Genomic DNA, 120,180 nt, shown 5'->3' on the forward strand with positions numbered 1-120,180 from the left:
CACAGCCCAGGAGGCGCAGACAGCTGTGGGGGGGGGTATACTGGTCCGGGGCAGCTGTGTCTGCTGTTGCTAAGGCTCAGAGGCAGTTTTTCAGAAGCTGTTTTATGTCACTGTTTCAAGCTCAGGCTCCTAAATATCCTTTAAAATTCCCCCTTTGGTGTGTTTGCTATATATTTAGAAAATATCCTCCTGTTTGCCTCAGGGGGACATTTCCAAATTTTAAAACAAAGCATGCAGGGGTTAAGACTGCGGGGCCACCACTCCTTCCAGCTGCATGTGGCCACTTGAGGTTTGGAAACAGCTCTGTTTATTTGCTACTTAATGAAAATAAATGAAAATCAGAGGATCCTCAAGTGTAAAACTGAACACTTGAGGGCTGTTCCGGCTTGCCTGGAGAAGAGCCAGCCACCTGTCAACTGGATTACCCTTGGTGCTACCGTTGAGTCCTGAGCACAGCCAGACTTACTGATTTCAGCCAGGTGTTGGGGTCACCCTGCTTGCAGCTTTGCGGAGAGGCAGACAGCTAATTGGGAAGTCCAGGCAGATGCTCCTGCTCTTCTGGCTGAGGAGACCTGGTGATGGGTATTTGCTTGTGCCTAGGTGCGCTGGCTCTACAACAGCTAATCAGAGGCTCATTTTCACAGCTTTCTCACAAGAAGATGTGACCTTGGCAGTAGGTTTGTCCTACATTACAATCTCTGTGTCGTAAAGTGAGGAGCTGCCATGCTGCAGCACAGCTATAAGTAATGGTACCCGGTCCTACTCTGCCCTGTTCAGCTTGGTCTGCTCGAGCCCCTGCAATGGCCGCACTTCCACCGATGCTTTCGTGTTTCCCACTCCTCCCTCCCTGATGCCCTTCTGCCTCTAATTCCTTCCCACCGCCCTGCCCCAGTAGCCCGCTAGCCCACGTTTCCCGGATTTTTTCATGAAAAGTTCCCCTCGCACCAACCACCGAGCACTGCACAAAGCGGTACCCGTGCGCACGTAGCAATAACGCGCTCAGGAATTAGGGCCGCTTCCCTGCCAAGGCAGAGCAGACCTCACACGCACAAGGGCAGAACAGCCACTGTCTGTGTAGTGCGCGCTCTGCGGGAGAGGGAACTGCCTTCCCGTGTTACACACAAGCCCGTGCTCTTGTAAACCAGGATCGTGTGACAGGAGGAACCAAAGTAATGTGCTCTTCATCTTCTCCTTAATGCCATAACACCGCCCACAAAGCTTGCTACCATCTGGAAGAGTTATTATTTTCACATTACCTGATCACACCTGTTGTTTCACATTGATGTTCAGGCCAGTCTTAACCTAAAATTCTGCTGGTGAAGCATGAGAAGCTCTGATATGTGATGATCAAGGGAATGCATCTACATAGCATATGGTGTCTATTCAAAACTATCTCCTGTGGTAGATGGCAGGCTTAAAGTCATTTGAAAATGAAATATTCTGCTATTTAACTTCTGTCCTGTACTGTCCTTCAAAAGGATGAGGATGAAAGGCTAATAAGAAAAGGTCGTTAATCCTTGAACATTACCTACTCCCACGGCTGTCCTACGGTACATGCCAGTATCACCAAGCTTGACCTCAGCTGATGCAGTAATTAAGATGGATGTAGTGAAAGGATCATTAACGTAACAAAACTGACCAAATGTTGTGTTGCAAATGGAACCGGAGATGAGAGAAGTCTGTAAGATTTCTACGGCTAAAAGCTTGTAGAAAAAGTAGCCTCAACACTGAGAAAAACTAACCTATTTCCCTCCAAAACTGCACAATAAGAAAACACAGGCAGAACACAATGCAAACACTTATTACTCTATGTATGCATCTCTCTTGTATTAGCTAAAGGAAAGAACAATTTGACCTTGGATCCCCTGTGAAGTCTGTACGTGTATTTCAACCAGCACACGTCCCAAAATCCACACTGCCCAGGGATGCACACCCTTGGCATTTTGGAATGAGAGGGAGAGGAGGAGGAGGGAAAGCCAGCATTGCGTATAGCCTCAAAGCAATGATAGCCTGTGCACATGCAGCGCACTGGAAAGGCCGGGGAAAGGCAAAGCTGCACACTGCAGAACTCACAGGGGCTCTTAAACCCAAACAGGATCTGCAATTAGGACCCCCCTCAGCCCCGCTTCCAAACACAGCAGCCTGGCAAACATCCACCTGGGAGTGCTACCACAGCCTCAACGGCAGGGACAGAAGGTGATCTGGAGGAGTTATTCTCCCCTTGTGCTTCAGTACTATTCTCTACGTGTGTTTGCTCGAATACAGCTGCACGTACCATGCTGTCATGCACCGAGGCAGGGCCACAGCTCAGTCCTCTTGGATTCAGCCTAAAAGCCTGGCTGCTGAAGACCGATGGATACCTGGGCATGCCGGCTTTAGTTTAGATTTTAAAATCAAACTTTTACCCTTGCTGTTTGCGACGGCTGTTAGCACGACCTCAGCATAACCACTGCCAAAACACCATTTGTCTGAGGCTGCAGAGAGCCTCTAATGATAGCTCAGCCATATGAAGGATTTTATTAATCTTTACAGCATTTTTAATTCCGAGACACTACTTGAGCAGCACTCTTCATCAAAGAATGAGATGTGGCAGAAGAGCACAGGGCTGTTCACTCAGCTTTACTCACTTCGCAAAAGTAAATAATCCAAAGTGTATTACTGTGCCACCACATCTTGGGACAATTTGGTGGCCACTGCTGTTGTCCTCATAAAGAGATGGAAGAGCCCCATCTCACTCTCTGAGGAAATCCCTCTTTCCTTGTCAGCCTGAGCTGAAAAATTGTACAGGAAAAGTAATCGCTGCCAGGGTGCAGGACACTTGGTGATTTTTGCAGGTTTGTAGCTTGAGATGTGCATCCTATGGGGGTGCACAGGCTGTCACTGGTGTGACCTCTCTGCAGCTCTGCCACAGCTTATGCTAGGCAAGGTCACCTAACTGTACATGCCTCAGTTTACTTGTGAAGTGAGCTTAAACATTAAAAAGCAATAGACAAGAGTATTTCTTAAGATTTTATAAATATCTAAAACCTGAAACTTTCAAAGGTATAAATTACTCAACTGATATATCAAGAAACACTGATGAGGGAATGAAAAGTCAACGGTAACAAACCACTTTTAACACAGTGTCTCCGCACTCTGCGCAGAGAGATGCTTCACCGAACGAGGTGCAGTCTCTTCAAGTGCCTGGTGTACCCAGCAACGCTCGGCAAAACATCAGCAAACAGAGATACTCTTTAGAAATCTTCATCATCGAAGGTCTCAGTGCACCTCAGCATCACAGTCTCATAATCGAACGCAAGATCTTCTTCCTGAAAGCCCCCACCCCAAAGTCAAGCAGGATTAAAAATCACAGGAGTTGATTGTGTTTCATATATGCAGTGGGTTGGTCGAGTCCTGGCCTGTATCAGCAAATGCACCATGAGCCCCCCCTTCCTCTCTGCATCAGCAACCAGCACTTGTCAAGTGCCTGAAGTGCCTGATGAAGAACGGCTCAAACTTTCAACCTTTCTAAAATCACAGGGCTCCACCCCGTATCGATTTACATCATTTAGACAGCTGTTACTGACGGTGGTAGCAAGCGGGTCACATAACAGGCTTTGAAGTTATGAGAGCTTCCTTGAACCCTAAACTTCTGCCGACTTCAGGCTTTGCTGCTCTTCTAGCAACAGAAGGAAATGGTCTTCTCTTTCGCCAACTTACAGAGAATAAGTGGCTCTTGAGAAATGAAAGTCTAGGAGATGAAAGTGTTCATGCCTGCGGTCCATCTAGTCCACCTTCTGCATTGACGCAAGACTCTTTAGGGCGAGACTGCTTTTAAAAATAAGTGCTGTTTTAAAAATGTATAGCTTAAGGAGTATTAAATCCCACTTGCTTGTCAAGTGACTCATCTAAAATCCATATTTTGAAAGAAAGTGTGCTTTTGAAGATGTAAAGGTGCTCAGTGCTATTTAGAAAAAAACCCCACTGACTTTCACTTAGACATTGTAAAACCTTTGGACCTCAATCTAAATTAATTCTTTACTGCTTTTGCTGCTAAGCATCTCTTATGATGTGACCTTAAGACAACAGCTCTTGAAAAACGACAAGATTCCTTAACTAATCTCATGCTCAGAAATATTTCTCTCTATTCCAGGAGCTTCCATGCTCCTGTTCTCATTTTTGGGTCACTGTCCTTTTAAGAGCCCTCCTTTTCCTTGTCCAAATTATTTCCTCCCTCCTTTTGTGTGAGACTTTCTCAAGCCTTTTATACCAGTGGGGTGCATGCCCTTGGCAGCCTTCGAGAGCCAGGGCAGCGCCTCAAGAGGAGCTGCACTCGATGGATGTGTGACTACGAAATGGTGAACATACACAATCCGATGATAGTACTTTGTACCTGGACACTTAACCAGAAATGGCGTAACATAGCACTGGCACGTAATGACCAGCAATAAAACCCGTCACCTCATCAGCTCTGCAGATGAAAGGAAAGGAGACTATAGGCTGCCTCTTGTATTTCAGTCAGGTGCACATCAGGTGCCTCGCCTGGGTACTGTACCTGCTACCCACCTCTGTATCTTCTACGAGGTGTGTGCACAGTGCTCCAGGACATCACTTCATCCTCGGGATAATTTATCCCAGCACTGCCCAAACTCCTGGGCTAGTGTAGCACTGGCACAGGTACTACATCAAGGCAAGGGGAAGGGTCTGCAGGGGTTAGGTCACACCTATAAGGTAAGGAGGAAGGGCTCCTTTCCCTGTCAAGTCCAGGAGCCTCCGATGCTCCCAGTAGCCCAATTTCTGGGGTAAGGTGTGTTGCCTACACTGAGCGCTCTGCTGCTGCCTGAGTTGGTGTGTTTCAAGCTAGCTGGAACATCTCCTAGCGCTGCTCTGCAACCACTTCCATAACTGCCTCAATCTGTTTGCTTTTAGATGGAGATGAATTTCTGCTCTCAAAACAAAAATATCTTGTCAGCTGTATTTTTTGGGTTTTTTTTTGCCTCTTGGCAGGACTCTCTAGATGTGCTGTACTGTAGTTATCTAAACCAAAACAGACTGTGACCTTCGCATTATCAGTACTCTCTAGCTTGGGTGATTTCTGCTCAAACTCCCTTTTTATTGTCTTATCACAGACAACTCAAAGTTCCTGCATAAAAAAAGTGCATGCAGCCTTTTATTTCCTTTTGGCTCCACAGAGCTCAGTCAATTGCCAATTTGCAGTACTTCAGCTTCTTCTGCTGTCTTCCCATCAGTCCCATTCTCCTAGTCTTGTTTCAAATGTCCCTCTTTAAAGCTTGAAAGAGACACTGCCTCTTCTCATACCACCTCATCTGGGAGCTGTGGGATGGACTTGGGCTCACATATAACTATGCAGCACCAAGCAGAAGGACAAAATGGGACCATCTAATGCTACCAGGCATGATGTTCATAAAAGAAATTTAAAACTAGAAAATACTGTATCTTGCCTAAAGCTTTTCTTTCTAGGTGTCTTGAGTTCATGGTCATTTACATAAACATAGGAAGAGCTCTGCTCTTATGAAGAACAACATTATTCACAGACCAAAGGGCTGTGTAGATCAGTACCTGGTCTCTGACAACAGCCAGGCGATAATGTTTAGACCAAAAGTGCAAGAATTGTGCACGCAGAGTGCTCTGTTCCACAATATATGCTCCCACATTATGGCAAACTGTGCTGTGAGGACCTCCTGAGCTGGAAATTGTATCTGGACCTTCAAATTTGGTAATTGTCAACGGACTGATGTCCCAGCAGTTAAATCTGGTAATTTGCACGGTCAAGTATTTTTTAATACGTTGTTTGTTCATTTCATTAAGTGCTTTCTAGTTCTTTTGGTGTTAGACACAATGAATAATCATTCTGTGTACCAAGTCCACACCATTTAGCATGAAAATTCTCTCACAGTACTCCTCAGTCTTTTTTGCAGAAGAGTCCCTACTTTAGTAGCTCTTGTTTAATGGCTTTTGCTGTGCCTGCTGCCATTCTCTGCACTTCTTCTAGTGCCCCTGAGATGGGGGTAACCAAATGGCATGCACCAGTCACTATGTGATAGATTCAGACAGTGGTGCAACACTAGTTTCTGCTTGGTTTTCTGTCTCAATTACCCTTCATCACAAACACTCTATTTCCTTCAAAGGAGCATCTGCTCAAGTAACAGAGACTGGGTAGAAGCTAGGCGATAGAAAACAGCAAAACAGGGGCTACTGTGGAGGTACAACTGATTCTGAGCCCAAACAAGCACGCTCTGGCTGAAGGACATCTTCCTCTTGTTCCTCCACCCAGGCACAAGCCCTGAGCCACCTTCTTGGCAGGAGGGCAAGAAGGGGAGGAAGAACACGGCAAACACAACAACTTCTGGCTCAGCGAATCTGCAAGAGTAGGCTGAGGTTAAGAGGCAGCTCAGCAGTTCTCTATCATCTCTTTCAAGAACGTGAACACCCTTCTCCTAAGGCTTGCCAGCAGAGGGCTCAGGGTAGGGAACCGGGCACCCAGAGAAGCATGCGGTGGCCCTGCTGAGCTCAGAATGAAGTGGCTGGGGGTTAATGGAGAACTGCGAAGTCAGCTTTGCCTGCTCAGATGAGATCACTCAAGTTTTTCCACAAGGAACTTTCATGGACACAATAATAAAAAAAATAATAATTCCTCATGTCATTTGCCATTTTGAATAACACTAAGCAAATAACCCTTCACACTTTGCCTCTTACAAAGGCAATCCTACTGACTTTTTGGAATGACACATCTGAAGTGATGAGCCCCAAGTTCTTACTTGTAATGATTCTGGACAATATGATCAGATGCACAGAAAACAGAAATCCCTTTCTGACAATGACAGAAATACGTTGTTCAATCTATAAGGAATCTTTTGGCAAAGCTTACCTGGCAAAACTGTGTATTAGCAAAGAAGAGGCTTTTTAGGAAATCAGTGATCTGCAGATAGAGTCTGTGGTGATCCTCTGGATTTTCAGAAGTGCAGCTTGTAAATGCTGAACTGAAAATGGAACAATATACTGTATTTAATTTCCTGTTCCTCCATTTCTCCTCCTACTTACTTTCTCTCCTCCACATTTTACTTATAAATTAAAGAAGTCTCCAATTGTTTTCAAGACGATTTTGATATTAAAGACAATAGCCAAGCAAGACAGGGAGGAGCGGAGGTGGACGCATTGACGAGATATTGTCTAACAAATGCAAGGAAGATATGTAAGAACAGAGAACAGCAATACAAGAAACTAGTATCATAACAAAGAGATCTACTGATACATGACAGCTGTAGTAACACTGTTTTGGGGAAAAGTATATATCCATTATAACAGAGAGCAACAATGGTAATTTGGTAGTGTATTTTGTAGGACTGTCCAGAGGAACAGCTTTGACTTCTTTTGTAAAGTTTTTGAGAATGCAGTAACACGTGGTCATGAAATGACTGACGTATGAGGTATTGCTGGTAGGTTTGTACTCAGGTAACAGGTAACTTTGGCAAAAAGCCAAGATATTCTCTCTGGACCTCACCTCTATATTCTCCCAGGGATTTTACAAAGTTCTGCCATCGTGACTCTGTCCGGAATTACAAGGCATAGAATGATAGGGAAGGAAGGGAACAGAATAAATGTTGACTACTGAAATAGTAATCTAATTTGGGACTTAAAACAGATTGCAAAGATGATGGCAATACACTGCAGTATTAAGGAATAATTAATCTTATTTTAAAAGCAAACAGCAATTGTGACCTAATAAATGTTACTTAATGGATACATATTTATTAAGCTTTATTATGTATTCAAGTATATTCTGATCAACAGCCAAAACAGCCTTATTTCACAAAATCACAGAATTTTCAGAGTTGGAAGGGACCTCTAGAGATCATCTAGTCCAACTCCCCTGCTAAAGCAGGATTGCCTAGAGCACATTACTCAGGTCTGCATCCATTCATTCTGTTCTGGAAGTGCAAGGTGGAATGGTGGTGAAAGACAGAAAGACCCACACTAAATATGGAAAAATAAGTAGAAAACAGGATTTAAAAAAACAGATTAAAACACTATTTGCAAAGAGAAACAATCCTAACGAAGACTAAGTAGCAAGAATTCAAAAAGGATGAGTCATAATGTGATTTTCCTCTTGAGGAAAGCAAGCCTTTTCTTTCTTTGGTCTACTGGGAAAAATCAAAGGCAGTGCCAGCTTTGTATCTGACATGTTCTCTTTTAGGTAACTCATCTGACCTGCAGAGAAAAGAGATGTTATTATTTAATAGGTCTTGTGTTTCTTTGATGTTACTGTTCAGGTCAACCACACTTTAGTTTGATCACCTCCTTGTGACTGAATTAGGGTACTTGAAAAAGGTAAGGGAGACAATGTTAAAAAATTATAATTTTTGTGTCATTAAATCAGAGTACAGTTTATGATTAGCTGACTTATCCAGGGAATTCCTTATGATCCTCATAGACCTGGTAAGTGAGAGAGAGAAGAGGAAAACATTAAAAATATTGTAATTTGAAAAGATGGAAACCTATGCAGAGTGGTGAAGACAATCAGAAGGACCCCAGTTATCCTGAAGTGATGGGGTGCTCTTAATAAGCGATTCTTACTAATCCTGCCATAAATGCCTATTATTCATTTCACTTTCACACCTTAAGAGACAGTATTATTGTGAGCACAATTGCTAAAGGCTGCTACTCTGACCATTTACTAAAAATTAGGCACAAAAAAGGAAGTTAGGCTATTGCCTTACTCCAGAGCAAACTTGCCGTGGAGTATTGACAGTGGGCTATTAACTTATTCTGTCCAACAAAAGGGGTGAGTTTGTAATTTACCTCTGGCTAGACATTCCCTGAGTCTCACTTCTGTCAAGGAAACCAGCAGCAACATCAAATGCATCTTCAAACATTACCTATCAGAGAAAACACTTCAGATGTCAACATATGCACCCATCTAAAAGTTTACCTAGGGCATCATTTTTAATAATGAAGTCTTTAAAAGCATGATATTCTTTCTCTTCATTTAACAGGTACATTTATGGCTAGAGTAAACCAAGAGGCTTTTGTGGAGACAAGAATAATAAGGAATTTCATAACTAGGAACACAAGGTTGGTCCATTCCCTTAGGACTGCGCTTCAACCTCTAGGAATTAGACTTGACATTACATCTCCCCAAAAAATCAGCAAAACCCATTAATTGTATCAGTGCTTTAGAGACTTGCCCGTGGGCTGCTGCTTATGGCTAAAGATCTCAGCTGTACCAGCCAGTCTCCCCAAATCTGATTCCAGTGTGTGACCTGGCTTACAAAGGAATTTGGATGCTCCCTGTGACAGACCGACAAGCTCATTAGTTCACTCTGCCATAATGCAGTTCACACATTTTTCCGTGCCAGAAAGTACTGTACGTGCAACATCCCCATGACATTTCCTAAGGAGGTCAGCAATGAGTTGTGTCCTGAGGCTCAAAAAGAACTTGTCAACACAATTACTTGTACACTAAAGGTGGACACCTGTCCCTCCCTTGCAGCTAATAAAATTATGCATGTCTTTGAGCAGCTACTTGCTTAAGTAATCAGTGCTCTAGGAACAGCTTACAAAGAGCTGGCTGTTATTTAATCTCTTTTTAACATATGCCCTGGTCTCAGTCACTGACTTCTTGGCTCTGCAGAGGTGCATGGCACAGGCAGTGATTAGCCCTGTACGACTGGAACTGCTCTACGTATACTTTCTCTTTGCTACCAAGTGCTTTGATGAAAAAAAACCCCATCCAACCCAAAACACAGTAGGCTTCGGCAAACTGGGTAGTTCTTCTGGATTTAGCTCATCTGTGCTCCGTGGAGAGTCTGCAGAGCACAGTAACTGTATAATTCTTGGTCTTGCTCCCTCCCTCTGCAGCAAGTTAGAGCAAATTTAACTATTACTTAGCACAGAAACTCTACAGGTCAGTGGAGACTAGCGGGATTGCTACCACTGCGCTCCTATAGCTTGCTGTGTATCTTACCAAGTGAGAATTTGGTGCAGACTCAAAGACTTACTCAAAGACTGCTTATTGTCTTCCCTTATGCATTCAAGCGGTCTTGGGAAAGCTTAATTACAACTACCGTGTGTTTTCCAATTAAAAGCTGCAGAGTCAGTTAGCAACTGAAGGCTTGGAGTTTCAGAGGCAGATGAGGTATGTTACTAAGCACTTACTTCCTCTGGTGTGGAGACTGAGGAACCACTGGCTTTCTCACTGTTACCTCGGCTGTCCCTCACACTACCTTCAGTGCACGCAGGCTCTTGGCAAGCAGCCTTAGGATCCATGAGGAAGTCTTTCTGGCTACAGTACTGCAAGATGCTGTCTCTCCTTTCTTCAGAAAGCTCTTGCCAGAGGTGGGAAACAGCTGTGGAGACCTCAGGAAGAGGCACTTCCTCAGTACAAACAATTTCATGCTCTATCAGCAGGTCCACTGTGTGCTTATAAAAACACAGGTATCTGTAATGAAAGGAGAAGGAGCTGGCTATGAGGCAGCCAGCTACTGTAAATCAGCAGGAGACTGGGGAGTAGCTCCTACTCATAACTACTTCACTGACCCTCCCCCTAAGACTTCATACAATTACTGAAGGTTGCCCAACGCTGTTTGAAGATTTTAGCAACTCTGCTCTGCCAAGACTTCATCTGCGAAAGGCAGGCTCCAGCCACCGCCTCAGCAGGACTGCCTCACAACAGAAGCTCCGGGCGCTGCAGGCTCTACTTGTTGCACAGGCAAACCTCATTTTCTGGCATTTAATAAATTTTGAGTTACTTGCCTTTGTATCCTGAGGCTTTTACACCGTAAGTCACTTTTTATACTTTTACTGGCATTGTACTACACTTAAAAGCCTTGGCTGAGGTCATGTCTTGACATATTAGGTACTATACATACAGACAGAAAGAGACTACCCCAGGCCTGGATGCTCTGACTTAAATAAGCATGAGAGCTCAATTTCCTCCATTTTACATCTGAGGGAACGCATCCCTAAGACTGACTTCTATGTAGTTTGTAGTGAAACTGGTAATGGAACACAAGTGTTGTAATTTCAACCCAGTGCCTAAATTTCAGAACGAGCCCACTTCTCCTGTTAGCACTGTGTGGCAGAGTGAACCAGGGATAATAACGTCTACTTCGGAAAGCAGCACTGAAGGTTATTTTATGTTAATTAAATGCTTAAAGGTTCTCAGATTAAAATAACAAGATCAAAGGACTACAAACCAAGAGTTCTATGAACAGCAGTCATTGTTAGTAAGTTTGGGCTCAAAATGATTCCTTGGAAGGTGTCCCAAATGAGCAGGTTTCCTGATTAACTGAACAGTATTGCATAAGAAAGTAACGCAGAAGAGTTTAGTCTTGTTTTTTTTTTTTTTTTTTTTAATATTTGTTCCGGCAAACCAATATTGAAAATCTTAAGATAATTCCAAACATGTTTAAACTCCAGTTTCCATACTCTGGAGTATTTTTCACCATTTCTGGAGACAATATATTGGAAGGGGAATAAGTGTTCTCCTGTAAGGTGTGCTCACCAAGGATTCTGGATGTCCAGCTCCAAACAAAGGATCTGGAGTTTCTCAAACAGAATAATATGAACCACCATTAGACCGCTTTGCTAAGGAAATTAAACTTGAACCATGACTCAATTATTTCCTTCCTATCTGGAAAGAGACAACCACATTTTCCACTGGATGGAGTACTGCGTAGTACCCAACTGCGGGTACTACGTTGGAGTACCCAGCTGCGGGTTGGGGTTTTTTTTCATGTCCAGCAGCAGAAGTTACAACCTGTTGAAGCTCAAAGCGTTTCTGATGCTGCCCAAATAACACGATTAGACAATCACCAAAAGGCTGTTATTTTCTTTGCTGAAGAGTCCCCATTTTTTTATGCTTGTTATAAAAGATCATTTTTTGCAAAGAAATAGCTATGAACCAACTGCAGTCTGCCATAAGACTGTAGCATAAGTGCCAGAGTCCAGACAGCACAGGCCCTGGTCTACTTTGTCAGTGAAGAAGGGGAAAGTCAGATGTTTACGGCTCTGCCTTTGATGAAGTAGAGCTTACTTCCCCCAGAAAATCTTGATTCGGCACATTTCAAGGTCTTGTAAATGATACCTTACTACAGCCACCTCCGAGTCTCCCAGGAGCAAAAGCAGGAACAGCAAAAGGAGGCTGCTGCCATCTGCTGGCACAGCTGCAGTCTCATTTTGATGAAAAACTCAATAGTCCAAGGGAATTTTATAAACCAGTACCAGTCCAAAGCAAAAGAGAAGAAGGAACTGTGGAACTTTTTGTTTATACCAGTGACGCTGTGGAAGAGGATGCCAGCTGCAGCTGTGGATTCCCCTGCGCCGCATCTTCTTAACTCTGAATGGTTAGGGTAAAATGGACTCTGCTGGATGGTACAGGATAGATTAGACATCCATCTGTTTCTCAAATCTTTACAATGAAATGATCATTTATCCTTTTGGAAAAGCATCCATGACCCCTAAGTACCTCCTAGTGCTGTTTGACAGCAAGGGGAAGAATGTGATGAAAAATGTACTCACTCTTAAGATAACAAAAACTTTGAAAAAAACCCCGGTAATTTTACCATTACAATCCCAGGTTAAAATACACAGACCACTGACGTAAGAACAGTGGGTTTTGATTTTCAGACCTTGCACCAGGCACTTAGGAGCTGATCCTAAAGGCCGTTACAGACTTGTACCAACTAGCTATAAGTGTAACACTCATAGAAGCGTTTAGGTTCTCCTCCTCCCCCGCCATGTTGCAGACATTTTGAGGAGTGTTTTCTGGTATCTTCCAGACCACCGCTATTCTACAGCACGCAGACTGAGGACTCCATGATCTCCCCTGGTCGCATCCAGCCTTACCCTGCTCTGATCCCACAAAATAAAAGTACTCCAAGCTGCCAGGAGCTAAGGGTCTATTTCTGGAAGGGGCAACAGTGCTCAAGCTCCTCATAACAATGCCATTAGAGGCAGGATGAACATCACTGGGGGGAAAGTATCTGCCTACCTCTGGTTCCTACACCTCCCCAGAACACATACAGCCAGACTCTTGAGAATTTCATCTGGTGCAGCAAATCCTACATTCCTAAAATCTAACCCCATTGCAGGGATACAACTTGATAGTGGTACTGATACAACACACACATGGGGACATGCACCTGCGTAAATCATTCTGGATGAAAAACCTCCTATTCCATCTGAGCTTGCCTGGTAAACCACCACGGTAAGCAGGTATGTTGCATCTTACTCCGCATGTCGTCTGGGCAGCAGTAAAGCATGGCCACGCAGGGACTGACACACTCAAAAGAAATTTTTTTCTCTTTCTTGAGGATGGGTGGAAAATCCTCAGGGATTTTCCAAGGCCTGCAGAGACGAGGGCTGCTACGATGCTGGGAGTCCACTCACAGGCAAGTCACAGGTAAGGGACTTGGGAGGTGCTCAGCTTCATCACCAGCAGGGCCAAAGTTGCCGTTACAAGGCTTCTGCAAGGCTCCAGCAGGGCTGCGCAAACGGCAGCAACTGGAGGCACAGTGTTAATGCAAACAAACTAAAAAACTGAAGGCAACATGGGGTGCACCTACCGTTCAAATTCCACCAGATCTGGAGATGAAGTGTCTGGAGACTGGATAAATTCTGGCTTCCCATCCTCTTGCATTGTTTGTTTTTCACATTGAATCAAATACCAGACAGTAGAGTCACTCTCACTCACAGCTTCAGAGGCTGATGCAGTGCTGGAAAGAACACACAGGAAAAAAAGCCACATGAACAACTTCTTAACTGGATTAATAAGGCCCTTGTCATGGTCACGCCAGAATCCAGGGCCATTCTTCCCAAGTCGCCTTTCTCCTCCTCTTTTTGCTTTGCAGGTGAATGAGAAGTCCTTGGTGGAGATGAGCTACATAGAAGGGCAAGAAAATGCAAGCACTGACTGGACATGATGCCAACAACATGCTTAGAGACTTCATGCACTGTGCGGAATTACAGGGGTCCAGGTGAAATCTCTTCACCTTTTCCTAACGATGAAAGGCCTCTGCCTGGAAATTCAGTAACAATGGCAAAGAGGTTCAGAGATGCTGGAACAGAAGCAAGTGCAAACTATTATCATCTTTCCTTGATTGGTATAAGCCCTTACTTGTGATTGCTGAAGTGTCTCTTGACATATTCCTCCTTGGCTTCCTCCAAGCCAGACGGGTTCCCATCCTCCAGACTGAAGGACTCTGTTGTCAGCAGAAAGGTTACTGTTGCATCAGTGGCACTTTTGGCTTCCCTCTCACCCTCAGCCCCGATCAAACAGAGTAATTTCAACAACCGGTTCCTCACGAGCCACAGCTTTTCATTAGACAAAAGTGAAAGGATAAACTTCTGCCTCTCCTACAATGTAACTAGCACCATTGGGAGTTTATGACCATTGATGAACTCAGAATCAATGCCTTCTTCCTAACATTGATCTGACAGAATTGATGGTGAAAACAACCAACAACCAAAGCCCAGGCAAGCACTAGTCAGTACAGTTTTTTTGTGGTTGCCATATAATCAGCAAATTGCACGTAAATATCCCTGACAACCAACCCGTGTTCCACAGCCATTGTGAATTCTACATATATGCAACTCAATAAAAGGGGAAATTTACCACCAAACTGTCATCAACCAGCCTCACTGCTTGTCATCCCTTCAATTTTGCTCTGTCAAACTATTCCTTCTACCTATGACTGACTTTTACAGGTTATCCAAGGATGTGGGTTCAGAGGAGACTGCTCATTTTAAGCACTGGGATTTTTAATTGATGCAAATTATTGGAGGTGCAAGTTGCATGAACAGCAATGTGTTTTTCTAGCTGACGGCAATTTGGACACTTGAAGGGACATAAAAATATGTCCAAAGTCTGTACCCCATCAGCCCCTCGTCCTACGTGCTGCCACTGGAGGCAGTGGTCAGCACTGGTGAACAGAAGGCTCGTTGGCGAGGGCGTGAAGCCCCGCAGCAGGGGCTGCCTCAACTCCTGACAGCACGTACTGGACCAGCGTGACGCATAGTGTCACACGGGCAGTACCGGAGGCGAGCACGCAGACAACCCGCCAAGCTGAAAGAAAACAAAACCACAGCATCTCTCGTACTCATTTCTATCAGAGCGAATTCTTAACTAGAGGTTTCCATTTCCTATACCAGGAAATCCTCAACAGCTTCTCCATCCTTCTCCTTCACCTCACACCAGAACCCGCTGCTCTGAAGTTTACGCTCTGGCTGTGCTTGACTCTCAACACTGACTGCTCGTGACGGCTGTGACTCGCACTGGCCACGTCGTGGTGGCCGGGAGGAGCAGTGGGAGCCCAAGCACGCAGCCTGGGGACTCATGACAGCCCCACACCTGCTGGGGGTGAATCGGCAGCAGAGTGATAAAGGCACTCTGCCTGAACTGCCTGCTGCCATGGGATAGCGGGAATTACTTGTTCCCTTCCTTCACCAAGCTGGGCAGGGAGCAGGAACGATTGAGTACCAGAGGGGGATTTCTGAGGTGCAGCGCTTAGTGGGTTGATAGATTTTTCTGCTATCCCTTGTTTATCGCTACAGCTAAAGCCACACTTGGCTCGAATGCTTTAATGGGCCCAACCGCGTAACTATCTGTGTCTATTTAACACATAAATAAAAAACAAGTCCAGGCACTTAGTCCAAGGCAAATGCTCACATACAGTACCTTTCATCTTCAGCAAAGAACCCAAGGTTTGCTCCAGCTTTGGGATAGATTTCTCAGCCTTATGCAAAACCTGATACTGAACATAAGAAAAAATCAGAACTGACTGCTCTCTGCTCTGACTAGATTAATCTTTTAACATGCCTTGGTTGTTTCCTTCTCTTTTCCTTTGTTTTGACCTTCCATTACCTTGATGTCTCTGTGAAAAGAACTTTTTTTTCACCAGCTACCCTTATCCATATGAAAAGGAGAAAGAACTAATACCAGAGCAAACTTAAATACAGAATATAAATATTTAGATATATATTATGCAATACATACACATAACATACAGTCACACAGACATTTGCTATTTAACTCTGATCTTCTTTCATCAGCAACTGGTCTTGTTTGGATGGTTCTCTTCCTGGAGCATGTCCAGAAATACTATGCTGTGAAGTCTTGTTGGATGCATACCAACTTTAGGCATAAGACTTTACTAATCATTTCCCATGAGAATTTTGCTAGGAGAAGCCTTTGCCATGTTTTACTCTCAGCTACACTGATGTGAACTGAAATAACTTCAGTGCTGCATATCAATCCTTCATAATTTATAGAAAGCATAACTGAGAACATATGGCAAGTGCATTTAAACATAGACATCTCAAAAATATTTCAAGATTTATGTCATCAGTGAGATCATCCATAGTCACCTTAGACAGCAGAGCTTTCACGCTGGATATTTTAGCCAGACACAAAGCACTAGGATTATGAGTGAACTTCTGTATTGAGGGTCTTGAAGATATTGAACTTCCCTGGCCCCCAAAAGTCACACAAGGGGCACATGATACTATGAAAAAGCAATTTTAAGAACTGGTATGTGAATAGTCCCCTTAGACTAGACAAAACAAGTGTTCGTTTAGTCTCGGCTTCTGAGATCCTGGTGACTTCAGCTTAACTTACATCTTGTTCAGAACATGGCAAACTAAACTCTTACCTCAAACTGCATAAGAGGTAATAGGCTCAGCAGGCACAAGCCCCACACAGCAGTATTTTGCATGTCTAGAGCCTCAAAGCCCTTAGGACAATTCCTTTCCTAAACTGTCATTACCTTCTCCATTTTACAAACTGGAAAACTAAAAGTAATCAATCTAACTAAATGAACCAGTGGCAAAGTTGAGGATAAAAGGACTCCTGATGATTATTCCTCTGCCTTGAGCATGGTAATATCCATCTTTTCAGTAGCATTTTGGGTCAATTTAATCTTTATAAACAATTTTGTTTTGCTTAAATAGTTTCTTAGTTTAGTAGAGACCAATGAACAGTACTGGTGGTTGTCTTTTCCTGACTTATTTTTCCAGAGTGTCTTGAAGATAGAGTTCACCTCATAAGGCTGAATTAATTACACCCTTCCCTATAACTTCTTCTGTCCATAAACCCACATTCTGATCTCATAGCAAAATGCTGTGAAACCAAGATAATTTAATCATGGGATCCCTTGGTTTGTTTCCAAAACACTATAAAGAAGCTGCAAAGCTATATAAAAGCTGCAAAAACTGCAGAAAAGGGCAGATAAGGCACATGATAAACCCATGACCCAGAGACTACAAAGGGAACAATTTGCTCACACTGAGCTGGCAGCTTTAAAGTAAAAGGGATCCAGGAAAACTGCACACAGTGAAATTACACACACACCAGCACCTGTAAAGATACAGCGGTCATCCTAATAAACCTGGTGAAATTTAAACATACCGGTGTATAATAGCAAAACATAGAGAAATACAGTCACCGCTCCGCACCTTTGAGGATGAGTTGTGTGATTGGGATAAAACAGCCTTCCGCAAGCCGCTGAAGAGTCTCGCCAGCGAAGCCCGCCGGCGCGCCCGTAACAAGCGCGGCTTTGCCACGCAGAGTTCTACCTCTCGCAGGTGTGTCAGGGGGTTGGGACTCACTCTGGTCCGTGGCTTGCTACAGTCTCCAGCTGTCTCCATCAAAAGCTGCAACGCAACATTTATTTACACTGAATAAATACGTAAGAGAAGAAAAAGAAATCTTACAGCCTGTGCAGTGGGCAGGCAAAAAAGGGAATGTTCAGGGTGACTGAAAAGAGCACTCCAGCTCATTTTTCCGAAGAAAAACATGGAGTTTGAAACCATCTCTTTGCCTGAGGGGTACCATCTGTAAGTACTGACTAAAAACTGATCTACCACGAACAATAAACTGCGCAGCATGAAACGCAGCCGAGACAAACCTCCCACCTCCTGCATCCTTCCCCGCAACGATTTGATGCTCCATATCCACCGGACATCCAGGGCTCGGCTTCACAAAGCGCCGAGGCTCCTCAGCTCCCCCCCCCCCCCCCCCCCGTTACTAAAAGACGGATTTCTTCACAACATCGCGATTTTCTTCCCCATCGACTGTGACATCAGAGCAGGTACCGATACCAGACATACACATGTGAGAAGGGCAGATCCGCGCCCGTCTGGGCCCGCTGCAGCCACCCCGCAGGCCTGACAGAGCCCAAGGCGACAGCCTGGGGAAGCCCTTCCCGGGCACCGGACCGATGCCCCCTATCCCGTTACCGACCGTAAGAACGGCCTACAGGTAAGGACTCTGCCCCTACTCTTTCTTCTGCCGCCGGGAGGGGGAAGGCCGGCCCGGCGAAGCCCGTGCGGGGGGTCCCACGCCGGACACCTCCAGGGATGGACCAATCGATCCCGCCCGGCCCCCTCCCATGGCCGCCGCCGCGCCTCTGTCCGCCCGCGCCCAGCAACATGAGCCGCACGTGGCGGAGGACCAATCGCGACGCAGCCGGCGCCAAGCGGCAGCCAATAATCAGGCGGGAAGAACGCAGGCCGTAGGCACCGGCGGGGAGGGGAGGGAGGGGGAGAAGAAGAGGCGGGAAAAGGCGGGAAAAGGCGAGCGGGCTGTGCGCATGTGCAACGGTGAGGACTACAAGTCCCGGCGTTCCTTGCGCTGGGCGGACGCGGCAAGGCATGCTAGGAGTTGTAGTCCTCCTGGTGTTGGGCCGGGCCATTTCGCTCGGGGCCGAGGGCCCCCCCCCCGCCTCCCCGCCCGTGGGCGGGCGGAGCCGGCGGTGCCGCGGGGCTCCCATGGCGGCGGCGGCGGAGCGGACGGACGAGCTGGTGCGGGAGTATCTGCTCTTCCGCGGCTTCACCGCCGCTCTCAAGCAGCTGGACGCGGAGATCAAGGCGGACCGGGAGAAGGGCTTCCGGGTGAGCGGCGGCGGCGGCCGCGTCCCCGTCCCCCTTCCCGGCGGTGCGCTGGGTGCGGGTGCGCCTTCCCTCCCCCCCGACTCAGGGAGGACGCGGTCTCCAGGCAGGCCGCGGGCACCCCTCCGCAGAGCCGCTCTTGGGGCTGGGCGCAGGGGAGCGGGCCGGGCGGCGGCGGGGCGGCTCTCGGACCCCCCGCGGAAGCAGTTCGCCTCAGGGGCGGCTGCCCCCGACCCGCCTGAGCGGGGTTGGGCGCCGGGGCCCGGCCCGCCGCGCAGGCGGGATCCCTCCCCCGCATCCCCGTTAATGTACGTGGGGGCGGGCGAAGGACGGGGGGTGTCTGTAGCCGGTGAAGGCTCTCCCGCTGCTTGGCTCCCAAGCGGCGTTTAACGCAGGGCAGCGGTGGGCGGGAGGCTCCATCCCCGCACCAGCCTTCCCGGCCCGGGGGCGGCCGTTCCCAGCTCGGCCCGTCCAAAGCCGCCGTTCCCGGACCCTGCGTCCGACCTGTTCCACCACCGGCGGGTTTCTCGGCTCCCTGCCGAGAGGGTGGGAGGAGACCCCCGTGGGAGAGGGCAGCGGCAGGAGGACGTCTCTTGGCCTGTCGTGATCTTTTTCCTCGGTCGTGAGGGTTTTATCCAGCGGCTTCACAGCTCCGCTCCGTAGTTCGGGTGTTTGAAGCACCGGCTTAGATGCGTGGAAACGGGCGCAGAATTTGCCAACCTCGAAGAGAGAGTTTCAGTCCTTCGTGTGAGCTTCGTGTTCCCGCGGCGGCACTTCTGGGCGCCGAATGTAGCGTTTTGATCGGTCAGGTTTTCCTTTAGCCAGCGGTACAACCTTCATCATTCATAAAACACATGGCTTTTATTTTTAAAACACCAGCACTTTGCTAATCTTTCGAGATGGGCAAACAGTTGATTTAATTGGGGTAATATTGTCCAAGACAAAACTAAGAAGGGGCTGCTGGAGCCACAGACTTATGTTTCCTCTGTCTGTAGGAAGCCACAGTGAGGCTGGATGATGTCCTAAGACGTTAACTGATAAGAGGGGAGCAAACCACATGTTAAGCAACTTTGGTAGTTGAATTTTGTATAGGGTGCAGATTTTTTCTTTTTCTGATGCTTGTCTTGGCTATCAGTAATCACTGAACTAAAAATCTATTCCCGTACCACCATTCTGCCTTACTCATATTGCAGAAATCATTTTCAAATAGACATAATGACAAAAAAATTGTTGCAAACTTTTATGTCTGCCTTGTTAGTAGATGATGTTATTAAAGATAAAGGTACTTCAAAGATTGTAGTAAACCAGATCTTTCTTCCTCTTTCTGTTGGCTAAATACAGGGTTTTTTTCCTTTTAGTCTAAAAATAATATTTTCCAGATGCTGCACTTGAGTTTTCAACGTTTAATCACATCATTACTGTTTGTTCATTATCAACTGGCTTTTAAAAGACATGGAAAGTTTTGATTACTTGCAAAAAATCTAATCAACTGTGTTTAACAAAATGTGATCTTTTTATCAAAGTCTGTTTGGCTGTGTTCTTCCATGTTTCTTTCTTTTTTTATTTGAAAGGTGCTGTGGAGTGGAAGAGTGCTAATACAAAATGCAGAGTGTTTCCCGGATTAAGAAAATAACTAATGCACAAGTGCTGGATTATAGTATTATTTGTGTAGTTAAAGCTTCTCAGCATTAAGTTACAGAAAGTTTCTTGCGCCGGAAAATCCTTCATGTGACTGTAGTCTTCCCTGTTTTGCCCTCTTTAGGTGGATAAGATAGTGGACCAGCTGCAGCAGTTTGTTCAGAGCTACGATCTGGCCGCCCTGCGGGATTACTGGAGTTATCTGGACCGACGCCTTTTCAGTCGTTTGGAAGACGTGTACCGGCCAACAGTGAACAAGCTGAAAACCAGCTTATTCCGATACTACCTCGTCCATACTGTTCAGGTAGTATTTGATTTTTAAGCTTGTTTTAAAAAGGATCCCGGTCTCTGAAACCAGAGCAATTAAATACCCTTGTGAGCCTCTTGATGGGCCTGGTGGTTAAGGGACAAGAAATGCATGTGTCACATATCAGGAGTGTAGTAAGGAGTTTGACGCAAACTCACATGACAAGCTTGTAAGCAGGATAGGGACGCTCAGGTAAGAGGGAAATATGGTCAGCTGCAAGCAAGATATTCACGCTCAGACATGAAGGCAGGCGTCCCTCAGACGGGATGGCTGTACGGCAGAGCAGGACGGAGCTAGCCTCTGTTAATTTGGGTACCGGGAGAGATCACGAGGTTCTTAAAACACCTCCTTATGTGGCATTGCCACGAGGACAGAGGAGTACAAGAACAGGGCTGAAAGCAATCTTCATAAGTTGAAGAAACAGGCAGAAAAAAGCTCCAGGCGCCTGCATGGAGGTAGGAGTAGTCAGCTGCTCCCATGCAGAATAAGGAACGATTGAGCAGGCAGCAGCAGTGCAGGGAAGGGCCTTACTGCAGCACTGGGGAGCAACAGGCAGGATTGTCTGTATTCTTTCCACTCTAACCTCCTGGCAGGATTCATCCAGACCTTCCAGGCACTGCAGTTCTTAAAGCGTCAAGGCAGTTGGAGGGTTCAGAAGAAAGAAAAGGTGACTTGAAGTTGGTGGAGTTAAGCTTTAGTTTATGAGAGAGGGGAGAAGTGGGCTTCAAGTCTGTACAAGGTAACATGGGAGAGAAAATGAGTGAATGTTTTTTGTTTGCTTTGAATAGAACAGAAAATAACAAGCCTAAAATGGAGCAGAAACCCTAGGAAAGTCAATGGCATATATTACACAGAGTGGGCTTTGGCAAACAGAGTAGACAAATACCTGTCAGGAATACGTTTCATTTCTTACTATTTAGAAGCAATGTTTCCTCCTTGATTCCCTGACTGAAAATCTTAAATGATGGGTGTTGGTGGGGGAGTCAAAAACCTAATGCACGTTTCTGGAACTACATTTTTTCATATTTCGTTTTGCCCTGTGTTTACCCTGAGTTGTGACTGTCCTGTCTAAATAATGTATCAGATGGAAACCTTTTCAGGCTACATCTGCTGCAGACTTGAGTAATTTGAAGTATACTTTGGTCCTGCATACAAATGCTCAGGTCTTACATCAGTGCACAAACTGCACTAGTTTAGCTGGAAATCAGTGGAAGTGATTAGTTCCATTTGGTTTGGCGTTTAAACAAGACTGTGGTGACTGGAAAGATGGTTGGATTAAGTGCATTTGTGAGCTTCTCCAAGTGCATTTGAGATTCTTTTGTTCCTAGATAAATCTGTTAACTCTAACCACTTGCTCTGTTGGGTGGTGAAAGTAGCTGTTAGTATGCTCATAATGCAGAGCAAATATTCCTAGAACCCATGTGGTGGCATGAATGGAAACATGAGCCCTGTTCTTCTTGCTGTGTTTCAGACTGGCCGCAATGACAAGGCACAGGAGTTTTTCCTCAAGCAGGCCTCCGAGCTCCAGAACCAGGCGGAGTGGAAGGATTGGTTTGTCCTGCCCTTCCTCCCTGCCCCAGACTCCAACCCCACCTTCGCCACCTATTTCTCGCGCCAGTGGGCAGATACGTTTATCGTGTCTCTGCACAACTTCCTGAGTGTCTTATTTCAGTGCATGCATATCCTTTTTGGCAACTAATAGTTAAATCTCCCTTGCCCTGGTGTTACGCTTACTGTTAGCAGTGGTGCCAAGAATATAGTATTACAGAACTTGCTGCTTTCAGGTGATTGTTTAGAGCCAAGACTTAATAGGAAGCTGGTGTTTACCAGAGGATGTTGGAATAGTAATTGTTCAATTATCTGATGATAGGCTATATTCCCTGGGCACAAACAATTGTGGGTTTTGCTAATGCTGAACTCATCCCCACGTTAGACTAGAAATCTCGTGCACATCTTGTTCTGAAACACTTCTCCTCTTGGCTTGGCATAGTACCAAACAGGCATGCAACCTTGGGTCATAGTCCATAACCGAACTAGCATCTCCTGTTAGACCCTTCTCTGGGTATATGTGTTTGCAACACTGTCTAGTGACAGCTCACTATAATCGGGCAGTTCAGCGTTGGCAGAAATAACAGCTTTTGTCCCACACTACTGAATGCTGACCTCGTTTGTTTGCTGATGGGCAGGTTTACACTGCTGCTGGAATACAGCTCATCTTGAACTGTTTTCTTCAGTGTACACTAATGCAGTGACATAACCTGTCTTGTCCTCCACTTCTGACATGTAAAAAGGAAGAATCTAAAAATCTTTGCAAAGCCTGTGTGAAATAGTTTGTGCAAAGGTAAAGTACAAAGTGGGCTTAGGTAACTAAGCTGTTACTAGTCTTCTGGCCTCGCACATACTTCTTCTATTAAGTCATGTGCACACAAGTGTTCTTGCCTTGGTTTTCTTTAACATTCCTCACCAGTTCCAGTCATTTTGAACTTTGAAGCTGAATGTCTCAGGAGCAGTCTCATACAAGAAGAAAATGAATCGTTGCGGCATAAGGTCAGAACACTCTTTAGTTGCAGACTGTCTGGGGCTGTGACACTTGTAAAATTAGTTCCATTCATTCAAGAAAGTTGTAACTGTTCAATTCAGTGCAGTTATTCCAGGGCAGATTCCTGTATAAGTCCTTTTTTATTTTGGTTTATCTGTCAGCTGTTTCCAGCAAACTTAGGGTTGTGATCATATTGTGAAATGTCTGTTTAGGGTATTATTGTCCCTCTGCTGGAGGTGGTTGTCCCTGTGCTATCTGACGGGTGGCTGGATATTGTGCAAACTTCAGACAAACTGAAACTAGTGGCGGGTTAAGGGCATACATGGCTGACTTTGCATGCAAATTTGTGAATAGTATTCTGTCTCTTCTGGATTTTAGCTGATGGAGCAATATAAACAGGCAATAACTTCTGGCAAAGAGGCAGAAACTGTTACTTCTAAAATAGCCACTTCACCATGGTTGAAGTGCACTTAAAGCAGTTTAGATCAGCTAATGGAGATGTGAATATCTGTTTCCCAACTCTAGACCTTACGGTAAACCATAAGAAGGGCTGAGCAGTTCAGACAAAATGTTGCCCAGCTCCATTTCTTGTTTTTGACAGTATCATCATCAGATGCTCAGAGAGAGGGCGTAAGAATATATAACATGGATTGGTCCTTTCCCATTATAATTGCCTATTAGAGAGATTCAGGAAATCTACAGTTTAAGAACTTTCCAAACCACAGATCACATGTGGATGATCATGTACAAGTGGGAAGCCTTATTCATTTAAGCAGGACTTTAGTTTCACTTCCTCAAAGATAGCAAGTAAAAGCGCTCTTTGTATAAGTACATCAGTAAAGTAAATCTTGTGCTTTACCTCTTGTGTTACAAAACATTATGTTGTATGTTGTGCTTCCTGTTTCAACTGTTCAACGCTGTTCATTTGTCCTAAAAATGTTGAAGTAAAATAGAATACTTGATTTCAAAAAGGGGGCTTTTTTGCGAAAGAGAAACGAGGTTTTTCACTGTGGACTGTATGGAGTCAGTGGATCAGGCAAACGTTGACAGGAGAGTTCTGCAAATATGATGACAGCAGGATAAGGTGTGTGTTTTGAAATAGAGCTCTTTTCTTTCCTCCAATTTTGTATTCTGTACTTTTAGTCAAGTTAAAGCTGTTTTTTGTTCTTGATATGTTGATTGATAGCACTTACAGACTGCATAAGCGTTCTGGCAAATAGGCAGAGGTAAAAACTAGACTTTCCTTTTTGGAGAACTGCTCAAGTCAGGAAAGGAAGCAGCTATCTATAGAATACAGGTTTAAATAAAAAATGGTATGAATAAATACTGAATTCAAAATAAAAAATGGTATGAATAAATACTGAATTCAAAATAAAAAATGGTATGAATAAATACTGAATTCAAAATAAAAAATGGTATGAATAAATACTGAATTCAAAATAAAAAATGGTATGAATAAATACTGAATTCAAAATAAAAAATGGTATGAATAAATACTGAATTCAAAATAAAAAATGGTATGAATAAATACTGAATTCAAAATAAAAAATGGTATGAATAAATACTGAATTCAAAATAAAAAATGGTATGAATAAATACTGAATTCAAAATAAAAAATGGTATGAATAAATACTGAATTCAATGCTAGTTGAAATTAAGTAGTGATTCTGATTTCACTCTTGAAACAATGCAAATACATGAATAGCAAGCTGAATTTCTAAAGCTCATTTTTTCTTGTAATTTCTTTCCTTACATACTATGATAAAATGAAAAAGAAGAATTATATCTGGAAAACAAATTATGGAAACAGAAAAGCCTGAGGAACTCTTCATGTGAAGAAGAGTCACAGGCATAAACCACATCCGTCACAGAAAGCAGCATCCTGAGGTTCCCCTCTGCTAAGAGCGAAAAAGAAAAATGTCTCTTTCTCCATAACGTGGAGATAAATCTCGCTGTCATGCTTGGGAGAGAGCTGGGCAGGGCGTGGGGCTGGATTTCAGGGTGACCTGATGACGTTGGCCTCAGTGCACCCTGCCAGCTCACCAAACCCCTTGGCTGTGGGAAGAAGATTACCTTCTAGGCTCAGTGCCCATACATCACTAATGTCAGTCACATGCATTGCCCTGGCCTTGAACTGCCTGCGTGGAGTGGCTGATCAGCTCTGCCCTGGCTGGCTCTCATTTCCCAGCACCATTAATGTTCCTACAGCAACAGCTCGAGGAGAGGAGTTAAAGGGTTTTAAGTAGGCTCCAGTTTCATGTGTGTAAAGTACTCATTGTTTTGACTACTTGGACTAATGTGGTGCTCAGCCAGTTAGAGTGGCTTTCTTCCCTCCCCACCCTTCTAGGGCTGTTGAAATAAAAGGAATAAACAACTTCAGCAAGTGGGAAGGAGGTGAATCTCAGTGACCCTCTGTTTACTTGGCTCTCTTCTCTCGTTGTAGCTGTTTGCTTTGCAGGCTGAATCCTCCCGCTTGAAGAAAGAGGAACTGGAGGTGGAACAAGCAGTTGTGCATCACAAGTTGCCTGCATATGTGGCCAACATGGATCGACTAGGGGACTCTGAGCTGTGAGTGCCTGCAGAGGAGGAGCTGGGGACTGGCTCTGCTGTTTTTATTGGGTCAGGGAGGCTCCTGCAGGGTCATTTGCTTGTTCCCTGCCCTGGGAATCAATGCAGAAAGACATGCGGGCAGAAATTCTGTTGACTTGAGTGGGTTTAATGGGGAAATTCATGACAGGCATCTTTCCCACCATTTGGGAGAAAGATTCTTGCCAATTAGTGAGGGCCCAAGCAGTCATGGAAGTGATTCTGCTGGGCTGTCATCATTGCACCAAGGTGTTCTGGGTGGCCAGGGTACTGGTAGCAGTGCAATACTCTGCAGTATTGCTCAAGTGAAGTGGATTTTCTCTTGACTCCTGTTTTCTTTAGTGCCTGCAGTGCAGTAGGTGAGTGCCCTGTGTTGTTTTGTAGGCACTGTATGACCCAAAGGGGTCATTGTTACGCAGAGACGCTTTCTTGCTTTTGTGAAGTCAAGGGAAAAGGAGTTTCTCTTCTGTGAGGCTCAGTTATGCACAGAATTCCCCATAAATTTGCTGCAGTTAGAATGTGTTTTATGGCTACATCTATTGTATTCCTATCTGCAGAAATTAGGCAACATACAGTGATATACCTTGTTTAATTCTTTCAACTTACTTTTCCCCCAGTACTCAGTCATGCAAAGCAAGTATGTGTGTTTGAATTCATTGTGTTTCTGAGATTCTCCACCCCCCCTCACCCCCCCCTTGCTATAAAAGGATCTGAAAGCAAATGTAGCTAAGCCACAAGGTATTAATAACACTGTTGGGGCTTTGACTTTCTCACGTGCTTCTTTCACTTCAGACAGGAGGGGGATTGAACAAATTATGCTGCTGACAGTGACAAATAGAAGTTGTAGCAGAGACTGCACACAAAGTCTTTGTTTTGGTCTAAATGTTGTCTGATTAAATAGACTTAAGCATCTGGTGAGCTATCTTGATGACTGCTCTGCACAGGACAGGCTATGGAGTTTAATTTGAATTTTTTTTTTTTTTTGTTTAACTACTCTGTGTGGAAAGTCCTGATGTCCATCTGTACACATGGGGAGAGGGACATGAGGGATGGGGTAATTTATTCCCCTATTCATTTTTGTCCATTTGTATTAGAACAACTTGCCTTAGAAGTGGCATTTCTTGTGTGTGCAACTTTTCTCTTAGCCTGGGAGCCAGTTCTGGTTGCTTTTTCCATGTCTCTGCTCAAACCAAAGCCCAAATTTGGTAGAACGATTCCTTCCTAGAAAAGAGGATAGACACAGTGAAGGTGGTTGTGTTCCCCTTCCACTGGGTGCTGCTCTGCTCTCAGAGGAAGCTGTAGCGGAGTGAGGTCAGACAGTTGTGTTTTGGGAAGCAGCTGCTGCTCTTGGTGGTGTGGGCTGAAAGGGAGTGTGTGTAGTCATAGAAATGGACCTAAACTTTCTTATTTTCTTTGGGTTAAGTTTTTGAGATACTGGGGGCCTGTGCTTTAAAATGGCTGAATATCTCAGGGTGTTCAGTGAAACACTGGATACTGAATGCCTCTTGAAGTAGGTATGTCTTATGCCTTGACTTGGGAATCCTGTCTAAATAGGTTCTTTGGAAATCTGGATTCCCCTACCACTCCCTTAGGGTCTTTCTAAACTAACCAGATGGAGTGGAAGGAGCTTGAGGTGGCCCTATAGGGGATTCAGCAACAGCTGGGCCCACTGCCTCAGTGGCATCTCTGAGAAGTGAGGTTTAGTTACAGTAATTATAATGATCTGCTCCAGGCACTAACAGAATGTTTTAGAACATTTTTTTAAATCCATAGCGGTCTGTTGGCTTGGAAAGGAACATCTGTCCTCCAGTGGTTTCAAACAGCTGGCACTTTGCTTGTTGGGTGATCTTTGATCAGGTTGTCAGGCTACACTTTCATATTCTGTTTGGTGTTTTTTGTTTGAGTGTTTTGTTTTGTGTTTTTTTGTTTGTTTGTTTGTTTCAATTAGTGATATGACCTGCAGCCAGAGGAATACTGCACATTCTCTTCAATCCCGGGGAGGCTTTCTGTCCTCTTTTCTCTCCCAAAGTAAAAAGGGCCCTTCCAGACCAGCCCATCCAAGTGGGGCTTCTCCAACGCAGACTGGCGGTATGCTGCTAGGGAAGAAAGAACCAACAAATCACCAGGTAATTCTCAAACGTGTTCGTCTGAAAAGTGGGCAATATCCAAGGAGTTAACTTGCAGTACAGCACTGCTCCGAGCTTTTGCTTCCACCTGAAAAAAAAAAGCGTTCTTTCCTTCCTGGCAAGTGTACGCTGGGCCTGAACAGCTGCTGTTGTATAGGGGCTTGTGGAGCCCTTGCAGGTGCTTGGTTTCTTTGCCACCTCTTTTGCTGTTCTGCAGCCTAGCACAGGTGTAACTCTGCCAAATCATTCCTCTGCCTTCCAGAGTGCCAAAGGAAAAGAAGGAACAGTGAGCTGTAAGGATGGGAAGAGCCACTTCAGTGGGTTAATAGCAGGAGAGTCAAGTTCCCTGCAGCAGCGGCAGAAGCGCTTACAAGAGCATGGAAAGGAAAGGAAGGAACTGCTGTCGAAAGGGACCTTCCAGGTACTGGGCAACACTGCAAGGCTGGGAAGCAGAGGGCTGGTATTTCTGTAGTTTGTTGTGCTAGGTGGTAAAACAAGTGCAACCGTTCTTGTAAGCTTCTGAGCTGCAACTCCGATCTAACTGTATCAAAGGTTAATCTCTGTAGTTAATCAACTCCTTCCACTCTCGATTTATTTCTGTGTCCCTGGGAGGGAATCGGTGTTGACATTTCAAATGGAAGATGAGTTGAATTTTGTCATGATCTCTTTAACAGCCTGGTCCCGGAGAGGGTACATTTCATCCACCTTAATGGTTATGTTAAAATACCTTGTTATAATCCCAATTCCTTAGTGGCAATGGGCTTGGCTCACCCATCCTGCCCAAGTGAGTTCTCTCCTGTGGGTTCTTATGCTGGTTTGTGCAGACTTGGAGTGGGACAGATGAAAAATTGCAGCAAGTTTTCCTGGATAGGAGTGGAAATACCCTTTGTAGCAACACTTGCTTTTTGGAGTTTTTTGCAGGGTATGTTGCATTTTTGCCTGGGGGTGTGCCTTGCTTTCTAATTAATAAAATAATAAAGCTATGTCCTGGATTGTAACTGCTGAAGGTCAGCAGACTGCTTCTATTCACCTGTGTATTGTCTGGCTTTCAGCAGCCATGTGGTCAAAGGATACAGGGCAGAAGAGGAATGATGGCAGCATCTCAGCCTTATTTATTTGGGCTGTATGTGACACTGCCTTGAGGGAGAGACAGTGCTGAGGGACTGTTGCCTATAGGCCCCTATGCGTGGCTGTTCTGTGTGTGGGAGCGCTGCTTTAGAGAGGAGATGTTACTCCACCACTTAACATTCAAGGCTATGAGAGAACGTTTTTCTTCATGGCTCATCTAAAAAAAATTTAATTAAATGTTGGTCAGAAAATTGCAAAGCCCAGACTCCCAATAAGTATCCTTTGACTTTCCTTTTTCTGTGATGTTCCAGGTTAAGGCAGTGTTTTCCTGGCTTTGTAAAAATTGCTTCTGGTGCTCTAGGGGAAGCTGATAATACTTAGCTTTCTGTTGTTCTCAGGATGTGAGCAAAAAGGAAACTGAAAGGCAGTACTGTTTATTTCACGAGTGTCATTCATGGGTTGTTATCTCCCCACATAAACTAACACAGAGAGAGGCATTCTTTGATTTATTTCTCAGTCTTTTCCAGCTTTGTGATTTGATATGATTTGATTATGCAGTGTTTGACCCTATTGCTCAAGATGTGAAAGCTACTATAAATAAGGGAAGGATGTGTTAGTTAACAGGGATTCAAAACCATCACTACCAATACCATTTTGGGGTATTTCATCTTCAGAAGATGGTTTAGCAAAGGAATGCTTACAGATGTTTTACTGGTTTATGTGCTATATCTGCTTCTTGTTCAGCTTCTGGTGGCAAGGGAAGACTACACTGCTTTCAAACACTTCTGTGTGCTGTAGTGCAGATCTTGTCTCATTCAGATAACTTCACCTCCTAAAATGCCACTTGTTCTGTCTGCCCTGTCAACTTGGATTTTAAGCTTTTGAACTCACGTGTCACCTTTACCGTTGTCATCCGTCAGTTGGCTGCAGTGGTTGATCCAGTGCGCACAGACTAAATCTCTGGCAGATGAGGATAATCCATGCACTGGGGTTTACCATCCAACAAGAGTTTTTGTGCAGGTTTACTGAACTGCATATTATACAGACTTAACTTGTATTCCTGAATGCAAGAATTCCTTAAAATATGTTGTTTTGCTTGTGAAATCTGTGCTCCAACAGCATCAAAATGCGCCTCTAATACCAGCTGAGATATGCCAAACAGAGATGATGTGGTTCCTTTAATTCTTATAGGAAAGTGTGTGGCTGATCATATGGAGTGGGATATAAGGGACTCTACAATCAAAAGACCATATTAAATCGTGCAATTGTGCAACTCACTGTCCTTGTGCTCAGAAAGGTCCCTGGAAGGAGTGTTGAGCTGACAATGCTGCTGTTTCAGTGCAGCATCTTGGGTTTTTTCTCCCAGCAGGCTGGAGTGGCTGAAGAACTTGACTTGAAATACAAGGAGCTGCTGCTTCCTTGTATTTCACTCAGGATTTCTTCCTCCAGGGTCAAAGTGCTGAGAAGAAAACAGATGTTAGCACAGCTGAGATGGAGCCATGCTCAGAGCTGCATGCTGAGCAAGTAGAGACTTCAACCAAAATTCCTACCAGCGGTGCAGAGGCTGTGGGTGTCCGGCAGGAGCAGCCTTTCATCGTCCTGAGCCAGGAGGAGTATGGGGAGCACCATTCATCCATCATGTACTGCAGGTAATGGACTGGCAGAAGAGGGCTTTCTCGTAGAAGCCTCTGTAGAGGACCAGCTGTGTCTGGCCTTTTTCTCCCGGCCTCTGTTCTCTCCAGCACATTGTGCATGTACTCTTGGCTGTAGGGCAGTCAAGTTGGTGTGACCGAAAATAGCCTGTAGCTTGTGCAGTGAGAACAGACAGAGATTTTTGTGATTGGGAGATGCCAGCCAGCAGGAAACTCCCTGGGAAAGCAGGATGGTATTGCTTAAGGGCATTATGCTTTGCATGTGGAGCTTGGTGTGCTTCATTGTGCCAGTTGCTGTGGTCTGAACAGGAAGCGGTGCAAGGAAGTTCTGCTTCCTGCGGAGGGAATTGGTGTGTGGCCAGGAGGGGAAGGATTACTGGGGTATCTCCTTGCATCTAAGAACTCCAGGGAGAAAAATATCCAATTGTTTTCATTCTGCACATAGGGTTGATTGTTCTGGACGGAGGGTGGCCAGCTTGGATGTGGATGGGGTCATCAAAGTCTGGTCTTTTAACCCCATAATGCAAACGAAAGCTTCATCCATTTCCAAATCTCCGTTGCTGTCTCTGGAATGGGCGACCAAGCGTGATCGACTGGTGAGTAGTCTGCGTGTGGAGGCTCAAGAGTCGCAGGAGATGATCTGGGGCTGTGTTGCACATTAACTTCTAGACAGCTGCATTGTGGATAAGATCAGAGCAACAGTTCATTTCCACTTTAGTGGGACATGGGGAACTGAAGCCTGTGGGGTCTAAAAAAAAAAAAGCTAGAGTGGGGAGTGTGCTCTGTGTACTGAGCAAGGAATTCACCACTGGTTGCCCAGAGACAGAAGTTCTCAAGCTGCAGTGTGGGTACAGCTGCAGGATAGAAGCAGCTGCTTTAAGAGAAGTACCTATCTTCAGGAAGATGCAGGCAGAGGCAAGCTGGTACAGCAGCCCATGGGAGCCCTGCAGCAGGGAGCTGTGGGGCTTTACTTGCACCCTGAGCCAGAAGCAGAGAAGGGAGAGCAGGGCTGAGGAGCAGGGGTGTGGTTGTGGTGGCATTCTGCTTGTGCAGATGTGAAGAGGGCTCCATAGCCAGTTTTATACTGGTGCCTTATGAGTTGGGGGTTGGTGTGTGCATAAGGAGCTTGAGGTTTGTTTCAGTATCACGACAGTTTAAATGTTTCCTGTAAGCACACTTTCTCTAGTCCTGTAACCAGAGAGGAACTTTAAATGATATGCATTCTTCTGAGCCCTAGAACTGTTGCTAGTGCTTCATGCCCTCCCTTGGCAAAGAGACAGGGCTGTGTGAGAAGGCAGGCCTGCAACTGAGGGAATACTGTTCACATTTTGGCACTGACAATGTGTTGCTGCTAACCTCAAAGTGCCACCTGTGAAGAGCTGGTGCTACAGCTTGTCTCTTTCTTTTCTTTTGCTCTTAAAAAGGAAGTTGTCCATGCAGTTGTTCTGATGTTTCTTCTGCTTTGTGGAATTTATTTCCTTCTTGCTGATAGAAAGATTCTTCTTTCTGAAATACATGGGGATTCAGCAGCAAATCAGGCTCTGAAGTGAGAAGAATCTGGCTTGCTTAATTTTCTTTGAAATGCATCCTTCTGTGGTTTTACTTTTGATTTAAATTGTAGCACCACTGATAAAGCATGAGTCCTTCGGAATTATTTCATTCTCCCCTGGATGAAAGGAGGTGGCTTCTACTTGGTTTTATCTTAACACAGAATTACCAATCTAAGTTTATTTTTTTCTTGCTCACCTTGCTACTGAGACTCAATGTATGTTTTGTATCCTATAATGTTGAGCCATACTCTTGAAAGTGGCTTTTACTCCACCTTGGTGCCTATCAGATCTTTTTCTCACTGGAATGCAGTGCTTTCACTCTGACTTCTGTGGCTCTGGGGTAGTCCTACTCACCGTGCTGTGCACAGAAAGACAAGATGTACCCTAATGGAGTGATGTTTAATCTGAATGCATAAGTAGAAAAATATTTACTCTGTGGTGTTGGTGGTTGTTGGACAGCATCATTGTACTCACACTCCTTCTATCTCTTCCTTGCTGATTTCAAGCTATTGCTTGGCAGTGGGGTTGGGACGGTTCGTCTTTATGACACAGAAGCGAAGAAGAATCTCTGTGAAATCAGCATTGATGAAGACATGCCCAGGTAACTCTGGAACACTGATTTTTTTTTTTTTTTTTTTTATATATAAATATAAATATTGTTGGGTTTGGCTGTGGAGATGTAGGTGAAGTCTCAATGTTCTTGCTGCTTTTCTGCAACTGCAGGACTATCTAGCTTTCGTGCAAAGGGCAGTCCTTGTCTGAGCAGCAGTAAATGTGAGACACTTAAAATCTGTCTAAACACGAGTCCTGTACTTCTTTACAGTGCACCCTGTCTTCAAGGGCCTTAATGGGAGAGCTTGTAGTCAAGTGTTGTGCTTGAGGCAGTTGCTGGAGAGAGGCAATACAGACTGTTTGTTGTGTTTCAGGATCCTCTCACTTGCCTGCAGCCCAAGCGGTGCCTCCTTTGTCTGTTCTGCAGCAGCCCAGAGCCCCATCTCCCACATGGACTTCTCAGCAGTCAGCTCTGGGGGCAAAAGCATGAACCAAGTTCCTGGGAAGCTGCTACTGTGGGACACTAAAACAATGAAGCAGCAGGTACTTGCTGGCTTTCTTTCCTTTCTCAGTCTGCTTGCTGAGAATGAGTGTCTTCTGTTTCTCTTTCTAAATTATGCTGGCTTTCTTTTCAATACCCTTCTTTTTCCTGCCCTTCCTCCTTTCTCCTCTATCCCATGCAGGATAAAAATGAATGGTGTAAGTAGCTGTGGGGTTTGGGTGGGGTTTTTTTGTTGTTGTTGTGTTGGGTTTTTTTGAGGGATTCTTCAAAATAGTCCATAGCCTTGTTTCTATCCTGCCTGCACAGTTTGTGACACAAAATGTGGACTGAATGATGCTTTGCTCAGGCTTTCTCCAGTTGCGCTACACTGAAGGGTTTTCTTTGCTGCTATTTCCCCTGCCCTACCTGTTTTTAAGTGAAGTGCTTCTTTCAGAGATTTCATCTTGTATCATCTCTTCCATTGCTTCAATTTAGATGCGTCAGATTTTGGCAGGGAATCCCATCCCTCACCTTTGCCCTTAAGAAATGCTGTCCCTGACATGTAGGAAAAAGCAACATACTCAAGCCAATGCCTGCCAGAAGCTGATTTTGCAGCCTTGAGGCCATGGCCAAAGAAGCTGTGGCTTGGCTGAGGTGAATTGTTGGTTTAGCGTCACAGTAAAATGCAGCTGCCAACCTTGAAGTCTGTAGTTATGAGAGGTGCAGGGCTCCAAACTGGAGGAGTTCTTGCTACTAGATACTGTCTTTCTTCCCTCCCCTGGAAATCAGCTCCTCAGCACCCTCAGCTCCATTTCTCGGTATTAATGCAGACTTTCTGTTCCAGCTGCAGTTCTCCCTGGAGCCTGAGCCCATTGCTATTAACTGCACAGCCTTCAACCACAATGGCAACCTGCTGGTCACTGGGGCTGCAGATGGGGTTGTTCGTCTCTTTGGTATGTTAATATTTGGGCAGTGAGGTGGTCTCTCAGCTGGCTGCCTCTAGCACTGCTCTTCTGACAGCAGGGAGGCAGCTGTGGGATGTGCCTGAAACAGCCAGGTGGAAGCTATTTTCTGTCCTCCATGACAGAATTGACATAAACTTCTGGCTTGGGTGCTGAGCTGGAGACTGCAGTCTCAGGTCTGTGGGAGGACAGAGCTGGCAGCAACTGTGAGGGTGGACAGCATAGCAAGGGGAGGAGAAGAAAGGTGGCAGTAGGGCTTGGATGCAGAATGCCTGCAGTTGACTGAGCATGTGAGCAGCCCTGTAAAGGTGGAGGAAAAGGTAACTAGTTACAGGCAATGATTTTTGTGGCCAGTGTAAAAGCCATATACTGGAGAATAAGCACAGGGTACTGGGATTGGATTGGGCTCCCCCATGCTGGTTTAGAGGGCTGGGACAGAGACGTTATGAACATAAAGGACCTCTCTCTCCTCACCTCAGCTCTGTGCAAGTACGAGTATTCAGTACTGATTCTCCCCTCAGATATGCAGCAGCATGAGTGCGCCATGAGCTGGAAGGCACACGACGGGGAAGTCTACTCCGTTGAGTTCAGCTATGATGAGAACACAGTCTACAGCATAGGCGAGGATGGCAAGGTAGGCTCTGGGTGACCTTCTCCTAGTCAGCTGACAGCGAAATCCCTTCCGGAGTCCTCCCCATACAGCGGGGATAGCAGTAAAAATACCCTCAGAATCTGGGAAGATCTGTGGGCTGCTAATTGTAATCTTAGGTGTGCAGCACCACCCTGCTGCATGCAGTCCCTGCAGAGAGTGACTGGATTAACAGCTGGAGCTCTCGGACCTTGTCTGCAAATCCTGCTGTTGGTGACATCCCCTTCCTAGGGAATCCATGCGAAGATGACCTTTCTGTGCCCCTGAGATCATCACCACATTTGAAATCTGGAATTCACCAGGGAGCAGATCCTTGAACGTTTTGCGTAAATTCCCGCGTAAATTTCCTTGTCAGCCTCTCCCTGTTGCTTATAATGAAGACTTCAATTTCTGCAGTTCCACAATCTTCAGCAGTAGAGGTGTGGCTCAGGGAGGGAGACTTCCTGAAGGTGTGGGTCCTTGGCTGGTGAGAGTTAGGTGAATTCCCACCAGGATCCTACATGCAATGTGGAGGGACACATAGGCAGCAGTGTTTGTGGAAGGTAGGGCATATGTTTGCCTGAATAGTAGGTGCTCTTACAGCCTTTGCAGCCTGTGTTTTATAAATATAGCTGCTTAGATATAGATGTCAAAATGCCATCTTCTGTTTGTGAGGAATAGCCAGTTCACTTAAAAACTATGATGGCCCCTCCACTTTAATCCCAGTCAATTTCACTATGGGCTTTTGTCATCTCTTTTTGTCATTCTAGTTTATTCAGTGGAATATTCACAAAAGTGGCTTGAAGGTGTCTGAATATGATCTTCCCAGTGAAGCTACAGGACCTTTTGTTCTGTCTGGGTACAGTGGCTACAAGCAAGTCCAATTCCCACGAGGAAGGCTTTTTGCTTTTGACTCTGAGGGCAACTATATGTTGACATGTTCTTCTACTGGGGGAGTAATTTTTAAGGTAAGTCTGAGAAGTGATGGGGAGTACTCTTATGCATCTGTATAAGCTCTTCTTCTTACAAGGCTGCAACAGCAGCCACTGGAAGTTCTCAAGCAGCACTTACCCATCCCTGCTCTGTGAAAGTTGCTGCTCAGTTTCATACAGTGTGCATTTTAGCAGTGTGTGGTGTTTAGCAAGTGTTTGAACCCTCTGTAAGCATTTGGCCCTCTGTATGTAGCTAGAGTATACATGCTCCTTGTTCTTAAAACTTAGCTGCAGCAGTTTTCCTTAGTGCCCAAGTGCCAAGGACAAAGTTGGTTTTTGTTTGGGTTTTTTTTTTAAATATATTGGTGCCTGCCAGTTCAATGCAAAATGTGTGACTGTTGACTGATGGTCGTCTTTAATCTGCCTTATGTACTTGGTGATGTTAGTCCCAGCCTGATCCTCTCCTCTCACTGTGTACTAAAATGAAATGAAGGGTAAGGCTGAAGGGTTCCACGTACACAAATTTCTGTGCTGCAGTAACAAGCGATTACTGATCCTGCCTCCTCTTGAGTCGATACTCATCAGTATAAGCCATTTTAAGGCAGATTAGGTGGAATTTCTACTTTGCATCTGGGGCGTTCAGAGCACCTGCACTAACATGAGCTGTAGCTTAGGCTTATGTGCTTCTCGTCAGTGTGTGCTCTTAGCTTGCTGTGTTCCATTGCTGCAGCTCAGCTGATGTCAGAATCTGAGCTGCTTGAGAACACATGCTTCTATTGTGAGACTGGAATTTTTTTGCCTCGTGTGTGCTACACACATCTCAACATCTCTGATTTTTCTGCTTAATTATGTATGCCGATAAGGATATGGAGTCTGTAGCAGGCTTTGGCTTCTTCTGTGGGTGTATTGCCCTCACTGCAGAAACTTTCCTCCTTAAAATCTTATTATTTCCTTCTCTTAGTTAAATGGTGAGGAAAAGGTTCTGGAGAGCTGCCTTTCGCTGGGAGGACACCGAGCTCCTGTTGTCACAGTGGATTGGAGCACAGCCATGGACTGTGGGACCTGCCTTACTGCCTCTATGGATGGGAAGATTAAATTAACAACCTTACTGGCTCAAAAGTCTTAACCTGGACAGTGGTGAAGGAAAAGAGCAACAGACTTGACAAAACCAGTGTTAACTCCACAGGAACAAACTGCATGGGAGAGAAGGCAAGCCACAGTCCCTCTTCTCATTGTAGCTTTTGCCTCTTGACAAACGTTAAGTACATTTGCCAAACCACTGTGCAATAGAATGCCGGTATGGGACCGGATCTGTGGCAGCACTGAAGAGTAAGTCTCCACTAACCCATTGTGGCAGCTGGACTCCCTCCGTTAGGGAGTCTTGAGTAGCACGTGGCTAGAAGGCTGCTGGGATCACGTCAGGGGTTCTGCAGAAGAAGCTGAGGCTGGAGGAGGCATGCATGAAGCAGCACAGTGCATGGTGATAAGATGGCTCAAACTGGGAAGGCCTGCGTGAAACCAGAGTATTCTTTCAGTATGGCATTTGTTGTATGCTTGTTTTGTTTTTCCGTAAAAAGAAAATATTCCCTTGCACTCGATTCCTGTGCTCTTTTCAGTTGTTGCTGCAAAATGTGGAGGGGGGCTGGGGCAATGATGTGCCAAGAAACTCTCCTGCATGGAGAAAAGACCCTTGAGCTTTCACCACATGCTTCTGGCGCTGACACCTGCACACTGGGGGGAACCAGCGCAAGACATCTAGGAGCAAAACCAGTTGCGTTTTGTTTGGATGTATTGTGTTCTCTTGCGATATCTGCTACCAGCAAGAAGAGAGATCCTGAGCATTTGCTGAGAAATACTTGTGTTGGAGTTCAGAAGCTACATAATGCCTAGCAGCTACCTGATGGCGGATAGGAGGAAGGAGGGAGGGCCAGAACCAGTCTGGTCCTGTGTTGTGCTCTTTGTCACTGAAGCTGCCTCCCCCCTGCGCCTCCCCAACATCAGAGCAGCTGCTCTGCTCAGGTATTGCGTAGTCTCTGAATGGACGGCTAAGCAGCCACATTTCATCTGCTTAGACATCGCCATGGAGCTTACTGCTGCTCATGTCCTTGGCCATTATTGGGAGTTTACAGAACTGTTTCTTGGCAGAGCTCTTATCTCAATTATGTGAAGAACGGGTCAAATTTACTCTTTGAAGCTACCTTTGGTATCCTCTAAAGGCTATTTTGGTTTTGGAGCCTGGATATCCATTAATGTTCACCAATGTGATGGGTGATTGCCCGGAGAGGACTTATTTTTGCCAAATGTGCTTTGGTGTATTTGTGAAGAGTGGCTTGTCAAATTTGTAACACCTAGCTAGTGCTCTCCTTGTGTTTGAAGAGATGGGGACTGGGCCAGGTGGACTTCCATAGCTGGCAGCTTCCACTGTTGCTCAGCCAGCCCTGGAGCATGATGGTTCTCCACTCTGAGGTCTCAAACTGGGGGCTGAAATTAAGATTTGCTTGGCTAACTGTATGGCCATTCTTCACTGGTGGCATCATACCTCTTAACATCACTTGGTGTCTGACAAGGTTGTTGCTATCTTTGTACCTGGAGGTGTTGGATACAGTCTGCAGTTTTGTGTGTTGCATGTAGCCCAAGGAAGACTACAGTTTCAGCTGAGGTCAGACTCAGGTAAAAAGCTCATTAAAGCAGGCAGCAGGAGTATCAAGAGAAGTCAGTCAATTGCAAAATACAGCCAAAAGGACATTAGCAACACAGAAAAAAAGTGTAGGAAAAGAATCACACAGGCTCCAGCAGAAAAAAGTAATCGCCTCACATCCACCAAACAAACCAGAGCTCACCTTTCTTCTTAGTTTACCAACTTGATTGGCCACCTCAGAACAGCTATTCTTCATTTCTCCCTGGAAACTGAGCTGGGACTCTCCCCTTCTCCATGCATACACCATCAGCTTTGTCTGAGATCCCTCCAGAAGTGTCTTCAACCAGCACAGCAAATGAGAAAGGAAAGAGTGAAGCAAAGCACCAGTTGGCCTTTATCGCATACTCTTATGTAAGCAGCATAGCCATGGCTTGCTTTGTGCCTGAAAGGAGGTAGTAGCGAGGTGGGGGTCGGTCTCTTCTCCTAAGTAACAGGCGGTAGGACAAGAGGAAATGGTCAAAAAGGAAAGTTGTGCCAGGGGAGGTTTACATGGATATTAGGAAAAATTTCTTCAATGAAAGGGTTGTCAAGCGTTGGAACAGGCTGCCCAGGGAAGTGGTGGAGTCTCCATCCCTGAAAGTATTTAAAAGATGGGTGTCTATGGTGCTTAGGGACATGGTTTAGGGGTTGGACTTGATGATCTTAAAGGTCTTTTCCAACCTAAACGATTCTATGTGTAACATGTGTGACAGGCCAGGACTTACTAAGAACAACCAGCACTCTAGCGCTACACATCACTTGCAGAGCCCAAAGTTTTCCTGAACAAGGGAAGAAAAGACTTCCTTCCTTCCCAGGAGAACTGCAGGCAGCCTGCATCTGCAAGGCCTTTGGCAGTTTTTTAAAGCCATAGGCTCATGCACTGAAGCACCTTGTAAGATCAAATGCGAGGCTTGAATATGCTCACAAATGGTTATGTACGTGCTTTTACATGAGAGTTCAGTAAAGCTTCATTTCTATTCTATGTGATATTTCTTTAAAGCACTAAAAAGCCATGCCTGGTACGTTCTTCCTCCAGTGCAACGATTTTCCCTGCATTTCGTCCAGAAGTGCTTCTGGTCAGCATTTCATCTTGGCCAGCTTCTTTGCTTCCTTGCTTTCGTTCCCACACTTGCAAAATAGAAAAGATACATCACCCACAGAGCACAGGAACAGGACCCATATGCAGAACGTGCAGACAGTGTTCTCCGCAAAGATGGTAACACCTCCCAAGTCCAGTCTCCAGTCCAGCATGTGAAAAGACACGTGTGAGAACTGGCACAGACTCCTCATCGACCCATTTCCAGGCACAAAGCTCCCACTTTAGCCAACACGTGCAATGGTATCACGTGACGGAAAGATCACGAAGGGCAAACACAGCCAGCGTGTTAGGCATCTGTTGAGGAGGGCTTTCAAAAGGGGCTGAAGTACACCTGCCCAAGATAGAGAGGACCTAGGCAGAAGCAGCTAAACCTCTAGACTGTAGGCCCTATGGGCAACCATTTGACACTGACTGGATCTGGAGAAGACAGCTGTGTGCTAGAAAACCAGCAATCCTCACAGCACTAGTCTTCTAGAGTTCAGAGGATTGCAACTGTTGGGAAACTTTACTGCTTCAATCCTATACTAGAAATCCAGCTCAAAGGCCAGCTGCTAGGAGACCTGGGTCATTAGCTTGACCTCACTTCATCCCAGTCCTAACCGAACAGCTTGCCTGCAGCACTGGCAGTTACGAGAGTGTTGCAGAAGTAGCAGCAGCAAAGGGAAAGGAGCCAAAAAGCAAGTGAGCCCCAGTGGGGCCCCACTGCCTCCTTCAGGGAAGGGAAAGAGTGGCTGGGAAGCTGCCAAGCAGAAAGGGACCTGGGGGTGTTGGTCGACAGGCAGCTGAATGTGAGCCGGCAGTGTGCCCAAGTGGCCGAGAAGGCCAATAACAGCCTGGATTGTATGAGAAATAGTGGGCCAGTAGGACTAGGGAAGTGATTGTCCCCCTGTACTCCGCACTGGTGAGGACCCACCTCAAATACTGTGTTCAGTTTTGGGCCCTCACTACAAGAAAGATGTTGAGGTGCTGGAGCACATCCAAAGAAAAGCAACGAAGCTGGTAAAGGGTCTAGAGAACAAGTCTTATGAAGAGCAGCTGAGGGAACTGGGATTGTTTAGTTGGGAGAAAAAAAGGCTGAGGGGAGACCTTATCATTCTCTACAACTACCTGAAAGGAGGTTGTAGCGAGGTGGGTGTAGGTCTCTTCTCCTAAGTGATAGGACAAGAGAAAAAGTCCTCAAGTTGTACCAGGGGAGGTTTAGATTGGATATTAGGAAAAATTTCTTCACCAAAAGGGTTATCAAGCACTGGACTAGGCTGCCCAGGGAAGCGGTGAGTTACCATCCCTGGAGATATTTAGAAGACATGTAGATGTGGTGCTTAGGGACATGATTTAGGGGTGGACTTGGCAGTGCTAGCTTTACAGTTGGACTCAATGATCTTAAAGGTCTTTTCCAACCTAAATGATTCTATGATTCTACCTCAGAATCAAAAGGGGATTCATCGTCTTCCTCTTGTTCTGCTCCAGCCACTAGCACAAAACCTACACATCATAATCATAGAACCATAGAATAGATTGGGTTGGAAGGGACCTTTAAAGGTCATCTAGTCCAACCCCCCTGCAATGAGCAGGGACATCTTCAACTACATCAGGTTGTTCAGAGCCCTTTTCAACATGACCTTGAATGTTTCCACGGATGGGGCATCTACCACCTCTCTGGGCAACCTGTGCCAGTGTTTCATCACCCTCATTGTAAAATGTTCTTCCTTATATCTAGTCTAAATCTACCCTCTTTTAGTTTAAAATCATTACCCCTTGCCTTATCACAACAGACCCTGCTAAAAAATTTGTCCCCATCTTTCTTATAAGCCCTCTTTAAGTACTGAAAGGCCGCAATAAGATCTCTCCAGAACCTTCTCCAGGCTGAACAACCCCAACTCTCACAGCCTGTCCCCACAGCAGAGGTGCTCCAGCCCTCTGATCATCTTGATGGCCTTTCTCTGGACCCTTTCCACTGGTCCATGTCTTTCCTGTGCTGAGGGCTCCACAGCTGGACACAGTACTCCAGGTGAGGTATCACCAGAGCGGAGTAGAGGGGCAGAATCACCTCCCTTGACCTGCTGGCCACGTTTCTTTTGATGCAGCCCAGGATATGGGTGGCCTTCTGGGCTGCAGGTGCACATGGCTGGCTCATGGCCAGCTTTTCATCCACCAGTACCCCTAAGTCCTTCTCAGCAGGGCTGCTCTCAATACCTTTATCCCCCAGCCTGTATTGATACCGGGGATTGCCCCGACCCAGGTGCAGGACCTTGTACTTGGCCTTGTTAAACTCAAAGTTCACACAGGCCCAGTTCTTGAACTTGTTTGAGTCCCTCTGGATGGCATTCTGATTTTCAGGCGTCAACTGCACACCTCAGCTTAGTGTCATCTGCAAACCTGCTGAGGGTGCACTCGATCCCACTGTCTATGCCATTGATGAAGATATTGAACAGTACTGGTCCAAATATGTACCCATGAGGGACAATTGTCACCAATCTCCATTTGGACATTGAGCCATTGACTGCTACCCTCTGGATGCGACCATCCAACCAGTTCCTGATCCACCGAACAGCCCACCCATCAAATCTATCTCTCTCCAATTTAGAGAGAAGGATGTTGCAGGGGACTGTGTAAAGGGCCTTAGAGAAGTCCAGATAGATGACATCTGTAGCTCTTCCCTTGTCCACTGATGGACATCATAGCCACTCCATCACAGAAGGCCACTAGGTTGTTCAGGCAGGACTTGCCCTTGCTGAAACCATGCTAGCTGTCTCGAGCCACGTCCCTGTCCTCCATGTGCCTTAGCATAGCTGTTAGGAGGATCTGTTCCATGATCCATGTCAGATTGGTAGTTCCCAGGATCCTACTTTCTACCCTTTTAAAAAAAATGGGTGCAATGATTCCCTTTTTCCAGTCACAAGGGACTTCACCTGACTGCCATGACTTTTCAAATATCACGGAGAGTGGCTTGGCAACAATACCAGCCAATTCCCTCAGGACTCTGGGATGCGTCTTATCAGGTCCCAGAGACTTCTGTATGTTCAGGTTCCTCAGGTGGTCACGAACCTGATCTTCTCTCACAGTGGGAGGGACTTTGCTCCCCTAGTCTCTGTCTCGCAGTCCATCCACTTGAGAAATGTGGGAAGAGAGTCTGCCAGTGAAGACTGAGGCAAAAAAGTTACGGGTACCTCAGCCTTCTCCTCGTCCACTGTTAACAGTTTGCCAGTCTTGCTCCTGAGGGGACGGTACGCTTTCTTTGACTTTCTTTTTCTGGCTGACATATCTGTAGAAGCCCTTCTTATTATTCTTTGTGTCCCTTGCCAAGTTCAGCTCCAGCCGTGCCAAAGGAGGTAAGAAATGCAATGCTGCTGTTAGTGCTTATTTTACTCTGCCTTTCCCCATCCCTCAAGCCCCGTGTCCAGATGACAGCTTATCATTGTCCTACAGGCCACAGTGATTTGTCCTCATCACCTCCTCCACAGTGAAGGATCCTACCTGGATCCTCAAACCAGGACATCCAGTGTGCCCAAGGGAAAGTCAGCAGTTGTCCCACAGCAAGGGCTGTCAAGTACTGCTGGGCCTACTGTGCCTCCTGGAGGACATTTTCCCGTCCTTTCACAGCCCACGTATTCCTCCAGTTGGTTAGGAATGCTATATACAGAAAGGAAGGAAATACACTTGGTAAAAATACCCCACACTTGCATACACCCTCTCTTCTGGAAGAGCAACAGCTATTCATGAGCCATCCTATCCGTATTCATAGCCAGCTGGTAAAGGGTAACACACACGCACCCCCACACCCCCTTACTGCACTACTAGAGTAGTGGAGGCGGAAATACTACAGGCGTGTTCATGCTACAAGTGCGTATTCTTATCTATGGAGTAACTCACCCCTGCTGGCTACAGTCTCCTCTGATAAATCCCCTCTCTATTTCGAGGGCCAGCAAGACTATCGAGCCCCCCCGGCAGACTGACATCCAACTAACAAGGCTTCTGCCTCAGCGAGATGCTACACTAATGCTGCAGCAACTCTTCACGTCAAGCCGGGGTAATGTCTCCTCAAACCCAGTCCTGACTTCGAAGGGCTTCAGAAATTCCCATGGTTAGTCTGAGGATCTAAGAGTCTGGAGAGCTCCCCAGTGGGATGTTGAGGTCAACACCGTGGTTGCATTCCAAGCACTGCAGGGGTTAACTACGGTGCATAGGCGTTATCTTCTAACAACCCTGGCAGAGGGTCAGCTGAGGCTCTGGAGACCACTTGCAGGTTTGCTTCATAAGCAGAACTAAAACCAAAACAAATCAAAAGCCCCAAACGAAAAAAATATTAAAAGCGTGCTGCAGAGCAAGGCTGCTATGCAAAATGGTGCATTAACGCAACATTGATGCTGTACCAGAAGCCTGGAGGGGAGGAACAAGCATCTCATGTTGCTAGAGCAATCCTCAACCATGCTTTATTCTAAAAGGGTTTTTACTCCCCAGTTTACCCAGGCACCCTTCTCTCCTGCTTCCCATCGACACAGGCTGGCAGAAGGGGCAGGGGGAGAAGAAATGAAGTTGAGATCCAGTGACAAGAGATCCCGGGCAGTTGTTCATGGCCAGACAAGGCGTGCTCGTAGGTGTAATGCAGTTCATTCCCCCATCACCAGGCTGCCATCAGTAGGAAAGAGGGCTCTTTCCTTCGGCCCAGCTGTTGAGGACACACAGTCACCTTAGGGAAGGAACAGCCAGGGGTGCAAAGCTACCCATGAGAGGAGGAAAACCACCGAAGAGTTTAACTTGGGGGATATCGGATGCCCTCTAAAACAAAAGGCAGGTAGTTGCTAGTCGGTTGAGTTGAGCAGAGCTTGGCAGCACCCAGGTGAATTCTCAGAGAGAACTGGGGGGTGGGGGTGGGGGGGGAAGTTTTCCTCAACTTCCAAATCCAGTCTTGACATGGAAAGAGGTGCGTCAGAAGACGTCACTGAGCCCAGCTTCAACAAGATCTCAACACCTCATTCAACCCCGGTGACATTACCAAAACAGGACGTACATCAGCATGGACATTCTGAGAACGCAGCTGCTCTAATGAGGATGTAAAACAGTCTCTCAGCATTTCTAGACAGATGAACATAATACACAGCTGTGTGGCCCAACTTGTCTTCATGAGAAAGTCTGGCACCATGCCAAAGAAGAAGTCACATTACATTCATAACCTCAGCGAGAGCAGCAAACATAACAGCGGTCCTAAAGCATCCAAGAGATGACAGGAAATACATCAGCTTCTGGGGACACTGCATTGCCATTCCTTCAGTCCCTCTTTGCTCCCCAAACCCTTCATTTCCCCTCTCCCACAGGCAGAGTGAAAGCACAGCCAAACACGTCGGAAGCGTTGGACAATTCATACTGAGGGGACCTCAGGAGGTCTCCAGGCCAAGCACCTGCCCAGAGCAGGGTGTGTGGGTGGGGGTGTGTGTGTCTGTGTGCTGCTGTGTACATGTGGCACTACAGCCAACGCTTTCTCGCAGTCCTCAGTGTGGAAATCATCCCCTGAGGTAAGAGAGCAGCCGAGTGTGGGTCTGCTTTCACAGGTCACACAGAAGGAGGTCCTTGTGGGCAGCTCCTGGTTCTTTTTCCAGACTCACTCCCATGCCTCCCATCAATCCAACCTGAACAATGGTAAGGAGTCCCACGTGCACTTTTGACAACCCCTTCACCTTTCATGCTTATCTTGAGCATGCACGTCAGTTCCTTTTTGAAGAAGGAACTTGACCATCTCTTCACAGGGCTCAGTGACCGCAACAGTAAGCAGAGCATACCCCAGCTGAAAGGAGAAAACATCTCCCTTAGAATAACGTGGAAAAGTCAAGCAAGTTTTGGGAAGAGGAGTCTTACCCAAAGTCCAAGCTTACCTCATTCTGAGCATCAATATAGGCATTGTGCTCAAGTGACAGCTCTGCTGGAGATTTGGTAAGAATGACAGCAGCTGAGTGACAGGCAGTGTTGCCGCCTGCACCTCTGAGGTCAGGGTTGGCACCGCGCTCCAGCAGAAGCGCCACACAGTCTTTGTGCTGGCGCACTACTGCCTGGACACAAGACACAAAGGAGGAGTAACTTCCAACATCTACGTTTCTCTCCACCAGAACTCCCGCATCTTCCCAACACTGGAAAGTATGAGCGTCTTCAAAGATCAGACAACATATGCCCCTTCCCCGCTGATTACGACACACCTGTTTGTACACAGCCCTATGTAAAGAATCATGTAGGGTATGTATCGCTCCGTGCATAATCGATAGGCCAAATGAACAACAGGATAACCTATTCCATGTACCTTCATCAGCAGCGATTTCCCAAAATTGTCACGAGGGTTTAGCTGGCACTTCTTTCCTGCTAGAAATCGAATGACATCTTCATGGCCGTTTGCACAAGCAAGATGCAGAAGCGCCCTAGAAATTAAATATATTCAGTTAACACAGAGAGACAGCTGAAGACATTGTCTCAGGCCATGGTACCCACTGCACAGGGCCTGTCGTGGTTTGGGCCTTGCACCTCAACTGGCAAAAAAACAAGCCGAAAGCAAAAGCTTTCTCTTTCCAGAGCCAGTGGCAGCAGTTGCATGCCCAAAACCTGGGACAAATCCCCAACACATCTGTCGAGGGGGCATCTCCTCAGCTGTGTCAATGAACCTGCAGAAGCAGACTCCTGTGCCCGGGCACTGGTCCCTGCCTCCGGCAGGTCCAGCTGGCCACCCAGCACAGCAAAGGAGGCCGTGTCTTGGCCGCCTGGAGTCTGTGGAGGCTACGTAACTCTATGGAGGCTGCAGAGCCTGAGTTAAACCCCTGGGTTTTTCCCCAATCAGTCCCACACCGGACGTGTCCCAGAGGCTGTGACGCCTCTTTCTGTGAATCCACGCTCTGCTCAAGCCAGCTGCTCAGCCTGGCAAGAGGAAAAGAGCCTCCTCTGCTTGGACCAAGGCCCACTGAGCTCCCCAGAAGATTCACTGCAGGGCCCAACCTGGCCGAGCAGAGCAGAGCATCGGCCACCTTCTGCCCCAGCTTGGGCAGGTCTCCGGTAAGGCCAGAGCTGTGGAGCCGACCCTGCTCCTCGGGGCGCTTGCGATCGTGCTGGGCTTTTCCCGGCTCTTCCAGCCGAGGTGGGTGGAGGCTTCGCTACGGGCACTGCGCCCCCCTTACCGCTTCCTCGCCTCTCGCCCCGTCGGCGCGGAGCCTCCCCCGCCGCGGCGAGAGGGCGAGAGAAGCCGAGCCCCGAGCGGCGGCTGCGGCTCGCAGCCCGCGGCGCTCCCAGCCGGAGCCGCGCTGCCGGTCCCGCCGCGGCAGCACGAAGCGGCGGCGCCTGCAGGGGGCGCCCTAACAGCGGCGGTGGCGTCACAGAGGGGACGTCACAGAGGGCGGGGTGACGCCGGCCCGGCGCGAAGGGTCTCTGCCGGGGCTGTGGGGGCGCCCCGCGGGCGGAAAATGCCCTTTAAAATGCGCCATTTGCTCAGGTGCTGTTCGAGGGCCCCGTTTGCTCCGTGGCTATAATATTGAAGGACGCGGCCCTCCGCACCGGGTTCTGTCGTGACTTGGGTTTGCGTGGGAGGTTGGGGGTTGTGTTGCTGCTCGCCCCCACTCACGGTTTGGCGGGGAAGAGGGCTCAGGAGTGGCGGGGGAGAGCTGCCCCAGCGGCACCGCCGCCCCTCGGACGACGGCTGCCGACGGCGAGAGGAGCCCAGGGCGGCCCCGGGAAGCGGTGATGGCGGAGGGCGGGCGGCGGCGGAGGTTCCTCCCGGCCTGGATGGGGGCGCCGGGGGACGAGCGGGCGGCGGCGGCGGCGGCGCTCCCTCCCGCGGCCGGGCGGCGGCGGGCGGCGGCAGGGCGCAGGTAGCGCCGCTGGGGCCGGGGGGGCGGCGGGCGGGCGAGGCCGGGCCCTGACCCTCACTTGCCCGCGCTGAGCGTCTCCCCGTGCGGTGCCCAGGGCGGCGGCGGTGGTGTACTGCATGAACGAAGCGGAACTGGTGGACGTGGCCCTGGCGGTCCTGGCCGAGGTGAGCCCGGACCCTCCGGGGGTGGGGACGCGGCCCTGGCCGTAGCCGAACGCGCGGGGGGAGGGCTCCGGGGCGCGGGCAGGGAGAGCCGCCTTTCCCCGGCTCCCTGGCGGCCCCTCTCCGGGAGGCGGGTTTGGGGCCGCTGCCGAGGGCCGCCCGGGTTTCCCGGTCCCCTCCTGCCCTTGCCGGAGTATTCCGGGGTCGGCGCAGCTGCCTTTGCCCGCCGGGTGCTGCGGGACAAAACCAGCCCCCAGCGCGGACCTGGGGGCCGGTTTGAGGGGGTGTCCGCGGGGATGGCGGGCTGCTGCATCCCCCCCCCCCCCCCCGGGGTGCTCCCGGGGGGAAGTCACGCACAGCCGGATCCGGTTGTTTTCCCTTTGGTCAGAATCTACAGCGTGAGGAAGGTGAGGAAGATGGCCGGTCCGGGAGTGAAGAAGAAGAGGAGCTCCAGCCGACACCAAACGAGGCGCCTGGAAGCACAGCCAGCGCGGGGGGAGGCAGCGACCGCAGTCCGGCGCTCCCATCCCCTCCTGATGCTGGTGCCGATACAGAGAGGACAGGCTGGGAGGACTCTGAGGATGATGTTCTGAAATACGTCAGGGAGATCTTCTTCAGCTAACGTTTCCTCCTCTGCGACTCCCCGGGAGCAAAGGGGACAGTGGGGAGGGTGACCTCTCCCACAGCACTGAGGATGGTGGGAGGAGGGCCTGGAGTGGGCTCGGTATGTGCCTCGTTGGTAGCCTATGGAGCTGGTAGGAGGCCCATGAAGGCCATGGGCTAAAAGGAGAGGGGCACTCACTTCTCCCAGTTTGTGCTGGGTTCAGTGGGATTTGGCTCCAGATTAGGTTATGTTCAATTCTGTTTGGCATCTCGGAGCGTGGACAGATTAAAGAGGACATTTGGGTTTCTCTAAGTGTCCCTTTGGTGGGTCAGTGCTGGGACTGGAAGGGAGCAGGGAGTTGCTGGCCCTGCAAGGCCTTTGCTGGCTCTGCAGTCAGATAGTCATGGTTCAGCCTTGGGGTTCCCGTGTCCCTCTGTGATAGCTGCGGTGGGGCCTGGCAGGCTGTCCCAATTGGACCTGATGCTGAATTTGCCTCCAGGCTTGGGCATGCCTCCCATAGCTGAGGAAGACATAGATGGTAGCAGACTGGCAGGGGCAGGGACCATCCTGAGGGGGCTGACACCATGGCAGTGTGCATGGAGGTCTAGGAAGGGATGAGGATGGCTCAGCATCCTCTTCCCAGTCTGAAACGGGATGAACAAACCCCAGGAGGCCAAAGCAGGTGCGAGAGTCTTTATTGAAACAAAGAATCAGTCAAACAAGCACCACCAAGACTGCATCAGGAGAGAGAATGGACCCTTGTGTCCCCAAAGAGGATGGGCGGGAAAGAAGGCTCTCCTTTGTGCAAGGTTACAGACATGGGCGTGAAGTGGTGCTGTGCACCACCACGGCGGAGAGACCCCATCCAGTGCTCTGGCTATGGTGGCCCCACTGGGGCACTGTACCCTGGCCTTTGGCAGCCCTGGCCGGGCTCCCTGTGCACACCCTTGCATGGGGCATGTGTTGGTCTGAGCTGGGTTTGCGGTGAGCTGCCCTCAGACAGCACCAGTGCTCCTGAAGTCTCAAAGGCTGCTGGAGTGGTGGCCTCAGCCCCTTAATACCATCTGGGAGGGACCTGGGGCTCTACACCAAAATCCTTTGCTGCTTTGTGGAAACTGTCCTCGTTAGGGCTGTGTTGAGTGCTCAGTTGAGTTGCTGCCCCTCTGGGTGCTCTGTGCTGGTTCTGATCTGTCCCCTTCGCTGTCCTCTGGGTGAGGGACAGAAATGCTGTTGCTTTGATGCTGTGCCCCAGGACGAGAGGTGTGTTACACGCTGCTGTTCCCTGGGAAGCTTCCACGTTTGTGCTGTGGGTGTTGGTGTCTGCTGCCCGCTCGCTGCAGGAGCGCCGCACACAGCTGTGTGCCAGACCATGGCTGGACATGGGCCTTTGGACTAAGGATTAAATTCCTGCCAGTGACTAAAGCTATAGTAGGATTACTGTTTTAAATCAGGTTATCGATAGCTCTTGCATCTTCTTCATTGTGAAATCTCAACAGGCAGGGCCTTCTCAGTAAAAGGGCTTTAATACGGGTGTGTGTGCTTGGCCCAGCTGAGGTACATAGTGACAGTCAGAATCTGGAGCAGTAGCAGAGCCTGAGTCCCAAGCAGTGCCAGGAAGCCCACAGTGAAATCAGAGGGGTGAATCCACTGTGAGGTTTGGAGAAGAAATGTACCCAGGCCTCCAGACAGCATTATCGTCTTGATGATGAGTACAATGAGGGTCGTCTTCCAGCCCTCTCTCTTCTCTGTGCACTTCACATGTGTCACAAAAATGGGGTAGAAGATGCTGAAGACCAGGCAGGCATACACACTAACCCTGGCTACCACCATTCCTGGTAGGCTGATGCCCATCACCTGCAGATGCTTGAACTCCAGGCACTGCAGCTCCCTGGCCGTTTCATTCCACAGGCAGAAGTTGTAAAAGCCAATACGTTTGTCAGGGAGGTCGACCAGGTTCCCAGCTTCCCACAGCAGCGCGTAGAGCATCAAGGCCAAGGTCCCAGCAGCCTCGAGGAGGATCAGCGCACAGAGCAGATTCTTGGTGCACCTCTGTTGCAGCAGACCCGTCCTGGTGCCCACATGCTCTCTTGATACCATGGTGAAGCTTGCTGTGGGGATGCCTGCTGCAAAACATGAAGGGGGGACACACCTTGGTCATTGTGTTATGGCACCCTTCCCAAGATATGCTCTGAGCCTGTGTCACTGAGGTCTCTGACTCCCCTTGCAAGTAGAGCAGGAGGGTCTTAGTCCTACCTCTGACTGTGTTGTACACATGTTACTGGGTGCATTTTTGGTCACAGCAGAGGTGGCTTAATGATGTCCCACATGTGGACCAGCACTGGGAGGACAGTATGTCTCCGCTAGCCCCACACATACCCTTTGCACCATGGTCTCACGTTGGACAAGGGAGGCATTTGTCAGCAAACTGCAGTGATGGGAGGGGAGCAAAACACTGCTGTCTGGTGAGGAGGGGGTTAAGAGCTACTCTGGGAAAATGCTTTTCTTTCAGTTCTGGTCAGACAAGGACATCCCTTGTGATCTTTGGACAGCTGAGTAAAATGCAGGCATGACAGGGTCTGAAGTGCAGAGCTCTCCCTGCCCACCCCAGCCCCAGGACACCATATTCCATTGATGCCAATTGTTTCCAGCACACACAGGCCCCTGCGGCCCTTTTGTGCCTGTACACTTCTGGGCACAGCAGGGCTGATCACCCACAGTCCTGCTCCCCGCTGATGCTGGTAGACATGGTGTTCCTCCATTCCATTTGCCTGAGGACTGATGCCCCACGTGGACAGGCAGCTGTACCACCACAAAGAGGGACCCCAGACCTACCTGCAGCCCCTCGCCCTCTGAGGCCCAAGGAGATGGGTGCTATGGTGACAGACCTGTGATTGCCATCCTCCTTGCTCCTCTCTTGGGCTGCCTGGCAAAGCCGACTCACTGCTACTCTCCCGGAGGTGTGGACTGTCCTCAGTGCTCTCTTGCAGGCTTCTGCTTTGCGCTGAAAAACAGGGAACGGGCATCAAGAAGGGGTATCACTGGCTGCAGAGCCACGCGGCATGGCAGCACCGGCCACCCGGGTCTGCACAGAGGCACAAACACAGGGCAAGGAGCTCACAGAACTTGGCTTCAAGCTCAGCCTCCGGCTTGAAGCTCTGCGAATAAGCACTTTCCTGCCTTTGCTAACCATTATCTCCTGTGAATCATTTACCACCTTCCCTCAAGAAGTTCACAATGTTGGTCCTGCTGTCTTCCCTCCACTGCCCAGTGTTATATCATCCCGATGTCCTGGATGTCTCAGGCCATCACCCCACAGCTGCTTGTGGTTTTGGTACAGCCTCTGAGTTTCTAGAGTGCCAGGAGAGACTCCACGTAATCTGTACCCGATGCCTGTCAACAGCGCTGGTGACTAGAGACCCTTCAGCATCCCCCTCCCACTCGCTCTCTCCCTGGATACTTGGGAGTGGGGCACCTATGTTTAATTTGCACAGGGATAAAGCTTCTGTGTCTCAAACTTCTCCTCCTCCACAGAGTTATAGCCAGGAGGAGCACACGCACAGCATGGAAGGGGGTCACAGCATCCAGACACAGACCTGTCCCCTTCCCTGCTGTTTCTCTCCATCACACCTGCCCACCGTTCTCCCTGCCATCCTCCCTCGCAGCCCTCAGAGGGAGAACAAGCTGCTCATGGTTAGCGGACCGGCTCCCCAGGGGCTTCTGGCAGAGCTCAGATCTGGGACTGGTACAGTCCAGTCGGCTCCTGGCACTGCCCGCCCACCAACCCATGCTGTCCTATTTCTTTAGACTGGTTTCCTAAGGAAGGCAGGCTTGTAGAAACACGGGCTTTTTGTTCAATCATCTCCTGTTACCTTTTATCTGCCCCCCCATCCCCCCACCCCCCAAAATACAAAAGCAATTAAAAATTGTCCTAGTCGCGCATGTTTACTAGAGAGGGGACAGAGAATTAAACTCCTAGCAAGTTTGTGGAAATAAATGGTAGGGTTGGAGGGAGGAGAGCCACCGCAGAGATGCTGTGCCGTTATGTGACCTCTGCGTGTATGAGTGCCCGGGGAAATCCCATGGTATCTCTGCCCTTTCCTGTGCTTTAAGGCTCATGTCTCTAAGGCTCACGTTTCCTTTCCCAGCGATGTCCCTCTGTTCACTCTGCCAAATTGCAGGCAGATTTGCATCCCCAGCCCAGCCCAGCAGGTAAATCAGGTATGACTGTGACAGGGATAGACCATGTCTGGTGCGGGTGCCCTGGGAGAGCTGGGGCAGAGAGCGTGCAGCTGGCACGGAGGTGATGTACGGTTTGGCAACGCGAGCTGAGCCCTGGCGCCCTGCCACCGGAGCAGCCCGGGACATGGCATTCATGAGCTCTGTGGCGCGGGCCCCCGAGGCCAGCTTGGAGGCAGCCTGGCTGAGGAGCAGGAGATAAACAGGAAAGAACTGTCACCCGGCGTCCAGCTGGAGCTTTTCCCAGACAACTGCAGTTCCTCCGCCTGTGCCTTTGGAAGGGAGAGTCTGTGGCTCTACCTCAAAGTTGCAAGAAAGAGGAACCCGAGCATGGCACAGGGTGCCCCAGCCTGGCTTCAGCCCCCTGTTTTTGGGCAGGCATTGTTGGAAGCACTGGACTTCACCATAGGAAAACTCTGTGTCTCAGTGTCCCGGATAGAGAGAGGCTTCATGTGCATGGCTCGGGAGCTCCCTGGGGTGTCTCTTTGTGAGACGGAGCTCATAGGGACCCTCTGTGCCATCGGGACTTCACGGCCCGTCCCTCTGCTGGTTCATGGGCAAGTGAGGACTCCAACCTTCCCAGGCTGGGGCTGTGCCTTCCCCGTGGCAAGCTGCTGGCTGAGTGCCTGGGCAAAGCCAGCGGGATGGGGCACGCAGCTCTGGTGCAGGATGTGGCCTCTGTGCAGGGAGGAACATCTCTGTGGAGCTGCTGGACCCCACCGCAGTGAACAGGCTGAATGCAAAGGGGTGAGGGAATGGGCATCTTCTCTTGCGCTGAAGAGCCCTTCAGAAGACTTGGCTTTCCTGCATACCCCCTCCACAGCTGCTGAGGGGAGTAATGCTGTGCAGGAGCGGTGGGAAAGGAAGGAGACTTTGGACTTGGCGCCTTTCCTTCAAGCTACCCACTCCACCCTCAGGATCCCTCTTTCCCCTGCAGACAGGATCGGCTGTGGAGAAACCACAGGTGAAGACAGGCTGCCGACAATCTAACGATTGCTGTCAAAGAGAAACCAGCCAGCGGCAGAGGGACCAGACTGTGGAGGAACTGCCCTGAAAGTGTCCCACAGCTGGGGAAGGACCTGCTCCCTCACAGGCATTTGCACCCTGCAGCACCACTTCTTCTCCTGGCAGCTCCCCCCTGATGCCAGCGGCACGAAAAAGGTGGGGGACCCAGCAGAGGATACTTACAGGCTGCCCATCCAGCTGGGTGCGGAGCCGAAACACGCTGGAGAGGGCGGAGGTGCCGCCCTGGAGAGCTGAGCCGGTTCGTGGCCGCTGCCAGGTCCTGTGCAGGCTGAGCTCTGACACCACAGCCCCTGTTGTGTCACAAGGCAGCTGCCTCTGCTTTCCCTTTCGGTTTTGAGGGCCATGGGAACCTCATGCAGTGCTCCTCCCCAGTACTGCGTCATCTAAATACGAGCAAGAAAACAAGCTGAGCCCAGCCACAGCCATCTGAGCTGGGGGCAGGTTTGCACTTTCTTTTCCCAGCTGTGCTAACTGATGTGAACTACTGACCGGGGCTAAGCACAACCAGGAAAGTTGTGCCACTGGAGTGGCTTGGGTGTCCGTGGGGGCTGAGACGAGCTTGTTTTGTTTGGATGCTTCTGTAGAAGTGACTGACCATCCCAGCGCCAACCCCAGTACCGTCAGAGTTCACTCATCACTCTGCTCTTTGCACTTTGAATGCTGCTTCCCTCCCTCTGCTTCCCAGACCTGGCTTTGCCCCAGCTCCCCCCGGCCCGCGGGCACAGCGCCCATGCAGGCACAGTGTGGGAGAAGCGACAAGCCCCCTGCTGCGACAGGAAACCTATGAAACCTCGAGTGACGTAAGGGGCAAAACTCTCCTTTAGTCCTCCCGGCCAGATCCAGAACCGTTTGTCCTGACCTATAAGCAACCTGTGCAACCTCATCTAGGTGTTCCTGCTCCGACAGGGGGATTGGACTAGATGATCTTTTGAGGTCCCTTCCAATCCCTAGCATACTGTGATACTGTGATACTGTGATAAGCAGCCTTGGTGGTGGGTATATGAGAGGTGTGTGTTGGGAGGTCATATGTGAGGGACACCTAGTTGTGAAGCTGTTCAGAGTCCCACCTAGTAATTCCACATTTAGGTATGGTCTGGAAACCTCCAGGTAGTACACAGCTTGTGAGCCTGTAATATCGGTGCTCACATCCAAGAGCACAATGGAGGTGAAAGGAAATATGGGAGGAAGCCTGAAGAGAAGTTCAATAGATAGAGCCATCGGTCAGGTGGCGGTGGGGAGGTGCCATCCTATCTGGCATGAGTACGTGGAATAACTTCAGCATTGCGAAGGCCAAGGATCTGTATCGAGGTGGTTCAGATCACATATGGCGTGGGCAGGAGTTATGGTGGGATAAATCAGGGGCAGGGTTGGAGGCTTGCGGCAAATAAAGCCTAGCAGGCCATAGCTGGAGTGAATGTGGTGGATGGTGGGGACACAGAAGGAGGCCTTGGGGCTGAATATGGCCATCATCGGGGCTTCTGGCTGGGAAACTGAGGTATGAGCAGAGGCCATCAAGGCAAGACTTATGTTCCAGTGAGGAAACATGCACTGGCAGGAGGCATGTTTGTGCTCTCAAGAGGGGTGGTCACGCAGTTTCACCTCACGTCACTCACTTTTCTGTCATTCAGGAAGGAAAAGGGTGTATGATTTGGGTCTGGTGATCTCCTCAGCTGACCTCAGCACCACAGGGGAGGTTGCTGTTTTGCTGCCACAGGCAGGAGTCACAAGCAGCTCCTTCACAAACATCCCCACTTCACATTGGGGTCCTGTTTGCTGGGGCAATCAGGATGACAGCCACAGTAGGTCTGCTCATCATGCCATAGCACTTCTCCTTTGAGCCCCTGTCCTCCTAGATAGGTGTCTGATCCCCTTCCTATCTCCTGTGCTTCAGCCTTCCTGAGCGTGACAGATGGTCACACATCCTTTTAGGATTTAGCCTTTGCACACACCTCCATCTCTCTGGCCTTCTCTGCAGTGCTCAGAACAATAAATACACCATTTGGGAATGTTACTTTTGGAGTGTGGCACCTTCCTGGCCAGAGCTTGTTGCCTCATTGTGCACCTATGGCAGAAGTGCTCCTCAGTGTTTCCCGAAGAGCCTTGTGTCTCCTCCCCTGCAAGGTCTTGGTCTCTCCTGCTTCTAATGCCTCCTGGGATGCCAAGGCTGCCAGCAGGGAGAGGCATCTCTGCCTCCCTTGTTGCCACTGACCCTCTTATTCTGGACGCCTTCTTCCACATCTTTGGTGGCCTCTCTGGCAAGTAGTTCCCCTGCCTTCTCCTTCCAGGTATTTGGGCAGGGAAGATTGTGCCCTGTTGGGCAGGATGCAATATGCCCTGTTGTTCTCCTTCCTAGGGACATTTTACATGTGCCCTCTGGCTGCCCCTTTGGCTTCAGATGCTCAAAGTCTATCTGATGATGGAGAAGTTGGGGAGTATAGGTGTGATGGGTGTGGGGTGGGGTAAGCAGGGGGAGGATCATCAACATATCTCATGGAGAAAGAACGGGAAGGGAGAGGAGAAAGAGAGCAGGGCTTCTGCACTGATGTGTCTGGAGGTAGGAGAGGTCGGATGGAGTGTTTGAGCTGTTGGGGTCTGGTGTCTGTGTGTGGGAAAGGAGAACACTTCCCAGGAGTCAGCTTCCACTTGGTTCCTGTACAACCATTTTTTCCTGGAATTGTTTCCCGAAATAGAAATGTAATTTCTTGTATGCATTAAGAAGATGCACATGGTTTCACAGCTGCTCTGCAGCTCTTGATTTCTTGTGGTGCAGTTAAAGCACGCACAGCAACACTGTCAGCAGTAATATTAGCAATCACAAGTAAAGCATGAGATGAGCTGGGACTTTCAAAAGTATTTTGCTTATTATAGCCTGCTGTTTTAGAAGTAAACTACTACACTTGCTTCCCAGAAGTTGGTCATGACCCTGGTCCTCATTCCAGAGGGAATCTCCACAGCAGAACTGTGTTCCCTCTAGTTACTCAGAAAACCTCTTACCTATTGTTGGTACTGCCTCATTGTACCAGACCCGAGGGATCCCTGTGGGAGTCCATAGTCAGGTGAGAAGAGAGGTTGAAGTTTACTTCGTATTTTTCTACATTGTTTAGAAATCACTTTTATTCAGAAAAAATCATAAAATGACTATTTTTTTTCTCATCTGTAATTTGTTGACAACTAAAAGTAAATAAATCTCAGTGAAATGAAACCAACTCTATGCTTTTCTTCCTGTAGCTGTCACGAGGAGGTTGCTGGCCTCAGCTCTTCACAGAGCTCTTTCTGGAAGTGGAGTCTGCCTCACAAAACCAGTATATATTGTTTAAGACAAATGATACTTTATATTCAGGACAGACTCCCTACTGAACTGGTTTAGAATTTGGGATACTTCTTCATGTGGTGAGAGAAATTCATGTGTACATCAGCCAATGTGTGTGAAGGATTTTTTCACAAAAAAAAGCGCAAGAAGAATTTTGCTTTCTGCAGGTATCTACTCCCTTGCTGGTAGAGTCGTAATCCATAACCAAAATCTTGGCAATTGTTTAAGCAAATCAGACACATGACACTTTCATATGCCTTCATTGGCTGAAGAACTGGGGCTCCAAAATATACCCTGATATTTTGCAACATGTTGTCTGTTCTTTGCTGAAGGCAGTAATGGCAGAGAGAACTGTGGTCTGTCTTGTGCCTGGCAGGATTTACTCTTTCCAAAATTTACATCTTGGCTTGCTGTCCTGGTTTTCTTGGGCCTTGCGCTTTTTGAGGGAAGCCTCTCCTTCATTTTCCTTTCTTCCTTTTTTGAATTGCTCTTTGCACTATGATCACGACCTGAGCCAAAAAGGAGGAAAAAACAAATCCATATCAATCACTATGGAGTTACTACTTACTAAAAAAGTACATTACTTTGGTTTCCTTCACAAGAAACTGTGGTATTATGGCAGAAACATTTCCTTTACTAAAGGAGAGCCACAGCATGATTGAAAATCTTGTACTAAAATGCGGAAACTTCAGCCATAGGCCCAGGACCCGGTTTTATTGCTCCAGTGATACGATATTCTATTGACCCCCCCCCCCGGAAAGGCTAATTGCAACATTTCACAGAATTAGACCATGCATCCCTTTATGGCACACTGATATGAAAAGCAATGAACTGATGGCTAGAGCCTCTCTCACCAGGAACTGCAGGAGGATAGTGCAGGGTCAGAGGCATTATCCTGTGCTATTACATTGAGATTTTCCAAGCTCTTTTCCCCAGGCTGTTCACAAAGAGGTTAATGAGCTTCTAAGTGTCTCAGCTGGGAAGCTCCGTGATACCAGTTCTGACATCTGTATCAGCTGCTGCTGAACAGGTAGGAGTTTTCCAGCACTGCTAATGTACTGCTACCATCTGTCTTATGTCTTTCAGTACCCTGACTTAGCTAGACCAAGAAACCCACCAAACAGAACTAAATCCTATTCTTTGGAGTATTTCAAATAGAACAATAATTGAGAAACCTTTTAAATATTGAAACGTCTTCTCTGTAGACTTGGAGACACTTTTGCCATTGTGCTGCTTCATCTTCTTGGAGACGAGATTAAAGCTGGATGAACGGAAATTTTCTCTCGTGGATGGGGCTGTATCACGGCACACACTTTTTCCTGCCTCCTGTGGCACAGATGGCTTTTCGTGACTGCCTTTAGCATCATGGGTGAGACTCTCAGAGCTAAAACACACAGAGGTCAGGTCAGAAAATAATTTATCTCCACAGAAATTCATGACTAGATGTACATAAAGATAACCACACAGAACAGGAAATCCTTGCAGGTAAAATTCCTACTACTTTAGTCTGAAGCATTTCTTAATAATCATATGAGAAAAAAAACCCAAAGAAGTAATGTACTTTATTTCAAACTACAAAAAACCCCAATGCCATCATACTGTCTTAAGGCTACTATTGCCAATATCATGTAGCCACTATACCACTATCCCTTCTGAGTCAGCCAGAAATACCCATCATAGAAGCAGCAGAGGGTTACCTTATCATCACAGAAGTAAGGACAGACACCAAAGATATTCCTTTCCTCTTTTATCAGGGGAAAGCCTAAAATTTTCAAGTTTGTGTAGCAAAGTCTGACCTGTAAGGTGCAAAGCAGGAGTCCTTGAAATCATTTAGTGTGAACAAATTAATATGTATTATTTCATAAGGTGTTTGTGGCAATATCTGCTGCAATCTAACTAGCTAGCTAACTCCACTTTGCTCCGTTACCCAACAACAGTGACACGGGCGCTCAGCAAGACACAAAACAGTAGGTGGGTACTTATGAAAGTAATCAATGCTGACCACCAGTGTTACTGCCACGGGGCCTTGCACACCTCTAAGAGTGTACAACCTCATTGCTCATCGCCAAAGCACCAGAAACTAGAAGTGAAGGGAATGCACTAGCAACAAGCTATGCACCAGCACCATCACAATATTGTGATTTTAAGACATCCAACCATTCTAAACTAGTAAATGTCTGTTTTGGACTGTTTGTGCCACCTAGCATGGCTTGGCCTTTATTTTCACACCTCTGCCTTTTTTCTTAGTAGGTGCATGCCCTGTCTTCTCCCTCCCTGCCAAGGCAGCAGCAATCATCCCTTCCTCCAGAAAAGCACCAGATCAGTGCCTGTGCACTAGTGAGTACAGCAAGGCTGGGGAAAGGAGCTTCAGCTATGTGCTGATGGAGGGGGTCTGGTGCTCCAGATGAGATGGAGGGAAGAGGATTCTCTGTTTCCCTAATATCACCTTCCACTGCAGCTTCAACCATGGGATGAAGTGGCCAAGGACAGCTGGTCTAGTTTCTGAATGAAAAACAATGAAGCACAATGTCAGAGCATAAAAATCACAGAATCGTAGAACGGTTTAGGTTGGAAGGGACCTTAAAGATCAGCTAGTTCCAACCCCCCTGCCATGGGCAGGGACACCTCCCACTAGACCAGGTTTCTCAAAGCCCCATCCAGCCTGGCCTTGAACACTTCCAGGGATGGGGCGTCCACAACTTCTCTGGGCAACCTGTTCCAGCGCCTCACCACCAGTGAAAAAATTCTTCCTAATATCTAATCTAAATCTACTCTCTTCCAGTTTGAAGCCATTACCCTTTGTTCTATCACTGCATGCCCTTGTAAAAAGTCCCTCTCCAGCTTTCTTGTCGGTGCCCTTCAGATACTGAAAGGCCGCTATGTGTCCCCAGAGCCTTCTCTTCTCTAGGCTGAACAACCCCAACCCTCAGCCTGTCTTCATAGGAGAGGTGCTCCACCCCTCTGATCATCTTTGTGGGCCTCCTCTGGACTAGCTGCAACAGGTCCATGTCAAAAAGGAGGAGAGTGGATTTGTAGAGAAATGAGGATGGGCATTCTCTCACTCCTGCTTTGTGAAAAATGCTAGAAACCTGTAAAATATAAAGTATCCTACCTGAAATCCCCTCCTACTTGTTTGACAGAGGCTGTAATTGGCAATTTTACTGTAAAAAGAAGAAAAAAGTGCATTTCAGATCTCTTAAAAAAATAAACAGCACACTGAAACACCCAAATTTTGTCTTGGCCAGTTCAGACTCAATAACTGACTGAGGCTGATACAGTTACTGTAAGCAGACACTGCTGGACATCAAAGCATTTACTCAGAGGACTAGTTGTGGGGATTAAGACTTTCTTCCTATTGAGCAGATTCCAACTCATGTGCCCACCTCTGCTTCCTCATCTATTGCCCAATAAAGGCTATTTTGGGATAAAGACACTCTAGGTAGCTCCCATTGAAACTGTTCCACTATGCATAAAACTGTAAATCAGGAAGTGAAGGTGCCAAAGGCAACATGATTATTTTGTTTTGGTAAGCATGCAGCTCTGTTGAAGGACATGTTCTGGATGCCAGTGTCTGCTCCAAGGAAAGCAAGTGTTTGACATTCAAATGGCACTGGACTAGAGTCAGAACAGACATGTCCAGAGTGTGAGTACTTCGTCGAGCCCCACTGGTCCAGCAACATGGATGGGAGTGGGAGAGAAGAAGAGCTGGTGCCACCTGACTGATCTTGACAGGCGAGATGTGTTCATGAGCTGCTGAGCTGCTAGTGCTTACTGCAGGGTGGGTGGCTGTGTAAGAACAAGGTGCCCCGGGGAATGAGCAGTGCCAGCACCCAGGGAAGCTGTATGCAGTGTGGCAGCCTCCAGAGAGGTGGTGCCACTGCATTCAGGCAGCAGCGGAACAGGGGTCCGGTGCAGGTGAGATGAAAGTACCTGAATGACAGCAATCTTTTGGCTAGAAATTGTTTCCTCTCACGTACATGTATAGCACCTGCCTTCACTACACACCCTAATGATATGACATCTCTGAAAAAGCAGTAGGAAGGAGAAAAACGGGATATAAAGTGTTTTACAGGCTGTGAGATGGTACTCCAGTCTGGATCTAAAAAACACAGTAACAAAATACTTAGAGCCAGGATTTGTTTTGCTTTGTGTTTGTTTTTCCTTTCTCTAAGCAACGTCAATTCCAGGAAAGCGTGATCTGTTACAGTTTTACCCTTGGGTATGGTACACAATAGCTAGGAACGAACAGCTGCAGCTGGGGAAGAAAGTGCTTTACAGTCATCCAGGATTGCAAAAACATTTAAAAATTCATTCTTTATTTATCCCCTCTTTCACAGGCAAGCCCTCATCAGTCATAACACTTAAATGTACTTAACAGTACTGTACTTAAACTGTACTTAACTGGACTGCCTGTTCCACAGAAGCCAGTTATAGCTGTAATGATTTGTGCCTGGACTTAAAAGCTGGCAGAGGGCGAGTCACTTTTAACTTCATCCCTCCCTCCATGCTGCAGGTGGCTCATGTATCTTTTTTCTCAAGACATGGATCTCCAGTGCCTCGGTACCTGTGAACCCATGGCCCCGGCACTGATGGCAGGAGAGGAACACATCTCCTCAGGTGGCAAAATCATTGCTGCAGCCCAAGCCCCTGGCCTCTCTCTCAGCATGACCTGACCCAGCAGAAGCATCTTACCAACCATCTGTGGACCAGGTTAGCTGCAACTGGCTTTAGTGCTGCACTGCAGATACCTCACCTGCAGGGTATGGTGAGGCAGGAAACTACTGGGTAAAGTCCATGATCAAGGGCTGAGATGAACCAGGTCTGACAGTCTGTGGGGAGGCATGTCCCTTGGACATAAATAATATTTACAACATTTTGAAGCTCCTTTTATTCTAAATGAAGAGGTTCTTTATACTATTGATATAGAATTTCATTAATAATATTTAACCCACCTGACCAAAATAAAAGTAAGGAAGGCAAAACACAGGAAACCCTTCCAATTATATTTATGTAGGTTTAAAAAATACATTAAAAACACAGGATCCCCTCAATTAATGAATCCACACCTCTCCTATCACAGGCATATCCTTCCTACAAACCCTTTCCCAAACCAAATATTAATCTGTTAGTTTTCTAGCTACCATGCTACTTTGTTTATTTTTTCTGGTTAAGTTCTCCAAGACAAAACCAAAGTAGTCATAAGGCAGAATAACTCTGGGTGCATGTCTGAGAAAAACGAGACAGGAATTCAGAACCAAGCACGAAGTCATTACTAAAACATAGCACTACAGCATGACATTGTTAGATTTTCAGCACCTAAAGTGTGAAAATCACATGAATAAGGATCATCCTGAGAATAAATTCCAGTATCCTTAACGTAGACAGAAAATAAGTTCTCGCATTCCTGTGTTTAACTGATCAGTGACAGCTCCCTATGAATCTATGAAACTCACAGATTTATATTAAAAGACTGATAATACGTATGACTACTTTAATATTTCTCATCCAGTCCTCACTGAGGAATTCTAGACCTCTGCTCATGAAAACAACGGCTGGAGTACTGTTCTGTATAATTTGCTGACATGGCATCTGGAAAAGATTTTAAAGCTCTTATATCAATGAGAAAAATTCTTTTTTTCTTTTTGTAATTCTCAGAATATTTCATGAGGGTTGTTTAACTATGTAGGAGAGGTCAGAGCTGAAGAGAAATGTAGTATTGGCTTTGCAAAATTTTGCCAATAATACGAGCTGTGAGAACCTAAATGACACGATGCTGTAATTAACACAGTGTTTATTGGAATAAATAAAAATTATAATAATGGCTAAAATCAATGAACGCTGACTTATGGCACGGTGGGATGAGGACAGGTAGCTTTGTGTTCAGTACATTTCTACTTTGCTACTTTTTTCATAGATTAACTTGTTGATTTTGTATGCTTGATAGCAGGCTGTTTCATGGCTTTGTGGGTATCTGCGAAGCTACAAAGTTTAACACTAAGCATAACGAATTCCATTGCTTTTCAGTATTCTGTCCATAGCAATGTCTTCTATTAAAACTCTACCAAACCCTACCCTTAAACTCCTGAATTGAATAAACTCCACATTTCTCTAAGAAGCCTATTCTGTTTTAATGTGAAACATTAAAAGTGTAAGTTTATGAAAACCAGATTTTTAAGGCCTGAAAGAACCACAGATAATTTCATAATTCGTTTCACCTACCATGAAAAATAGGATAGCAATTTCATTCAGTTTTCTGTGGACCCTGTTGTACACTGTGTGTTGGACTGAGGTGGGACACAGAACCCACTACATCTCCTGGACTCTGCACTAATGCGTGTTCTGACTCCCTGTCAAAACCTGCATCTCCTATTTCTAAAGAAAATTTGTTTGTTATCAATTGCAATCACAGCTTCTCATGCTTTCTTTTTCACGGACTGAGGCTATCTCTGCTACTTTCAACTACTCTACTGAAGAACATCCTTATATTTTAGGAGACAATTTCCATCCCATAAAATCTCATTTAATCATAAAGTGGCTGAACTGTCTTAAGTGTCATGACAAGAGGTTGTCTCCAGTTCTCACATACTTTGAGGGGTTCTCTTTTGCATTCTTCTTTTTTAAAAAATTCTTTAAAATAATGATGACACCAGAAGTCAAAATAATTCAGTATTAGTCTCAGAGAAGTTCTACAAAGAAGTCAAGATAGCTTTTCCCTCCTATTTTCACATACGCAAAACCTGTATTTGTCCTTGTGGCACAGTATGAGGTTAAGTCATGTTGAGCTACTTGCTCACGTTGACACCTAAATCTTTCCCAGATTTCCTCGTGCTTGCAGTCCTCCAGTTCTGTTTCCTTAGCTTCCACATTTGCTTCTTTTATTTTGTCTGTACTGAAACCAAAAAGTTCTGGTTGATCCCAGTTTTCTGTAGGATTTGGGCTGCCTTGTTTGACTTCAATGAATGTTTTCTACTCTAGACTCTCTGGACCAAATAAGCACATTATTAAAATGTGCGTACCCTACTGCCAATAGGAAAAATATTTTTTCAGCTCTTTGGAATTTACCTCTGATTCAGTTATTCTCCAGTGAGATTGTTCCCAGTGAGTAAAGCGGAGTGTAATAATGTCATGAAGACAGTTTAAACTAAAGAAAAGTGAGCTATTGCAAATGCTGAGACTGAGTGAAATCCCAGCCAAAGAACTCTGAATTTATCTTTTTGGGAGATACTCTTTACTGAGGTTTGAGACTATAGACAAAAAATGGCTTATTGGGATTTTAAGAATTAAACAAAGATATAATGTTTACCTCTTTTCAGTGGGTCAAGTACCTGAAATATCTTATGTTGAGTTTCAAGGCCTCGAGTCTGTGAAACAGAATAGAAACATGCATGAATTATTATTAAGTTCCAAAAGAATGAATGACAAAAATGTATTATCATTTTTATGATCAGGCACTTCACGGTTTGTTCAAGGAGTGTACATGAGGTTATGACAGGAAAAGCTTGGAAAGGGTTCAATAACTAATGGGAGAACAGTTAACTTGTAAAGATCAGGCTTTTTTTTTCTTTCTTTCTTTCTTTAAAAAAAAAAAACACAAAAAAACCCCAAACAAGCAAAACAGAAGGCAAGCTAGGCTTTCAGTATTTGGCCTGATTTTCAAAAGCTCAGAAAACTCAGCAATTTGTGTTCACTTTTGTGGTGGTGCAACACTCCCCCTCCCCCACCTTTTGGCCACTCGGTACTTGGCGCGATTTCTTTCCTGCCTGGGCCACATAATAATACAATGGACCAGAACATAACATAATGGTCTAACATGAAAGAAAGAAAAGGTGGAGAGCAACAGACCACAACGCAATAGTGTGCCTGGTCCCCATGGCTCCTACTGTTTGAAGACAGTAACTATAATTGATCACTCCCGACAACATATGGATTGTGGCCACAGCCTGGGGAGGGGGGGAATACCAGGACCCCACGACCTAGCTAGTTCTGGGCTTGCGTAACTGGTGGGAAGTACCAGAATAGTCCATTGTCCGAGCTGGGCCGGAGTGGAAAAGTACCTGATGAAAGTAAATTATCTCAGATCCTATAAATAGCGATTCTAGTAAAGACACTTTTGAGCTCTTCTGGATTGCAGTGTGCTGTGGCCAGTATCTCCCCTGAGTCGGGATGCTGCTCAGGCTGACACCTGGAGGACTAGAAGGGCAAGGTGAGAGAATCCCTCTTGAACCTCAACTACTGCCCACTGAGGAACACGGATGCATCGTGAGTATTTACCCTAAACTTGGGAAAGGGAAAATTTGACTATAGGCTAGCCTCTCTTCCATCCACCTCTCCACCTATGTTTGTGATAGACACATTAGCTTTATGGATGTGGATGTTCTTCTGTTTGTCTGTGCATACGTATGAGTTAAAAGCGGTACCTGTCGGCTGGTTAGAGTCGCCTGCTATTAAGAAATTCCTTATTCCAGCAATCGGAGACCTGTGTATTTGTGTGCGCACACATACTTATACGCTTTGCTTATATGTATATGTATTAATTTGAGATCTGTGCTTTTACCCATATGTATATGTATTGATTTGGAATACCTTACAGTAAGTTAGTGTGAATCTTGCCATCTTTGAAGTTGTAATTAAGTTGCTGTTCAATTATTTTGTTCACTCACTTTGTAAACCTCTAAACCTGTTAATGATTAAGTGCTAAAATTCAACCTCTTGATCTATCTTAAATCATTACTAAATTCTGAATTGCTGTTAAATCATAACTGTGTCAAGTATTTCCATCTGTGGCAACTTTGCAAGCTGTTTGGTGCTCAGCATTATAAAAAATATTTAAATCAAATTCCTTTTCATAGAAGTAGGAACATAACATTAGACTCCACTGTTTTCATCTGAGATTTTTAAGTGTTTGACAACTACAACAAGGCTCACATTTTCTAAATAGTTACATAGGATGCTGAACAGCAATAATGGAGAAGTAGTGCTTTAAAAAAGATTAGGTCTTATTCCAACTATTCTGACAATGACCTTTTAATAAACTTCATCTCATGGTAGTTGCTAGGCCAGCTAATGCTGAGTACCAAATCACACACACTGAACGGTAGGAAGGGGCGTGATGCTGCTTTACGAATATTGCCAGCACACGTATTTCAGAGCTGGGGCTTGGAAATGATCCCAGAGTTAATTAAAAAGTTTACTGCCCATTTCCCTAGAATGTCCTGTGACCCTTCCCTTTCTCTTCTTTTCACAGCACTCTTCTGGACTGGAAAACACAATAGAAAATGTTTTAATAGGCTTGTTCAATGAAATGTCCAACTGAGGCAGTGAGGTGTTAGTAGTTTTGGAGACTGAGAAGAGCTGGTATAATCTCCAGCTGTAAGGCTCGTTCCTTGGAAGAAAGATCTAAGTGTATCAAATAATATATTCATGAAACATAACTTTACTATTTTTTCCTGCCCTAGACTTGATGTTGATACATCATTCCTGGATTTAATAGACAATAAAGAACAATGGGCATTCTGGGTTAGCAGCTTTTGGTGACAAAAGTGTTTGTCCAAAGTTACAGTGATTGAAAGTTGTCATGTATCAGTCTCTGGTCAGGAAAAGGGCACAACATGTTTCTCCTGGGATGAAAAATACTCACATTTTTGCTTTCATGACTTCTGTCCGTAGCAATGCTTTGAAAATGTTCTCCTGATATTTTGGTTTGTTTCTGCACAGAAAATAGTATGTAACCATTTTGATTCATGAGGGAGTATTAACAGTTATGAAAAAAAAAGAGTTGCAAATAAACATGATAATCACAATGCCAGAAGGAACACATGTAAGCAAGCTGCTCAAGACTGAATTCCTTCTGCTGTTCTGTTCAGCAAATATTTATGAACCTGGACACAAACTTATCATATTGACAAGGGACCTCATTTCCCACTCAAGTTTGGCTTGTTTATTTTTAGTCTGGGAACCTGGAGAGCCAAGCTTTCTCAGTAGTATTAATTGCCACTGCTCTGTTTTTCTGATGTCCGGGCTTCTGGAAAGAAAGACTGGCATAAAATGCAAAAACCTTGCAAATCACTGGTCTACCTATTGAGTGAATGAAAGCATTAATAAAGCAGCCAGCATTATAATGTTTATGTACATAAAAATAATATTACCCATCAAAATATTAATGTGGCTTCTTTCCAAATGACAGTTTGCTTTCTCTAGGAAACAATAACAATGGTCCTATTTTACAGCTGAGGGCCACACAGTTTTCTAGGCTGAACATCAGGTAAATGTGTTGACGGCTACATACAGCTCCAGCATGAACTTCTATCAAAAACTCTACTGTACCTGTGATATTCCTTACTATTCACCTTTTTCAAATGGGTCTAAGTACTTCCATCAAGAGCAACAAAAGAAATTTTAGTAAGTCTTTTGATTTAATAACCTTAATTAGTCACAGAAGTAGATCCACATGGGAAAACCCATATAATCATATAATCATGAAAAGAAAAAAAGTAAAAAACTTCTTGCAGGAATTGTGAAGTACTATTCTTTTAAATTAATTTGATAGACTCTTGTTACTTTCTTCACATAGTAACAGTATCACTCTGACGTGTTTTACTGCTAGTATATAACCAGCAAAAGCACTTTAATTCATTGGAAGAAAGATGCACGAATGAGATTCATACAATTTCATTGTATGAAAGATGTCTTTGCCTATGTTTCAGCACAGAAGTTACAGAACAGGACCTAGTGAAACTCCATTTAATAGTTTTGCAACGTACACTGGTGTTTATAGGTATCGGCAGGTGTAGCCTTAGAGAATCAGGCTCTTATGTGGCCAAAGCCATGTTCAGTCCCAAACATGCTCAAACTTAGCTTACGGCTTAAAGAAAGCCATTATCAAACTTATTATTGCTAAAACCCCATACACTATTATGTTTTGTCACAGTAGGATGAACTGAGGCAGGAGAAAAGGCCTTGGTGGGACTTTTCTTACCTCCTTGTTATGAACACAGTACTTCAAGAGAGCATCACAGAAATGCTGTCCTATCGACTCCAAGTCTTTCATATCAAAATGGGTGCTTTGTCTGCAGCCTGCAGCATCAAGACAGAAATTAAAATGTCAGTCATCCTGCTGACTGCTAGGTATCTGTGATATTTCAGTAGCTGACTGCAAACTCACATATCTTTCACTGACAGATGACAGACAGGTCTATGACTCCTGGAGTTTTATATAGGTGATATTACAGGTCATTATTCTGCCTACATGAACAAATCTATCCACTCAGAGGGGATTAACCATAGTGCATAGTTAACTGATTCCCTATTACAAAATTTCCTAAAAATGCAACTGGGTTTAGTTACTGCTTTTAATTTGCCATCCACTAATGCTTTTGTTTTGTGATACATATGCAATAATGCTAGCGGTGTCCTGAAAGGTTGCTAGTTGAATGCCCTGGTTTTAGTGTTTTTTCCAACTCTTACCTTAAACCATCAGACAGAACACCAATAAGGTCACAGCAGCTCAAGCTACCATCCTCCATGAGAAAACAAAAGTAAAGGTCTTATGTGATGATTCCTACTAAATAGCAACAGCGAATTGTCTCACCCAACTTAGACCCACAGATAGAGGCTTCCAAAGTGTAGCTGTTGTTGATGCCCATCTTCCACATTACCACTCGACCTGTGCCTTCTTTGCTCTTTCGTACTCTGAAACGGCAGTCTCGGAAGGAGAACTTAAAAGATAGGTACAGCATTAGCCTTTGAAGTAAACAGGAAGATGCAATAATTTCATTTTAATCCTGCAAGTTTTTTAATATCTTATCTACCAGGTAAACAATTGTGAGTTTTCACTCTACTTGAATATTGCACACATAGCTCAGAGAATACTGTTATTACTGTTATAGAAATGTAGGTGAAATAACAGCCTTTTGATTAAAAGTTTATTTTACTTTAAGGATTTCTGAGACATCTGCAAACATTTTTTTAATGAGGCTGTACTTACTGTTTCTAAACCATCCTACACAGACAGCTGACCAGCTGAGTTACCACAAATCCTGTTATATACCAACACGTGTATTTACTAAAAAGTTGGAATAGCTCTTCTCTCATGAGTTAAGGGACCAACAATTTGATGTAACTGATCTGGAGCTCACAACCACCTTATCATTGATACCTGAGGAAAATAGCATTAGCTCCAAGTATGCAATGGCATCTAATAGGTTAGTTTGTGTGGTGTTTTATTCCTGAGCCTTTGCAACTTTATGGTTCAAAAGAAGCTTACTGCAGTCAGATTTTATTGGAAAACGACATATTTTAAAAGCCGTCATTTCCTACTGAACTTTTTTTTTCCTAATTGAAATATCTTACACAAACATGGTGACTTTGACACAATTTTCAACAGAAGTTTTCAAAAGGATTCAATCAGGAGAAACATTTTTCTTATTTAGTTTTTTATTTGCTTACTTGTTTGTTTTTAATTCTACAATATGTTTTAAATCTGCATTTAATACACGAGTAAAAAATACTTAATATTAGTTTTTGACATTGTTAAAACAATGTTACTTTGATGTTCTGTTTTTTTTTCATTCTTTAAAAAAAATGTTTAAAAGATGCTAACTTTATGTCCCAATTCAGCATGATACATTTTGGGGTGCTGGAATTTCAAAGGAGTTAAAATTTCACATTCCTACCATTTCTAGTTTTAGCCATTTGAAGATTATTTTACTGGGTGAAGTGTGGTCTTTTAGTGATAGCTTAACAAAAAATTAGGAATCCCAGATTGTGCTTGAATTTTTAGGTGAGTAAGTTTCTAGCCAGATGTTTGCTTACCTTATCTGGGCAGCTCTTGCTCAGCAAGAATGGGAAGATACGTGGATGCACGTATGGTGCTTTTGCTTCCTGCTTTCTCTCACAACCATACATGAAGACATTTTGTTTCCTGTTGTGTCCGTGGATGTCACAATACAGAAAAACATCACGTTCTCCCATCACTCTGTAATACGGGACGACACAGAATACTTCATTAAAAGTGGTTTTTTTTTTTCTCTAGCTCAGAAATAAGTCTGAGGTAATAAGTTATGCTGAAGCTCATGTGTAACTTAAAAAGCAAGAAATCAATAGAAGTTTCACATTCTGAGCTCTGAGTTAAACCTTGAGTGAGCTAGATTAGAGCCAAACTGCTCAGTTCTCTCCAGAATAAAACGTCACTGCATGGAAATAAGATATCAGTGTATGCATCATCAGCCTTTGTCCATGTGTTTGTTCTAATTCTCAGACTCGGTTATATATACATCCAGCTCTGCAGATGTGTATATGAGCATGTTGTACAGCTGAAACCTGCTATTCTTACCTGCTGCTCTTTCACTCTTATACATGTGTTGAATAACACATGCTGTACAATTATGAGACTGAAGCATAAACGGCAGTGAATATTATCTACTTTATCAAACTGTAGATATCAATTTTTATTATGTGCCAAGGTTCTGCAATGTATTATTGCTTAACCGACTAATTTTTAAAGAAAATTTGCAGGTAGACACATTGGGGTTTAGCAACCCACACCTGATGCCCAATTTGTGTCGAAGCAGAGTTCTACAGGGAAGATGTGATGGCACCACAGCTTGTCACCTGGGGCTTTACTGGGCAGGAGTTGGAAAACCACAGTGGAACTAAGAAGGAAGCAGTAATAAACATATCTGTCTCAGCTGACAGTGGCTGAATATGAGGCTGAAGGTCAGTAGCACCTCAGCAGACATAATTAATATTAATTACAGGGCACTCACAAATGGAGGCTATCTCCATATAGTAAGAGAGAGAGAGGAATTCTCATGGAAAAGAAGGAGAGGTTGCAGTGCTCATCCCCTGTAAGGGATCTACATGCCAAAACATTAATTTGAAAGAACACAGATCTTATTTAAAACAGGCTGTAACTAGACGAAAAACATTAAATGTACTAATTCTGACACTGGCTTTTTGCACGAGAGTCTTGTTTGCATTAATTTGTTACAGAAGTTAAACCAGAGGGATTTAGTTTACTGAATATTTAGTTTAATATCTGAAGGCTTAGTTTTATATCCAATGTCTCTGTGACTGGAAGACTGCATAAAAAAATCAAACATATTTGTAGCAAAACCTACAGCAAACTTGGCAATCTTTGCTGTCAAATGGACATCTGGGATCTATTCTCAACCTAACTTCATTCTGGGATGTCGTTGTATGCCAGAAAAGAAGTAAATGAGAGAAATAACGAATTTGAGAAGTAGATTTTGGCAAAGGACAGTGGGGAGAAATATGCTGTCCTGGTTTGAGGTAAAACAGATTTTGTTCAGTAACTTCGCTTCTTAGCTGGGCCTCTTCTAACTACTGAAATTAACAGCATATTGCGCAGACAGTGTTCACTCTCTCAGAGTGATAAGACCAATTGTTTATAGCTGATGCCCAGGCATGGTATGCACAGAGGCTCTTGCTTATTCTTATTTTTATAACAGCCAAGGCCAAACAACTTTGTTATTTGCCCCGTTGGAGGGTCGGAGGCAGAAAAGCATAGTGGGGTCCCACCTGCAGGGAGGAGTGGACAGGACAGGTGACCCAAAACTGACGGGAGGAGTGGACAGGACAGGTGACCCAAAACTGACCAACAGGGTATTCCATCCCATCTGCCTCATGCTCAGTATAAAAGCTGAGGGATCAAAGGGTCAGCTCTTCCTTCAATGGCTGACGTCTGAGGAGGACTCTGTTCGTCTGCCTGTGATCCTGATCCTGAATCCAGATCCAGAATCCAGTTCCCGTCCGTCACTGAGTCCAGTCTGGGACTGCCCCAGTGCCAGCCGGTGACGTGATTGTCATCTTAGGAGCTTGATACAGTTTTGTATATTTGTCATTATTTCTTTTTATTTTATTATTAATATTTCATTAAATAGTTTAGTTCCTTCTAAACTCATAAGTCTCTTTTTCCTCCTCTGCCTCTCTCTTTGAAGAGGGGTAGAGGGTAGCATCTGTTGGTTCCATCTGGGGTCCCCCAGGTCCCCAGTAGTGGATTTGGCCTAAACCACGACATATGCTGAAAATGTTTTGACGAAAACTCTTTTACTCTGGAGATATAACTCATTACCAGGGATGGAGAAAGGGTATTAAATGAAAACCTGCACAATACTGAAGAAAAAATAACCCACTCTGAAATGCAACTGAACGTAAACAAAACAGTCAGAAAGGCTTGGGTACAGGGCAAAGATGTAAACAATACCAAAACACAAGGGACAGAGAAGTCACACTAACAAAGAGACAGTGGAAAGGAAAATCATCTCTTCTAAAGGTAAAGAAAACGAGGTTACCTTTTGATCATGTTTCGGGTATACCAGATGGAAGGATAACATTTCTTCACATTAGATTTGTATTTGCGGTTCAAGTCCTGACCTGTTAAAGAACAGCGGTGATTTCCCACAATCACACCATCTGGATTCAACATGGGTACCACTTCGAAGACAAAATTGTCCCGCAGCAGTTGAGCTTTGCCTGAATCGCCAAGAATGTAATCCAGAAAGCCCTTCATTATCCAGGAACTGTTAGTTTCTCCTGGATGCACCCTGGCAGTTAGGATCACAGCCTTCCTCTCAGTGCCTTTGCCACTTTTGGTGTCGTTGGTGATAGTTAAAACATACACTATGTTTCCTGCCAGTGAATGGCACAAGATGTGAATCTTGCAGAATTTGGACTTCACTGGATCTTTAGAGATGGCCACCAGGTACTCCTGTAGGTTGGAGTAGGTATAAGGATAGCAGTGGGCAAAGTAGCAGGTGTCTCGGTCATGAGGGAACTGGAACGTCCAAGTGAGCGAGAAATACTGACGTCCACCTTGGCCCACATTGTTTTTGTAATACTTGATTTCATTTCCAGTCCTTCGCCAGCCAACCCTGTGTTTCTTTGCATCGGCTTCTGAGTACAACAGTGGCCGCAGGCCACGTTTATATAGGCTGTTACGATTGGTAAAGTTGACTATAGTGAAGCGATATGGCATCCCTGCCTGCATATTGCTTACTTGGAAGTAGTACCATTGCGTGTATCTGCTTGTGTAGAGGTCGGTGCGCAGGGTCAGCTGGTACTCAAATTCATTGCTGGTAGGCAGAAAGAAGACAAACAGTTGCGATGCTGGTTAGCACTGTAGTATGATGCAGTGTCAAATAACGAGGACTGCCATGAAAAAGCACTGCGCAGTGAGTCAGGTGCAAATCCAATTACACCGTCATAAATCAAAGTCTACGCAGCTGCCAGGAAAAAATGCCTAATCACACCGAATGTGTCAATAATGCAACTGCTGTCTTCATTAGGACTTTTAATAATAACTAGGACTTCTAAAAATGTTCTCCACACTATGCTTTAAAAGGAGGTGCTTAAGAAAATGTGTTGAGTTTGTGTGGATGATTATCACCTATAGAAAACATTCAGTGCTATGGAATGGCTATCAGACCATATCATGTGAAGGTTACCTGAAACTACTTTTGAAGCTTATTCAACTAATGTAAAACAAGTCACAAATCCAGAGTAAGACATCCTGCTCAGAAACTGATAGCAGGCTGCTCATAATAACCACTCTGGTAATAACTCCATCTTAATAAAAGTAGAAAAGATTAGAAACTTACACTTTGACCACCTTCTGCAAATTCCCACTCTCAAACCGTGCTTCAAAGATCAGTGTGTTGTCCTCTTTCTGGTGGGGGATCTGCTTCAAGGGGCAGAGACCTCGCACTCGGGAAGACGTAAAGCAGGAGTTTTTGTTAGCTAGGGGAAGGAGCAGAACAGATGTCTTTCGTTTCAGCCTGAGTCATTTTAGAGAATACCTGCAAATTCTGCAAATTCTTTCTAGAAACAGACAACTGCACGGAGCTGAACTTCAAAGCATATCTTAGGTAAGTGTAAAAGAAATTATACAAAGATATTGCTGCCCATTCCCACTGAACCTTACGGATGTCAGCCAGCTTAAGATCTGACTCTGTCTTGGAGGTTCCTGTGTCTCTCTGCATGAGCAAAGGGCAATTCATACTCTGTACTTAGGCCAAGCAACTGAGTTAGGCGGAAAGACTCTAGGACTCAGGTCCCCCAGTTCTTTTCAGCAGTCAAATGGGCAGCTTCTCTACTCAGAAATCACATGTAGCCACACACAACTCTTGCCATCAGTTTGGTTTTCACTCTCTGTATTCAATTATTTTAGTCTAGAAGTAAGATGACGCCCAGACCCAGCAGCAATCACTTTTATATTGCAAGTGATGTTTTCACATCACATTTAGCATGCAGTTTGAGCCCATATCTCCTTTTGCTCTCTTCTGCTACTTTTTTCTCAGATAAGAGGCTTACAGAGGCATAACTGAACTTTTTACTACAATCTTCATTGAATCACTGTTGCCATATGTAAAAGATGCCATATTCAGTGTATTATTCTTCATAATTGAAGCTACTCTAGACCCATAGGGGTTTTCATTAGAGAAGGGCTGTTAGCTTTGCTAGCTGGAATACCCACTTGAATAATTACTTTGTTTAGCTGAAATCCCATTCACAGTTTCTCTACCTTTCTCTTCCTCTTCATGCTCTTCCTTAACATTAAGGAAGAAAAATGTATCAGTGGTTAATCCAGTAAAACTGTTTCTGGAAATATCTGTATCAGTCAAATGCGACAGAATGAAATGCACAAATAATATCTGAGATCTCTGTCATGGTACTTTGATGTTTCTGCACGGGAGTCATCATTGGATTGTATTTTTCTCTCCCAAATCAGATTTTAGGAAGGCCTGTAGGAACTCAGCAGCAGGTAGTTTCCAGACAGGCAGTAACTCCCAGTTTCTGCTGAATTAAAATTCAAATTCAGTGGGAACGAGGAGAGTGCCGCTGCTGTCTCCCACAGGATGCGATGGCTCATTACATGCCAGCCAAAGTCTGTGGCACTCAGGTTATAAATCTGCATAAGTGCAGATGCCTGTCTGACCCTACAGAGCTTCTCTGCAAGGAGGATTTTAGGGTTTCAAAAATTATATTTATTTCTATATCACTTAGATGGCAAAGCTAACAAGCTGGAGGTTTCTGTCCCAGGAACAGAAAAGAGAAGATGAACTCCATGAGGCTCCAAAGTTCTCCTCCTCCTCCCACCTGCTCCTGTCCCCCAGATGGCCACACTGCCCAGCAGCCCAGTTCACACAAGGAGTCTACTTTCCCTGGTGCAAGCAGGGAAAGGGAAGTAAAGGTTCCAGGGCTCTGAAGTTCTCTGCAGGTCCTGCTATCAGCCAATCCCAAGGCTAGGAGGCAAAGCGGCACACTCAAGGCAGTGAACATACAATTACAGTCACTTGAAAACTCAACCTGTAGTGAACATATACCGTCTATTGCTATCCATATGTTTAGATACAGAGTCTTCACAGCGAGGGCAAGCACTCATATTCTGTTGCAGCTTATGTTTGCTAGCCCAGGAATTGCTCACTGCCTGTAACTACCCGCACAACATCCTTCCTCAGGAGCAGAGAGAACTGGCCATATTTAAAGACAGCAGTTTTCACCTCCTTGGTTGGTAAGTTTCATTAACAAAGTCTGAGAACCATGACAGCAAAACCACACTTTGCCAGAGAGTTGTACGGCTGAAATAAGAACCACTTCCCATTGCCTGTGTGTGACGTTCAAGTCACTAATAAAGGATGTGGAAAGCTGCATTTTTAAAGAACGGCAACTCAAGGACCGTAACAGAAATCACCGTCCTTGTTTTCAAGAAGGTGGGGAGCTGGGATTCAGAGTGTTCCTCCACATCTTATCCCTTGCAATACATTAGCAGGTCCAGTTGCAGAGACAGAAATTCCTTCCTAATCACACAGCAGTTATCAGTTTTCTTGGCCACCAAATGTATCAACCTACTTATTACTGAAACCTAATACACCCATACCACAGAAGTAGCTAATTTCTAAATAAACATAATGTCTAAGAATAGCAGTGCTTTTCGGTATAATGCAAGCTTTTATCAACTGTGTTGACCTCAAGAAGGATGCCAACTCCCTTTCAGTTTTGTGCTACTGCAAATTTTGTGGCCACATCTAGTTATCCTAGGATTGCAAAATTATTATCATCCTTTTTTATCTATGAAGAAGTAGCCAAAGACCAAAATCAACAACTGCCAGAAGTTCCAAGTTCATCCAAGGAAACTGGATCAACTTAGCACACACAGGAAAGAATAAATAACTCTAATTATCAACTGGCGATGGTGAAATAAGGCAACTAACTCCTTTCGATTCTGTCCAATTAATCCTTGCCAGACTTAGGAGCCTGTAATCAAGCACTGATCCAATCTGGCCAGATTTTATTTTGAAGTCTTGGCAAAACCACTATAGCAAAGAGGATAATAAAATCTTCTCTCAACACAGACTTTAGTGTTGAACCTGCAGTTAAACATCCCTCATCTTTTTCACTTTCTCTTTTGGGCGTTAAGTTATTTCTCTCCACTCATTTTCACAAAAAACTAATTTTAGGTTGGTTCATAATATTATTCACTGAGAACAATGGCTTGAGCTAAGCTGGACTTCTGAGATAATTAACAGTATGAGCAGAACTTATGGATGATGAGACAGCTGTGTAACTAATTTCCTTCCCTATCCATAGGAAAATAATTTATTCCCAAGTGCCATAAAATAACAATAGAAAATCATATTGATTTCATCAGGCTTTGAATTAGGTTCATAAAGGAGACCAAAGCAGGAGCTTCATCTACCTACAGTTGACAGCAAGATTTCTCAGGGTGTTCCCACCTTCTTCTCCTAGATAAATCACAGTGCCTTTGTCAGGAGTTTGGTATGGCGGCATCACCTCCAAACCTGTTGGAGTGTACAAGGGCTCAGGGGTAGTGGGTATCCAATCTGAAAAAGAAGAGATACACAGAAGTACAAGCAGGAAGATTGGTTTAGAGTCTTTATAATATGAAGGACACATTGAAAAGTGGTTCATCCTATTTACACCAGTTGCACATAAAGGAATAGGGAAGCCCCCTTTTGAACCTCATTTTTTTGAATCTGTGAACAAATCTTCACTACAACTCCAAACCAAAATACATATCAATCTGCACGGACTAATTTTTGCTGTTTAAGCATACCTATTTTCCTTGTACAGCTTGCTTACCATTAGTGAGGATGACAATGGTGAACATTAGACAGCATTGGTACCATTAAGAAAACAGATGCTCCAACTACACAGTGAAGTCATTGATTGCTGACCACACAGACACTGCATGGTTATAATGCAGCATCTCCATTTAAGTTGCATGACATCTGCCTGGCGTGTCAAAGACCTCTTGAACACCAATTCATTCTGACAGTAGGCCTTTCCTTACTGTAATATTCACAGCAGTCCTATCCCATTCCATTCAAGATACTGGGATCTATTTTCAAAGGTAACAGAATAAGGGCATAGATGTCTCAGTCCCGCCTCTGTGCATTTCTGATTTCTACTGATTACTTCCAAATTGCAATTGGTTGTATCTATAAAGCACAGGGACTGTTAGTCTTCACTATCTCGTAATAGGTTGGCAGTATGACTTTTGTACAGACAGCATAAAAGCAGTTATTAGCTGACACTCATATTTAACCATATAGCCCTGAAATACAGTACTGACATTGCTAGTAAAAGGACATGAGAATTGTACTGAATTTGCAAGACCTCAGGACTGAGGCTTGTCAGGTTTGCTCTGTCTGAACTTTTCTTTATCTGCCTGCAGCTTTGTTTCACTTAATTTAGCTGTGACGGCAATTTCTATAATTGACCAGGTATGTACAGCTAATGTGTTTTATTTTTGTTTATCTTTGCGTGGTACAACCATAAGCTTATACAGACAGCAGTAACAAGGAGTTGTTCTGTGTAGAAATGCAGACCTAGACCTGGACAAAACTCATTTATGGGTAACAAAGAGAAAAAGGAAATAATATCTAACACATGTAAAGAACACTGTATATGGTAAATTCAGATGTAACATGGAGCTGCAGACCGACAAAGAATGAGAAAGGTGTAAGAGAAAGCTAGCAAACATATGAAAATGACCCTAGAGTTATCTGGATCCGAGAGTGGGGAAGAAGAAATCACCAATACAAACTTTGTATTTCTCCCAGCAAAGGACTCCAGAGGCTGACAATTTGCAACAAACAATGCCTCCCCTCCACCAGAATGACGTCTCTGCAATGAAACCACTGACCTTAGGACCTAGAGGAGCAGTGCAAGGGGAAGCCAGGAAAAGGGTGCGGATTAAGCACATGTATAACAAATGTGACTGCATTAATATTTTTTCTTTTTCTGTAGCAATAACATCTGGACTAATAATTATTTGCCTGTTAGGATTTCACTTATACTAACAATAAATTCTTGGCTTTATTTATATATAAGGTGTGCTTCCTCTTTGCCCATATACAAGATTTTAAGCATAACACAGTAACTTACCAATGTGCTCAATTCTGTCCCTGATGACTTCACATTGGTGTGGCCAGTACACCAGGGAAAACTGACTGGCCAGCAACGAGTCATCAAGATTCTGAGGCTCCTGAGGGTGGGGTACAACTGTCTCCAAGTCAGATGATAATAGAATCTGTTTTGCCCTTGGAAAAAGATGAGCACAAACGGAATCTGTAAGAAAGTGAAAGAATCCTCACATCAGTCTCTCTAGTGGAAACAGGCTGCAGAGATTATCTATGAAATCAACATAACTAAGAATGGCACAATAAAATTACATCCCACTGAAATGTAAATTTAATGCTCCATCCTATAAATCACACTGAATTTAAAAGAGCATTGAATGAACAGTTAATTCATTAAACCACGAAGCACATCAAGTATGCAGCAGGAAATAGCTTATTTGGGTTCCTATAGAAAATGTTGGCACCTTTTATTATTACTGTTTTTATTACTAGTGTGTTATGGCAGGGCTTACAATCTCAATGTCTGAGTCAAAATCTGTGCTGTGCAATACTATACAAATAACAAACAAAGCTTATTCTCACAAAACTTATCACATCGAGTGTATGCAACAAGATAGTACTGGCTAGCATGACAGGAAAGGTAACAACCTGATGCTATCACGAATTTTGTAAAGCAACAGAGACATTTGGAGGGTGTGTGTGGGTCTTTGCTTGTCATCAAGGAATTCTTCAAAGTTATGAGAAGCCACCTGAATGAAAACATGACAGGCAGAGAAAAGACTTTGAAAAAATCTAGTAATTGGATGATTGGGACTGCTGGTACTGTGCACTGACCACAACACTGCCCTGAGAAAATTACTTGTCTTTGTCATAGATATGAAAAGATCCCCTTTCAAAGCATTCCCTGTCCTTTGTACTATCGGCTTAGAGCAGGTCAAAAGATGGGAGTTTGGTTTCATGGGAAATTAATTTTTTGTATGTGCTTTGGATCTGAATCAGATACCAGAACCTGTAGGAGTTATTTTACCAGAAAAAAATTCTGATCAGCTTTAGATCTTGTTTCTAGACCTACTTCGCCTCACAACAGAGTAACATAATAAGCAAAAGCGCTTCACCTGAAGGATCTGTTTTCGAGCGCAGATGACATCATATGTGAAAAGTAAAAGAATGAAAAATAAACCTGCTTAACCCATTTTTAACCTCTAGTGGATACCTAACTCTAAGGGATACCTGGCTATTATAATGCCAAATCGGTAATTGGTGATCAAGGGCATGCTGCAAAATGGGACTGAGATAACTACTCACCTAGGTCAAGAACCACAAAATGTCACTAGATCTAATTCCAGTTTTGTTTAGAGCTTGAGTGTTGTGTGAACACTAACACCTTTCTCCTTCCCCTTATTCTTCCACCCTGTGGTCTTGCAGGGAAGATCGGGGGAATAATTGAAAGGGTCCTAACCTGTCAGAACAGCACACTGCTGACTGGCTTCTGTCACAAATGAGTTAGGAGGGTCTTCATCTTAAAAAAAAAAAGTTAAAATACTAAAATAAAATCAAAAGTCCACAGCATGAAAGTTTGCTTTTCTTTATTTTCAGAGAGAAAAGCTGCCTCTGTTTTGGTTTACATTATGGCCTGAGTAAGAATTAGGCCAAATCTGCATGGTCCTGTACTCTCGTCATTATTCCTGGTGGCTGCTTCTCAAAGGAGACATGCTTTCACTTGTCCTCTTTTGCTCCCCCAGTGCCTCTCTTCTGCAGTTCTAGTATTCCTACTGATATAAGAAAAAAATGTTTGGTTTTCAGCTGCATTAATTAGCCCTCTGATCCCACTCATCAAACAAGCCTACTGATGTAAGAGCAGGAGAGGCAATGAAAACCAATAGCTAGGACAGCCCTTCTGGTGGCAGCCCAGACATATGGCACAATTACCCCAAAGCAATAAGGACTAGGACAGGGAGGTGAGGAACTTCATGCTAGGGAATTAAGGCATAACACTTGGCAAAAATTAAAAAAGCACCACTCCGCAACCAAAGCATACATGGGCCATAAAAAGCAACCAACTACCCTGGGTTAAACTGGAAGCACATTGGCAAGGCAGCAGAGACAACAATGCCTGTCCCCTTCACGGTGCTTTAACATAAAACATTTATTTCCTGGGTTTTCAATCTAGTCCCCGTTCATTAACATCACATTCAATTAAACCCCAAATTTCCTCCCTGAAATATGAATAAATGTTGGTAAGATCAAATGCATTTCACAGCTGGTAAAAATACTCCCAGCTTTACTGACTGCTCCTATTTACATTCACCACATTTGCAAATATAACACCAGGCTTCTAAAAATCTGCTAGTCCAGTAGCTGATCAGCTTTATTATTACAGGTCAGGAACTGAAAAAAACCAAACAAACAGTTCACAAACCAAAACACAGATAAAATCCGAAAGTAGAGGAGGTAGAGGACTTGACTTTGCCCAGTAACGAAGAGTCGTGCCGCTCTCCGTAACGCGGGTAGCGCCAGGGATGAGCTCTCAGGACAGGGATTTGGGTAGTGCCATACACAGCAAGGTCCCCAATTTTACTTTACTGCGCTTAATTAAGCACGCCCTGCGATGCATTTCGGGTGCCCGCAGAAACGGTTTGTCACTGGGGTTGCTCACGGATTTCCTTTAGAAGATAAGAAGCAACTGCTTCTAATGAATTACAGCCCATTTCCCCCACGATGTGGGACCACCTCAGACGAAGCGCAGGCGCTGAGGGGGACTTACTGAGCTGCCTTCCTCCCCGGCGCCGGGGCTCTCCCCGTCCCGTCCCGCCGCCCGGGCGGCGGGACAGGGCATCCCGGCCGGGCGGCGGCACCGCCGTGATCCCGACCTCCGAGGGGGCCGCTGACAAACGCCCGCCACAGCCGAGCGGAACCGCCCCCGGCCCCACAGCGGCCTCAGAGGCCGCGGCGGTGCCTCCCGCCGCTGCGCTGGCGCGCGTCCCAACGGCGGCCGCTGCCCCGCCCTACTCTCGCGAGAGTTCGTTGACGGGCCCTGTCAGAGCGGAGGGCGGCGGCGGCGGCCCCGCGTTGGGAGCCGTGGCAGCGGCCCTGTGTGTTAAGCCCCTGTGGCTGTCCGGGCGGGCAGCCGCTGCCGGAGTCACAGGGTAGTGCCGCAGCGTCCCCGGCAAGCAAGCGCAGGGTGGGGGTGCAGCCGTCTTGAAGAGCCCCGAGGCGCAGCGGGGGCAGATGCTGTGCGGCGGCTTCCCCGCACCTTCTGGGGCATCTGCAGGCTTGGGCTGTGTGGGGGGAACCGGTGTTTTCTGTCTGTTACCTGTAACCCTTCATCTTATTAAGTCAGGGAACACAAGCAGGATAAAATATGGCAATACAGTAAAGTGTGCGCAAATCCTATGTGCTTATGTCAACCAGGCAACACCTTCTGTCCTAATTCCTGTTAACTGCAGTGCCTACAACCTGTGCCGTAGAAGAGTAGCCACTCCTGGTTAATACCTTCCTGTAGCGCTGCGGTGGGGTGCAGAGCACAAGCGGATGCCTGGAGTGTGCCCCGATGTTGGCTCTTTGCAGCCCGTACTGCGGTAAGGTGGTGTTGTGGTTTGGGCCGGGTTGGCCACTGAAACGAATGGCGGATGCTCTCTTCTCTGCGCTTCAGAGAAGGGAGAGCGTCTCCCATGAGGGAAGGAACATCCCTGAGAGAAAGGGACTTAGGAGTTTACAGGAAATTAAACGGCTTTAATGAAATGCTAATAAAATAATAAAAAGAAAATAATGAAATATATACAATATATACAAGAGCAGTATCAAGCTCCCAGGATGATGATCATGTCACCATCAGGCATTGGGAAAGTCCCAGTCTGAATTTAGCAATGGACAGGAACTGGGTTCCAGATCTGGATTCAGGAATGCACGAATTGGGATCAAAGGCAGATGAACAGACAGAGTCCCACTTGGACATCAGCCACTGAAGAATGAGAGTTGACCCTTTGATCCCTCAGTTTTTATACTGAGCATGAAGCAGATGGGGTGGAATACCCTGTTGGTCAGTTTTGGGTCACCTGTCCTGTCCACTCCTCCCTGCGGGTGTGACCCCTCTACACTTTTCCACTTCTGACCCTCCAATGGGGCAAATAACCAAGTCAGCTGCCCGTGGGTGTTATAGCAATAAGTATATGCAAGAGCATCTCTGCATACCATTCCTTGGCATAAGTTATTACTAATCAGGTCTTATCACTCTGGAAGCAATGTCTGAAAAAAATGCTGTTAATTTCAGAGAGTTAGAAGAGACATAACTGAAAAGTAAAATTCTGAACACAAAATTGGTTGTTTTACCTCAAACCAGGACAGACGGCCAGCCAGTTGCTAGTCTGCATTAGACCTCTCAAGTGTCCTTCAGTGCCAGATGGGACCAAAGGCACCCACCTTTCAACTTTAGAAACTGCAAATGTGTGGCAGTTTGGTCAGGCTGCTGCACGCCTGTGCGGGGCTTGCTGAGTATGCACACTGAGCTGATGCTGCAGGCATTGGGCTTCCCCTGTGTGTGTGCCACTCACGTTTGTTCTTGGACAGCGTGTCCCATGCATTCCAGTCACCCTGTACATTAAGTTCGACTTCTCTGGAAAACACAGAGTCATGTGTTTCTCTGTCTAGGAAAACTCTCTGGGCTGAAATCGGGGAACCGATGTCTGCCTAACCACTGTGACCTACTTGAAGAACTCAAATGACAGCCTATGACTTGATTTAATTTGACTCCTGCCCGCGCCTTCTTCAAATGTTCGAAGGACAGCTTTTCAGTTGTTCAAGGAGGCAGGAGCAGGCAGCTCTGATGGGTTACACATGAGCCATGACCTGACAGACACACTGGGAGATACATCTACTTTGGATTCTCTGCGCCTGAGAGACAGAGGAGCTGCAAGCAGGGACATTTCCCGCTCTTCCAATTCTTATTGTATAGTAGAGACTATACTGGTGCCTTCTGTAGTTTTACTAGCCCTTTCATGGACAGAAGATGTCCTGCTCAGTAATCTTCTGATAGAGGAAAAGCAGGTCTCTTCTCCTCCATCTTATTTCTAGTTCCTTGTCATATTCTGAGGATTACCCTATCACTTTAGTCTCATGGCTACAATAATTAGACTTGCTATTTTTTTCACAGCATTGCCTTTGTCTACCATAGGTAGAAGGGAATGTAGGAGGTCACACTGAGCTTTAGGTGTCATTGCCGCACCACAGCAGGGCTGCAAACACAAGTCATGTGCAGGGTGAATCCTTCCTTGGCATCGTCTCTAAGAGGAGGATGCCCTCTTCATTTCTAGCTTTCTTGCCATAGTTCTTCACCTTTCCAGTGCCCAGATGGGTGACTCCCAAACAAGCTATCTTCCAGAGCAATGCGTCTGCAGGAGGCCAAAAGAAGTGCCCGGAGTCCAGAGCCTGGGCAGGGACCACCCAGGGCTCAGGGGAGGGAGGGTTAACCTCTTTGCTGACCAATGCTGGATTTGTTTCAGAGCCCTGCAGCTCGCTTGCTGGTGCCAGCCCCAGGTCCTGATGACCATCCTGGTGTGGGTGCCAGTGGTTCACTATCCCTGGCTGAGGGGATCAGAGAGTGAAGGAAGGCAAAGAGTGAAGAAGAGCAGTCCTATGCATTGATTTCTTAGGACGATGACAGTGGCTGAAGAGAGGAACAAAGGCCCAACAGAAAGGGGGATTTAGACAGGAGTTCAGTAATAACCGTCATGTTGGAGGTTGCAGCCACCTAAGCAAACTAGCTGGACTCCCTCAGCTTCCTCTGTTGCCCATGAGGGCAGGTTCTCCCAAGAACAATCCAGAACACTAAATTTTGGATCTGCTTGAGTTTGCTCTGGAAGACCTGTTTTTCCTCCATTGGTTATAGAGGGGAACGGTGGAGAGTTCCTTGGCTAAAATAGGAGGCCAAATTGGTTTAGTGTCAATATCCATCCCCAGAATTTCTGTGAATTACGATCAGGCATGACTGCCCAGTGCCCTGAACCTTGCCCAAAGCAAGTCACAAAGGTGACATGCGGTCACAGAAGGGACTGTGGGCGGTAAGCGTACTCTTTTACTGAGCAGAAGAGAGAGAATTTCAATCTGTCTCATACAGGCGTGACATGTCACCATGTGTTTTTGGTCTGTATAATTACGGAAGAACTATTAGCTCTACAAATAGTCTGCAGGAGCAAATACTCATGGGAGATTTGCTGTTTGCTGCCACAAGACAAATGCCATGACCTCTGTATCAGCAATATCAACAATATGTGTTACGGTTGTATCAATTTGTGCATGAAATGGGGTGGGGAGTGTGGGGTGTCACTGCTTCTTAGCGCATGTAGGAAAGCTATTTCCTCCCTGCAATAATCACATCCCACATATACAATCCCCTGCATCTTCAGCACTGGAAAGCAATGTATATGTTTCTCTCTGTAGTGAAGATGGTTCTGAGATACATGCAGGTGTGGAACATCTGTCCCATGCTGTTAAAATGTTTGAAAGAAATTAAGTCTCTCTGAGAAAAGAGATTTGAATCATAATTTTTCCCTACTTATGATGAGTGAAAGTTGTGCATTTAATGTAACCGTAGAGTACTACTGTGTGCCGCAAGAAAACCTTTGTCATACGAGCAAGTTATGGGAAAATCCTGAAACAGGCCTTAAAAATTATTCTGTTTTTAGTCTGAAAAGTAATATTAACTGACCAATATCTTGGTATTTCCAGAATTGCTTTTTTCATTTTCCAAAATGCCAGTTGAATAATCAGATTTGCTTCCTTTGTATAAAAAATAGTCTCTGGAACCTATTCACAAACCAAATAAAATCAAACATGCTCTTATTTAAGTTATTCACTTCTATTTCTATCATCACGGTACTTGAAAATCATCATGTTGATCAGAATCATGTTGCATTAGGTGCTGTGCTTTGCTAAGAGTCCACCCTTATTTTAGAAAGGTGAACAGGAGAGGCAGGGAGGGCAGGGAAAGGAGGCAGGAGTGATGGCAGAGAGGATGGAGTGGCAGAACTGAGACTGGAAACCGTGTCATAAATCTGTCCTGCCCACTGGGTAGCACTGTCCCTTACAGGAGCTCAAAAGTGAGCTGCTGAGCTGGCGGGGGAAGTTCGCAACCTAAACTTTAGTCTGTGGTCTCCAGGAACCTTTGGGTACCTCTGGTGAGAAGTTACGCATTGTTATATTCTTTCTTGAAAAACAACATTTGTGTTGGTAGCAGCTTGATTTAAAATGTTTTCTTTAAGCCTTACGTTTCTCTGTCTCAGTCTTAATTTGTTCCCAAATGAATCAAGGATGGGAGGATTTGGGGATGTGTGCATTAAAGCTCTGATTAATATTACAGAAATTGTTCTTCAGAAATAGTTCATTTGTTTCTAAAGCATCTGTGCTATCTTTCCTTAGAAGAGATTTATGTGCATTTGCACAATGGAGTGGTAGGTGCTATTTTGAAATCCTTGTGCAGGGTTTAAGAAAAAGCTTTTTGTCATGTTTTTCTTCAATGTTAATTCTTCTAGAGTGACGCAGTTCTCGCACAGTGCTTTGGGTTTGCTACTTCTTTCCCTAAAAATCATTTCTCTCCAGTGGAACAGCTAAGAGAACAGGAGAAAACAGAATTAACTCGTAAAGGTTCCCGCTGCTGTTGCCAACATGCGGAACAGAATGGCCACAAGGTGGTAGCAGTCTGTAAGGGAGGGACAGGAGGTGGCTCTGAGCTTTGTTGCTGGATCCAAGGAGGCAAATACTGCCTGTGTGCCTTATGCTATGCAGCGGAGCATTTGCAGTGTTCAAGCAGAGTTATTTTAGATCTACTTTTTGTTAGCTTGTGTTATATGAGCCAGCAGTGTGCCCAGGTGGCCAAGAAGGCCAACGGCATCCTGGCCTGTATCAGGAATAGTGCGGTGAGCAGGACTAGGGAAGTGATCGTTCCCCTGTACTCAGCACTGGTGAGGCCCCACCGCGAGTCCTGTCTTCAGTTTTGGGACCCTCGCTACAAGAAAGACATTGAGATGCTGGAGCGTGTCCAGAGAAGGGCAATGAAGCTGGTGAGGGGTCTGGAGAACAAGTCTTATGAGGAGTGGCTGAGGGAACTGGGGTTGTTTAGCCTGGAGAAAAGGAGGCTGAGGAGAGACCATATCGCTCTCTAAAACTACCTGAAAGGAGGCTGTAGAGAGGTGGGGGTTGACCTCTTCTTGCTAGTAACAAGTGATAGGACAAGAGGAAAATGGCCTCAAGTTACGCCAGGAGAGGTTTAGGATGGATATTAGGAAAAAGTTCTTCACCGAAAGGGTTGTCAAGCGTTAGAACAGTCTGCCCAGAGAAGTGGTGGAGTTGCCATCCCTGGAGGTATTTAAAAGACAGGTATACATGGTGCTTAGGGACATGGTTTAGTGATGGCTTTGGCAGTGTTAGGTTGATGGTTAGACTTGATCTTAATGGTCCCTTCCAACCTAGATGATTCTATGGTTCTATGATTCTGTGATTTCACTTTGAGGTGACCTTGTGTGAGGTAGAGCAATGGGGGATAACACCATGGCATCTCTCTTCTCAGCTGTAAGGCCCTGTAGGCTGGCAGCATGTGACTTTGCCAAAGATGCCAAGTGCAAATCCATTTAAAATTGACAGCATAAGCTAGCTTCTGGGCTTGTGCTGCTACCCGGTATAGCCCGTCTGCTTTTTGGGCTCTCCTAATGGCATCCAGAATGGCACGGACCCAGGCTGCAAAGTGCTGACCTTCTACGTACTCCTTCTGCCAGCTCATTCCGGTTCGGGGTAATGTAATGGGTTAACTTCATACAGCCTGGCTTTGTGAGAGATCAGACATCATCCATCCTCCCGGGGCTGACATAAAGCTCGTGTTAATAGAAGAAGACAGTGAAAACTCCATCATGTGCTCTGTCTGATTTGACAGAATGCAGTCATATGCCCACACGTGATCAAGATTAAATTTGTGCTGCTGAGTGATCTGGCAGTGTGCAAACCCCTATTGCTGTTCATGAAACCAGTTTTGGACAAAAAATATGTTTTTACTTCTAGTGCTCCTGCTATGAGAGAAGAGAAATGGGAGCTTCTGACAGATTACTGGGGCAGACAACTGCAGGGATCATTTTGGTCTGGGTTAAAATTACCAGAAAAGATCATAGAATCAGAATTTTCTAGGTTGGAAGGGACCTTTAAGATCATTGAGCCCAACTGTCAAGCTAACACTGCCAAACCCACCATGAAACCATGTCCCTAAGCACCTGTCTGCCCGCTTTTTAAATACCTCCAGGGATGCCGATTCCACCCTTGCCATCCAGATATAGGAAGTTGTTCTGTAAACTCTTTCACCGTGAATTCTGGGAGAATTTAGTCCTTTCTTGGTGCATAGTAATTATGGGAAGGTGTGTGAGGACTGGCAGCACTAACTGTATTGTTATCTGTATCTTTCCTCTATCTGGTCTACATCATGCTTGAGTGAAGTTTTTGTGTGTCAGCAGGACTTAATATAAAGGCAACATTCAATTTACAACATTATAAGGTTAATTCAGGTCTGCAATGAAGATAAGCCCTGCATTTCTTGCTGCATTTCTATGCATAAATGCTAGCTGTGCTGTGAATAGCAACAGCTTCATTTGGATGAGGTGCTCAGATGTGAATGCTCAGACACTTTGCAGGAAGCAGTTTAAATATTTCAAAGCGAAAAAAGGGTGTCAGTACTAGCATGGACTCAACATTCATCGTGATTTGCTTACTGGGAGCCATAACCAACAGTCCGAACTGTTGTTTCCTCCATGGAGTCCATCTTTACCCTTGTGCAAGCTTTTCTCCGCAATGCTCATGTTTTGAACACCTATTCATTGCTCAGTAAGACTCTGTCCCTGGAGGCAAGGGAGGAGTGAAAAAATGTCACTCAGTGTTGCACAAAATGAAGTCATGGTTTGTATTGGGTCCCTTTCACCCAGTGCTGCAAGCATGCACACATGCTTTAAATTTCTCACAATTTCTATAAGACTATTCTTAGCGGTATGGTGAAATGTGCTTATGTTAAACGTGCTACAGAGGAGTTTCAAAATAAATCATGTCCTGAATTGACCTGATTCCGTTCACTGTTGTTTTCCTTTGGCTGTAATATAGCTTGTGGAGTGACAAAATGCAGCACTGAAGGTAACAGTCTAGTTTGTTTCTCTCTGATAGAATTGTTGATACATTTTTCTATTTCTGACTTATTTTCCATGTTCTTTGATGCCACAGTTCTCAAAGGTGCATCCTTCATTTTACAGAAAACAAACTGTTTAAGGATGTATGTTCCAGCTACTTTTAGCTAAATAAAAATAATATACTCTCTGGATACTTATACAACTGTCTCACTTATGGGATTTAGTAAATCTCTATGAATTTTTACAGGTATTTGAGAAGCTCTTAGTCAAGCAAGCTCACTTAAATCCAGTTATTTCTGCTTTGTTCTTTTCTTTTTTTTCCAGATATTTTCTTCTCTCAGGCCATCTCATGAGAGTCACATCCCTGGCTGCCAATACTGATTCTTGTGTCCATGCCTGGGTTTCTTTTTTTTTTTTTGCCTTTTCCCAGCTACAGCTTTAATAAGCCTCCTGGGCTTTCTTTGAAGATTTCATCTGCAACTGCAAATAAACCCTTGTGTATCTCTGATGCTTCTATTTGGATTAAAAAGTCAAGTGACCTTGTTTTAAAGACTGAACAAAGAGCTCTTGAAGATACATAGAGATGGGTACTCAACACACACCTGAACTCAAACCTGGAGTACAGAAAAAGTAAACACATTTTTAAATATTTTTCTGCCTTCATTAACAAGTTGCTCTGAGCCTGTTGTGATGTTTAATTTCCTTCCTGTGTTTACTGAGTTAAAAAGGAGTTTTGTAATTTTTTCATTAGACGGAGTGTGTTTCTTTCCCATTTTCCCCCTAATGCTCTGGGTCTTGTGTGTGTATATATATAAAGTTCCCCCACACACTTGGGGAATATTTAGAATACTTTTCTTTGTTACCTCATTCTGTTTGAAAGCCTTGGCTGAAGCTCTTGAGACATGTTGAAACAACCTGACATCACCCAAAAGGAAATCTGAAATGTCATGGTACCAACTTGGCCTTGCAATGTCAGACAGTTTGCAAGCAGCAATACATGCCCTGTTCTGAGGCAACGCTGTTTTAACACAAGTGCTTCCCAAAATCACGTTACTATGTTCCAGAACAACTCCTTGAGAGAAAAGGCGATGGTGAGACCCCCCTGGAAATGGTTGGGAAAAAAAAGTCAGAGAAAATGGGAGGTGACCATGCACAGATCTTACTGCTCCTGCACACGTTCTCCAGGGATAGGGAGTGTCTTTATTATATGGTGGTACAGCGCTTAACACAGCAAAGCTTTGAACCCTGCTAAAGGCTTTTGGATGTTTTGGGAATGCCAGGCAAAATTGTGCTATTTAACTAATGGTTATTGTAGTGCTTTGAGAATTTGGTTTGTTCCCACAGGTTTTATTTTTATCCACATTCCCCAGCTACATATTGGTGTGACTGTCGCTGTCACTGTCGTGCCAGGATTGGTCCTCATTGAATTCTGGACTACTTTATTTTTGGATTCTGAGTATGACACTCACCTCCAATCACATGCAAATGTCTGCATCTGAGCTAGGCACCTTAGATTTTCTCCCTGGTCTGTAGAGGTTTAGTCAATGTAGCTGAGTCTAGGGTACGACTCATCTCACGCTGAAGCAGATGCTTGTGTTTGGTGAGATGAATACCTCCTTCTACTCCAGTGGTTTGATTGACTAGATGGCCCTTGGCAGCCGTGCTATAGATACCTACGGTTAGGAGAGATGAATCCCATCCTCTACAGTGCTGCTGGTATAAGCATACAAAGCTGATGTGTAGATGGTACCTAACGTGATCCCAGTCAGAGGGCTGAGTGCTGCAGGGGCTGTGTCCCTGGCCCAGCAAGGGGGATCCCATAAGTTTTTCCCTATTCTGTGAATCTGTTATAACCAGGCCCAGACTCAGCCACATCTGCGGCACAGTGTGATGTCCAGATAATAATCTTTCTCCCTTTTCCCCTCAGCCACATCTTCCCTCCCTGCCTGCCCTGCCCTGCCCTGCCCTGCCCTGCCCTGCCCTTCCCTGCTGCCGTTCCCAGTGCTCACGCTGCCTTCTACCCAGTCTGCCAGTTTTTCACCGGTTTCATTGTTTTTCTCACTGGACGTTTTTCCCCAGTGTCTTTCTAGCTACAGGGACAGCAGAAGTGAGAGAAATTCCTTCCTCAGCTTTTGAAATAGCTTAAGACATAAGACAAGCTGCACTGGGCCAGCCCCAGGTTTCACACACCCGCCACTGTGTTTCTGAAAGCCGCCGATAGTGAATGCTGGGGCAAAATGCAGGGCAAGCCCATGGTGGAGCTTCCAGCTTGCAGAGGTCTGACTCAAAGGTTTTCTAAATCGGAGACGTTATCTTTGAATCTAAATGGTTTCATAAACAGGGGGGCAGGGTGGCAGTGGGTCTGAGGTGGATACGTCTAACCCCTCCTCTCCCCAACTCAGTCTCAACTGGGCATTGCTGGCTGTGTGGCTGTTTTGTAAACATGGGGTTCACTTACAGGAACACACTCAATTACTTTTTCTCATTTCTTATCATGAAATAATAATTAATTTTTCCTTAGCTTTAAACTCCCTAGAAATTGGCTATGATCAGAGAGTGGAGAAGCAGTTAATAAAAGCATTGCCATCTGGGGTGAATAAGGGCTTGTGGCAGGCTGGTGCTTGCAGGGCTGATGCATCTCAGCGTCAGTACAGAGTCAAGGACTTTGAGACTTGCACTAAAGATTGCCTCTGATTTACCACTGAGTCATCCAGGACATGGACCCACTGGGATAACCAGGCTCAACCCTTGTGACTTAGGAAGACCTCTGTAAGGTGCAGTCCAGATGGAAGTCTTCTTTAGCTCGGAGGGTACACCCCCGAATTGTAAAAATAAAGGCTGGTCGTAAGCCACATTGTGACACCAGTGTTGGGAGGAACAGTGACAAAATGGCACAGAAATAGGGGAGGCAGTGGGAAAGGCTGATGGAGGAAGATGCTCTGGGCAGGGAAAAGTTTAGAGACCTGTTTCATGAAGGGGAAGGTGGGAAGGAGTATATGCTTACTGATGGCAAGCTCTGATTCTACAGCTCTGCATCAATAAACCAGAGCATTTAATGAACAGCTATCCAAAATGAGTACAACGTTAAGGAGTATGAGCTTGAATTTACATTTCCACAGCATGCAGTGATAGCCTAAAGCCATACCCTTCTGAAGTTAACCCAGTGGTTTGCAGTCTGCTTTCCTGCCTAACTCAATCTGGGAATGACACCAAGCGGTCCTCTGGTGGAATGGCAAATAGATTATTTTGCTATGGCTTCTTCTACCTGCTACATTTCTAATGTACTGCCCTTAGCATGGGCTGTTTTATGCTGCTGCACAGGAGCATGGAAAATACTTTGTTATTTGCTCATTTGTTTCATTATGCAAACTTGTTGTCTAGAGGTGATGTGGTCCGAGTAAAATATTCAGCATCCCTCCAGTGATTTCTGGACTAGCGCATAGGTGGCATGTCTGCACTTCATAGCTCAGATGTCCTGGAGTTCGCTCTAGTTATGGCTGGAATACCTGAGCAGTGCTGTGCTGAGATAGCAGTTTGGATCTAGAGAACAGTACAGCAGTTTCACTAGTGACTCCATTTCTCTGAAGGGAAAATAACCTGGCCAGGCTGCTGTGCTGAGGTGTTAGGCTGTTTCCCAGTCCAGAGCTATTTTGGTGGGCATTAACTCTGCTATCTTTGCACCAGGCTCTGTTGTACAATGCAGGTATGCTCCATTGCCTGTTTCTGCACCAAATGGATCCGTGATATAACAGGCAACATGACAAATATTAACCCAGCAGGGGTTATTTTTGTCCATCTGTTTCAAGATAGCTGTACCCAGATTAGAACAATATGGAGTATATCTGATGATGCTTAATGAGTCAAGAAGAAACACAGTGACTGGGTGAATCAGCAAAGCAGACCTATAATGCAGAAAACAAATAGTTCAATAATGTTCCTACTTTTAAGATGAAAGCAAAGCCTCTTGACTCAGTGAAACAACAACGGCTCAGATAAAGTAACACTAGAAAGGTGATGAAACCACTGCACTAGGTTTAAGCTATCTGGCATGGATGCTGCTGAGGAAATTGGTGCAGCAGCAAGAATTCTGCATGGGTTGCAAAATGCTGCTGAGAAGCTATATAAAACCACCACAGTTTCATGCTTCAGTCAGTTGAAACACCTATAATTCAGAAAGTGGTATGTATGAAGCAGGTTCCTGCTCTTTACATGGGTCTTTCCTAGACCACCTCCAACCTTGGATGATGTCTTTTATCTTTTTCCAATATGTTTCCAAACATTTTCTAATGGGGGGGTGAGTTCCTGCCCATCAAATTAAAGCGTAGTGACAAGCATGTTTCTTGCCTTGGTTGTTTTTCCTGGACCCTTTAGAAATAGTTCATAGAGTCCCTGGGGGCTGTAGAGCACAGGCTGAAAATCACTTAATAATTCTCTTTCCTGGTGCCTTGCAGATTCCTGGGACACAGCATCTCTTTCAGCAGGAAGACCAGGCTGATGCATCCACAAACGCAGTCATAGCTTATTTGAGACATAAGGCATGTTTCTTAGGTCAGGATAGTGAGGTATGCATGGCAAAAAGAGCCTGATAGAGAACAAAAGTGCTAAGTGACATTTAGTTCATGATATGAATTATTTTCTTGATTTGCTTTTGCGTGTGAAACGTTTCTTTGGGAAGGGAGGTGAGGTGAGGTGAGAGGTAAGTGAGTTTATAGGGTAGAAAACACTGGTTAGACTAACTCTGCTGTGGCTAGTTTTATTTTTTTTTAATTTTGACTTGGGGTTAGGAACAGTCTGTGGCTCTTTCTTTCTTCTTCAATTGTATTTTTAACTTTTGGCAAAGTCACACAGTTTTGAAGATGCTTATTTTCATAAATTTCTGAGAACAAAATAAATAAAAACAAGCTATTTGTATCTCTGTGCTCGTGTCATTCAAAGTCATAACTATGACTTTCACTGGTCGAAACAGGATCCAGCACCTGTTTTTCTACAGCTGTGGAGAGCTCAGATAATACTTGATCGTGCTAAAGGTACAACTTATTTTCCCCAAAGCTCCCTGTCTTTGCTTCCAGTAAGAGAAAGTTCTTATTTATGGGATGGCTGCCAAAAGATTAAACTCGTGTTATAAGGCTGCTTTTTTTCCAAGTAAATCCACGCCAGCAGCTGGCATTTCCTAGAGCAGAAATCACTGCTTCTTTGTAGGGGGAATTTATCCCGAGGTACACACACATCATTGTGGATGAGTATCCTGGCCCTCTTTATGTGGCTTCTGGCCCCAGACACTACGGTATTGCTCCTCTCGCGCATGGTGGGGTGGGTCATGGGAGGCAGCAGGGCTCCCTGTGCTCTGCATTCTGATGTCGGATATTGTTAATCCCATAGCTCCTCTGCCATCAGCTTCTGAAAACTCTCTAAATGTTCCTATCGATGAGGAACTTCCCGGTGTTTCAGTGCCAGTAATGGGAAGCTCGATTTGAGGACGTAGCGCGCTGCCACGTGCCAGCCGTGGCTTTACAACCCAACCATTGTGTTGCTGGGCAGTTCTGGCAGTGTGCTTTGGAAGGCAAAAGCTACTCCAGCTCTCCTTTCCCCCCTTTCAGATGGACTTGCAGAGCAACAAGAAAGTGGATAAAGGCTAGAAGATGGCAAAGGGCAGTGGGATGGGACAGTGATGCTGTGTCAGGAGGGTCTTCCCTTGGCACAGTCTCACTCAGAACGATTTTGCATCAGGCCTGAGAAACAAGCACGGGGTGGTAGGGCAGAGGTTTTAGGGCTCTGTTTTTACAGCCTCTTAAAGAATGCCATTGTCATAAAAGGAGCTTTCTGATATTTCTGGATCTAAAAAGTCCACTAAAAGTTTAAGTGAGAAGACATACCAAAGTCACCCTTATTTTCTGTATTTATAGCTCCAGTTCTCACAATACCCCGCAGACATTACTGTCTAACCATACAAGGCTGTGTCCTCAATAAGGGCATCTCTGTACTAAGGAAATTCCCCTTGAATTTGGCATGGGCAGGAGCTGAGCACCCAGAACTGCATGCAGAGGGGGAGTGGGGCACAGTGGCCCTTGGATGAACAGCCGGCAGAACCAGTACAAGCATGTGGGGACCCCCAAGGGAGCAGGACATGTTTGCCAGACACTGTCCTCATCCTCCAAAAGGAGCTTAAAGGAGGCAGTTGCGTACAGGGGGTGGGGAGCGAGATTTGGAGAGGGTGTCCACTCACAAGCCTGCAGCCTCACCACCTTCAGCACTGGAACAAAAACAATACCAGGGCAGTCCCAGTCTGTGGTTACTGGCACTGACAGCAGATCCAAGGGGTGACCTTGCTTCTGCAGCTGGGCTACGCTCTGAGGGAATAAGGATGTTCTGGCTGACTCCTTGTTAATTAAACCCCTTTTTTTTTTCCTCAAATAAATTACTAGCATCTCTGTGTTTTGATCCCCACAGGGATCTGCAGTTCTCCCTCTGATTCAGCTATGCCAGGTGCAAACCCTGCCTGCTGAACACACTTACCCCATCTGAACTTTAAGCACCCAGTTTCTGCCCTAGGTGTGTCTTGCCAGTGGTTCTAAGGCAGTAATTCTCCACCATAACCTTGCTTTGGGTAACCCATAAAATGTAATATCCTAGGGTAAGATATTAGTGAGCATGAGGCAGTGTCTTCTGGTTTGCCATAGCTGGTTAAAATGTTAAACCAACAAACTACCTTGTCTTCGCTAAAATATTTCTCCTTGCTAGTTACATCATGAAGGTTAAGAACTTTGCATCTTTTTTCAGAGTAAAGCCCTCAGCCCCGATGTTTCAATGAGGTTAGCTGGATTTTACTGGCAGGATCAGCTACCAACCCTTGGAGGAGCCCAAGGTTGATACTATGAATAGTGGTGCCTCAAAAACCAAATGTGGGAAAAGTCTGCTTGCTGGAATAAAACACAGTTCCTTGAAGCAGGGCACACAAGAGCACCTGAGCTTCTCCTAAGGACCCAGAAAGCTGCTCTTGCGACAAGTTGCAGTAAGTGTATGGTGACTTATGGGAGCAAGGTCAATATTGAGCAGTAGAGGTTCTGACTCCATGTGTAGGGGAAGGCAGTGAAGTGTATTTTTTTTATCTTGAAATTACCGGTAGAATGCAGTAATTGTAAAGATTGTTTTATTTGCCCACAGGAACTTTACTAACCCAACTTCCAGTAACTTCTACTAATCTCCACCATGTCCTATCTGAATTCTTGAAATGTAAGTAACACACTTAAGTAACACTGACTTAAAAGAAAACCCAACCTCCCACTGTCACTTATTGCAGTGTTTTGTAACTATATTTAAAGGCAGAATGTTTCCTGACCTCTCTAGGAGAAGAAGAATGTTGACATTTTAATATTTTTCAAGCAACCATGTTCTAACCTGGAACCTGTCATTTGCTGTTGGTTACAACTGGCCAAACGATGAATGACCACAGCATCCTCTGCTTTGGAGCACCAAGAGAAGTAGGGAGAATTTGGTTCTGTCAGTGTAGGACTACTGTATCTTCCAAGGCAATTACTGACGAAACTTGCAGGTGACAGCGAGCAAAATGAGGTATTTTTTTCTGTATTCTGAGATTTGCAAAAGGTCACACTTTTATTTATTTCTTTATTAGGTATGAATTGGTTTATTGCGTGAACTCCTTGCCTAAGGATACCATGGATAGTAAAGTTTTCTGTATGTTCAGAAAGTGTCTCTTCTGCATCATGAAGGAAAAATTTACCAAGTGCTATGAAACACAGACATCAACTCTGGCTGAGAATGTCCTTGAGTGCAAATCACTAGAAGCTACTAGATTACGTAAGTGATGTGGTGTTATATATTGCCACCTTCTTGTATCTTCTCCTTTGCATCCATTACTGGCCACAGCTGGAGACAGGGTATTGGGTTTGAGGGACCTTTTGTCTGTATTGGTAGAGACACTTCTGCCTTCTGATGCTTATCTGAATGTTTCTGATTTAAATTAGACATGCAGAAGGCAGCAATGAAGCCCTATTTTGTCAGTCCCGTAGCAACAGGCTAGAAATTTTGCAGTGCCTGTGTCAGACTCCAGTGACATTGATTTAATGGACATGCCCATCTCCATTTTCCCAAATATTTAGGTATGAGTATAAAGGCTATCGTATTTAAACACAGCCCTTGCTCGTGGGCTCCCACCTGTGCACCAACGGATAAGCATGTGCGATAGATTGTCAAAACCAGCTGGGACCATCCTAGTGACATCCTGTGTAGATTTGACTCGAGAACTTCTCCAGTGGTCCTGCACAAGAGCTCTGAACTGCCGGAGCCACAGATGTTAGTCACAGCGTATCTATCCTCCATCCTGTCACATAGTCTTGGTTTGAAGGCCTGCAGGGCACAGATCACGTGGAAAGTTGTGTCTGAGGTTCATTATTTCCTCTGTCAGAAATGAGCGATGTGGTTCTTATCTGAATTTGTCAAATGCTAGTTTCCAGCCACTGGAAATGGTTTTACTTTTGCTGCTTGGAAGAAACACTCATCTCCTATCGGAAATGCGTTCTCATGAAGACATTGCTGGATCTGATCAAATGGCCTTTTGACTGTCTCATTAGTAAACCAAACAGGGGTTATGGATCTGTGATGGAAAGCAATGAAGCCCTTTTGGGTTACTGAGTACCGCTCAGCAGCTGAGCGGCAGCAATGAGTTGCGCTTGCGTTCTGAGCTTGCTGCAAGCAGAAAGGATACATGCAAGCATACGCCACAATGAACTGCATTTTATTGGTCAATTGGAGCAGCCAAAGAGGTCACCTTCTCTAACCCAGTCAATGAGCAGCAACTTTTGAAGCTGTGGCAGCCCTCTTGCTTTGGATGTGTGTCTGAACCTTAGCTAATTTACCCCCTCTGTGCACATTCAGTGCCTCGTCACAAAGCCCGAGGGACTGGAGACAGACTTCTCTTCTTGTTTTTAAGAAGGGTCAAAGTGAAGACACTTGAAGGGCAGTGAATGGTTTACGCACTGTTGTGTAGCTCCCAGCCACAATTCCAGCTTGAAAGCAAGCCAGATTTGTACTATTGGGACCACTTGGGACCTTTATTTGGGGCTCAGAGAGAAATTCCAGGCGGTCCCCACAGTATGACTTTTTCAGTCCTTCAGAAGAGGTGATTTAAAATTTGCTCTGTAATTAAATTATTATAACTAGCAGCAATGTTCTCCTGCTTGCAATTTAGTTCATATTAAATTTATCTCTATCATTTTTGTCTGCTTGAACTTGGGAATCTTGTTTTTAATTGACTAATTTATATAGATCAAGAGATAAGGTTCTTCTGGGAGTAGGCACCCAAAGGCTCCAAACTTCTCATGTTGAATCATCATATCAGCCCAGGGCCAAGGTAGTGAGGGTAAGGAAATATTCCTTCCTGCGGAGTTTATCAAGAGCATCTTGGGATCAGGGTAGCTAATTATTCAGGTTAAACACTGCTTGAAGTTCCCATGAATGTAGATTTTATATACAGAGAAAAGCTACGTGTTAAAAGGATATAAAACCATAGCGCTTTTTCAGTCAGGTAGTTCACCAGTTTGCAGCGGGTTGGGGTTTTTTTGGAGCCTGACCTGATCCAAAGCCTGTGGAAGTCAGTGGAAAAACTCCAAAGACACTCCTGGCTTTAAGTCAAGGTATTAAGTTGTATGCCTTAGTGCCATCGGATATTATTGTACTAAAGAGCTTATTAAGATTAAAAATGGGATTAGGCATTACCCTGAATGAATGCAAAGAGGTTACATGGCTGGGATAAAGCTGCAAAGCTTTATTCTGCCTTTCAGGGAAATGGTCCCAGACTGGAGCCAAGAAAAAAAATTATGTGTCACAGCATTACACACAATAAGGTGCATCTTGTATCTTCCAAAGTGGAGAAATTTGGCACTGAAGGTGGGACGTGGAACTAAAATCTCACTGTTATTTTCCAAGAAGCAGTTCATGCTGATCAGTGAAAGAAAAATGTCTTATGTACTTCCATGTTCTTTATTTGGAGCCTTAGATTTTTGCTAGTTTTTTTATATTTGTTTTTCCAAATGAGCTTTTGTGTTAAAGTTTCTCCCTTAGCCCCTAGAGAATCGGCAAAGAAGCCCTGGCACTGCAGGGGAGGGGAGAGGAGGGGAGGGGAGAGGAGAGGAGAGGAGAGGAGAGGAGAGGAGAGGAGAGGAGAGGAGAGGAGAGGAGAGGAGAGGAGAGGAGAGGAGAGGAGAGGAGAGGAGAGGAGAGGAGAGGAGAGGAGAGGAGAGGAGAGGAGAGGAGAGGAGAGGAGAGGATGTTTTTTTTTTTGTTTTTCTTTTTTTTTTTTTTTTTTTTTTTTTTCCACAGAGAAATAACAACTCCTGACAGGTAACAGGGAGCACGGGTAAAAGCTCAGCTCAGATGTTTTTCTTCCATCTTATTAATGTGTTTCTTTTTCTTAACTGTTTTTTTTTTTTTTTTTTTTTTTTTGTGTCTTGTTATCAGAAGCTTCCAGATGGCTGCTAAACAGAGCTACCTGTGCATTTAACTTTGATATTGTAATGACTGAGCATAAATTTCACATGATAAACAAACTTACTTTCTATACATCGCTACAGTATAACTTGAGAAAGCAGCAATGTCGATGGCCCAGCGTGACTGTCCTGACTCCTGCAGGAACTAGGACTGATCCATACCAGATGTTCTCTGCAGGGGATTCTTGGATGCTTTCTACAGTCCAGTCACAAACATCCTAAGTAACAGAGCCTTCCCAGTTCCCATGGGACAAGAAGCCAGCTTTCCCAAGGAAGGCATTTTTTAGGACTTCTTGATAACAGCTACTTAAAACTTAGATGTCTTGTTATGTTCAGATAGATTTTCCTAGTTTCATCCTAGTTAATATGCGTCCTCCTTTGTTATCTATACCCTACAACTACCTCCAGATGGGAATCACAACTCCACCTGGCTGTTTCAGGGGGCTGCACGTGCTGGAGCAAATTCCCTGCTGCCTATGGAGTCCTTACTACTCCTTTCTTCATTTTTCTTTCCTCTCACCCTACCTTCTACATTAGCTTGAAATGCTTATCAGTTTATCAGACTCTGTCCTCAAAATGTCTAGAACTGAATGCAGGTTTCTGGGTGGGGATGCAACAGTGTTAAGTTCCTCTCAGGTTTCTCATCATATAGCTCCTTGTGGTATTATTTCTGCATAGTCAGCTTTAGCCCAAAATCGCTTCATTCACTTACCATATTTCATTCTGTTTTCATTGCTGACTTGCTTTCCCCTTGCTCTTGTCTGGGACTGGTGCTTACCAGATCTTCTCCTAGCTTAAGGTTTGTGTTTGAAAGGGCTGTTGCCTGATGCCCCCATCTGTCTGTTCCTCATCCCAACTGTCTATATGTGACCTGGCGATGTACTGACATTTTCAAGACTGTTTGTGGTGAATCTCACTGTGTCCCCCTTGTTAGTGAAATTCAGTATCCACAGGCTGGAATAGCACACTGGCTTGGAGATCAGGACTATTACTAATTCATTAGTTCCCAGTGATGTACTTACAAAGTGCCTAGCATGGAAAGATCCCAGCGAGGGTTTCTGGTAACACCGCAGTTGCTAAAGCCAGATCTAACACTACTTGTTGTTTCCCGTGTGGTTGGCCTGCTGTTTTTTTTCTTCCTTTACTTTCAGACCTGCCGCCAGCTCCCCTGGTGCAGACAGATGCAAGCGTGCTATGCCTGTGCCAGCAGCCGCTTGGGTAATCAGGTGGCTGTCTGGTGTAGAGGTTTGAGCTGACTTATATCCAGCTAGCTTGTGAGACGAGCAAATGAGCTTGCCTTCTCCTTGTGCCTAGAGAAACCAATGTAGGGTTTTGATGAAGCAATGTGAATTTGTGCCTCAGGTCACATGTGGGGCAGGAGACTCTGTATGGCTGAGGAACTGGCCCTGGCTCCCATCTCTTTATAGCCTGCTGCGCCCCTCTTCACCCTCTGTAAGCCTGCATAGGTCACACTTCCAAGGGATGTCTTCTAGCAGCTGACATTGGAGGGGGTGTTAACAGTCCTGGGATTTCCATCTCTTGCTCCTTCTGGTATCCTAACCAGCAGCGAGGGGAAACAAAACACATGTTATTGAGTTCTCTAATAACACAGGATACAGATTCTCCCACGGATGGTATTCCTGCTTACCTACTCTGTCACCCATGATTAGATGGCCATTGTGGTGGTAGCCTGGAGCACACCCTGCTCCCACATTTTGATATGTTTCTCTCCAAGCTCTCTTTCTTCTTGAGTGGTCGTGCTTCTTCAGCCACTGTCTCCCAGGCAGAGCAAGGCTGCTTGTAGGCGACCAAGTTCAGCTTGCTCGGTGGATGCCCCTTGTAGATAATTTGTGCCTTGTGCAGATGCTTTTCTTCAGCACTGTAAGAGGCTTGGAGCTCCTGCAAGTGCTCCTTGGCCACCTGTCATAACCTGTATGGTACGGTCTGCGGGGCAGAGCCTGGTGTACTCCTTTGGTAAGCAGCTTACAGAGCAGGGACTTCACCACATTACTGCTCCATGCTCCCCATGTTCTTGAAGGAATCTTTCCTTCCTATGCACTTTTCCTGTGCTTACCACTGTCCTGACCAAGCTCTCAGGGTACCAAAAGCCTTCTCCACTCCCAGTGCCCCCCTGAATAAAGTCATACTCTTCACAGGGTAATGTAGTTCATCTATTTGTGTGGTATTCCTGGTCTGCCCAGCTGTGGGGACAGCCTGGTGTATGTTGCATACGTGCTGGTGATTGCTATGCTCAGCCACTTCATTTACAGCCTCAGGAATGTGAGAGGCCCTCAGAAAAATGCCAGAGACAAGAAAGTGTTTGAAAATGCCTGAAGGCAATGAGCCTTCACAGTGAAAGTATCCGTTTCACCCAGGGGGAGCAGCATGTTCCAAAAATCTCACCGCAGTTATGCTAAGCTTCAAGAAGGGGAACCGCATAAAAAATAAGAGCACTTGTTAAAGATAAGCTAAACGTTGCAACTGATAGAATTAAATCCTTATGTTCTCCAAGCACAGAGTCTTCAGCCTTCCCACTCCCTACAGGTGGATTACAGTCGGTGTGGGGAAGCCTGGGAAACATAAACGCTCCCTGCCTTGGGCAGTGGGGACAACCTCTGGAGGTGCAGGTGCTCAACATCACAGTACTAAGCTGAGGCCAGCTTTAACAACCCTGGCAGCACTATGGGGACTGGGAGTAAGATTTCCAAGTTAAGCAGTCCAGTATGAGGAAATTCCAGAGTTGAGCACATTCAGAAGCACGTGATACTATCTTTAATTTTAATTGCATGATCTTCTGTTCTTTTTTTCCAATCTGTCCAGATTTGCATCACAGTGGTGCGGTGATGTGGAAACAGGCTGTTGGCTGGAATAACGTGCCCATCCTGAGTGATGCTCAACAAGTCATTCCTATGAGAATGATGGCACAAAAAGAAAACGCTTTCTAAGGCTGAGACCTGGCAGCATACGCCGGGAGGCAATTGAACATGACCAACTTGAAACCACTATGAATGTTTAGAAGGTTCAGCAACAACAAGAAGTGAAAGGAGATGAGCGTTTGCAGCTCTAACCTTGCAGTCATAGCAGTGAGAAGGAACTAAGTGGCATTCATGTCTCAGTCATTTATTGCTATAGGGTAGAAACATGCTGACACTCAGTTGCATAAGAAGTCCCAAAAGACATAAATGGCCAAAAGATTTCAGCCCGAAGGAAATCACGTGCACCACGTCCAGGAAAATACACCAGTCATCACTCAAGGAAAAACTGCTTCTCAGACAATGTCACAGTTAGTCTTTATTGCCTATTGTTTGGAGACAAATAGCTGGTTTTCTCTCATGAGGAGCGGTGAGTTTCTTTCAGAGCTTTCCTAATGAAAGGATTTTGGAATGAAAAGCTAAGTCAACTGCCTTTCTCTGGGTATTATTTTGTAAGCAAGTCAGACTACAGTCTTAGGATTTTTAAAATATTTTTTATTAATTTTTATTTATTTTGACTTGGTTTTATAGTAAAAGAACAAAGAATAACATATTACAATGTATATAGACTGAAGTCCTTCAACAAGCTACTTTAACACATTTGCTTTCTTGCACCATAGCCATCTCTCACTGTTTGAAAAATGGGAGTTTCAGGGGTTATAGCTCATTAGAAAAAACTCAGGACCTCAGACAAAACAACCGTGAGGATGTTTTAAGACTCCTCTTCTAAGTCTCAAAATTCCTTACAAGTAAAGGAACGAATGTAATCCCTATTACTGAATAGAAATTATTTTAAAAATAACTAACAAACTGTGTTGACTTAAAACATCTTCTGACACAGCTCATCAGCCAGGCATGAGAACTGGGGTTACATGTGCATTTTTGTTGGAATCCTCTAGGAAGGAGAATGGAGTAGCTCTCTGATGGGAGCTGGGGTTGTGGCAATCAGATGCGGAACTACACCAGTACCCTCCTATTTGCTGAAATGCTTTGGTCCCTGGACTAAGGAGAACTTTGCTTTTACCTCAGCACTTTCTGACATAGGATCTCACTATCTTTAGACTGCTTTCCTGAGGCCTGGGGTGAAAAGGGAGCAAAAGGACCAATTCAAAGGTTCTCCTCTTGTTGTTCTCCTACTTAAAAAAGGGAAAACTCAATGACCATAGAGGCAGCTTGCAGGGTCCAAAACTGGATCCAATGGATCTTTTCCCACATAGAAAAGGACAGACTGAGAAGGTGCAGTAAGGATCACATGCTACAGGATGGTACAACAGCAGGGAAAGCACAAGAGCATTGACATAGGAACATTCACGTTTAACCACAGAAGGAGAGGGCTAGCACATGAGCTTGAAAAAAAATGAAATCAGTCTCCTACAGTGAAAGCTAAATAAAATGTCATTTACATAAAGAACACTTAGGGAAAGAAGAAAAACCTTAAAAGGTGAGAAAGGCAGGAGAAATCGGGATTAAGTGGAAAGGACAGACCACCTCTGCCCAAGGAAATAGCTGTGTGCTGCAATTAGCTAAATGGTACATGACTCCTGCGCTGTGATTTTGTTGCGGTTCTGAACCACTCATTAGTTTACTGCCGTTTCTAATGGCAGGAGTGCTGAATAATAAAAGCTGTACTCTGGACTGCCAACAGGAATTTGCTTTAAGTTTCGGTGCTGCAGCTATATTTTAAATGAAAACTGCTAGCTTTTATTTCTGGAATAACAGTACCAGATAACTATAGCACAGCCATGGATTTATAGCAATGCTTTATGCGTGGGGATCGATCTTTTAGGCAGGATTTGCTCTCCTCTCCACAACCACTCCTTGCTCCCATGAACATGTTCAGCATAGGAACAACAAGTTGGGGGCAGGCAGTTCTCATGCAATGAAGCTCGTCAAGCTGAAGACAATGATTAAAACTGCCATCTCCTCTTATGAGTGTTACGTAGCTACGCCTCTGAACAAAACAAAAGCCTTTCCTTAATGCCAGGCAGCAGGGAATCCCGGTGCCTTCCCCGAGCATTTAAATGCCTATGAGTGCCTCCCCGCACACCAGCACTCGGGCTGCCGGAGACCAGGGGACGCAAATCGATAGGGTTAAGTGGATTCGCTCTGTGCTTGCCGGCACATACACATCCTAACCTCCCCCTGCCTCCCCACCTGCTCTGCTGTTACCTCTCTCTGGGGAACCACCACCATTTGCCTGCTTGTCCAGACAAGCTCCAGAGCTTGAAGTTGCAAGAGGGTGAAGAGAAAAGCCTTCCCGCTGACGGCGGCGGGTGTGAAGGGAGACTTGCCCCGTGCTTAATATAGGGAAGAGGGGAGCAACTAATGCAATACCGTCTTCTGCTAGATGAGGTGGGACTGCTGGCACTGTCTGGTGACAGATCATAAAGATCCTCTGTCTTCTTAACCCACAGCAAACATGTCCTGGGGAGCGAACGCCTCAGGTAAATAGGTATGGGCCTGGGGACAGTGCGAGTGTCACACAGGGGCCTCGCATCGAAGGAGAGGAAACACAGTGTCATCTGGAGCGCAGCTTCTTTGGAATTACAACCACTCGGGAGCACAAAAGGAATGAATAGTAGGATTAATTCATCATATTGATCTCAGACACAATCATATTGATCTCAGACACACACATTTTCATTTAACATTATTAGAACAGCCAGAGTCTCATGGCTCATCGCTGGTGGGCGGTACAGCAGAGACAACATTTGCAAGCCTTTTTCCCCTCTTGCTGATGAGGTAGATCTTAGCAGCCGCTTCCTTATGGTGAACCCCCGGGGAAGGGTCTCCTTCTACATAAAAACAGCCCAATGTCTGGACTGGTGACTCTGATCTTGTTCTCTACAGATATGCTCTCAGCAACGAGTTGGCGGCCCAGCTAATGTGGGGATATACCCACAGAAATCCTATATAGAAAGCTGCCAGGGAAGGAAGGAAGGAAGAAAAAAGAATGGGCTTGCTATAATTAGACATACATGCACACCCATGCACGCAGTATCTCACCTAACCAGGCAAAAAGTTAACCGGGGGAAAAGTTCAAATACAGCCTCCCTGTATTTCCATAAACATGAAGATCTGTGATAGTGGGAGAAGACAGAATATGGTGCAGGGAAGCATTAAGACATTTTTCAGTAGTTTCAGCACATGGAGCATGAGGTCTGTTGAGGGTCCTGAATAACTTCTTTGCCAAATTAATCTGCAGAGGACTTTCTCATAACTAGCTCTTACAAAACCACCCTGCGCATGAGCAGGTGGATGTAAGGGCCAAAAATAAGTGTCAAAGGTGATGAAGATCATGCTGGGATCTGTGGAGTCACCAGGTGACACCAGTAGAGATGCTGGCACCTTAGATGATCCCGAACTGGGCCAGCTCGTGCAGTTCCAGATGGCTGAAAGCTTCCCATGGGCAAATCACTGTGATATCTGCAAAAGAGAGAGAATGAGAAATGGGTTCTGGTCACGGCAATTCTTAGGGTTCTTTTGTATTAATGGAAAGGCTGATTTACTCAGGAAGCATTAAGAGATGGGAAGGGCAAGAAGAATGAGACTGCACTTGAAGATGAAATGGGCAGATGAATTCTTCAAATCTACCTACCAGACCCAACCAGATCACTGTATTTTCTCCTGTGCCATCTTTCTCTGTGAGCAAGAGCAAACCAGCATTTCCTATAGTCTCTTCAGTGACTGTGTAGACTGGGGTAAAAATTAATTCTGGCTATGTGTTTTTTCCTGTTCTTATAAACTGTTTGTAGCCAAACCATGATCTCCTTGAGGGCATGTGCAATCTTAAAGGAGAGGCTGAATAATTTGCTCTACAACATTCAGGATCTGTAACTCTTTGATAGGTGCAGTTGTTATTGATACCTAGAAGTTCAGACTGGTTACAGCTCATCCAGTGCGTGTTTCTCAGTCCCAGACGGGTGCATAAAATTCTTAAAATTAGGATTCTGGTGATACACAAATACTCAAGCAGCTGGGATTTAGTTCCTGTGATTTTTTGGTATTAATAGCTTAGCATTTGGCATTTCTTTGAGAACCTCATTCTGCTGAAATTCTTAGCCAGAGTATTAGCAGAAAACAAAGACAAACAAGCACATTTGCAGCCAAATTAAAGTATTCAGAAATTGAAGCATGCCTAAATACCCTTTCTATCTTGTAGCGTATGTAAGCATAAGCATGACTGTGGCAGCTTGCGGAGGGGGTATTAGCCTTCTCTGGTGACCCCGAGAGCTGCAGAGAGGCCAGGGAGCCAAGGAGCCCACCCCAGACAGTCGTCTCCCATGCTGAAGCGTGACTGCGCTTGTGTTAAAGCAGGGCACGACAACATCATCCTGCAGCGCTTACCTGTGCCCAGTCCCTCCATGCCTGGGATGTCATCTCCAAACCTAGGGGAGAAAAGAACAGGTGAGGGATGAGTTTGGGCCAGCAGCACCCGGGAAAGGGGAGCTGCCCCGCACCCCCAGCCAGAGAAGAAGTGTGGGAGGGCAGCAGACAAAGGAGGAGCAGCTACAGGCTGAAGAGCTGATGGCACCAAGGGGCAAGGGGAAGCCTCCTGGCTGGTACCACAGGAGCCCAGCTTAGCAGTGGGGAGCCACTTGACTAGCATGGTTTCTTTTCTTTCCAAAATGCCCTTACCCTTTTACTCCTTTTTTAGGAGGCTTGCTCTTGAACTGCCTTGTCTGTCTCTGCTTGAACTTGGGAGGCCCCTTGCGTGGTGTAGTGGGGCCGGTTGGAGCATCTCCAGTGTTGAGGTTGGTGGCTGGGTTCTCACTCATGGCTGGGCTGCTGTGTGTGGCAGGCGCACGCCTCTCTCAGATTCCTCTGTCTGCAAGATAACGGCAAGGACTGACGCAACGTTCTGCTTATCATTTCTAGGCATCAGCGGTCAGGTGATAGAATTACGGAAAGTATAATTGTGACAGGATTAAAGATAAAGATATTAAACCTAGAGAAAGATTGTAATGCATACAAACTAAGCAGGATAGCACTGCGTTTCATCTGGCATGTTTGAATTAAGATGCCAAACAAAGGACACGAGCTAAGGACTGGTTCAGGATATGACTACTAGGAGCCACAAAGACACGCTTAGGGCTTAGAGAAATATTTTATCCTTGGGAATCATCATGATATACTTCACCTGTTCTTATCCTTGTGCCTAAGCAGCATGTTTTGGACACTGATAGAGGTGGGATGCTGTGCTAGATGTGCTCTTAGTCTGGGGGCAGCTGCAATTAGGGCCTTATGTTTGTCAATACCACCCTTAAGGGAAATAGCACAGTGTCATTAAAAGATTGTAAAGAAGGCTTAGGCAAAGCATTGGAGACCGTCTTTTAGACAGAAGTTAATTTCTCAGGATTTAGGAGAGCAAGGCCTGTAACGTTCCCAAGGATATATCCATTTTGGTATTTTTGAGCATTATATACATAGAATCATAGAATCATAGAATGGTTTAAGTTGGAAGGGAACTTGAAAATTACACGCATTGACCTTGTCTGCACCACACCGCACGTGAGCCAAGCTCTACTTCACAGGGGCTAAATAGTTATCAGGGAGCAATTCTTGTGTGGGAGACATCTGCCTCGGAGGGTTGAACTGCTGCACTCAGAGCCCTTTTCTTCCTTTCCAGAGAAGGCAGCAATAACTTTCACCATTGCCCAAGGGGGAGCTCCCAGCCTTTCATCAAATTTTGTGCTGATTAGTACGCTCGAATGATCTGACCAAGAGCATTTATAGAACATAAGTAATTGCCAACTTTTTCTCCCCTCCTTGAAGCCACATTCTTCCCCATGACCATTACATAACTGCTGTCTCCAGGTGTTCATCCCTGTGCGGCCAGGCTGATGGAATCGCTGACGGAATTAACTTCAGGATTTGGTACTAAAGGCTAATCCCATTATGTCACCAGAGTGCTCTGGCCTAATCCCCAACATCACCTGCAGAGACACTCTGGACTTTTAATCTCAGAACTATAAATGCCATCAAAGATGGGTATTTTTTTTTTCTTAGTCTGAAGACAGTTCATGTCTTTGACAGTCCTGAAATAGCCAGAGTGCCAGAAAGCAAAGCCTGAGATGCAAGGAGAAAGACCATACAAGCAATCCTCCTGTGTCACTTCCACAGCAGTGCAAGAAGAGCTGTGTTTCTGTATCTGTGTCGGCCTTCACCCCTGACTTCTTTCCATCTGTGCTGGCAGTAGGATGGGTCCTAATGATAGCACCTAGAGGCATGCTAGTTCTTCTGTCACTTGGCGGTCAGGCTTCTGTCTCAGCTGTAATATCCCGAGCAGGAGACTGGATGGGTTCCAGCAGCCCCAAATGGAGCAGCAGATGGTTGTGTCTGCAGCTGAAGTATGCACAGATGCTATTCCCCTGCCTGTAACACAACGCTTCCTAAGCACACACTGTGCCCACAAACACAGGCATCAGCTCAAATCGTAGAAGTTACTTATTTGGCTGCCATCGCTGAAGCACTTGAACAATCACCCGGTATTTACATCTTTATCTCCACAGCGTGGTGGCAGGACAGGCAAACACTGTCACCTTCATCTTTCACAGAATGGGAATGGAAGTGCAGTGATCAGTATGACCTGGACTGCACAGCTGGGAGGAATAACAAAATCTTTTGACTCGCAGTTTTTTAGGGCCAAACTGAGAGGTGAAGGCAGTTTGGCTCTGAACCAAAGAGAGAATTTGGTGCCTCACTGTTACTTAGGACCAGGGAGAAATTCAGATGGTACTGCCTTACAGCAAACTGCTTTGCATTGGAAAACTGCTCCATGGCATGTCTGCTATACCCCATAGTATAGTATTATGCCTCCACCTCAGGAGCTGTGTCTGTCTCGGTGCCAGGTAGCCCTCTTGAACTATGAGAGACACACATCCACTTCTAAGCAACTTCAGTTCCTTTGACACACAGACATACTTGGCACCCCTCCCAAAGGCTGCTCCCAAATGTACAACAGAAGAAGCAAACTGGCTGACAGGTTTCCAACCCTTTGGCTTGACATCCAAAACTTGTAAGAGGCAGCTGAGCTCAGCCTCCAAGTGAATTCCCAGCATGGTACCTTAACCACAAAAATGTCTTTGAGGGTCAACTCCTCTTAGTTCCTTGAGTCCATGCCTTGCCCCTAGCCTTCACTCAGCAGAGAAATAGCTAATGGGAAGCATCAGTCCTTGTGGCTTCCCTTTCCCCCAGCCCAAAGAAGCCATGTCCACCTGCCAGCTACTTGATACCTGGAATTTGGTAGGAAAAAGAATCTGCCCAAATCACACTTCATCCTTTCTCTCACCTGCACGAATTCAAGAAAGCACACCGAATGAAACAAAAAGGGACAATTCTAACCTCTTCTGTGCCAACCTCCCTCTGCTTATTCTCCCACGCGTCACCAAAAGAAAGGGCAGAGAATGGAAAGCAAACATAATGCCAAACATAATGCCTCCATCTCGCAGCAGGAATCAAGCTGTCCTCCCACCAGTGAGTTGGTGGGACTCACCTGCCATCACACACAAGCCAAGATGCCTCCATTCATGCTGGAGAGGGCCCTGCCCCCAGCAAGGAAGCCGCCCCAGTTCCCACACCTTGGGAACCAGCTGCCCATGCGCACAGCCAGACATGGATGGGCAGGCAGCCCCTGCATCACAGTTGCAAAAGAAACACCCACAGCAGCTTCCCAGGGGAATTTCCCAGCCTTTCGCCTCCCCATACCTGGGTACTTGGATAGTCCTTGGTACCACACCAAACAGATGGCTTGACAAATGTTTGACGAGACTGGGTGTCCTTCTCTCGCTCTCTGCAAGTGCTATGCTGTCTCACCCCAGTGCTTCCCAGGCTGCCAGAGCTCTTCTGCTGCCGCCGGCACTGGGATGCAGCTCCTGAGGGAGAGCTGATGGCTGTGGATGCAAAGGCTGTTGAGGAACAAGATGTTCCTCCATGCACTTCCTCTGCCCCCTTCTCTGAAGAGGTGTTACCTAATCACCCCTGACAGCACTTCTGCTCAGTCCAGGGTTTAATCCTTTGGGTAAGAGCTTTGCTTGCGTCCAAATGCTAATTATACCTAATACACAGTAATGGGCTTATCTCAGTTGCGTCAGATATCCCACCTCTGGGTTGCTGGCCAGGTTAATCATCCTTCTTTTAGTTTTCTTTGAACTTAAAGAGGCTTGAATACTACTGACAAATGCTGACTCTTTAATCTGCCCCCTCCTTAATCTCTGATTTTCTATGGAAAATTTCCCTGACAGATAATACAGATGCCCTCACTTGAGCTTCTTCAGACAGATTCAGTGTAGGATCTCATCTTCCCTTGTCTGAAACCTTCAAAAATACAGACTTCTCCATGTGCACTTGTCTTCGTGGTGCTTCGGGGGTGTCAGACACAGAACCCCTATGGGCTGTAGCCCCTCCATGGAGTGATGTGCTGGGAGGAGACAGCAACCAGAAGGAAATAGCCTTGTTTTCACATTCTTTTTGGTGCGGTTCTTGCATGATCAGCTCTTGAGAGCTACTAGCATCATTCCTGTAGCTAGGCTTTCATCAGGGAATATTGTATCCAGTGTAAGATGCCTGTGTGGAGTGAGGAGTCTCACAGCTCCAATTTCAGTCGCTTGAGCTGTCTAATCATGACGATGGAAAAAGTCCACGCAGGTTCAGCCCTTTCTGATCCGTGCTTTTACACAGGATCTCAGACCCTTTGTTCTAGCAGCAGTTTTAAGACCAAGAACAAAAGAAAGAGGATGCGCTCTAAAAGACAGAAACTCATTTCAATTAGAACTATATTCCCACAACTGCTTGCCGGATGGGGATCATTGGAAAGACTATCCCAGATGAAAGAAGGGATTCAGTAACACCAGAGGTACAGCATCACACAGTATAAAGCCCCCACCAATGTGTCCTGCATGTACGGCTGGGTACCGGAGCAGGAAACACCAGCTCCTGTCCCAACGGCTCCTCGGGAGTCCCCCCGGTGCTGCTCACGTGCAGGCTCGGCCAGTCGAGGACACAAGCCAAGGGGGTGGCAGGGAGCCTCGACTGAGGGGGTGCCTGGCATGAGAAACCAAGTGGCCCCACAGAGGGCAGAGCTGCCCCCAGGGGAGCTTTGAGACAAACCACTGCTGCAGCACTTGCCCTAATGTCAGAGGAAACAGAAAACAACCACCCAAGAACCACAACTCCCTCTCTTAGCTACTGGGTCTGTTCATGCTCTGCGAGCTCAAATATCCACATTTTTCCCCTATGGGTTTTTATCAGGACTTTTCTCTCCTCCGGGTTTTGCAGCCAGTTTCTCTTTCACCCCCCTGCCGCCCTCGTTATCGCTTTGAGCTCCTGGGAAATACTTACAGTGCCAATGGCTCCTCTTGCAAATCATTCAACTCCCGTCCTCCAGCCTGCGTCGAAAGGGCCTCGAGGTGTCCTTTCTCCTCCAGATATACCCTGCCACCAGGTGACATCAGGGCGCCAATCATGGGCTGCCCCCGCACAGCGCGGCGGCGGCGGGGGGGGGGGATGTGTGGGGAATGCTGTGACCCCGGTGCCCCGCAGGCACAGCTCCAGCGAGGTCTGGGGGATCAGCAAAGCCTTGACAAGCTGCTGAGGGGACACGTGCCTCTTTCTGCAAGAAGAGGTTGTGGCTTCTCTGGAGCTCCTGAGGGGGAGATCTCTGGAGAAGCAAAGGGAAATAAAGAAATCACCTGCCCTTTGAGCGATGCTGTTGCTCGTGAACACACACACACATGCCTGCACATGCAGGGAAGGGAGGAGTTGGTCCTAATCACCCCAGATCCCTCCCCTGTGCTGCTGAACTCATGGAGGGGCTTCCAGCAAACTTTTCAGCAGTGCCACAGGGGTCAAGATGTACCTGACAGAGCGATGCACTCGGTCAGCCTCGTGCCAAGAGAGCTGAGTCCGCTCAAGGGAGCCATAGGGAACGCTGCTGAGATGCTGCGCTGGGCCCTGGGGAATAATTAGCTGCATCCAGCAGATGAGATGGCAGAGGAAGAAGGGTGGACATTTGTGTTGCATACTGGTGACAAACCAGTGGGGTGGCCTGTCACCTCTGAGACCCAAGGCACTGGGCTGAGGGTGACAGGTAGGTCACATCTGGGTACCACTAGCATTGCTGCTGTGAGGGTCTGTCTGAGAAAGAGAAGAGCTGGTCCCTCAGCCCAAACTCCAACCCAACAGAACTCCATGGATGGTGGCACACTGTTTTATCAGGTGCTTTTTATCTCCGATGTGTTTTAATAGCCTGATATGACTGCCTGGGAGATGGGTGTCAGACACATGGAAAAAGTTGCCGGAGTCTCAGGAAGAAAAGAGGGCCCTGCCAGAAGGTGCTGGAAGATCATCCTTATCCTCAGCTGCAGCAGCACGTCAGTCGTGGACTGTAGCTGTCTGGCTTGAGGCATAACCACAGGGTTAACAATCCTCTGGGGTCCGGTTAGCTCTGGTGAAGCACCGCTTACTTACCCTTGTTGAGCATCCAGCTCACAACACGAGACCAGGGCTGGCAGAGCTGATAATGGTGCCAGAGAGAGGACCTGTGCTTGGAGCATCAGAGCAGGGCAGGGGCAGAAGGTAACCAAGGTGGAGGTTTGTCTAGGGATGGGCTTCGTCTTTGGGTAAGGCTGGAGGAAGGGGTTTTGGAGCAGCCGTGCCAGCCAGGGGTGTGACTGCACGTGAACGAGAAAGGACAGGCTCTCTCTGACATGACAGATCCTGGCAGTGGGGACCAGTCCAGCACTGCTCTGGTACTGGGCAAAAGCCCCACAGCGGAGGCTGCTGGCCTTCCAGATGACTGAAGTCAGACAAGATAAATCCCTCAGTGATACTCTTAGCTTACATTTAAAAAATCGATAAGGTCTTAGCCCTTGAGTGGGTACAGAGAAGCTGGGAAATAAATCCTAGACGCAGCTGAGGGGCTTTCAATCTAGCAGAGAAGCAGCAAACACACTTCGCTTTCCCACGTGTTTGAGGACAGTCACACAGCTTTCGGAGGCTTGTGCGATAATTTCTGGGCACGGGAAAGAGGATGGGGGCAGCATCGTGTTGGCATCGTCTCTTCCCTGTGACGACTAGAGCTTGTACACAAATGCGCGGAGATTGATTGCGCTCAGCAGCTCCTGACAGCAGAAGTGATTACTGTGGGCAGGGACCTGCTTGTGGGGATATAAAGAGGTGCAGCCTGCTGGCAGCAGAATCTGCTCCCATCCCCGCTGCTCATTCCCATGCCTCCATCTGCTGCAGACAGGTTTCCGGGGGCTCCCCCTCCCCTTCTGCCTCCCTTCTATGTAGGTAGAGTTGCTGGGGAAATCAGCTCTACAGCTCCCTACTCCTCTTTTCTGAACCTTAAAAATTTACATTTTTTCAGGCTGTTTTCAAAACACTCCCTTTGTTTTCCTGTTTTCCCAGTGAAATCTGGCTCATTTCTCTTTAACAAAAGTGGACATGTGGGAAAAAAAATTTCCATGGTGTCACATGAAGCTATTTTTTGGCCACTGAGAAAACGTGGCAGAAACTCCCTAAAGGGCCCCGCTTATCATGTTCTTTCTTATCTCCCATGATTATCAGGCCATTTCCCCTCTCCTCCTTTCTCTCTGTCCATCTTGCTCACAAAGCAGGTGGCATTTGCTTTGTGGGGATGTGGGTGCACAGCTCCTTTGCCGAGCAGCAGACACCAGCTTCGAGTTGGTGCCCAGCTGCCGCCCCGCATGGATGACGAGTTCTGCCCAGGGATCAAGTACCCAATCCCTGCCCCTCCCTGTCCTGCCAAGGCTTTTCCTCCCCTGGCCCCAGGAAAGCCTTTTGGGCCCCTTCAGTTGCCACCCGATGCAGACCAGAGCTCTGCACCAGAAGCCGTGGCGTCCAAGCGGTAGCAGGAGTGCAGTCCCTGAGGCCCCAAAGGAAAACCCATGAGCTTTGTTACCTCTGGACGGATTATTCCCTATTCCAAGGAATCCCTTAAAAAACATCTCCAAGGTTTCTGACCCTATTTATGAGCTGGTGTAGCCATGGTAACTGTAGTTATGCCAGAAATAGCAGCTCACTTGAATGACAAAGAAAACACAAGTTTACAAGACGCTGACTTTTCCCGGGGCTGGCTGAGCTCATGGGACTGTGGGAGGAAATCCCAGCCGAGGCGCAGACTCCGGGATGCAGCGGCTGAGGGCTGTGGCTGGCGTGGGCCACAAAAACTCCTTTGAAACTCCTTATCTTTACAAGCTTGTGCCAGGTGCTTGGGAGGCTTTGTGCCTTATGATAGAGCTTTATCACTTGCCACACAGACGTATCTGACTGGAAATAAGCAGGTAATTTCCCAGGCATCTGCAATTAAACCTTGGTTTCCCTCCTGCTGACAGGCAGCCTACCAAGTGTCTCTGAATCCCTGGAGAGAGAAGGACAGTGGTAGGATCTGGATTTGGAATGAGATTGTCTATTGGTCTGGTAGGTCAGTGAGGTTGTCATGTCAACAGCATTTCAGTGAGAAACTCAGTGCACCAAGGTGCCTGCAAAAGAAGATTCACACGCTGTAACCCTCCTTCCCCAGTGTCCATCACGTTCCTAAGCTGTCTGATGTGTGTGTTAGTGAGAAAAAAAGAAACATATATAAAGGATTGGGCTTTGCCTGGCGCAGATGTTTAGCTGGTTGAATACATGCAAATCTGTCCATCAAAGACGCGGAGAAGAAGGCATCCGCGTGGAGTTTTATCCTTCAGGAAATCATGCGCCACTACTCTGGTGTCAGGATTAAGCATCTATAACAGCCTGCGATAAACCGGGTGTGCTGCCTTTGGGAATCTGTGCCTGCTGCCGGATACAACAGTTATATTGAGGTGTCTCTGAGCTCAGCTTGCAAAAGAGCCTGATCTTGATTCTCTCTTCCACTTGTGCCCTGGAGGCTGCTCTGGCAGTGGGGCAGAGACTGAAGAGGCTGAGGTCTGGTTTTCCACTGCCAGGTCCCTAGAGAGAGATTTCCACGGTCAGTCTGGAGAAAAGGGTCCTTTGAGGAAACATAAATCAAACCGTAAGGTTTAGGTGAACTATCAGCAATGGCCCTGTCTGTGTTAGAAACTAGGCGGCAGTGACGACATGACTAAGTCCGCAAGGCAAATGGCCACTGCCAAGGCTTCTTCAGGAAAAATGAAGCCCTTGCTTTTCTCATTTAGTCAAAGGTGCCCGATTTGTGCATGTCAGAACATCATTAGAGACCCCAGGCTTTCAGGCACCAACGCTTTAGGACATGCTGGGGCTTTTTATAGCAGATGATATAAAACCCATGTAGCCTGTCATACACTTCATTAGTTACCAGAGAGTTACATTTTCTTCTGAGTAGTGAATCTGGCCTTTCTTGGAACAAATAACTAAGTCTTACCATCTAATACCACAAGACTGCTACATTGGTATGATTTTATTAATTTACATGAACTTTTCCCTGGTTGGCATAAATAAAAGGAAAAACAGAATGAATCCTCTCGTTTTAGATAGCACTTTTCACCCACAGATCTCAAAGCACAGAGTTAAATTTTCATCATCTCTATTCGTAAATATGGAAACTGACGTATAGAAAGTTCACAGACCTGCAGGTGAGACCCATTGGTCCAGATATGTGCTGCGGGGACTGATGTGCTTGGCTGTGCAGCACAAAAAGCTCGGTACTTTGTAACTGCTTGATGATTCATTGATAAGAGCATCCCCCTGCTCATTGCAGAGCTGCCCCATGAGAAAGCAGTAACATTAGTGAGCGTCTTCTCCCTGCACTAACTTTGCTTAATGTCTGCATCCAGGCTGTTGGTAGTGCTGCAGTGGGATTGAGTTTGTTAGATCTTTTTAAAAAGGTTCCTCTCTTTCCTGTTTTCATACTGCCCACAATTAAAATATCTGGGTTTTTTTTCTTTTATAAGATTATTTTTCTCCTGAATGCCATTTACAGAACATACTCAACATTAATACAGTGAACCATGACCTAACATTTTGTCCCTTTTTTTGATCAAACCCAGATAGTTAATCTTGTTATCCATGTGACTGCCAGAAAGCAGAGTGTGTGGTTGCTCTTAAAAATGTACCTGAATAACACAGTTTTCACAGTATTGTCTCAAGGGTCTTCCTTAGGTTTTTCTTTTTCCATAATTTTTTCCTTCTCTGTGAATTACATCCCATATACCTGTGAACAGTGATTAAATGATCCACTAGCACTTACTAAAATGATCACACATTGAACTAAACAGAGAAGTAATACTGTCTTTTTTTTTAAAAAAAAAAAAAAAAGAGACACTGCAAGAGGGTGTTTTTATGTAAATGGAAGTAAGATAATTCCAGAGCTTTATTCAGTTTAAAACAGTGAAGCGAGTGATTCAGTGTCACTGGGCTAAGAGGAAGAAACCGTACACAAGTCAGCTCCAGATGTCTTCTTTCCTGACAGCTCCTTTTCTCATCTTTTTCTCTGAACGATCAATTCTTTCTCCTTGGCAACCAGCAGCCCAATAAAGAAAGGCTCTTCTAAAACATTTTGGTAAAATGTTTCTTTCTTCTTCTTAAGGGGACACATCTCTTCCTATGGCTTTCACACCATGCTACAGACATACTCTTCTTTCCTCCTACCAGATAAAAGCACCGCTGTGCGATCTCATTCAGTTCAGCTCTTTGCCACCATTATTATGACTTTTTTCATGTAACATCTGAGGCTTTCAAACAGAAATGATTGCTTCTGGGGAGCATCTCGCGCTCTCCTTGGGAGCATTCAACTAATGAGCAGAGGAGGAAGCTCTTCCCGCTCCATTATCTTGTCTCTTGGGTGGCTGTTCACCTCCCAGACACACTCACGCTAAATGCTCTAGCTGCCATGCGATAGCAGGTCCCTGGTGGAAATAACTGTGGAAGGGGAAAAGCCAGGGGATGAAAATGTGATTTTTTTTTTTTATTATTTTCTCCTTTTATTGCTCAGGTATATTGCTAGGAACTAAGCCTTCTGTTCTCCCTTCAGGATCTTGCAAATGCGTAAGGTTTAATGGTTTAATGGTTTTTTTTTTAATGGCCTTTCACTAGCAGATTCCAACCTTTCATTTAATTTACAGCCTCTGCACTCTGGCTTTCCAGTGGAGGTACACACCTCTACGAAGTGAATTAAAGCCTCTTACTGAGAGGCCCCTAAAGATATTTCCGTGCCAAGAACCTGGAACTGCAGCCCACTTCTGGGGTCCAGTCGAACCGCAGCCCACTTCTGGGGTCCAGTCAAGCATCATAAGCACATCATAGGCTCAGTGAACTGTTTAGGAGCCACCATTGCATGCTGGGCAACGTTCCGACAGTTTCATATACGCAAAGATTTATTTGTGGGGTCCATAGCTGATGGCATACTTTGACTGTAGAGAAAAATTAAAATAAAGCATGAGGAGAAAGAGAGGAAAAAAGGGGAAATTTTCCCCAGTGGCTAGCTGGGAAGGGCAATGGTGGGGTCCCATAGGGGCATCCTCCTGTAAGGGCTCTCTCCAGTGCAGCAGGTGATGACAACGAAAATGATGAGGATGATAATTTCTTTCTGTGCTTTCCCTCAGCATTATATACTTTTATTCATTATTAAACCCCCTGTTGGTTATTCCTGATTGTGGTTCTGTTAACTCTGGTAGGAGAATGCTCATCACGTGCAAATGTTGCACATTCATTGCTTCTGTGAATATATGTTATTGGGTAATATTTATTGAGAATTTAAATAGCTGTTAGCTGCTTTGTTGAGCACCACGTTTGGGTTTTATACACTAAAGTCTACAAAACAAGAGATAAAGAAGGAGAGGGAGGAGGGGCAATTCTCACACCGGTGCTTTCCGTGAGAATCCACCACAACAGCGCTGTGGGGGTTTGCAGAGGCAGGGCCGTGAGAGCAATAATACGGGAACAGCACAAGTGCAATAAAGGAAAAATGTTGCCACAGAGACGCTGATAATTACTGCCTCACGGCTTCGGAGGGAGGTTACGGACCTGCAAGCAGCATGCCCTGAGCGCTGCTAAGGCTAAAGCACCAAGACACCTAAGGCACCTGAGAGCTAGCGGGAGCCTGGACACAGCCTGACATGGGGCTGTGAATTCCAGTATAAAATCGTGGTCTCTGTCGAGAGGAGCGTTTAGCACAGGCAAGGCAGGGCGCAGCTGGCAAGGGAGATTTTCTAAGGCCGGCAGAGGAGGAGAGGATGGCACAGCTCTCCTCCTAATTTAGTTCCAGCTTCAGCCCTGGCTGTTTTGGAAGAGAGTCACAACGCAAGGAGGAGTGCTTGGATAAATACCTCCTAACGCCCTGCCTGGTGATCAGCTTAGGGCTGAGATTTGATTACACTTGCTGAGATTTGACCTTACATAACCACCTGTTTTCTGAGAGGACCTAAAATAATCCAGTCCTCTTTCAAATCCGGCTCTGGTGGGTGACTTCTCTAAGACACCACCCCCTGCAAGGCAGCGGCTCCCACCACGACATCCACTGAGGGATGGAGAGCAAAAGCTGCTTTCCTTCATGCTGGGCTCTGGAGTACAGGGGGCTGCAGAGAAGATATCCCTGCTTCCCGGTGGCAGGGACTTTCTTCCCTTCACCCAGCCCTGTCCTCTCACTCTCCCCCTTCCACCTGCTTAGCTCTCCTTCCCTTTTACTGGGCTGCTCTCTCCATCCTCAGCCTTTCTCAGGCCAGCCTCTGGAGGAAACTGGTTCCGTTTTGCCCCTAGTCTCTCATCCCAAATGAAATCCTTTTCATTTCTTTGTCTTGCTGTTCTCCTTGCTCCCCCAGAGGAGTCGAATCATCCAGAAGTGACATGTGAAGTCTTTGCGCACCTTCAGGCTGGAGATGGGAGTTACGGGATTAGCAAGTTAACCGGCCTGAAAGCTGCTTAGGCAAGCATTAAATCTCCAATCTTCTCTCCATCTTTCAAGGAAATCTCTTCTGGAGGAGCTGGAGAGTTGGAGCACCCAGCCACGTTTTCTGGGGTCAGCTCTTCATCCAGCTGAGAGCCCTCAAGTTGTGTGGCCGGGTGGTTTGAAGGGATTGCCATGGGACTGGGAGGTGGGAAACCCACCTAACCCCTTACCAAGGGCTCTGTGGCTGCACCCCGAAGTGCCTTCTTCCTCCTTGCTCTCCGTGCTGAATATTGGCTTCCTTGCCCAGCACCATGTCTAGCCCCCATCCCTTTCCTCCCTTCCCACCCCATCAGCTGCACACTCCCTTGCACACTCCCAGTGAGTGAATGGCACCGAGTAGGAAGAAGACGGGCACCACGTGTGCTAGGCACAGCAGGGCCAACTTTGGGATGCTGCTTTTTAAAGCAGATCCTGGGACACCTTGTGCCTGCGGTTTATTCACGCGCAACCAATTCATGTTTTGCAGGCTGCATCCCTCTGTTTATCCCACTTAACCGGGAGGCGGAGGAGGCAGTGCTGGGTTTACCAAGGAGTTGGGTAGCACCTCGTGATGCACTGAATACCCCCTCATATGGAAGGGAAAGGCCTCGTGTCTGAGCTCTCTGACCTGTCACCTTCCCCCATGCTCATCACCTCGTGACTGCCTCAGGCCTGGATTACCTCCTCCCATCTCTGGAGGAGAAAGGATCTCTGCACAGTAGCGAGGGACACCACCTGGGGACACCCACCTGGGGGACACCCACGGCCAAACTGATGATTACCTTGCAGCAGCTGTTGACTCGAATTTGCTGCGCCACGAGGCTGTCTGCCCAGTGTATCGCCTGTAGTCTTCCCAGAGATTGCAAAAAACTTGAGGGGGAGGCAAAGCTCATGACAATAACAGAATTTGGCAACATTATTCATTAGAGAGTAATGTGAGTTAGTAACATTATGCACTGAGTTCAGTGCAAATGCAAATGAGTACCTCCAAAACAAACCACTTTATAAAAGCATTAGAAAAAATATTACATTTTTGGGCCTCCTACAATTATAAAAATGGATTCTCTGCCCAAACTAAAAACTCTCTTTATTTTTCCCCACCAGAACTTCCATTCTGGAAAATTTCAGCTGCGTATTAGAAAGTTTTGGAATTAAAGAGTACATGAAAGCAAAGGATTCTAACAGGTGATGGTTTCCTGAATTAGTTGCTTCAAAAGGCCATAAAATAGTTCTTTTCCTCAAATGCAGCTGCTTCTTCTGCAGAACATGGGGATGACATTTAGCAGCACGCAGCAGCAGTGTACCACCAATCTAGAAAATTCAAACCCAGAAATGCTGGACAACTTATGACAGCAATCCAAAAGCAAATAGAAAAAAATTGCCATGCCTATTTTTTTCAAATCTCACATTTTTTTAAGAAATATCAAGATTTT

The 120,180-nt window shown here is 45.9% G+C and overlaps 6 protein-coding genes across 7 annotated transcripts; 2 read left to right on the top strand and 4 right to left on the bottom strand.

Moving 5' to 3' along the window:
• Positions 1–3,233: 3,233 nt before the first annotated feature.
• Positions 3,234–18,689, bottom strand: STRA8 (stimulated by retinoic acid 8; the record flags this gene model as incomplete). The annotated part of the gene is made up of 9 exons (XM_082494830.1): positions 3,234–3,308; positions 6,869–6,980; positions 8,800–8,876; positions 10,156–10,438; positions 13,566–13,715; positions 14,117–14,201; positions 15,677–15,752; positions 17,452–17,649; positions 18,276–18,689. The coding sequence occupies 9 exons, from the start codon at positions 18,687–18,689 to the stop codon at positions 3,234–3,236; spliced, it is 1,470 nt and encodes a 489-aa protein (XP_082350956.1).
• Positions 18,680–37,504, top strand: WDR91 (WD repeat domain 91). 2 transcript variants are annotated; one of them, XM_082490296.1, is made up of 15 exons: positions 18,680–18,888; positions 20,648–20,827; positions 22,302–22,508; positions 23,294–23,377; positions 25,813–25,937; positions 27,904–28,081; positions 28,344–28,502; positions 30,599–30,798; positions 31,247–31,397; positions 32,858–32,952; positions 33,278–33,446; positions 34,229–34,337; positions 34,868–34,980; positions 35,745–35,942; positions 36,868–37,504. In XM_082490296.1, the coding sequence occupies exons 1-15, from the start codon at positions 18,766–18,768 to the stop codon at positions 37,030–37,032; spliced, it is 2,256 nt and encodes a 751-aa protein (XP_082346422.1). In that variant the 5' UTR covers positions 18,680–18,765; the 3' UTR covers positions 37,033–37,504. The 2 variants fall into 2 exon arrangements, with proteins under 2 accessions (XP_082346422.1, XP_082346423.1); XM_082490297.1 differs by lacking the exons at positions 34,868–34,980; positions 36,868–37,504 and having other exon boundaries at positions 35,745–35,919.
• Positions 37,505–47,060: 9,556 nt separating this feature from the next.
• CYREN (cell cycle regulator of NHEJ) lies at positions 47,061–48,502 on the top strand. Its single transcript, XM_082490649.1, has 3 exons — positions 47,061–47,517; positions 47,612–47,681; positions 48,067–48,502. The coding sequence occupies exons 1-3, from the start codon at positions 47,390–47,392 to the stop codon at positions 48,298–48,300; spliced, it is 432 nt and encodes a 143-aa protein (XP_082346775.1). The 5' UTR covers positions 47,061–47,389; the 3' UTR covers positions 48,301–48,502.
• Positions 48,503–49,757: 1,255 nt separating this feature from the next.
• On the bottom strand, positions 49,758–51,213 carry TMEM140 (transmembrane protein 140). The gene is made up of 2 exons (XM_082490666.1): positions 51,115–51,213; positions 49,758–50,405 (listed from the first exon to the last, which is right to left on the bottom strand). Exon 2 carries the CDS (start codon positions 50,377–50,379, stop codon positions 49,804–49,806), a length of 576 nt encoding a protein of 191 aa, XP_082346792.1. The 5' UTR covers positions 50,380–50,405; positions 51,115–51,213; the 3' UTR covers positions 49,758–49,803.
• Positions 51,214–57,103: 5,890 nt separating this feature from the next.
• Positions 57,104–81,520, bottom strand: AGBL3 (AGBL carboxypeptidase 3; the record flags this gene model as incomplete). Its single annotated transcript, XM_082495971.1, is given in 15 exon segments — positions 57,104–57,363; positions 58,030–58,238; positions 59,967–60,015; positions 64,158–64,215; positions 67,830–67,927; positions 68,442–68,568; positions 69,665–69,827; positions 72,166–72,945; positions 73,471–73,609; positions 76,606–76,713; positions 78,281–78,463; positions 79,715–79,775; positions 81,020–81,065; positions 81,067–81,260; positions 81,509–81,520. Coding segments are annotated over 15 exon segments (2,487 nt in total).
• A 23,706-nt stretch (positions 81,521–105,226) lies between these two features.
• Positions 105,227–106,655, bottom strand: PDE6H (phosphodiesterase 6H; the record flags this gene model as incomplete). Its single annotated transcript, XM_082492845.1, has 3 exons — positions 105,227–105,303; positions 106,225–106,265; positions 106,516–106,655. 3 exons carry the CDS (start codon positions 106,653–106,655, stop codon positions 105,227–105,229), a joined length of 258 nt encoding a protein of 85 aa, XP_082348971.1.
• Between the last annotated feature and the right edge of the window lie 13,525 nt (positions 106,656–120,180).

This window comes from Vanellus vanellus (assembly GCF_965231255.1).
Source record: "Vanellus vanellus genome assembly, chromosome: 1".
In the NCBI taxonomy this organism is placed as follows: Eukaryota; Metazoa; Chordata; class Aves; order Charadriiformes; family Charadriidae; genus Vanellus; species Vanellus vanellus.

Coding starts and splice junctions, on each gene's coding strand:
- WDR91 (XM_082490296.1), top strand. CDS start 18,766: ATGGCGGCGGCGGCGGAGCGGACGGACGAGCTGGTGCGGGAGTATCTG. Junction 18,889..20,647: donor ACCGGGAGAAGGGCTTCCGG/GTGAGCGGCGGC, acceptor TGCCCTCTTTAG/GTGGATAAGATAGTGGACCA. Junction 34,981..35,744: donor GCATAGGCGAGGATGGCAAG/GTAGGCTCTGGG, acceptor TTGTCATTCTAG/TTTATTCAGTGGAATATTCA.
- CYREN (XM_082490649.1), top strand. CDS start 47,390: ATGGCGGAGGGCGGGCGGCGGCGGAGGTTCCTCCCGGCCTGGATGGGG. Junction 47,518..47,611: donor CGGGCGGCGGCAGGGCGCAG/GTAGCGCCGCTG, acceptor TGCGGTGCCCAG/GGCGGCGGCGGTGGTGTACT. Junction 47,682..48,066: donor CCCTGGCGGTCCTGGCCGAG/GTGAGCCCGGAC, acceptor CCCTTTGGTCAG/AATCTACAGCGTGAGGAAGG.
- TMEM140 (XM_082490666.1), bottom strand. CDS start 50,379: ATGGTATCAAGAGAGCATGTGGGCACCAGGACGGGTCTGCTGCAACAG.